The 110,092-nt window shown below is 42.3% G+C and overlaps 4 protein-coding genes across 5 annotated transcripts in view; 3 read left to right on the forward strand and 1 right to left on the reverse strand.

Moving 5' to 3' along the window:
• znf804b (zinc finger protein 804B) overlaps window positions 1–8,547 on the forward strand; it is a gene marked incomplete at its 5' end in the record, with an annotated part of 12,052 nt that extends 3,505 nt beyond the window's left edge. Inside the window, 2 exons of the mRNA XM_079692740.1 lie at window positions 2,858–2,988; window positions 3,926–8,547. Of these exons, the coding sequence (XP_079548866.1) occupies window positions 2,858–2,988; window positions 3,926–7,892 (4,098 nt within the window). The 3' untranslated portion in view covers window positions 7,893–8,547. The remainder of the gene's footprint in view (window positions 1–2,857; window positions 2,989–3,925) is intronic.
• A 5,766-nt stretch (window positions 8,548–14,313) lies between these two features.
• LOC307013218 (uncharacterized protein) lies at window positions 14,314–42,969 on the reverse strand. The gene is made up of 11 exons (XM_079640512.1): window positions 42,748–42,969; window positions 42,494–42,606; window positions 42,221–42,367; window positions 41,463–41,615; window positions 40,176–40,288; window positions 39,947–40,070; window positions 38,698–38,790; window positions 37,967–38,035; window positions 31,897–31,950; window positions 25,931–26,083; window positions 14,314–16,285 (listed from the first exon to the last, which is right to left on the reverse strand). Exons 1-11 carry the CDS (start codon window positions 42,809–42,811, stop codon window positions 16,106–16,108), a joined length of 1,263 nt encoding a protein of 420 aa, XP_079496638.1. The 5' UTR covers window positions 42,812–42,969; the 3' UTR covers window positions 14,314–16,105.
• A 294-nt stretch (window positions 42,970–43,263) lies between these two features.
• Window positions 43,264–64,333, forward strand: mindy3 (MINDY lysine 48 deubiquitinase 3). 2 transcript variants are annotated; one of them, XM_079640510.1, is made up of 16 exons: window positions 43,264–43,418; window positions 43,893–44,202; window positions 44,688–44,767; window positions 44,946–45,006; window positions 45,101–45,295; window positions 45,479–45,530; window positions 46,255–46,369; window positions 46,604–46,677; window positions 46,811–46,890; window positions 47,120–47,190; window positions 47,940–48,020; window positions 56,792–56,864; window positions 58,862–58,934; window positions 61,651–61,738; window positions 62,589–62,660; window positions 63,396–64,333. In XM_079640510.1, the coding sequence occupies exons 2-16, from the start codon at window positions 44,109–44,111 to the stop codon at window positions 63,543–63,545; spliced, it is 1,359 nt and encodes a 452-aa protein (XP_079496636.1). In that variant the 5' UTR covers window positions 43,264–43,418; window positions 43,893–44,108; the 3' UTR covers window positions 63,546–64,333. The 2 variants fall into 2 exon arrangements, with proteins under 2 accessions (XP_079496636.1, XP_079496637.1); XM_079640511.1 differs by lacking the exon at window positions 43,264–43,418 and adding an exon at window positions 43,472–43,622.
• Window positions 64,334–64,467: 134 nt separating this feature from the next.
• Window positions 64,468–109,788, forward strand: itga8 (integrin, alpha 8). The gene is made up of 30 exons (XM_079640506.1): window positions 64,468–67,122; window positions 67,460–67,590; window positions 70,521–70,621; window positions 71,319–71,439; window positions 73,294–73,355; window positions 73,919–73,964; window positions 75,840–75,965; window positions 76,116–76,160; window positions 77,527–77,570; window positions 79,410–79,466; window positions 79,630–79,682; window positions 79,766–79,971; window positions 82,336–82,533; window positions 88,917–88,962; window positions 89,290–89,397; window positions 92,589–92,644; window positions 93,062–93,219; window positions 93,376–93,507; window positions 94,490–94,557; window positions 95,141–95,288; window positions 96,478–96,570; window positions 99,430–99,509; window positions 99,985–100,065; window positions 101,380–101,485; window positions 102,948–103,106; window positions 104,705–104,821; window positions 105,018–105,131; window positions 105,574–105,675; window positions 105,761–105,883; window positions 105,966–109,788. The coding sequence occupies exons 1-30, from the start codon at window positions 66,941–66,943 to the stop codon at window positions 106,053–106,055; spliced, it is 3,153 nt and encodes a 1,050-aa protein (XP_079496632.1). The 5' UTR covers window positions 64,468–66,940; the 3' UTR covers window positions 106,056–109,788.
• The last annotated feature ends 304 nt before the right edge of the window (window positions 109,789–110,092 follow it).

Here is a 110,092-nt window from a genome sequence, read left to right on the forward strand (position 1 = left end):
ATGTGTTGTTCTGCCAAGCATACACTCACACACAAAAACATAAAGACATGCACTTCCCTGTGTACACACTTGTCCGCAAAACACAAGCAATCACTCAACCAAGGCATGCCATTTCCCACTTCTAAACGCCCACGTGGTGCAACATGAAATAAACATTAAACAAGACTGTTCCTTCACTGTCATTGTTCTTTGTAAATGAATCGTAGCAACTGCAGGCCAATGTTAATGCTTTGTTTTAGCCAGCGGCGGGCACATGAAACGAGCTGCATGAGGCACTGAGCTGACAGTAGCCACAGGCATTGTAGGAACACACAAACACACACACATATGGACATGCATACACACACTGCCTACTGAGCAGACAATAGATGAAATTCAGGCTGAAGACAGCTTCCCTGCAGGAGTATTGGCTTTGGAGAATGGAAGCTGATTGCGTTTGCTCTGTCTCCTCTCCTTGTCATCGATTCAGGGATAAACATGTCTGAATGCAGTGCTTTATCAGCATTTACTGCTGATTACAGAAAATTGCTCATTACAAGAGAATTACACTCCTTTTAAATAAAGCAATCAGTCCATTAGCATGGCCTCGCATATGCTAAAGAATACACCATTCCTCATGCTAAGGGCTAGTGGATACGAATCAACTCTGGCTTATCCATAGTTGCCTCAGCCTGAGCACTTCTTAACACATCTAAAGGAATATTGATCGGGGCTTTGACAGACGGATTGAGCTTCATGGCACATAGCTAGACTGGCATGTTGGGGAGCAGGAGTATTACTGCTCCCTGCTGTTGGGACATGACATCATCTTTGAAGACAAAAGTATCCGCTTTAAAGTGGGGAACGGAAATATCTCTACCCTGTGTTCTCAGAGAAAATGGTTCTGCATGTAATATTTTGTTTGGCTCTAAATATAGCTACAGGTTTGCCTGCAGTGGGACATGTTTTTAAGAGAGAACAATAACCTGGCAGATTGGGAATGCAAGAGGAAGGAAGAAGAATTCATCTTCATATATTCCATGTATTATAGACTGCTCTCTCTGTCTCTCCCAGTGATTGCCATGGACAGCTACAGTACAAGGAATCTGATCTTTCCCCCTCCCCTTCGTCCTCCTCTTTCCTGGCTCCTGTCCGCAGTCGTTCATTATGTATGCCTTTCTGCTTGAACATGATTAATAATTCCCATAGCATGAGTGCAGCATCAAAGCACCTCGGAGCTCCTTATCGCACACTAACAAACACACATTAGCACCTATACTGTAAGACATGTATGTTTGACTGATGCAAACCCACATGTGCTGCTTCGTAGGCAAATACTGAATGCTGCATTCAGTGAGCTGACAGTGGAATGTTAAGCATCAACCAATAATGTAGAAAGACAGGCGATTGGGTAAGACTCAGCAGAGATTAACCTGACGACTGTCAGCTCCAGCATAAGATCTTGGTGTAAAAGAGAGTGAGTGTATAAATAAATCTGATGTCTAAGGGGCTAATCTGATGTGTGTGTGTGTTGATACACTCTGTATGGGTGGATACTAGCGTAACATAATCTAAAGTAGTGGTGTAATCCTTTTACAAATTATACTACTTAATACATTTACAAATACATCAAATAAACAACAGATCCTGATTTCATAAACAGCTGGTAAATTGCACACTCAGTTATAGCTCAAATGTGAAGCGACAGACTGTAAAACCAGACATATAGGAGGGATAGTGACACTCCATACTGCAGCTATCCTCAAATTTCTTAGTCCGTCCTCAGCCTTTCAGACACTCACAGATAAATAGAAACACACCAACATGCACACACACACACACACACACACACACACACACACACACACACACACACACACACACACACACACACACACACACACACACACACACACACACACACACACACACACACACACACACACACACACACACACACACACACACACACACACACACACACACACACACACACACACACACACACACACACACACACACACACACACACACACACACACACCTGCCAAGCATGGATAAAGAAGGGATTAAAGTGTGTCAGAAAAGGAAACCGGAGAGAAGCATAAATCATTGTTTCCCTGGGAGGACTGGCACACCTATGGCTATAGACACTTAGTTTCACACTCACACATGCACACACATAGAACAATTGAGCTAATTGTTTTTATACAGTATGATGCAGGATGAAGACCAACCAGTTTGCTCAAAATAAAATCACTCAGACTATGGCGTGTTTGAATTATGTGTTTTGCATTTGTACACGCACACAAAAGTATTACTAATAATAATAATACTCGGCACAGTTCTAGCAGTTTTCCAGCCCAAATCCTTGACCTTTACAGTGTCTTAGATGGGTATTTTGCAAGTAGAAAATCCTTTGTAGCAGATCAATGTATTTGGTACGCTCCAGCTAAAGAGCAGGTGTCATTGTAGTAAAAGGTCTCTCAGACCAAGCTGTGATGATTGAGGAAGGGCTGAACCTTTTTGAAATTTCAAGAGCATCATCGTCATTAAATCACTTATATGTCACTCATCTCAACCGCGTCTGTAATCTGCTTTTCACCAGTTGGGTTGTGTTTGCTCTCAAGCTGTGTGTCGGAGAAAAGATGCTTTCTTCCAGGCTGAATGGAGTTAATTGGACATGAACTTTGGATGAGAACATCTGCAAATGCTGCTGACTGATGTGTGGTTTGAAAGACAGCTGCCTGCAGGGAGCTTCCTAAAACTAATCTTTCCCTGTCTCTTCTCTTGTGCCACTCTCATGCTCCTTGCTACTTCGTGCCCTTCACATTTTTCTGTCCCTCCCTCTATCATGCTTCATTTCCACTTCCTGCAGAGGCTGAAGGAACTGAAGCACAGGGAGTTTGCTCGAAATGTGGCCTCAAAATCATGGAAGGACCAGCGCAAGCAGGACAAGGCTCTGAGACGCCTGCACCAGCTCGCACAGCTGCAACAGGAAACCCAGCGGTGAGGGGAGGAGAGTTTATTTGTGTGTGTGAGTGTAATATGACCAGATGCAGGAGTCCAGAGGGGTTAGAGTGCATCACATCCAGTCAACGGTTCTTATATTTGATGGATGTATTCACAGGTTCACAGCACCCAGTTGTCCTAGACAGGTCCCAGGTGAAGTAAACACAACATGAAAACTCATTGTTGGCGACTCTCTGAGAGCGGATGATTTGTAGGAAGGTTAATATGAGTTTAAGAGAAAAATGAATGGTAGAAAAACAAGTGAAACAAGTTCAAAGATTAAACTTGTCTCTGGGCTCACAGCATTGGATGAAAAAAACAATACATCATGAAATCCTTATCTTGATTGCACCTATTCCTTGTGCAATTACATGTGTTTTCATATAATCAGAGGGCGATTATGTGAGAGGCATAACTATGACTTCCAATATAAAACCTCAGCTTTTGTCTTAGTTTGTTTCTTCCTTTTGTTGCTTTCCTTGTTTTTGTATTTCCTCAAAAGCATACTTATTTGTTGTTATAATTGTACTTTGTTGTAATCTTCTTTCTAAGAATATATATACTGTATGATTACAAAATACCTCATCCATGAACTTGAAATACTTGTACATATTTGTTAAATATTGACAAACGTTAACTATGTTATTTTGAATTCAAAACTTTGCTAATCACTGTGTACTGTACGTAATCATGTACATGACACAACTACAAATGTTAACTGACATTTGGAATGAAACTCATAACTAACTAATGATTGATTGAATAAAAATGTACTTTAAAATGTCATCAATTAAACATTTGATGGTTTTTCTGTCAAATGAATGCTCGATCAATACATTACACATTTATTATTAAAATCCAAGCTTAAGTGAAATCCAAGCTTATGTCATGTCAAGTTAAATCAATCAAGAATATCTCTCTCTTTCTGTTTCAGAATCCCAGTGAAAACGTCTGGACTTCGAAGTACAGTCAAGACAGTGAGACATCAAGAAGACAGAGAAGTGGACCAAAGAGACCGCAGTCCTGAGGTCAAACCTGAACAATTCAGCCGCAGCCAGAGACCCCCTCCTCTGCAACCCAGGACATCCAGCCTCAGCCACCAACCAGAAGATCCATGGCGATCTCCTCCCCAGATACCACCAGTCACTCCTCTAGCAGAGTACCCACTAATCACACATCCAGCATCCAATACTGAGCCTCCTGCAGTGAACCCCCCCTCTCTCCTGGACTCGTGTCCCCACCTGCCTCTCCCTGTGCGGGGGACAGCGGGAGGCAGGCTCGGGGTGTCCTTCTGCTTCTCACGCAGGGGGCCCAGGCTGGAGCCTTCCGCCTCCGTCTTCTCGGACATGGAGGAGGAGGAGAGAGAGAAGAGGGAAGAAATGAAAGAAAGGATAAAGGAGATGATGGAAGATATTGACAGGGAAACTGGGGCAGCAGTGGAGGGGAAACACAGTGAGAGTGAAAAGCATGAGTCCAGGTCTGACACTGTTAGACTAAGCGACACAGGTCCAATCCCCAGAGAAGCTCCCAGGGAGGAGAAAGAGATTGAAAGAACAGACATAGTAAAAGCACACTCGACTATTTCCACAGCAATACCTGATAATCAGAGTCATGATTTACTCTTCTTGCCATCACAGACCCAGCTGGAACACATGGACCCTGAACATACAAAATGTGAGACAGAGAGAAAGCAAGAAACAGAGGATGGGAGGGAGGAGAGTGAGTATATGTGTGTGCTGGGGAAAGATGAGTCTACCCGTCTGAGATGGCCTGTCAGTTTGCTCAAGTTCACCAACTCGCAACCACCCATCTCATACAGTTGCAATCCACTCAGTTTGAACCCACAGCAATCCGAACAACTCACAGAGAATGTGCAGGAGTCTCAACCAAATAAGTATGCTCGCTCAGATGAATCAGATCTTCGTGTGCCAGCTATTCTCACAACAGGCTCTCCTCCCTGTTTACAGAGACCGACAAGACAAAAGCTGAAAGCACAAAGACATAAAGCTACGGATAATTTCAAGGCAGAGCAATATACTGACGCGGAGACAGAAGCACGCCTGTTCAAAAACATTTCTCTGTCAGAAACAAGACCAGAAAAAGGGAGATGCGCACTAAGTATGGAGAACTGTGTGAGGGAAGCTTCCCATCCATTTGACCCCTCTCATGGTGACAGCTCTTACACAAACTCCCAGAATCCTCTGGGAGGCAGATTAGGGGGTGCGAGAGGGATCAAGGAGAGAGCGATCATAGCCCTGAGCTGTAAATTAGAGTCTGTCACCCAGCCTGGCACACAGAGGATGTGCATTAGACCGTCCAGGAGCGAGTGTGGGAGTGAGACAATGTGCAAGTGTGCCAGCGCTGCACAGCCGAACGGGGGTGTCTCCGAAGTGTCACGCAGAAAGAGGAAAGCCAGCACAAAGAAACACAAGTTAGGAAAGAGGAAGAGGGGGAAGACAGAAAAGGCTTCAAACGAGCGCCAATCAGCAAGGTGCAAAGTGAGGAGTGTTGTCTCTACAGTCTCCACTGGCAGGGAGAGGAGTGGAGAAGCTGGAGGGAGCTGGGGGAAGAAAAGGAGGCTGAGGGAGACGGGGGAGGCGAGGATGAGGAGGGTGCAGAGAGCAGGGAGCAGCTGTCTCCTGGGGAGATGTGAAGCCGAGCCAGTATCTGTCTCTGTCAGGCAGAGGAGGCCTCACAGCACTGAGTCGCAGGCAGACAGAGAGCAGGCAGAGCGCTGCAGCGTCTCCCAGCTCAGCAGACACTCAGCCCACAGACACAACAAGGGGGAGGGGGAGCGAGACGGTGATACTTTGACTTTTCCCAGGCGGTCTCACTTCTCCTTGCACCCCTTCTCACCAGGATGTAACTCAAAGCTGTTTTGGGAAAGAGGTCACCATAGCAACCCCAGGAGTTTCATTGACTGCTGTTACCCTGACAACAGCTGTGGTTGCAGCCCTGCGAGAAAGAGAAAACTCCTCCACAGGGACAGGAAATTCATTCATAGTAAGAGGAAGAGTTCGAGGCATTGTGAAGTCTGGAAAGAGACAGGGAGGGGAAGGAGAATAGGAGGGCGTTCAGGTTTTAAAGACATGGATCTGATTTCGGATACAGAACAGTGGGAGTGGATGAGGGAGAGCAATGGTGCAGGTAGTGAGGAGGGCAGGTTGAGGGATGAGTGGAGAAACAGAGCAGTGGAGTGTGATCGGGCGGCGAAGTTTAGCCCCATTCCCAGCAGCTGGGGCAGGAGAGGCAGACGTCTGAGCACAGAAGATGTAGACTGGGACATGTGCAGCATGGACAGATGGACCTGGGGCAGCAGTGACAGCTGGGAGGACAGGGGGACACAGAGGTCTAGGTCAGGCTCAAGGACAGGGGCAGACAGCAGGGACAGCCCGGGCTGTGTGTGGAGATCTGCAGGAACCCGGCGCTCCAGCCCGAGGCCCATCTCCAGCCCTGAGTGGTGGACGTGTAGGCAGACAAACAGCCCCCAGAGTGGGGTCAACACACGGGCCAGCAGAGGCCTCAGTCCACGCTCCTGCAGCCCCTGCAGCAACACCAGCATGTCTGAGCTGAGCTGGGAGTGGAGCCGGAGCAGCACCTGCTCAGGAGTCACAGTGGATGGGTTGAAAGTAAGCTCCTGTAGGACATCCTCGGGAACCACAGGCCCCTCATCTGAAGCCCATCTGAAGGCAGAGAACCCCACATTAACTTCATCCAGCCTTACCTCTTGCTCCTTTTATCATTCCTCGCCCTCCAGATCAACTTTTGCTCCCATCGTCCTGAGCACACACCATTGTGACACAAGCGCTTCTCAGACGAACGAGGCCAGTTCACAGTCTGAACTTGGCCATGAACCCTCTGCCCTTGCCCTCAACACAAGCAGGTCAGACACAACTCTTCCAGGACTTTCCACTAAGTCTCTGCCACAGAAACCAGCCAGGGTGTTGCTTCTCCCTCTCATAGGGAAACTACCTGCAATCCAGAGAAAGGCCAGGAGGAAAAAAGGCCTACTGGAGAAAAGTCAGGAGAAAGAGGGAAAGGAGGGAGATGAGGCTAAGGGCAGGGGACTGAATCCTGGCACAGTTGTCAACAGTCAGAAATGTCCTCTGGACATGGTTGAGTCAAACCCCAGCAGCATGCCAAATCTCTGCCTCTCGCAGATTAGGACTGATGACAAGCAGACAGGTGGAGAGACAGCTCCGCCAATCAGCTTTACTGCAGAGGAGATGGACAAATATCGCCTCCTGCAAGAGCAAGCAAGAGAGCACATGCAGAAAATCCTGGAACAGACAAATGACAGTGAAGATACACACACAAAGACAAACTACACACAAACAACAAAGACAGAGAACTGTGGGACTTCTGAGGGACAATATACACCTGCACACTTGCACAACCCTTCAGCGCCTCAAACCCAGTCGCTTCACACAGACACGCTGCAAACACAAGCACAGCACAGACTCCAGGTCAGACTCCCCCCTCCACATGTGACCCCACAAGAGAACTTTACTCAACCCTTGGCTCTGAGGGTCCCTAACCTCCCCCCTCTGTCCAGCCTCCATCATATTATTTTACAACACGCAGCCCTCTCCATGCCCCCATCGTCCTCTTCCTCCTCATCAAGATCTCCTGCCATCCACCCTCACCGCGCTCAGCTCCCTCACCCTCTGCCACCTCTCCACCCCTCTCACGCACATCACCTTCACCTCTCTCCCTTCTCTATATCATCCCTGTTTCCCTCCATTCTGCTGTCTCATCATCCCATCGCTTTTCTCCCACAGTCCCCCGCTTTCCATGCAAACCCACTCGCTCCACTCTCCCAAGTAGCGCTGCAACCGTTGAGCCCTCAGTCTTTCATGGACAGAGCGTGGCCGGTGAGGTTTCAACAGAAGGCGTTGTGATTTTTACAGAGTGGCTGCCATGTTTATTAATCTTTCTTGGCAACTCAGAGTTGTGAGAGAAAGAAGGGGAATATTTGATTTGGACAAAAGCCTACTATTTGAAATGGGGATGTGTCAGTGATTTTACTAGAATTAACTTCAACTCCCTTTCGCATATGCCCCCACACACGCGCACGCATGAATACACAGAATCGGCCCAACTTTTGACTGTATTCAAATGAAAATGTGTTTCTCCATCTAGCCTCTCCTGTGTTTCAGCAGACATAGAGAACAGACTTTGATCCTTTACTTTTCCCATCATTCCTCATTCATGCCCAGAATAAAGGGAAAGGTGCACCTGCTATTCAAAGACAAGCTGGGCTTGTGTCATCCTCTCTTTATCCTTCTAAACCACAGACAGACCAGCTGCCTTTTGAAGTATCCTTCATGCCAGGGACAGAGGGACAAGAAAGAGTGATAATGCTCTCTCCTTATCTCCATTTCATACAGGCTATCTGAGTTAGAGTGTGACTTTCAACAAACATAAACAACATTTCAACGACCGGGGGGAATAGCACAGCCGTTTTAACCTTGGTGTATAAAGTATTTGTGTGTGTCACGGTGTGCAAGGTAATTCTGGACTGACACACATACACAGTAGAAAAGACAGCTTATTTCCATATCTGACACATGTAAAGACCAGTTTTGTCTCTATAGTGTAAATATTCTGTGAGTAATAACATTAGAAACAATAAAATGAAAGGTGGATTGAACCTTGCCCAGTCGTCCAATGTTTATTCCACACTCAATCACTCCAGTGATGCAACACTTTCAAACAGCTTTTCATACTTGTATGTGAAATAAGTATTATTTCCCCCACAGCATTTAACAAATCAGTTGTTGAGAGAGCAATGAAAAATGTTGATATGTTGAGCTTGGTGAAAATAAGCAGGCTTTAATGCTTTTTATTATTCTGTCTGATTCATGTTGGTCATGCAACATGTTGCAACACGCTCAACATTAAAAATGAATACTGTGTGGTTAACCATGCCTCAAAACCAGGCACCCTAAATCCTTGGAAGATTGTAGCAGTGACCCTTTAACTTAAAGCAATGTACCAGCAACCCCTTGTTTAATTGGATTGAGTTTTAGATGGCACAGGGTGTACAATTATACAATGTTTTACTTATAAAGAAGAGCGATGTGGGATAAGTAAACTAAGAAAATAACCACATTGTTTTTGCCGCAGAATTTTTTTATTTCTAATTTTCTATACATCTTGCAAGGTTGAAAAAACACTATCCTAGTGTCGGAACAAAAAAGTGGAAATGATATTTTGAGTCATTTATTTGTTTGAATTTTTTTTATCCATCACTTCTCAGATGTAGATGGATCAGTCTGAAAATGTGTTTGCTATGTTAGTCACGCTGATGCTGCCCTTTAAAAAGTACCATATTATGTTAGTGTGCTATTAGTAATTATTATGCAAAACAGATAAATCATTTTAGAATGTTCACATTTTAATGTAATGTCCTGTAGTTTGATCTTTAGTTCACTACACTGGGGATGCCAAAAGCTCAAAGCCAAGAACAATCCACACAGTTTCATGACTCTTAATCTGCACCAGAAACTTTTGAAGTGCATGCTCTACTTGGATAACATGCATGTGAGGTAAGAAATAAAATCTCTTTTGCATCATTAATGAAACACAGAAGTTCATTCTTGCATGTCTTTCCAAAGGTTATGGTGGTTAGTAACTGTTGCTATGCATCATGCCTGGTGGTTGGTGAAGGCGCGGATGTATTAAAGCTGCTTGCCAAACAGTTGATCACTGCAGCGGCCGGCACTCGGGGAGAGGAACACAGAAGAGAACAGAGCGGCATCCAGATGGTCTAGGGACTTGGACTACCCAGAGTGCTTTGAGAGATTGGATTGATTTGCCCTCCATGGTATCAGTGAACACAGCCCAGCCCACAGGGGGGCAACAGCCAGCAGTGAAATAAATATAGAGACAAAAACAAGAAAATGCACACTCCCATTCTCGAGGTGTTGGCTAGAAATACAAGTCAACCCCTGCAGAGATTCAGTAATTAGAACACAATTCCTCTTTCTCCTCCTTGTGACCCCTGAGCTTGCTCTTGTATGTATCTGTGTGTGTACACATGTGCAAGTTTGTGAGAAACAGAGACAGAGAATCCCTATCTCTCTCCACAGGACAGGAGATCAAACAGACTGTGTGAAATATAGAGCAGCAATAATTAGCAGCTGTTACAGCATCAAACCTCTCTATCTCTCCCTCTCTCTGACACTCACTCACACCAAAACTGCTCATCTCTTATCTTGTCATTTAGAGATGTTCAACAACTTCTCAGTCCTCCAATTCTGATAACTGTGGAGATTATACAAAATCAACCCACTCCATCTTCTCTTTCCATTTCATAAGAATTAAAATCACTCATAAAGTCTAAAGGGCAAAATGCATGAGAACAGTCATATAACAGAAAGCGTAAAAGCAATTACAGAACTTGAACAAAATTCACATGAATGTTATTATAAAAGCAGATGTACCAATGCATATCAAGTGCTTGGGACCTTCACTGTATTAAAAAGCAAAAAAGTCACAAAAGCACACAGGAGTTATTCACACAGGGGTCATGTGGAAATTAGTAATCACAATATCACTATACTTTCTGTCATTGACTGATTAAATCATTAACTAAGCCCTGAGATTCGCCCCCTGGTGTGTTCATATTTGTGCTATTGTGTGTGTGTGCATGTACAGTATGTGCTATGTGTGTAAGCACGCAGGAGTGTAGGTTGATTTATGATCGAGAAGAAGCAGTTTCCTCAGTCAATCGCTCTTGTGAATTAATGAGGTATAAAACCTAAAGCTGGCACTCAGTCAAATACACCAGCAGTCAAAGAGCTCACTGCTGGAGCAGGAACACTTCTATTGGCACCACATTTGATTGTTAGATTGTGGGTATAGATTGCATAGAGCAAAAAAGAGCCCCTCACGGCTACTGAAGCGATCCATCGACCCAAATTGCAATTCTGTATAAACGAGACACTTCCCATCTCTTGCTCTCTCTTTCATTTTTGTGTGGTCTCGCCTCTTACCCTTCTCTTTGATTCAACCAGGTCAGTGGGGCTGCGTTTAGCTCCCCCGGCTGTTCTCTCACTGTGCAGAAGAAAAGACACCATTACACTTCGTCCTCTCAATCCCACTCATTCAGAGTCTACATACGTTTCTTTCATATGTTTGAATGCTGCACAGTGGCAACATTCAAAGCACAATCTGCTTTGCAATATTATTATTACATATGAAAACCCTTTCGACACCTTTCCTCTCGCAGTGACATTCATTAAAAGTTTTCTTGAGTCGTGGCAGAGGGTGACATACAGTACCAGGCTGTTCCACTCCAATTTACATCTTTTTACTGAATCTCTGTGCCTCTGAGGAATAGTATAGCAGGGATAATATTTCAACTCTTCTTCCGAGCCAACAAATGACATTCAAAAGTTACAAGCAAAAATAAAGTTCAAAGGGATTGAGCCTCTCAATAAAAGAGTGCACTTAAAACTGAACTAAAAAAATCTAGTTTCCATCAGTTGAATAGTCAGGCATCCTCATACTCATCCCATTTGATCATGTGGTATTCCACATTTCTGATTCTACTTGTGAAGTCTCTGGTTAATGCATCACTTTGTTGACTTTGTGAGCTTCTAAACTCCCAAAGAGGTACACTTCAAAGAGTAATCTGTCACCACTGATGCATCAAGAGACATCGCAGTAGCTGTCGGTGCCATATAGGGAAAGCTAAAATGGCTTCAGGATGTTTAGAACTTTAACATCAAAACTATATTACTCTGTATAATTCAGAGCCAGAAAGAAAGCAGCTTTATCCTATAAAACAACGTCTGTTGGTGTTGCATTGTATTCATTTACTGTATGCTTTGCTCCCCTGTTGAGAAAAGACCTGTTTGTGTAGGATTTGTAAGTAGCAACTGTATGTGAATTCCCTTCTACGATGGATTTAGGGATTAGAGAAGGTAGTGGGCTCTGTGATACTCTTAAACTTGGCAGTCTCCCCAAGGACATGACACTGTCAGCACATTGCTTACAGTCATCTGGGCAAACACATATATATACACACACACACACACACACACACACACACACACACACACACACACACACACACACACACACACACACACACACACACAGGTGTAATGGGGTATAATTTAGGAGGTGTAATAGTGAGATGTGATGCTCGGCTGTAAAACAGTATGGCTAATTCCCCGGTTGTGTTATCTCTGAGAGACAGATGTTCCCACCAAAGATTATCCACACACAAAACAAAAATAACACACATACAAACTGTGTGCTTGTAGAAGGATGTATGACCACATCCAATCCTAAAACAAAAGAAGCAGCAGGACAATTTAAAAGACCTTATTGACAAGAAAAAACGATCAATGATGACGAAGACTTTTCTGAGAGTTAATTATGAGATGTAATGAGTTTCTGGGGGGAAAATGGTCCCTGTGCCCCCCTTGCTTGTATTACCACGACCTTCATTTTGCTCTTAACTACATATGTGTAACATTGTATGATTGCATCTTTCACGGTTTTGAGATATCACTGTCACAAAATCTGCCCACACACACACACTCTTAATTTTAAGCTATCAAATGAATTGCATATTGGATATTGACCGCTTGCCATACTGACTAGGGGGAAAACACACTTTTCTATTAAGACCACTTTGACTAACCATATCACCTTTTAATGATCACAATAAGTCCCTACAAGGGTGTGGATATTAACCCTTCGTGTCAATCAATCAGCTGCAGAGCTTTTCCCGGGTCAGGCGCACTGCATCCATTACCGAAGAAATCCATCGTATACAGGAAATGGTTTTACTGCAAAGGATAAAGGTCACTTGATTAATGGCTTCTTGCAGTGGTTGTCAGGAAACCCTTGGGTCAGATAACCGTCACTCCCATTGTGTCGTTAATTTGCAGTTTGAATGTACGGCCACTGCATAAAGAAAGACATGTAGATGAGTAGCATTAACGTTCCTGTCTTTCAATCCTCAATTCAGGGGAGTTGTTTTGTCCCGTTTGTCTGTCATTGATTTAGCATCATTGAATAGCTATTAAACCTCTCTTGCATTCAAACACAAGGTGTTATTAATTCAAAAACATCCAAATAGCAGCTTTGAGAGGCTGAGAGAATGTCTTGCGCGCATTGAAGCACATTTGTGTGCTTGCGCATGACTTCAAGAGGATAATTACTCAAAATGAACATGTGAATGTGTATAAACAGTAGAAACTCATTTCTCCTCTGAATTCTGATCACCTTCCTCCTGTTTCCGTTTAACTGGTCTCAGCTTTAAGTATCATATTCTGATAATTTCCCCTTTAATCTCTTCAAAGGAGCACCCTGCTTAAATCTCTAATTAAGTCAACGAGACACACGTAGGCTACATTAAAACAGGATGAATAGCACATGCACACAAAGCTCGTCGCATTCGGCTGATCTGATGCATGGACATTTGACGGTTAGTGTGTGTGTGTGTGTGTGTGTGTGTGTGTGTGTGTGTGTGTGTGTGTGTGTGTGTGTGTGTGTGTTTAAGGTAACTGAGTGTTTGTGTGTAATTCAATGATTAAATACCAATCAGGATGTTGTTATGACGACACATGCATTTTTAAACTGTTAATCCAGGATTATTCTCCTCTCCGCTCATCTCATTACTGTCGATTATTAAAAAAAACACAGAGCCACACACACACATACGGGCCTGCTAATTATGGGTTGGTTTCCCTGGAGACTTAACACATTATGCTCGGGTCTCCAAAGACAGTTTGACATACAGGTAAAAAAAAGAAAGAAAAATCTGCCTAATGAATGAATTCACCTCAAGCCTCCACTATGCAACGTAATGATTTTTTGTTTATGCATGTATTTGTCAACTCGTGGACATTTGGAACACGAAAACATCCATCATCACTGCAGAACTGTGGTTTAGCAATGTATTTATACACCAATTATTATTTCTGTGCTTTGGCCTTTCAGAGTTATTCTGGCCTCTTAGAAAGCGATTTTCAGCATGGAGCGGGAAAGAATGCAAGTAAACAGTGAGTGTCCTTTCCCCATGATTGAATGTCTGTCCTTGTGTAGAAACTGCACTCCCCTCTCTCAGCAAGTGCAAACATTCCTGCAGAGCTGAGGCTGATGTACAGGTGAGAGAATGGCCAAGGATTTTGAGATCACCCGAGGCTTTGTGTCCACTCTGGCCCACTCACTAGGGTCAGCTCAGAATAACCAGAAAGGGTTGACCGCTGTTGTTCACTCACCCCTGGAGTCATTAATCACACAGCACTGCAGATGAGCCACATGGACACACGGTACACATAAATGTAGAAACGCACATACACACCAGAGCACATTTTAATTAAAAAGCCAAATGCTAGATGACAGCATCGCTCCAGGTAGTCAGTCCTAGGCTCATACTCCTGGTGCATTATCATACATTAAACATCACAAGAGTATAAGAATATTTCTGAGCAAAGCCGGGTCAGAGAATAACCACACATCATAGCACATTAAGCTATCATTTTCTGCAACATATATAGGCACACAGAACCATATCTGTTGTCTCTCCTGAGCTTTATTTTTTACGCTCCTTAAACACAAACACGCATTATCAGATGGTGGTATCTGAACCCCTGTATTCCCAAACAGGCCTCTCAGCTTGATGCCGGGGCTCTATCAGGAGCAGGATCTCAGATAACATTCCCATTTACCGGTTATGAAATTCTTCAAAGGGGCCGCGCAGCAGTGGGTGCCTGTGGTGCGTTGCGCTTGTTAACAGGCATGGTGCATGGACTCTGTGGTATATGTGTGTTAAAGCATGCAAATCACACACCGTCTCCCGACTAAAAAGGTATCTGGGGAGGAAATGTCAGTTTATGAAGAAAAAAAACTCACGAAAAATATATCAGGGCTTGAGACAAGCCACAACTCTTGTGTTCAATATATTTATGCAAGGAGCATTGAAGCTAATGTTCTTGTTGATATTTCAAAAATGTTATTGTTAAAACGTCATAATCTTTCTGTGTAGCTGTCCTAGTACAAAAGCCTTGCTCTTCATATAAGACTATTAAACACCTGAACTTTCGAAACAACATCCATAACATTGGCTGCAATTATTTATCGAATATATCATATTCCAATCACTTGTATATAGACTCGTATTGCATTTCACAATTGTTTGTTTTTACTGTTTGATTGTGTTGTACTGTTGGAGGAGCCTGTGAACTAAGATGTTCATTGACATAACTACACTGTAGCTATGTACGTATGACTAATAAAAAGCCTTGAACCTTGAATTGTAAAACATAACAGACAAATAAAAGCATCAGTCTACTATTGTGCCGTTCCCTTACACTTACCGAGGGTGTTACACTGCATAACCCTGTCTGAGAATTTAAATACTGCAATGTGAAAAAAAGAGTCTTCCACCAGCCACTTTGAACAGTCAGAGAAACATGCTGCATAAGTTAATGTGAAATTCTCTCTATGTGTCTTTCCTTGTTAAATCCAATGAACAAAAAAGGGGTGAAAAACCCAAAGCAGGAGAATAAACTGAATAGCATTAAAAACTAGAAACCTTACATAAAAAAGACAGCATTAACTGTTTGTTGGCAGACACAGTTTTATAATAAAGCCCACTTCCTGTTGAGATATTTCATTTGTCTGCAGTCTGAGAAGAAAACACTGCTACTACTGCTGCTATCGTATTAAAGAAAGATAAAGTAATTAAACTGAAGGTGTTGTGCATTTGTGTTTGTGTGCTTGTAAAAACCAATGCGTGAGTGTGTATAAGAGGTAAAGCATTCTGAGGTGTTTTGCTTTTGCTGCTGGTAAGAAGTAAAGCTCTAAAACTAATTTCTTTCATCAACATCTGTCAAGGAGATTAAGGGAAGCATTAGTCAAGTATGAGCTTATTTCACCAAACGCATTAAACAACTGACTGAAAGAGATTTAGGAGACTGCAGCTTTTAATGCCACTCTTTTTTTGTGAAACTCACTTCAAATTCCATCTCTGATAAACTGGTGTAAAAGGATAACCAGCACAAAAGGCACTTTAGAGAGTGCACTACAACATTTCACTAGAGGGAAGCAGACGGAAATGACAGGATAAAAGTAAAGGAGGCTGTGGTCAGTGTTCCATGGGTGCCTCTGCAGCATCCTCCTCCTCCTCCTCATCACTACAGGGTTCATAGTCTTCATCCAAAAAAGGATCTTCCTCCTCTCCCTCTAGCTCTCCTCCCAGATCACCGAGCAGCTGTTCCACATGCTCCGACATCGGCTGGTCATCACATCGCAGCTTAATGTACAGCTGGGGAAAATGGGGAAAGAGAAAAAAAGACAAAAAGGGATGATTCAAGTGCGTAATGGAGTGGCTAGTAGAGTGGAAAAAAACAGCACATTTTTAAGTAGAAAGTAGGTTATACAGCAAAAGATGTTGAGCGGGAACATGAAGTGAATTATACTACAGCATTACACAAAATGAGATATGGTGAGTGAAATACTCTTGACTGAGGCTGCAGCGGCCACACAAGGACGATAACGGTCGTATCTGCTACAGTTCTCTATCAGATAGACCAGGGGTTCCCAACCTTTTCTCCCAAGAGCCCCCCCAAATGACTCCTGTTGGAAGTTGCGCTGTTTCCCCCCCCCCCCCCCCCCCTCCACACACACCCACACACTAGGGGGGGGGGAAAACAGCGGTAATTCAAGTTTAAAAGTCTCAAAAATGCTACAACTACTGTCGCAAACTGGATGAATGTGAAGTATTTTGTTAAAAGCGTAATTAAGGAGCACTATTGGAGTGACTTTGATGGTTATTGGACTCAGGATTAATTAATTTGGATTCCCGCTGTATGAAAAAATTAAAGAGCGGAAAAGAATGGAAGTGGAAACAATTCACAAAGCGATTAAACTGTTTAAAACACATGCTCAAAGTAAGCCGGATTTCGCCGATGTGTTTATGTGGATTCAAAAGTCGTAAATAATCTACAAAATGGAGGAGACCGATCAGATCGGAGGAACTGTGACAAATAATCCAACTGAAACCGGCATGGACAATGACTATTTTTTTTAAATGCGCTTATCCAGACAAGCCTGGTTTGGACACCTTACGCGCAGAAGAAACATTTCTATTAAAGAAAGAATTATACATTTCATTCTTTTTATGCCTTTAAAGAGCCTGTGACAGCATCCCAACAACTGTTGTGCAATGAAATATTGGACTACTAGTCATCTCGAACCATTAGTTTAAAAAAGAAGGTGCGATACCGTTCCGATAAATATCAATAATTTCGAACGTCGCGGGGAAATTCCTTCGACTCATTTTGAAGTTTTGGGGGAAGCCGGAATTGACGTCAATGCGGGAACGCTTCACTGTGCGGCGAGAGAGCCAAACACGGACAAAGTGTGTTGTCATGCGTAGAAATGGTGAATTACTGAGTTTAGGCACGTTAATAACGTTTTAATGAAGTTGACTACAGTATATTCATATTTGTCAGTGCTTTCATGTCAATTCGGCGAACATAAACATAAATGATCGTGGTGAAGATGATGATTAAATTAGGATTAAAAATCGGTAGTGAGAGCTGCTGAATTTCCTCCCGTCGGATGTGATATAAAAACAAATCGATTATTTTTGTAGTTGTAAACTCAAGTGGATGAAACTACATTTATTAGTGCTTTCATGTCAATTCGGCGAACATATGATACATTAAATGATCGTGAGGATGATGATTTAAAAATCTTTTGTTTGAGCCGGTCTGCATTTCCTGATGAGAAAACAAACCTTAGCTTTTTGTAGTTGCAGTCAGTGGTGTAGTGGGCGTTGGACGCGGGGGTACGCCGTACCCCCACTTATTTGAAGCATGATTTCTTTTTTTAATAGTCTAATACATCTAAAATCATTGCCAGTGTTATCAGTTGCAAGTGTGTGTTTGTTGTAATAATGACGAAAACATAATAGGCAGATTTCACAGTAATTATAATAAAAACGTAGCTCAAGCATTTATGCAACTTGATTTGAAGCGTGTGTGTGTGAGGGGCAGAACTGTGTGTGTAGGGTGACCAGGTGTCCCGCACTGTGCGGGACTGCACACACAGCATTTTTATTATTTGTCCCGCGTCCCACACATTGAGACTATCTCCCGCATTTGAGTGATAGTCGCGCAGAAAGGCCGGATCGGTTCGCTGACAGCCGGCACCGCCCTTTATTATTATATTGTCTAAACGGCATCATGTAAATTGCGCTGACAGGCGACACAGAGGTACCCAAGCCCCCCCCCGTTGACAGTTCACGAGCGCGTCCATAGTGTCTCGCGTCCACCCACCACCCCGTCCACCCAGTAAAAAAAATCCCCACTACACCACTGGTTGTAGTAGTACACCAACATGGATTAAACGTGTTTTTTTTTTTTACCACAATGTTGGGGAAATTAATGGATAAAATGCACGGATTATTATTATTATTATTATTATTATTATTCCCACTGCGATCGGGACACTAGGTCCAACGTTTCCCCTGAGCGAGGCTCCCCCCGTTGACAGTTTAAGTGGGCTGGGCTGGGTGCAGTGGCGGACTGGCCATCGGGACGAATCCCGATGGGCCAGTACCGAAGTGGGCCGGTCGGATAAATCACTAGCACATCCCCCACTCCCCCCGTTGACAATTTACTAGTGGTACCGGAGTGGGCCGGTCGAGAGTCCCGGGCTGATTTTTAGTCCCAGTCCACCACTGGCTACATGACCGTATGATCGCCCATATTGACGCACCTAATTCCTAAACTTCTAACAGATACAACATAAACCGATCCTTCAGCCTCATATGAGCTCTCAGACACGTTCAAAATTAAACTGTCATCACTGTGTGAGCTTGCTGCTGTGTGCCCCATCGTGCGTTTACATGCAGATGCTGGGATCCTGAACGGTGCAGCTGGAGCGCTGTGCCCGCAATGACGTCACACATAATTTGGCGGGACTTGAAGAATTCCCGAGAAGATCTAGAAAATGGTCAACATTGAAGGGCAGATTAATGGTTATCAAAGTACAAATATCCAAAATCAGTTCAGTAACGGTTTTCAAGGGGACAATATTTACTCAAATTGATGGGTTTGGATGATGGGGGAAACTCGTGTCACAGGCTCTTTAATACTAACTTGAATTTTTGTTAAGTTAATTAATCAATTATTTTGTATATGTTATTGTAATGTAGAGACAAGGCTTTTAGTGACAATCAAGTATTGCCTTACGATTACATGTAAAAAAAAAAAAAAAAAAAAGTCTAAATATGATATTATGGCAAAACACACACTTCAAGTTAGATCATCATCCTTAGCTATTTTATTTACCTCTCAAACTACCTAAACTAGTCGGGTCACTCATTACTGGATCAGCCAGCTGCATGAGACCGCGGATACTGACCGGCTGTCAGGAGAGGGGGAGGAAAAGAGAGGCTCCGTCCTCCGCCACTTACAGGCCCGGCATATGTACTACTACTACAGCATCTCCAGCGGTTCGAACCGTCTCATGTGGACGGACACGTTTCTGGTGCCTATTGCGTGTGGACGGAAGACTTTTTTGATAACGATTTCGGTGCGTTTCCGTTAACGTCCTCGTGTCGCTGCAGCCTGAGGCTCTTCCGTTGTGTCACCGAAGATAACAGTACATCACTACAGCATCGGTAAGCAGCCGCTTGGAGTTGAGGGAAGTGAGCAGCCCTGAGGTTTTAAGTGTCCAAGTGCTGGTTAGAGTGCCTGAAATATCCAACAGCAGCTGCATTCTGTTAGCGGAGGCAGTCACTGCTCACAAAACGCTGGTAAACAGTTTTTGTCTTTCATTTGGCAAATCAGCACATTTGATACACCGTTCAGCTGCACAAGAAACAACAAGACAATTTATCTTCCTCTGGCTGCTGCAATATGCAGAGAAATGTATCCTGAAGCACATATGGTTATGTGGCGTACATGTGCACGCATACACACACTATCAAAGCCATTATCTCAGTGAAATATGCCGTGAAAGAGCGAGATAAAAAAAAAAGTTCTGTTCTGAAGGCAGCCAGCAAGTTTATCTCTGTAAAATACTCTGCTTGTGTGTAATTACTGAACTCAAAGTGAAGTTGGCTGATAAAATTACTGGAGCTACCACCAAAGCATAACACTGGGTCTCTATGTGTATATAAAAAGGGCGACTGAAACAGCAATTTATGCTTTACTTTTCAGAAATACAACTAGGAAGAAAAGGAGGGAGGGAGAGAATGGCTTTAAGTGCCATGAATATTATTCCATTTAGTATTACAGAACACACACACACACACACACACACACACACACACACACACACACACACACACACACACACACACACACACACACACACACACACACACACACACACACACACACACACACACACACACACACACACACACACACACACACACACACACACACACACACACACACACACACACACACACACACACACACACACACACACACACACACACACACACACACAATAAGCAGCTGAGTGCCATCATTCTTACTAAAAGTGTAACGAAGCCAGGAGAGTAAAGAAGAGTGTGTGTGACTGCTTTGCCCCAGGACTGGTCTCTAAGCAACAGCAGGTCCTGACAGGAGACACACAATCCCATGGGAACTCATTTGGAGGGTAAGAATCTGTAGTGTGTGTGTATGTATTTAAGTGGATGCCGTCTCCCCAGGTCTGAGCTCCAGGGAGGTAGAGCGTGACCCAGGTCCAAGACACAGGGTCTGATACCAAGGGAGAGCCAACCCTCATAGCCTCCTTTAAAACACACACACACACACACACACACACACAGATTTTCATTCGGCCAATGTCACTCTGAAATGCTTAGAGATGTTTATCCACAACAAGCACTCTGAATACAAGTTGGGTTTACTTTACATTTGTCCTCCTAGCTCAATACTCAGGATTATTGCACATTACAGTCTTAAGAGTTGGAGGGTGTCATTTATGCGCATAAGAGAAAGTGTCAGAAATACTAATAATTCGAAAACAAAGAAAACACATTGTTCTACGAATCTGAATGCTAAGTGGAAATCGTATTTCTACGTGGTGATATTTCCAACAAATCTATAGCATATTGTCTGCAGGATAGGATGTGATTATTCATTGTGATGCTTTCGGCTAGCTAAACAAACAGGAGCTATTCTTTACGCACTCCGAGCCGAACGCTGCTGAGATCAGCACCGCTGTCGCAAGAAAACACAGGCATTTCTCATTTACAGCAGCCTATGTTTCTCTTCTCACTTTCACGGCCCAGAGAGCTGCCTAGAGTGGGAGGGATGTGTGTGTGTGTGTGTGTGTGTGTGTGTGTGTGTGTGTGTGTGTGTGTGTGTGTGTGTGTGTGTGTGTGTGTGTGTGTGTGTGTGTGTGTGTGTGTGTGTGTGTGTGTAAAATTGTATAACTCTTTCATGGTCCACTTTGCTCTACTTTCGAGTCCTAAGTCACGGCCCAAAGCACACTTGACCACCACCAGAACAACTCGAAAACACACACACTATTTTACACTTACACACGAAGGGGTGCTAGGACACTTCTGTCCTCAGCAACAACTCGCACATTTTTTTTGTAGCCATGTTAGCTCCCTGGCTCTAGAGGTGGCAGTGTCAATCTGTCAGTGGGTCCATTGCTTTTGTTCAGACTGAAAAATCAACAACACCTTTTGGATGAATGGCCATGAAATGTTTTACAGACGTTCATGCTACCCAGAACATGAATACTTCTGACTTTGATGATCCCCTGACCCTCCTGTAGTGCAACAATAAATCTGACACACAAACATCAGCATGTAAACATTAGCATTTAGCTAAAGCTCTGCAGTGCTCAGCCTCAAAGAGCCGCAAGCATAGCGGTAGACTTTTAGTCTGGTTTATACTCACATATGATGTGGTTTCAAAATGAAAAAGTCTGTTTCACATATTAGACAAACAGTCACTGTCAAAGAGAAACTGTTAGCATATGGGATGAAAACATGGTCAAATGTAATTGATCTCAAAATGTTGAGTGGACCCGTTGCAGCAGCAATTTATCCTGGAGATTCTTTGCTCTTACTGTATTTCTCTACGTGGTAACTGGCATAATTCAAAACAAGGAAACCAATTTGAAACTTTAAATGCGATTGTTATCCGAGTTTACAAACACGATGTGGCATACATCAACATGGCAGCATTCACGGGAAAGACTCTTGCAGAGAAAAGCCGGGGGAGTTTGACTTTGTGATAATGACAGTAAAGGCTCCAATCCTCTGCAACAGAATTGAACAGGCCTATGGATTTTAATACAAAACCGAATGACTTTCGCTCAATCTGCAAAATGCAACGAGTGCAAGTGCTTCTGGGGCCAAATGAGGTCTCACCCTGTTTATGGACATTATATTGCAGCCTGGAAGGGCTTTAGACTTGGTTGATAGGAATAGCCATTCTTTGTGGAAAAGTAAGAAAGAAACTTTAAATGCACCATGTAACTTAAAAATCTAAATGATGCTTTCATTAATGTATGAGCCTACAATCCTTTTATTTCTGTGGAAGCATAATATAGTGTGTTCCAGCATAGATTATCTGTAAATGCTATCTTTTGTATAGCATGCAGCAGACAAAAGAGTAATAATAAGCACTAATGTACCCTTCATCCCTTAATTGATTCTTTACCCCTCTTTCTTTAAAGAAACCTTTCTTGCAGCTCAGAATAAAGACAGGCTGGTTATGTAGTGAAAGCCTAATCATTTCATCATTGTTCACATTCTGTCCAAAACATTAAATTCCTCTTTCATTTTACCTTTCCTTTTATTTAATTTCCTAAAGCCTTCATTCTTCTGGCTTGTCTCCTGACCATTATTATTACCTTGTGCACTTTTTCTTTGACTTCCCTTCGCTCACACTGCTTGTACATTCACATTTGTATCCAAATTACATTCCTATCAAAAAGGTAGAAGCCTTTTTATACTTTTAATATTGTGCCTCCATGTACTGTACTAACGTGTGTGATGTTTTGCAGAATAGCACAAAAAGCTTTACCCCCTTTCAACCTCCCTCTGTATCCTGACCTCCCTAAGTCTGTTTAAGAGCAATACTGGACATCTCTTCATTAGTAAAAGATATATGACATAAAAAGTGTTCCAATAAATGTTCCCGACTTCACTCTGTGTGAAAAAATACACATATTTCTTGACAAGGGCGTGACACTGGCTGAGATTAGACTTTCTTCAGTATGAGCAGGGCATGTTGCTGGAGTCTCAAGAGGGCTGAAACTGTCTGTCTTACACACACACACACACACACACACACACACACACACACACACACACACACACACACACACACACACACACACACACACACACACACACACACACACACACACACACACACACACACACACACACACACACACACACACACACACACACACACACACACACTTACTTTAGCACTTCAGTCCTTTAGTCACATCCTTCGGAGGGAAAGGCATTAAAATTACATGACAAGCACACCTTGGACCGACCCGACCCACAAGCTGTGCTTATGGGACACCCTTTCAGCCACATCAACAAGTAAAGCTTTTGACCTCCGTTTGCCCTAGCTGCCTCTGTGCACACTCACGCAGATGTACACACTCTCACACAGGCTTACACACATATAGAACGCTGTCCTCTGTGCATACACTGCAGATCCTTCTTCAATCGTACCCTATCTGGCTGAGACTCAAATTCCATTTCACGTCCGGTTTACTATTGATTTTACCCTTGCCACTATTCACCAGCTACACCCCCTGCACCCACACACACCATCCAATTTGTTCCCTTCCTCGCCCCCCTCTCATTCTCCCACTCCTGCTCCGCTCCTCTCTTACACTTCTTGCTCGTCCTCTCAAGCCATCTAAGCATAATTCCTTTTTAGAGCATCTCAGCTGAATGTGTGTGTGTGTGTGTGTGTGTGTGTGTGTGAGAGAGAGAGGCGCACAAGTATCGATCACAGAAGAGATGAATAATGAAGACATTTCTTAACAAATAATTAGTTATTCTAGGTGGCACACACAACCATAATTAAATATGTGCATCCACATAAGGTGCTCCTACGCATACCCGCATGCTTTCTCTTGCACAGTGCACACACACACACACACACACACACACACACACACACACACACACACACACACACACACACACACACACACACACACACACACACACACACACACACACACACACACACACACACACACACACACACACACACACACACACACACACACACACACACACACACACACACACACACACACACACACACACACACACACACACACACACACACACAATGCAGAGAAGTGGATTGGCGCCAAAACAAGCCGTTGGGCTTTGAGGCCTCATTTACATGTTGGAGCCTATTTTAACTAGAAGACTGACTCATCGTTAATAATTAACACTCACGGTGACGCTCAGAAACAAAGCTCTGATATAAACAAGAAAGACTCGCAACTGCACGATGTATAGATGCACACATATGAGTGAAAGCGGAGAAATTAGAAATTAAGTGAACCATGAGTGGGGCTGTTTTCTTTTCCACATTCCACTTCACCTTTTCAAGGTCTTTGTGCATTTAACGCTCACATTATTCTGAGCCTGTTGGTTTACTCACTCAACAAAGAAAAAGCTCTGCTGTTTACTTGTCACGCTCTGACGGCTCACCCAATGCTTTTGTCAGTCTTTCACCTTTTTATTCCTTTGCATTCTTTCTCTCTGTGCAAAAATGATTAGCTACTTAATTGTGCCTATTTCTCAAGTCCAGCTTTTTCTCTTGGTTTTTTCATTCTTTATTAAGACTCACAACAAAGCTTGCAAACTCAAATCTACAAGCGCTCTGTGCTATTCTTTTTCTTCCACACAGTTTCTTCCATTCTCCCTCTTGGCAGCTGAAAGCCCACCTCACTCCTGTGTCAGTTGTGGACATTCCCACTGGATGCTGGTTAGACAGGCTTGTCACTACACTGCTGGCCAGAGAGACAGACATCAATATATTTCCACTCTGCTGCCCCTTCTCATCAGTAGGGGAACACGATGTGGCAGGAGAGCAGGAGGGGGGGGGGGAAAGGAGAGGAAAGTAAAGAGAAAGGGAAGAAAAAAAAGATGGGTGGGGCCTGCCATCCCTCAGTCTGATTTACAAGCCTATTGGATTTTAGACTAACATGAATCACAGCCCCATAGTGGCATTGCTCCTTGACAGAATGACAGAATGAATGAGACACACCAAATTATGTGTGTGTGTGTGTCTGTGTGTGTGTGTGTGTGTGTGTGTGTGTGTGTGTGTGTGTGTGTGTGTGTGTGTGTGTGTGTGTGTGTGTGTATAAGCAAGGGGGAATGGGAGAGAGACAGGGGTATATTTAAACCTCTTTGAGAATGTGCTTAAAGATATTTCTGTGGTAACAATGGAGCTTAGTTAGAACCCTCTTCATGTTAACAGTACTGCGTGTTCTCCTTCTCCGACAATAACTAGTTCTCAGGAGTATTACCTATTGTGACAGTGTAATGGATGTTACTATTTGTGTCCACAGTTTCTATGTGCAGTGATTGAGGAAGTAAGTACAAGTAGCAATACCGCCTTTTGAGAATACTACGTAACGAGTTAAAGTGCTCCATTTAAAAGTATCTAGGACTTCCATAGAAAATAATACATATGGCTCTCGGACAAATGTACTAACAGTTCCTCTGAAATCTAATGTAATAGAACTATAAATTATCCTGAAAAGGAAAAACTCAAGTAAAGTATTAATGTCTCAATTGTGTATTCAAGTCAATGGTCAATAATTCAGTTGTATTCATATGTATCAGATGAACTACAGTTTACTTTATCTGCATCATTAAAAACAAACAATCGTTGGTTTCGTTGGCAGATTGTATGACATGCATTACCTTCTTAGCATTGGTCAGGTACGATCTGGCCACCTCCTGCAATGCCTTCCACTCCTCCGTCTCCTCCTCCGTCACTTCTCTTCCCTCTCTTCCTTGCAGTTCTTTGGCTTTCTCCAGCTGGAGGTAGCACACCCAGCCGGAGAGATACCACACCTGGGAGGCACAGAGAAAGAGAGGCGGGTTATGGGGGACGTGAGGCACAGAGACTCAGACAGAGAGAAAGTGTTTTTTGTTGCAGTAACTGAGCTGTGTGAAACAGATTTGATACCCTCACAGAGCACGGCCGCATGAATTCCCACGTTTTCTTTCTTTTTCTGGTTTCACGCATAAAATATGGAATGACACGGATGCGAAAGCAATCCATCACATAATAACAGTCAACCTGATCTAATGCTGACATATACTTTACTCATTAACCAATGCAGCATGAATAATGCACATAAATGCAAATACTGTAGGTTTACAATTAATTTAAACCTGACTTGGCCATCTTACCATCTGTCGCTTCCAATTTGTTTTTTATCTTTCAATAGCAAAAAAATGTAATAACTTTGTCGAACCATATACCAACACATCATTTATAAAAGCCCTCAGGCACACATCTTTGCATTTCAAATCTTATCATACTCACAGGTTGTGTTGTGTACAATATTACATTTCCTGATCATTTCGATGGGAAACTATATATTTTTTTGTCTTATCTTTATCTAGCTGTAAAATATTTTGGACTGCTTTGTTGTGTCTTGATAGAAATTATGAACAAAAACTAAATGTGATTTGGGAAAAAAATAACTCAATCCGGAGGCATTTTTTAGAAAGCTGGATTACAGTAGTGGGCTAACAAGCGAGTTCGGACTGAATTCTGGTTTTCTAATTACACACTGGTGACTATTTTGGATCAAGGTACATCACCATGGTTACTTCAGCTCCACACCTGATGCAGAGAATTAAAGGCAAACATACAAAGATGTTTCCTTAGAAATCAACGCATTGAAGAATTGTATCACTATTTCCGTTCTACTTTATTCAAGCATTATGTAAGTTAATTTGCTACATTTTTACGAGTAGAACAAGACTATCATCTTCATTTAATTCAAAACTTTGGACCCATGCATGTGGCAAATGATAGTTGCTATTTTTGTAAATTCTTCTAAAGCCTCATTTATTCAACATGCCAAGAGCTGGACTGGATTGGGCCAACAGAGAATAATCAGATAAATCACACAGAAACACAAGACAATGTCAGGAATAATAGATCATTGTGTCGTTCTAATAGATTAGCGGTCTTTCATTATAACACTGTAGCCCAGCGGTTTTCAAAGTTTGAGGCGCGCCTCCCCGGGGGGGCGCCAGAGTGCTTCAGGGGAGGCGCAACGTGAGAAAAAAATAACGAGAAACAGTGAAATCTAGCTAGTTAACTTCTGGTAACTTTATGCGAGTGGCAACATGGATCGATTTGTTGTGAAGTTACCTAAAGTGAGAGAGGAGACAGCGTCTGACAGAAAACGTCACTTGCACACTTTTGGCTGTCTGTGGGAACCGAGTTCCCCCACCTCGCCAAAAAGGCTGTAAAAGTGCACCTGTGTGAGTGCGTGTTTTCCGCATTGACTTTGACCGAAAGCAAGTACCGGTCAAGGCTGCAGCCAGAGGATGATCTGCGTTTATTCCTGTCTGCATTGCATCCCGCATCATCCGCCTGTGCGCATCAAAGACGCAGACTCATTGTTCCCACTACAGTAGGGGTGAGTGTAATAAGGAGGCAGAGTGGACGTTCAGTGTGTTGCCGGGAGCATATAAAGATTTATCCACAAGGTTGAAAATGTTAAAAGAAATATGTTTAAAACATAAAGATAAAAAGGTTTGAAAAAGTTATTGTTTAATGTTTTAAGGAGGTGACGCTACTCAGCCAATCAAATCGGTGCAATCAGTGAGCACGATAGATTCAAACGATTCAAACACACACAGAGAAAAGACAAGAAGAGAGAAACACTCGGAGTCATTTCAAATGGCGTGCTTAAAAAAGAGAGAGGTAGACTGAGTGAAAAACAGAGCATTTAATGACATGTTCTCTCACTGGACCTCTTTGAAATGCAATTGAATGCCCCTGCATTATAGCAACAACAACAACAATAATAATAATAATTGGGAGGGGGGGCGCGGCTGTTCTTATGTTCTCTGAGGGGAGGCTCACCTTCCCAATATTTGAAAAGTGTAGCCTATTTGCCAAAACTATTCAATTTAATTTGGATACTTCCGTAAATGTTGTTAAATTACAGGCTGTTTGTAACATTATTCAGGCTCAGCTCTCTGAGCTTAAGCTTCTTTTAAATGTGGATAAAACATAGGTAATGCTCTTTTCTAAAGCTAAAGCAAAAAATACACCAGAGACTGCTTTGGATATTGTAACTATGCAAGAAATACAACTTGAAGTGGTTACCTGTTACAAATACTTGGGTATCTGGCTTGATGACTGTCTCACTTTTAAATTTCATGTAAATAACCTGCTTAAAAAGCTGAGGGTTAGGCTAGGTTTCTTTTACAGAAATAAGTCCCGTTTCTCGCTTGAGGTCAGGAAAAGGCTAGTCACTGTGACCTTTTTACCTGTGCTGGACTATGGTGATACGTTATATATGAATGCACCTGCCAATTACCTGAGCAAGTTAGATGCTGCGTATCACAGTGCACTGAGATTTTTGACAAATTGTAAAGCACTTACGCATCACTGTACACTGTATACCAAGGCGGTTTTGCCATCACTTACTGTACGGAGGCTCAGTCACTGGTACATTTTCATTTACAAAGCCATGTTGGATAAACTACCATATGCTCCCTGATCTCTCGCCGAATTGAAAGTAGTTATTGCCTGAGATCGCATGCCGTTGTTTTATTAAATGTACCAAGTGCTAGGACTATCTTAGGGAAGAAAGCTTTTAGATGTGCAGCTCCACTAACTTGGAACAGTCTGCAAAAAGAATGGAAAATTACCAAGCTAGTAATACTACATGTTTTTAAAGCTCGGTTGGATGCTACAAAATCAGATGCTGTTGGTACCTGTACATGTGGATAGATATGTAAATTGTAATCCCTGTACATGTTGCTGTATGATGTCCTTTTGTTGTTTATGTTTTCATGTGGAACCTACCGCTGCAGGTCTCCCTTGAAAAAGAGATCATTGATCTCAATGGGATTTTACCCGGATAAATAAAGGTTTTGAATTGAATTGAATTGAAATACAGGAATATTGTCGGACTTTGAAGCAAGTAGGCCCCTTTTACAGCAGCCATTTTGACATCTCATTTCCGGAAAAAAATGACATGCAATTAATGTAATTACAGGGGCAGGGGCCCAGGGCCCATAAAAAAATGTCTGTTACCTGGGCGCCTGCTCAAAGGCTGTTACCAGTTCTCTGTATTCATCAATAGTTTTTCCTAGCTCAATGTATTTGCAAATATTTGGTAATATTTTAGCCTGTTCTGTTGCAAAAGAACAACCCTTGGCTACATACATGACTCAATTCAACAGAGCACCTTGTAGAGTTGGGAGAGACCAACCTTTTAACTGGCTGATTGACCTTATTTTAGCACCTCATGAAATTATGTAAAACAAAATCAAAACTAGCACATTTTGAAATAATCATAACCCTAACCCTGCTCCACAGAGCTCAAACAGTGCGGAGGCAGAATGTTAACCCTAAGTTAGTAGGCTGAAAAACAGCACAATAATCTTGCCTTTTCTGTAATCAAAACTCTTATTTCACCCACATAATTACATACTCTATGATGTCATGCTTGTTCTTTCACCTCTAAAATCAATCATGTTCAACTCTCAGTGAAATGGAGGTGTGCGTGTGTTCCTCTCATCGAAGGCCAAAGTTCATTCACCACCCACTGTTCCTCAAGCACCAAGACACAAATATTTGCTTTATTCATTATTCATTGAGGGCAGAGGCAGAAGGAACCTGCACCTCTGCCAAATCAACCATTTAGCTAACAAACACATCAAGCATACCACACTAAATTCAGAATGGCCACTGAGTATGCCGAGTGGGTGGCTACCCCCTGCAGCCATACTTATCAGAACAACAGCAGCACTGGATAAATGTAGTAATGTTGCAGAACCAGCAGTAGGACATTTATGTCACTAAAACATTTTCTGTGAATGCAGAATCTCACGAAAATGTGTTTTTGTTTAAATATGCATACATTAAGAAAGGGTGACATAAGGTCACTTACACATTTGAACTTCCTTAATAACGAGAAACCAATGTTTCTTTAAAGCTGGTCTACCACAAACCGTTGTGCATGTGGTAAGGTGGCTTGTGCATCCACAAACAAATTTAAACATGAGAAAGTTAGCTAATTAAGAACTTTAGAGGATTCACTCTACCCTACCACAACCCCACATAGAAGCACACAAAATCAAATAAACGCTGCGCCTGTCAATCAAATCACTGAGTCTATTGTCTTTTTAAAGGGAAGGCACATCTTAGTTCCCATATGGTGCTGCTGAAGGAAGAACAAAAGCATCATGAATCAACTGAGTACCTTTGAAACAAGATTTGCAAGGAACCAGCTGAGTTGTTTGTGCAGACTTAACAATTTATAAGTAAAACTCCAACTTTGAGATACGCAAGAGCAAGAAGTCGGAGGCGAGAGCTAACAATTTATCTCCTGCACTTAAGAGAGGAAATAAGAAAGAGAGTAAGACAAAAGAGGGAAGAGAGAGGGGGAGAGGAGGGGGGGAGCAGGCAAATCATACACTCCTGACATCACTAGTATGTCTCCAGCATAAAACCAGTGGTACAATCTGCCAAAACACTGTCTGACCATTCCAAGCGGTGACTGTATGCATATGTGATTGGCTACCGGCCAGCTCAAATCAAGTGTCACAGCTGTGTCAGTCTCTGGAGTGAGTTTAAAAGTGCAGCCCCCCGATGACTGCTCTCAATCTGTCAGCTGAGGGGTGTGTGTGGGAGGCTGAGCCTGAGGGGGAGTGGGGGAGGAAGACAGAGAGAGAGAGAGAGAGAGAGAGAGAGAGAGAGAGAGACTGCTGTTCTCCTCTGACACTCAGTGGTACACCTTCACTTAATCTGCCACTGACAGTGGGGATTTGAGCACACTGACAGTGACGGCACAAACTTCCTACTAAAGCGCAGAAAGTACTGCCATTTACATCACTCTTTAATAAGCAGTAATGCAAGTGTGTGTGCACATTTCTCTGTGCGCACACACATAAACAGTGGCTTAGCAGAAGCAACTTAGTGAACAGGTTGAAGTTTGCTCCTTCCCACAAGTATCCATACTGTGTTATAATAATGAGAATGCCTGCAAGGGGATAACAAAGGCGTCACTTAGTCCTGTGCCTGGGCAAGTCACACACACATCACCAAAACACAGTTTGCTCAAGAGTCGTCAATTGGTCTGGAAACATTAGCCTGATAGTCGGACTGAAGTAGGTCTGACACTGGGTTCGTATTAACACATTTCTTGCTAGGCGTGACCTATGGTTTCCTTTAACTCTGGATAATCACTAAGGCAAATTGATGAAGCTGTAGAAGCAGTTGCTAAGAGCTTGAAGTTTTTCACGTTTCGTTTGATATGCAGATTTGAGACTTGTTTCTATAGTCACCACACAGCTGCATCAACCTCATCTACTCTTTCATCCCTACACTAATGTTTCGTTGCTATGTCTTCATGGATGTAGCTTACTTGCTATTTGTTTGCATAATACCAGACCAACTGATATAAAATGCTGCGCTTGATTGGCCTTGCCTGAAATACCACACCAATTAATCAAAACATTTGATAAAAATAACGGATTGATAAACTGCTTCATTTCTGATTTCTGAGTTGACTTTCAGGGGCAGTAAACTCTGCCTTTTCAAACAAAATAAGAAATATGAATAAAAGCTTATCACCACATTTCTTTACTAGGCAAAACAGCTGGGCCATTATTTCATTGCTTACCTGGACGACTTCATCGTCCTCTTCCAGGAGACCCTCCAACACATCTACTGCCACCTGAAGCAGAGAAAGACAGATAAACAAAGAGAGCGAGTCAATAACATGCAACAATCATCAGACAATATCATCATACAAATAATAAAATTAAAGGTTTAACACATTCATCAGTACACATTCATAAATATAGCCTTGACCAGGGCTCGAGCTTAAGGACCTCCCGTCGTCCCGGGGCCGAAAAAAATAGTGTCAGGGAGGATAAAAAATAATTTTGGGACGAATTTGGGACGAGAGTTAAAATAAAAATACCATGGTAACTCTACTACAAACGGCGATGAAAATGAAATCGACTGCACGTTGTGTGTAGCACACAATTATTAAACCTCCTTGTCAACATAAACACACAAAACATTTAGCAACCCGCGAAAAGACATAGACAGAGACAGAGACAGAGACAGAGACACACACACACACACACACACACACACACACACACACACACACACACACACACACACACACACACACACACACACACACACACACACACACACACACACACACACACACACACACACACACACACACACACACACACACACACACACACACACACACACACACACACACACACACACACACACACACACACACACACACACACACACACACACACACACACAGTGTCCATGTGCTGTCAGCCAGCCGCACAGCTGGCTGTGCCCGCGAATTCCTGGCCCGCAAATTCGCGGGTCTATCTACAGTAGGCTATGTACTGAGTGTGTGTATTTCGCGGGTTGAGTGATGTAAAATGACAATGGTATCCCGTGGAGGAATTCTGAAATGTTTTACCTTTACATCACAAAAACGCACAGCAGAACCAGACCCTGGAGCGCCGGCCTCTTTATTTACTTACTCCACTTCATCCCCTATGGGTAATAAGGCTGAGATGAGAACCCTCCATCGTATTTAGTCCTTAGCAACATGCTGCGCCTCTCCCCATGTATGGATGGGTACCGAGCCCCGGTATTAAACGGGCTCCGCCCGGGCCGGAATTATTAAAGACAGTGGTAACGTTAAGCTCCGACGTTATCTGACTTTTTATCGGTACTGGAGACATTTAAAAAATATATGTCATATGTAGTATTGCTACATAAACATTATATCGCAGTTTTAGTTTATCCAACTCCGTTTCTAATATGCAATAAGACTACAACATGCGTCTATGATGTATTTTCGAGCTTTCCAATCCAGACGAGATCTCTCTCTCCCGTCTGTGTGCGAGGGGGCGGGGCAGTTTGTAAAGGTCTCCTGACTGTGTTACAGACTGTCCTCCTGGTTAGTGGTTACTCTGGGTTCTGTCTTCAGGACAGAGTGTTGGATTTTTTTGGTTAATTGGATGGGACTTGATTTGATTCAATATTAGTAATTTTCTCGTTTGTGTGTTTGTTTAAATATATTTAGCCTTTGTCATGTGATTGACTGATTTACTATTTACTGATTTACTAAATAAAAAGGTTAATGAATTATCATCTAATGATTTGTATGATGTTTTATTTATGTTAAAGGTCACTTTGAATGATTTTAACTAATGATAAGTAGTAGAAAAACTAATATTTTAAATTCGGGACGGTCCACATTAATTTCGGGACGGCTTAGATTGTATTTCGGGACGGTTCCGGGAGGATGGTGAAAAAAGTTAGTCGAGAGCCCTGGCCTTGACATGAACGTACAGACAAACATGACGTTATTGCACAAAGTGTGTGCATCTCCCAGAAAGTGCGATCAATCAAGAGTGATCAGAGGATTTGATAAGTGTCTATGAGGTCAGTGTCCCATACACAACACTTCGATACCAAACAAGACAACAGACATGACTGTCGATAGACACACTCACCAGTGCTTATCGTACAGTCAATAGTGACTTTGGCTGCCCTGTTCGATAGCCCTTTTGATCTATTTACATTCATTAACATATCAACTATTCTTAAAACCGGTATAACTCTAAAGGATGCATAATAAACTTAAATACCAGCCTGACCCCTCTTATCTTTCATCCCCATCCCTCTCCTTGAGGTCTAAAATGAGTTTAATTTGAGGTGACCTTTGCCATCGAGCGTCACTGTCTGGGTCGGTTTCTGTGGGAAGTTTCTATTACAGAAAGCAGACCTGGACTTGAGGCTGTGTGCTTGTTTTGCTCTGCCTCTCTCCTTGTGGATGCTGTGGTTGCGGTTGGTGTGTGTGCTTTTGTGTGTTTGTGAGGCCCGAGGTGATGATGTATTGATTTTTGTCAACATCAGGTTGGAGGCGACTGTTAGCCAATCACCCATGGTGAAGGGCAAGAATAAAAGACATGCACGTATCTGTGCACGCACTGACACACTGCTGCATAGTCACACACTACACAAAGCTACACACAGCAGTGAACACAGCAAGCAGCACTTGTTTCTTGTTAAGGCAGACTTATTAGCTGGAGAGCTTCCTCATTTTCTTTTCCCTCACGCTCTTTGGAGTTCTCTCGTCTTTTCATTAAGCCTGTTTGCTTCCGGTGGCGATAAAGAGGTCAGTTGCCAGGGAGTGTCAGGTTAATTGAGATTATCTCATTAAGAGTGTGCAAATGTGCATGTCAGGGAGTCAGTTGATTGATTGCTGGACCAATTATCTTCCGAAAATCCATTGTATTAAATTAATTAATGACTGATTAAAAATACACAAACAAAAACACCTAATCCCAGTTGATGATGAATAGATTCATGTCCAGCGTCAGAATGATCTACTTGACTTTCAATGTATCACACACAACCTAACACACACACAAACACACACAGTCATTTGTGCTGGGCACTGGATATAACAGATAAGAATAAAGATCTGTATGGGTTTTAAACAACTGATAAGACAGGCCATTTTGGAGCAACAAAAATAGAACAAGAGATATCTGGGAGCAATGATAACCAATATATCATCTCCAACTGTACTGCTTCCTAACTACACTGGTCAACCCGGGGGCTAGTGATTAAAGATTCAGAGATTCTAAAACCGCTTCACGCTCTAAACAACAACAAGATTAATATTCGCGAGGAGATAAGGGGAAGAGAGGGGGACTACGAGGGAAAAAGTGTGAAAATTAGAAGGAAGGGCACAAAAAGGATCTTAATAAACAATGCAAAACTGGTCCATGAACAACAACAGTGCACTGTAAAGACAAACACACATTGTAAAGACTATACATATATGCTGTCCTCTTTATTTAAAGAACTCTTACAGATTTAAAAAAGCAACACTCCTGGAAGCCACTCATTGAAAATGGCAATTTGTTTTGTGTGTGTGTGTGTGTGTGTGTGTGTGTGTGTGTGTGTGTGTGTGTGTGTGTGTGTGTGTGTGTGTGTGTGTGTGTGTGTGTGTGTGTGTGTGTGTGTGTGTGTGTGTGTGTGTGTGTGTGTGTGTGTGTGTGTGTGTGTGTGTGTGTGTGTGTGTGTGTGTGTGTGTGTGTGTGTGTGTGTGTGTGTGTGTGTGTGTGTGTGTGTGTGATCTCCAGGCAATTGTGTTTAACAGAATGATTTTACCAGAGCGAACAGCAGTGACAGGAGGAAGACAAATCACTTTACAAGCGAGGGCAAACCGTATCTCCAACACACAGAAACCCATACAAAAATGCAAACACACACACATGCACACCACACACAAACACATGCACACGCAGGGAAATCTAAACTTAAGTAAATAAATCCTTGGGATGTCAAAGCTAACAGTTCTTTCAAGCCACATTGGAAAGTACAAGCTTCATCGTGAGCTAAATTGAAGAATAGAAATATTCAAGGAATTACATGAAAGCAAACAAGAGTGACAACGACCAGAAGAGTAACTAACCATCATCTGCGTGCGACTACTCTGAACAGACACGTCAATGGCTGCCAGAGGAGGCCGTCTGTCTGTCTGTTATGTGGCATGTGAATTCTTAGTGGTGAGGGGTGATGATGATGATGATGGTGGGGTGTGTGGTATATGTCTGTGTGTTTGACAGTGACTTGAGAAGACTGTAGACTCTGAAGCCCGCATAGTTGCCACAAAGCACTTCTGCTAAAAATTCAGGCAACATGTACGTTTAATAAAAAAAGATTGATAAGCATGTTTCTTTTTTTTTTTATTCTTGAAACATGATTTTATGGTTAGTCTTTGAAGTTAGGATTAAATTAATCGCTGAAAACTTGTTTAAGCTGATTGTTTAGATCAACCAATGGTCCAAAACCCAAACGCTTATTACTCACAATGACAAAAAGCTAAGAAAAAAATGCAAATTGTCCCTTGGGAGAATTGTTGGTGTTCTTGCTTGACAAATTATTTATAGGATTAAGAGATTTAAAAAAAAAAGGGATGGTGATTGACAGATTGATTATTCTACCAATCATTTTTAGGATTGGTTCTATCTAAGCAGTGGAAAAATATATAACATATGTATTTGCTGCCGGACAATTACCTAATTGTCCGGCAGTAAATACGATGCTGCTCGTCCTGCACTTCTATATAAAATAAGTATTTTAGGGATTTCTTCGGAGAAGACACACAACCATCTATTTTGTGATATATCGTCTCCATCATGCTATACAGTTATTTTTCCAGAATAACTATGGAGATAATATCATAACAGCCAGATATTTTGGCAAATGCAATAACTCTATTATTTTTGCCAAATGACTCATTTGCTCAAACTACATAATTGGACTGAATGTACAAGCCCAAACTGCAGTCATCAGACAAAGAGCTTAATCTCCAACAGAGAAAGACAAATGCTTTTTGACGAAGAACAAAGTAGTCCTACCACTTTTGCTATTCTAAAATTAACTGTTATTTAGCACAAATAACCACATTCTCTAGGCAGGAACAGGAAACTCAAATATGCCTCGTACCGGTATGTTTCTTTGGCTTATACATTAAACACAATTTTAAAGCTTGGCTGAGTTTGAAAGAACAAACTGAAAAAATACAGGCAAATGGAAGCACTCTGGCACCCTGCTAAAAAGGTGGCAGAGGAAGCACACAACTTTCTACAGAGTGTAGTTGTGAATAGCTATAGTCCATAGGGAGGGATAAATAGCACAAAAATGAGTGAGGGTGTGTGTATATGACAGTGCAGGAGAGGAAGGAAAGAGAAGAGGGTATGTTCATCCTGCGAAGTCCCAGTCTGGGAGTGACAGAAAGAAAATAACTTGCTTCTACTTCACTCCCATCCTTAAGCTCAATTTCCATCAGACCTTTCACATGGCTGATAGCCAAAAGCAAATATGTCCAACCTTGCCCATGGATGAATGTATGCCTGTGCGTGCATGCATACAGCAAAATAAAGCACACACCTAATATGTGCTGTTTGCGTTTCGGTCTTGATGACACCAAAAGCAGTATGAAGACAAATGACATGTCAGAAACTGTGGACCGAGACGTTGCATTTTACTGATGCACATGACAGCCCATCTCCCCCATGTAGACACACTCACACACTCACCCACACAGCCACACACACACACTGCAGCTGAGCCGTTTAGGAATGATGGGAAAAATGGACACAGTTCTCATTTCCTGTCTGTAATAACCATAAACCACTCAACAAGAGTGACTACAAATTAATCACTGGATCACAACAGAAAATAGCTGAACCACCGCTGGTGTCGCAGTAATCACAGAAAATGACTTGAAGCCTTAATGACTGTTAGGGTTTAGCCCCGAACTGAAGGCATGGAGCCGCTGATTCAAGGCCATTCATTCTGGAAATTGACGTGTGATCTAGAAGTGCGCCGTATCACAGATATGGCAGCAATTCATTTTAGAGTACAGCATCCTTCCTTTTTTTTCTTCACATCCTTCCTCCTGTGCTGCCCCTTACCCTGTCCCTCTCTGTAAATACCACTCTTCAATTATTGACACTGAACTCTGGAAGGGATAAAGACCAAGCCTGGCCTTTCCACCTTCACTGCTATTTACTAGAAGCACATATCCCACATGCGCACACAAACACACACAAATGCCAGGCAGCCCTATTAACAGGAAACATACAAAGACCAAAAAAAGGACATCATTTTACCTCAAATTCCTCAGATTCAAGGAGCAGTTTGGCTGTGGTGACACGTGACTCGTATGGAGGGATCTCATTCTGGGGGAAAAAGGACAACACCGTCATCTTTACAGTGTGTACACAAACATAGTTCTTCCTTTGTCTGATAATGCCACGATCCAATTTCAAGGTACAAAACATTCTGCAGCTATGTGGCTGTTAATCACAGCGAAAGTGTGGGCAGGCTGGGTTTAGATCAACCTGCTCCTGAAGATAAGAGTCACAGCAGTTGTGCCACTGGGATTTTTTTCATATCAACACCCCCTTCCGTCTTATTTATACCACTGTTTCTCAATATTTGAATGTAAACGCAAATGCCATTTATTTGGTGTAGTTGAGAACCTACCCTGCGTTGACATTAGAGCCATTTATTTCTTATTGCCAAATTCCCTGTAGTAATTTACTTACTTATCCTTTATACACCTTCCTGGTTGCGCCTTGTGCTTTCATATCTGCTCTGTGTTTACACAGGCACATAGACTAACAGAAAAGCACACAGGTTTGTGAAGTATTTGTTCCATCTTTTTATTTTTTATTATCCCTTGTTTCATTATCTCTTGCTTTTTATCTCTACTTCTGTCCTTATGTTTTTGCTGACTGCAAAGCACAGCGAGACAATCCCGTTACATGAAAGTGCTTTATAAATAAACTGGGATCTTACGGTTGCTGTCAGAAAAATACGAAGCAAAGCTCCAACTCACCTGCATGTCTTCGTCTTTGCTGGAAGAAGCTGCACTCTGTTCCTGTGCAGGCAGCCACAACCCAACACTTTTCAACAGGTACTCTTTGCCTTCCTGAAAACAGTATCAGGCATCTAGGTGTAAATGCATGTGTATATGTATGACTGTGCAACTAAACCCCAAAACATATCATATGTATACACTCACAGATGAGGACAACCAAATTAGCTTAAAAGGCAAGATTTTTTGTTTGCATCACTTGTACATGCTGGATCATGAACGCTCCATATATGTCAATGGCCATTTGATATATAAAGACTATTTTATTTTCAAAAGTATCACCTGAGTGTTCAAAAATAGTTGCTGGTCGTGGGATGCTGTAGTGTGACTGGAACGAGCCTGGCCCCTACAGCTTACAGCTAGTATTACAGATCCACTTCATTCCACAGATCTCTTGTTTTCCCTCAGTTTGGTGATGTAAGAGCATGAAGTACTATTTGTGGTCATTTGCTCCGCTTTTTAGATAGCTACACCTGCCAATAAAAAAAAAAGCACCTTTCTATTTCCAATGCAAAGGTCAGCCAGGATGATCTAAAGACACTGTGAATAATGTTCACTATGTTCTTACTTCCTGTATTAACTGGTTTCCAGGTAACATAGGGAAAGGCTTATGATATTTAAAATATGAAATCCTGTCCTTACAGTAAAAAAAAATTACAGCTTAGGAGAACTGGAAATTGTTGAAAATGATGTGTTATTGAAGACACATTAGTTAGCTTTCAAATACAAAATGGGAAGCATTCTTAAGCATGCTCTATAAAAGTGTCTTACAGAAATGTTTGGATTGAATGTTGTCTGCCTTTATTAACAGTTAGTAAATCAAAAATAGATAAAATATAATTAACAAATTGTTCCAAAGTCATCATCAGATACTTCATGCTGTGAAGTTCTTGTAGAATATTTTCTAAATGAGTCCAGCAGGCTGCTCTTCCATCTCTCTCATTTATCGGATGACTCTATGACCTCAATGATCTGCCCAGTAATTAACATTCCTATCGGCTGACCTATCTGTGTGTGAGTGTGTTAACGGAAGAGTCCATCTGCTGATTAATGGCATACAATTCAATTTGTTCAGAATAATTAACTCAGCAGATTCTCGCTGTAATGTGGCGATAACTCATCCTGTGTGTGTGTGTGTGTGTGTGTGTGTGTGTGTGTGTGTGTGTGTGTGTGTGCACGTGTGTGTGTGTGCGTGTGTGTGTGTACTGACCTGGTTTCTCTCTGTACTGAACAGGTAACTTGCCATGAGCTGTAGAGCCTCAGGGTTGTCATGGTGATACTGTAATGCTCTCTCAATGAGTTCTTTGCATTTGTCTCCAGCCCCCTCTTCCATACTACATTCACACACAAAAAAAACAAACCCAAATATCAGTTAATTACCGAGGCAGTAACAGGAAATGGGATTATACAAGTCAAGAGTTTAACTCTGTGTGATCTACCAGAGGTCGGTGAGATAAATCTCTGCCACTGAGCAGTAGGCTACACAAACATCCTTCGCTGTGGGGAGCTCAGCGTCTTCATCTGCTGGGGCAGCAGCTGTAGCCTCAGCCTGCTGGAGGAACAGAGAGCAGATGACTTAAAGATTCTTTACTTATAAAAAAACAAAATAGTGAACATGGCATGCACATTTGTAATATTATTATTAATTAAGTTAAGTTATCCAAAAAAATGCACAGAACTTCCCTTCTCTCCCAGATAAACTCTATCTAAGTCATACAGGTAATATTTCAACATATTAGAGAAGAAAAAGAGCAGTTGTAAATAATGACATTAATGGTGGGTGAATTCCATTTAGCTACACTGGTAGTGTCGATGACCAGGACCCCAACTTCTTACTGGGACACTTAAATCTAATGGAGCCATTGTTTATGTTGTAAGTGACAGCAGCAGCATTGCTTTTCTTTTTATACAATTCCAAATATCAGCTATAAAAAAATACCTTTGAAGATCTAAATTATACAAAAAATGTGTACCTTTTCTTGTTATCCTTTCTTAGTCAAAATCAAATTATGTGAGAAAGTCCTCGGAAGCAGACTCCTAGAATCATGCATATGACTTATGTCCCTGCATAGCAGGACTGAAATCCAATATTTGGTCTATTTTTGGAAGTACTCACAACTTCAATAATTCCAGACCCTATTTTGATAGCCTAACTCTCGGAACACTTCCCAGCAACAACTGGAATATACCATACTTAAAGCAAAAACTCTTACACTCACTGGAAAATACAGAAATATTGTCACTCTAACAACGGCTGAGCTCATTAACAGATACTTCAGAGAGAATCCGATATGTCATCAGGGACAAGCTTGAAGAATTTAAAGAAAAAACCTGGAACCCATTCCTTTTATATTTGGAGTAAGGTTGTTGTGTGGAAAACACTGAAACAGAACAAATTGAGAGGGAGGAAAAGGAAAAGCTGGTGGTAACTTTATGATTTTTTTGCATTTGTTTAGTATTTTGTGTTGTTTGAGCAAATTAGAAGGTATTATAAATTAAAATTGCTGTATACGATGAGTGCTTTAAAATAAAAATATATTAATAAGTAAAATGATCAAGATACTGTAGATAATTATTCATATATTGTTCAACAGCACCCTCTTGTGAAAATGTATACCATAACACTAGCATTAAGCCTTGGGTGTAATGGCATTTCTGCTTAGCTAATGAAGAGTATGTGTATATAACCATTGAGGGAATGGAAGTAAGTATAGCGCTTTACTCACTGTGGTCTGGGCTTGTTTTTCCAATGCAGACAGCAACACCTGTATTCCTTTAGTGTAGAAGTCCACAGACTCCTGGCCGGTGTTGATTTGTCCTAGATACATGTACTTACTGTGGCCTACATCTGGGCTCAGCTCCACTGCACGCAAAAAAGCTTAGAGATATTTGGTCAAGGAGGCTCACTCAACTCAAACAGAATGAACATTTACCAGGGTTTAAAGGTCACCTATTATGCAAAATCCACTTTTTCATGTCTTTTATACATAAATATGTGTCCCCTCTGCATTAAGAGATTCTGAAAGTTTCGCTCACTTTCTGTCCTGATCCATTTATATAAAAACCTATCGGAAAATTATTGTGGCCACTTGGTGATGTCATAACGATTTTTTTGGCTTGTGTAACCATTAGCCAATAACCAACCAAGGTAACACCCGCCCACCTTATCACCTGAATCTCCTCCTAGAGCACCATTGTGTTCTTTTTAACCACACATCTCTCAGAGGGGCGTGGGGAGGGGCTCCTTATCTTCATCTCAAGTAACAGACAGAGAATCAGCACTTTTGAAACAGGGCTGAAACAGAGGGGATTATGGGATGCTACAATGCATAATTGTTTTGGTATTTTAAGCCAAACACTTCAGAGACATGTTTTGTATATAACTGAGAGAACTATAATGTATTGATTAAAAAGAGTATAATAGGGGACCTTTAAATTAAACAACTGCACATTCAAAAAAAGAATAAACCTGCATAAAGGATATTTCCTTAGCTTTTTCTGTGTCTCCTAGTTCAGAGCAGATGTGTCCCTGCATGTCCAAGGCTTGTAGGTTTGAGGACTCCACATCCAGGGCTCGTTGACAGAAAAGGCGAGCCATCTCAAAATCAAAACTGTCCATGCATTCCTCTGTCTGTACAACAGATAATCACATGGTATAACAAAAAAAACTTGTACAAGATAATCAGAAGTCAAATACATTTCAAACGGCATCACTATTTCTGGTTAGTCTTTGTTGTGTATGTCTTGTCAATATCACCTTTTCGAGAAGCTGCAGCACAGAGTACTTCTCAGCTGACTTCTTCTTGGCTTTTTCATGTGCTCTTAGTTTCATTCTTTCCTGAGGTGACACTCCAACAAATCTTGGATCCACTGGTAAAAAAATAAATAGAGAGACAGGCTTAGTTTTAGCTTATTTTGTCTGGTAAAGAGTTGGAATGTAAAGCAAAGCATGACTATTTGCTGTACAACTGTAAATAGCTATCAACATGTTGAATCATTGAACACAATTACGGTTTGGGTTGATGTCTTTCCTCTTCGGCTTTCCTTTCTTTTTGCCCTTAGCCTGTCCTCCCATAGTGGTGGAAAATATGTCTTATATTTTCCGTAATTCTGTCTTAAATACAGACTTTCCCAAAGTGTGAATATTACACGCGTGTCAAGCAAGAAAGGATTGCAGTACGCATGCTCTGTTTCGTCACTGGGTGGCTGCTACGGAAAGAGGTAAAGGACAAGCTAAACGGTTCTACAATAACGATTTTACTTTTAATTTTACTATGAAATGCTTAACAGTGACACGTTTTTTGCAACATTGCGCTCTAAACCTGTGCTTTAAAACTGAAAAAGCCTATAAAAAAAAACAAGAACTTAAAATGTCTTTCTCCAAAGAACGGATAATTTAAGGCGGGCATTAAATGAATAAACCGACTTCCCGTTGGTGGGCAGTGCTTGATATGATCGAGACGTCTGTAGCCCAATGAGGTGACGCGTTGAGGCTGAACCCCTCAACGCATCGGGAACTTTCTGGATTTCAACCAATGGGCAGTCACGTCAAATGAACGTCAACGCACAGCTTTTTTACACTTCTGTTGTAAATAAACGAATGACAGAGAGGCTACTGATAGTTAAATTGCTACCAAAATATATAACCAATACGGAATCGCATTACTCGACTGTGTGCCAAGGTAATACGCTTGAATGTTATCTCACTAATGGCACTCAGTATGCTTTCATAAAGCAACGATCGGCATGGTGTCGTGGGAGAGGCAATTGAATGACAAAGCAATCAAAGAGTAGCTGCTAGTAGTAAAGCTAATGCTAACTGCTGACATTAACAAGTGAACTCAGCTCTCAAAAAAATCTGCTTTTATTTTACAACAGCTTTCAAGGTAACGACACCGCAATAGAAAATGATTACGATTATCCTTCTTCTGTCGATACTTTTAGTACTAACCATCCGTTGTAACGAACGTTATTTAACGTTTATCCAACGGTTAGCTTTATCGCTGATTTATAAAACACCAGCGAGTAATGTTATATAGTATTACACTGATGTGTTGTACACGCCCAATGCAATAAAGTCCACCCATGTTTAATAATGTGGTCTCTTTTGTATAAACTGTACCCTTAGCACATCTCTCTGTTTCTTTAATTTGCAGGCTGTTGCGGCTAAGTTGATGTCATTCCTACCCACCAGTTTGCTCCCACTGACTGGTGTTGGACTGTGTCGTGTAACACAGGCAGCTTGTGGCCAATGCCACAGGCTCTACCTTCTGAGAGAAGCGGGATATCAACTTTTAAAAGAGTTCCCAAGCTAGCCTTAACAGACCTATCGTGTACCCTCGTGGCTGTTGGACTGAAGAGTGACAATTGTCATGTCGGAGTTAAACCAAGAGGTGGTGGATTTGGTTTGGGGCAGACCCTCCAGTGGAGTGGTTTCTGCATCCATATTCCGCAGATGGACCCAAGGTATGATGAGAATATATTCCACCCATGTTAGGCAGAGAGCCAAGTGTCTCCAGGTTTTTTTTTCTATCCCAAGTTTACCACAGGCAATGTATTCTGTTCAATCCTCCTCTATAGCTGATGGCCAACTAAGCAGCTACTTATCCTGTTGTTGTGTTTGAGTTTAGTTTAGTTTATTTATTTATAGTGTTGTGGACAGTCCCCATCAATGAACTGTCACAAAAACAGTAAATGGAGCAGCTTTTGCCGACATGGCTAATTTCCAGCTGTTGTCCCCGGTCAGATGGTAATAGATACCCTTAAAATCACAATATATCAACAGACATATTAAAAAATATAAAATAAAAAAGTTCAGCAGGAATTTGCACTATGGCCTCCAATGTGAACATGCTAACACCTGTGGCTTTATGCATGGTGCCTTAAGAAATGCCTCACCTGTTATCACTGTCAACATGTTTACAGTTCACTTGCCTGTGTTTTTATGACAGGATTTGTTTTTTGTGAGAATGAGCAAACAGCACTGGAGCAGTTTGAAGGAGGGCCGTGTGCTGTCCTTGCACCTGTCCAGGTAAGGTGTAGTTCAACATCCTAGAGGTTCAAGGTTCATTTATTGTCATTTTACAACACAGGGTTGCCCAACAAAAGTCTGTTTGGCTGGACCATGTGTTTAAATAAAAGTTAGCATGTAACATATTGCACCATTTGAATATTGCAAGTGTGTAGACCAAGTTTGTTTTTCTTTACAGGCCTTCCTCTTCAAGAACATTCTTTTCAACAGAGAAAGTTCAAACTGGAGACAGATGACAGGTAGAGAGAACATTCCAAAGCATTGTTTTTCTGTTGTTTTAGGTAGCTGTATGGCTTGGTTAAACCATGCATATTGTATGTTTGTGTCTGTTAGAAGAGGAGCAAAAAACAGTACTGTGTTCCACGCTGAGTGAAATCCTGGAGTCGGCCTGCTCCAGCCCCTCCACAGGGTTCTGCCTGGTGACCTGGGCCAAGGGACAAAGCCCACATAGCAGCACACAGTCACAGTCGCAAACACAGGAGGTGCCAGCGCCGGAGAGCAGCCAGCCTCCACAGGAACAGCAACCCAGTGAGGCCTACATCTGTCATATTTAGAATAAAAGTGCACAGACCTGTTACACTTATTTTCCTAATCCTGCTTTACCAATAATGATACAAACTATAGAAGACTAAACTAGATTAACTATTTTACAGTATGTCGTTTTTTCTGTGCCATGCTCTGATTCTACTATGTGTGTTTTCTTGTGCCAAGCTGCTTTGGCTGCTGAAGACCTTGGCTTTGAGCGATTTCACAGTGTTGTCCAGTAAGTACAACTTAATATTCTCACCACAGCACAACACCTTGCATTTTCATACTCATGACCCTGTTCCTCGAAGCAGATAATCTTGTCATTAAATACTGCTGTGGGTTTCTGGTGGGATTAAGACCTTACAAATCCTTGTGTTACATTTGCCAACATTCAGTACTGTGATAGAGAACTACATATGTGTTAGAAGATACTATCAGCGGGGGGGGGTCGTTTGATTAATTTAGTCTGCGAGACTTGGCTCTCACATTGAATTAGCTATTTCACTCTGCTTACAAATTGCTGACCAAGCACTTTCACAGATTGCCTAATAAAAAAAATTCTACTACCTTTTTGCACGCATTCTGTCCGTGACAAACTAAGTGTATGCAAGGCTGCTATTGCCAGAGGAATATTGGAATTTCATCACACAGCCTGCTGGCAGCTGAGACCCCAGTCAGCAGAAAGCAGTGCTGACTCACAAGGAAGAAGTGTATGCTAACTGAGACAGACAACTCCACTAGCAGGCTTTCCAGGGTGGAGCGAAGGAGGGTAGTGGCTCCAAAAAGACAAGAACCCATTTTTCTTTCCACTTTGATGCGTTTAGTTGATTTCTTCCACATTGTGAAAGTTATCAATATGAAACTATAATTAATAAACCAGTTATATCAATTCTTGAACCTAACAAATCTGTCTTTTGAGCGTTTCATAAATCATTTTTATGTGTGTGCCCTTCCTTCAGTAAGCGGACTGTGATGTCAGTCTCTGGTCTCAGAGAGGAGGTGTTGTCTCTCTGCCACACCTGGAGGGGGTGCTGTGGAGTCTTGCTTTTCCTCTACTCAGTCATCCTCACTAAGGTAAAAAGAAAAAATGGCAACATAGCGGGAGGATACAAATATTAAATACTGATTGGCAATGTTGTCTCTACTGGCATATTTATTAAGTGATTATTCAAATAAGACAGCTTTTAAACACGTACAAATACTTTTTGTTTTCTTAATAAGCTTTTAATCATGGTGTTATATCATTTGTAGTCTTTTTCTCTGTGCTCATCAATGTTTAATTTAAATGCAGACTTCTTTTCTGTGCAGGGCATAGAGAATATAAGAAATGAGATCCAGGACACAACGGAGCCTCTGATAGACCCTGTGCATGGCCATGGCAGGTAAAAAAAACCACCTCTCTTAGGTTGATGACTGACAGCCCTTCTTTTTTTTTTTGTGGTAAAGGTTACAGGATGTACAGCATTATGTTTTCTCTGAAAGTGCTGATGTCTCCTTTCTTATCTATCATTTCAGCCAGAGCCTGGTGAATCTCCTTGTAACTGGACATGCTGTCTCTAATGTTTGGGATGGAGACAGGGAGTGCTCCGGCATGAGTAAGACTCGCACAAAGTTACAGACACGCCACATGCACACCACAGATGCATGCACAAATACAACACACAGAATTCAGATTAGTTTGCCCCAGATTTTAACTATATCCACCAGAGGGCAATCATTCTTACATCCCACATCAATGAACAAAAGGCAACAATGAAATGCCAGTTTGATGTAATTAAACTAATTCTCTTTTTGTTGCTGTTTATTTTCTCCCTGTGCTGGTAGAACTGCATGGTATTCATAAACAGGCATCAGTTGGCTTCCTCACGCTTATGGAATCACTACGCTACTGCAAGGTAAAGACGCATACATGACTCAAATGTGCAAAAGTCTATGCATATTGTCCAAAAGTTTATGACTAATACAAATGTCTGTATAAGCTAAGAGAGTTCTAAGAATACAAATAAAGGTTTGGTACTTGTGACTCACTGAGATGCAGGACAATGTGTGAACACAGACCACGGGGAGAGCTACAGTGTGAAAATATGTGCTTGGACCAAACCGACTAACTGTCTCCTCTCTCTTTTGGCTTGATAAAAACATGTCATCTGACAAACTTAAGATATCTTGAAATAGATAGATATGTGTTTATCATTGCCAAAATGAACAAATCCAAATACAGCTAAGACATGAACTCTTAAAATAGGCAGCAATCGGCCTACATAAATTTAAAAGCAAGTTGATGTTGCCAAAGAGAGCTGGTAAGAGTGATTTTAGACCAACTCATATTAAATAAGGAGAGGTCTGTTTATATTCAACTTTGTATATATTCGGTTTATTGTTTTTGTATGGAAATCAAGCTGCATATAAAGAAGAGCCAGCAGCTAATCAGATACATTCCAGCTGAAAATGAGTTGAACGTAACATCGATGAAATGGATTTCATAACAGGAGAAGTCAGTATTCATATACAGTGTAATGAACACAGAGGGGGGGGAGGAAGTCATTTATTAACATCATGAAAATGTGTATGTAAGTTATACTAAACAATTGACTGAAAATAGACATTCATTTGTAACTCATTCCTTTTATGTGCGTGTTTTCAGGTTGGAGCATTCCTGAAGTCTCCAAAGTTCCCTATTTGGATCCTTGGCAGTGAAACTCACCTCTCTGTGTTTTTTACCAAGGCAAGTTCAATACAGTCGTCCATAAGCAGCAACACATATTTCAGGCACACAGACACAGTGTGTAAATCCTCAGCAGTTTTGAAAAACCAAAATATGGAATGTGCTTAACAGATTTAATATAGTGCAGGTCGGATATCAATGTGGGGAGAAAAGGAGGCAGCAAGGGAGGGGAGGGAAAAATGAGCGCTGGAGATAGTCATATATGGCCAGTGCTGTTTCTTGGCTTTTCACCTATCCAGCATTAAGGGGGGGAAAGATCGGTTTCCAAAATAAACGTTACAAGTGCAGACACACTCTTCATCTTTAAGCCCTTTCTTCGTCAATCTCACACACATGAAAACAAAAAGTTTATGATTGTCAACCATCTGTGATCAACTACACAATGTTTTGTTCATATTATATGACCATGATGCACCCTGCTGAGTTTGGACTCCATTGACAGTGTAATTCTGTCTACCTTCACTGTCAGGTTCATTTCAACTCTATGGATCACACATGTTACTTTCCTGGAACTTGTTCATAAGAACATGTTTTTTTTTGTCCCAGGAAATAAGGAGCTAAAAAAAGACATCTAGGCTCATGTTTCAGAACAACTGATGATCTTTTCCCCTAAATGTTTTTCATTTAGTGAATGTCTCTACTTACGTAACTACATTCACAGCAATTAACACGCATATGTTGGTTAATTCCCTTGCCCGGTGTTAGTAGTTGGTAATCTTACAGTTGTTTACAAGTCAGTAGCACTTTACAAAATCTTATCCCTGCTCATATTACATTATAATGACAAGCAACACTAACAAGGGCTTGAGTCTAAGTGACTGCTCTTTCCAAGTTGCGTTCTGGCTGGTGTATGACTCATTCTGTGCTGCAGAATGCACCCTTTATCAATCAGAAAGTACTACATCAGAGCAGGTAGGTTTTGGGGGAAAGGAAAAACAGTTCAGGAAACAGGAAACTCTGAAACCAGGATCATGTGGTCAAAGTGCAGGAAAATGATCTAGACTTCCTAAAAGGGTTCTTGGAAAAAGGACCACAAGATCCTTTTCCTTCCAACTCCAATACTCACCATGTAACAAGGTATATAATACTGATTGAGGTCAACCCTGCTGTTGTAACCAAGAGAAACTTTGAATCTTCTGATTCCTGTGTGTGTGTGTGGGCGTGTACACACTCACCCAGTTTGCACTCAGACATGCATGTTTATCAGTGAACATGCAACATGATACATTGCTGAGGCCTATGAAGTAAAGCTGGCAGGTTTGGTTGGAGCAAATCGATTCTTCCTGCTCTTGTGAAAATGGCACCAGAGAGGAAGAAAAATCCCAGGCAATCATCTCCATCATCAAGCCACACCCTTCGTATACCATTGATTAAAAGCTCTGTAACATACATCTAGCTCAGGCCTGCTCGGCGAGTGGATCGTATGTTGGGTCAGTGATGAGCCAAAGTCGTCATGCATGCGCTGATGACTTACCGATTTCTACAACTCCCCCGGCACCGGTGACATGTTCACATTATACACACGTACAATCTGACTCATACACACACATTCCAGAGGTGTGTGTGTGTGTGTGTGTGTGTGTGTGTGTGTGTGTGTGTGTGTGTGTGTGTGTGTGTGTGTGTGTGTGTGTGTGTGTGTGTGTGTGTGTGTGTGTGTGTGTGTCTGTCTGTCTGTCTGTCTGTCTGTCTGTCTGTCTGTCTGTCTGTCTGTCTGTCTGTCTGTCTGTCTGTCTGTCTGTCTGTCTGTCTGTCTGTCTGTCTGTCTGTCTGTCTGTCTGTCTGTCTGTCTGTCTGTCTGTCTGTCTGTCTGTCTGTCTGTCTGTCTGTCTGTCTGTCTGTCTGTCTGTCTGTCTGTCTGTCTGTCTGTCTGTCTGTCTGTCTGTCTGTCTGTCTGTCTGTCTGTCTGTCTGTCTGTCTGTCTGTCTGTCTGTCTGTCTGTCTGTCTGTCTGTCTGTCTGTCTGTCTGTCTGTCTGTCTGTCTGTCTGTCTGTCTGTCTGTCTGTCTGTCTGTCTGTCTGTCTGTCTGTCTGTCTGTCTGTCTGTCTGTCTGTCTGTCTGTCTGTCTGTCTGTCTGTCTGTCTGTCTGTCTGTCTGTCTGTCTGTCTGTCTGTCTGTCTGTCTGTCTGTCTGTCTGTCTGTCTGTCTGTCTGTCTGTCTGTCTGTCTGTCTGTCTGTCTGTCTGTCTGTCTGTCTGTCTGTCTGTCTGTCTGTCTGTCTGTCTGTCTGTCTGTCTGTCTGTCTGTCTGTCTGTCTGTCTGTCTGTCTGTCTGTCTGTCTGTCTGTCTGTCTGTCTGTCTGTCTGTCTGTCTGTCTGTCTGTCTGTCTGTCTGTCTGTCTGTCTGTCTGTCTGTCTGTCTGTCTGTCTGTCTGTCTGTCTGTCTGTCTGTCTGTCTGTCTGTCTGTCTGTCTGTCTGTCTGTCTGTCTGTCTGTCTGTCTGTCTGTCTGTCTGTCTGTCTGTCTGTCTGTCTGTCTGTCTGTCTGTCTGTCTGTCTGTCTGTCTGTCTGTCTGTCTGTCTGTCTGTCTGTCTGTCTGTCTGTCTGTCTGTGTGTGTGTCTGTCTGTCTGTCTGTGTGTGTGTGTGTGTGTGTGTGTCTCTCTCTCTCTTCAGGTAGGGAATGTGATTCCTGGGTTCCCATCTGGATCCATTTGCCCCACTGGAGACTGAAAGCACACTTGAACACACATGCATATGGACTGACGTACATGGCTGACGCTACACTGTGCCTCTATGACTTTGAGTCAAGCTGAAGCAGACATGGGGCAATGCTGGCAGAGCGCCCTCACTTTGACCCCGTCCTCCTCGAAAGGGAATCAATGTTGGGGGATCATTTGAAGCTGTGATTTCCCAGGCTTGGTGATACAAAAATACACGTTACCTGGTTATGTAGCTTTTAGCTGCTATTTAGAACCATCCCAACAAAAGCAGAAAACCTGATCCCTGCCTCTGATGTGTCAGCGGCTCTTTCTGTCTGCCATTGGGGACGGGTGTGCATTCCCCCGAGTCGCTGTCGGTGTGTGACTGCGGCTTTCAGAGCATCAGCCTAATGGCATTAGTGTTTTTTTATCTAATCTACCTACACAAAAGCCATTCCACCATCTCTACCCACAACAGCCCCCACACTCTGTTGTGTGTGTGTGTGGGGAAAAAGAGGCTAAGTGTGTATAATGGCATGTAATGGGATCTGTTTTTGGAAAAGAGTTGAGATGCCTGCAGAAGGAGGGACGGGGAAAGAGACAGATGGAGAGCGAAGAAGGATGGGTGATGGATGAGACAAAAAATGCGAGATGTTCCTTCCTTCCACATCTTTTAAGCAACTATCCACTCCAGTGTACAGCAGGTGGTTTGCCAAAGTAATGAATTCCATCGGGTATCTCAGCCAACCTCTTCAGATTATCGGTCCCTTATGGGAAGGAAATAGGAAGAAAGGAAGGATGCACTTTAAAGAGTGGTGCAGTGGTCATTTGGGAAAGTGGGGGGGGTGATCCCCCTGTGACTCTTCTCATCACTCTTTCCTCTCCCATGCTGAGTGATGAGGTTCACAGCCTGTATCTGCTTCTCAAGGGGTGTGTGTGTGTGTGTGTGTGTGTGTGTGTGTGTGTGTGTGTGTGTGTGTGTGTGTGTGTGTGTGTGTGTGTGTGTGTGTGTGTGTGTGTGTGTGTGTGTGTGTGTGTGTGTGTGTGTGTGTGTGTGTGTGTGTGTGTGTGTGTGTGTGTGTGTGTGTGTGTGTGTGTGTGTGTGTGTGTGTGTGTGTGTGTGTGTGTGTGTGTGTGTGTGTGTGTGTGTGTGTCGTGTTGTGGGTCAGTTATTTACTAGGAGAGAGAGAGAGAGCAGCCGCTGTGGTGCTTCTTGTCCATTAAGACTCCAGCTCCTGTCTGCAAAATGTCCTTCATGGACCGGTAAGGAGCAGGAACCATAATGCAAGGACATGCATGTGAGGTTAGTTCAGTCAGGGTTTATTGGCAAAGCAAAACCACAGTAAAATAACAGTATTGCCAATATATCGTTGACAATCATATATGATAATAGTAGTAATATTTGTGTGATAAAATGTCACTTGTGGTTTATTAACTTCCTTTCCACTGGCCATCTAGTTCCAATGGAGTTTACTCAGATGTCAAAGCAAGTAATTTTGAGTTTAGTATATTATATCAAATAATTGTTATGTGGTAAGAGGTAAAAAAGCATTGTCAAAAACAAGTTGTGATATATCATGGGCAAATCACACACAAAGTTATTACACTTAAAACCATGTTATGCATTGCATTAAACCAACTCTAATTTTTCTCAAACTTCTAGTCCCAAATATTATTCGTTTTACATTTGGAAATGTAACATGATATGATCATTTCTGCACAATATGACGCCAGTAATCTTATATACATTAATAGGAAGAAAAGTGTGTTTTTTCCATTTCTTATAATCAGAGGGTGCGGGCCACACAAACGGAACATCACAAAGCGGTGTACATTAACAGTCATTAATAATCTGTGACAGGTCAGACCATGGGACATTGTATCGGGATGAAAAGCTGTCTGTGTGTGCTGCATTATTCTTCCTTTCCCCCTGTGTGTCATTTCCTGTTATAGGACCCATCATTACGCTCTGTAACCATCCTCTGGTGTCACATCTCTTTCATGGTGAGACACGGCCTTTCTCATTCACGACAGCTCCATAAATCACTACTTTGTCCTGTCTGTCAAACCTGAAACACTTGCTACAGGGGATATTTCAGACACTCCTTATGGAGCAGGAGAGATAGGTTTTCCATTGTCTCCTGTACTTCTTATCACAGGGGACAGAGGTTAGTTAAGGTGAAAAAAAGACTTGCATGTACTCTACATAACGAGGCATCACACAGACCCCCTCCTCAGCCTGTCATGTAGTGGGGCTGTTGCTGCCTGCGAGGAACAAGGCAGGAGACGCTGTCTGAGACCTCTGCTTTGTTGTCCTGAAACCGATCCTCCAGACGCACTCTATGGCCACTCAGAGCCTCTCAGCACACACAATGGCTCTTTGGCTGGACCGGAGGGAAAGAACGAGTAACCCTAGTAAAGTTCCATGCCTACCTGTCCTTCCTGAAGTACCTACCTGCACGAAGAGATAAAGGACAAAGGGGGGGAAGGAAGAAAGAATGGAAGCAAAAGTCAAGAGATGGAAGGAAGGATATACTCCAAAAGTGGAGTAGCTACTTAGTGCAGCAAATAGGGCAAGAGAACGCACAAGAGAGGCAAAAGGCCTGATTGGTTTGAGATGTCAACTTAAGAGAATCACAACGTCTGGGGACAAGAGGCAACAGCACATGGGAAAGAGGTAGCAAACCAAGATTAATGTAAAACAACACAAACACTGTATATTGACTACATTACAGTACAGAGTTCATATTTTGCTACGGACAAGTCTGGATGTGACTAGAGTCTTAACTCATAAAGTTAACTAAAAAGTGGACTTACAATCGAAAAGCCTTTTTCTTGTCAGTTGAAATAGCTAGATCTTCGAGATCACATGTTAGGTATCAAAAATGTATTCTTGTTTTGCTCAGAGCAAATGTTCGGCGTTTCTTTTTGTATTACATCCATTGTGTGGTGTGTTCGTTACTTTTTTGTTCCTACGTAGGGTAGCTTGTCTTTGCTCTGTGAGGAGCTCAAGGCTCTGGGTGAAAAAGTCTGACTCTGTAGTTTGGAATGTGCCCCTTGATATCATAAGGCACACATATGGATTTGCACTGATGCCAGGTCCTGATTGAGTTTGTCATTGAACTGCATCTCTGCATCAATATGAATGTTTTTGCACAGAGAGAACAGGATGCCGGCTTGTATTAGACTATAAACAAACAATTCTCGGCAGGGGACGGGCCTAATTATTACAGAGTCTCTCTCTTTCTCAGACACACTCACACACTGCAACACAGTCGGGTCGAGAGAAGAGAAACACTGAGATACAAAAACATGCACTTACACACACACACACACACCTTCCCTGTGGAGTGTGTTAGCGCCATGACATGTTTTCCAACTCAGCAGCATCTTCCTCAGGCCTCTAATAAAACGCAGATCAAAGGCAGCCAGGCAGACCTGTCATCACACACACAATTATGTAATTTTTCTGCTCCCATTGTGCTTGTATGTGCATGATCTTATTCACACGTGAGTCATTCTCTTTTTCTGTGTGTTCATTAGCCTCATATTGGCGTGTATAGGTTGGAAGTAATAGTATGTTTTGTGTTGTTTTGCTTGCTCATGACCACTTGTGACTGTTTGTCTCCTGGTAAAGTGTGGACATCTCTCTTATTACCAGGCCATTTGCACAGAATGTGTCCATCTCCTCTTGAAGATAATAAACTGAGTAAAGTGAACGTTAGGTCACGAGGCACATTGGACTAATAGCAGCCCGATTGCATACGACAGCTTAAGATCGATTTGGTTTCTCATGACTTTAGAAAGGGGAACACTTCTTCTTAGTTTAGGTATACTGTTAATACATAATAATGGCATTGTATTTAGTTCTTATTAAAACAGGTCATGTTTCAAGACACACACACGTCACTGTTGATCCTACATTTAATACGTGTGTCTTCAGATTGCAGTTGGACACTAAGCAACTTTTTTTGTGAGCACTTTATTCCTCCCGAGACACCAAAAGGACTCTTGCTCAGCCCCTGCAAGTGAAACATGGACATATGTAGCTAATGACAAATGTGCCTTCAGATTTATGGAGCCTGTAATGTTAACACACCAAGACGCTGCTGTACTCTGTGTGACAGAACCGTGTGTGAGCCGGCCCGGGCCTGTTTTTCTTTGCATCTGAAGAGCCGGCAGCTGGGAGTCATCTCTTTCTCGATGTGTCCAGCTGAACCCCTCTCTCTCTTCCTCCCCCACCCCCCCCCCCCTTCTCTTTCCCTAAGTAAGGCCCTGAACACGGTAATAAGTGGGCCGTGAAAACCCTAGCAGTCTGCGTGGATCTGAGGCTCAGGCTCAGATGAGCGGGGTTCATTTGCTCTCTCAAAAACATTGTGTGTTTGTCCAGCGTTTTGTTGTCATAAATAACCCCCCTCTCTCACTCATAAGAAAGAACAGTGAGAACCCCCTGACTCTCGCCTACACACTTTGCGTGTGTGACGGATAGGGCTAAAGGGACAACTTTTTGAGAAGTCTCTAATTTCATCCTCTGTTGGAGACACATCCCTTCTATCTTCTCTGAGATTCTTAAACTTTGGTCAATGTTTATATCATGCTATATATTTTCCAGGGACTACGACACCTTTGCAATCCTTATCATAGTTTCCTGGCAGTTTAGATAACAAAACGGATTGTGTATCCAGCAGTTGAAGTTACTGTAAGCGCTTGACAAGATATGTCAGTTAGTATAAAGATATCAGGAAGAGGGGGCATGACATGACTTCTGTCTACATGAGATCTGTCACAGGAATGCAAAATGGCAACACTCAAGTGCACTCATTCAGGCTGTGTCACGCTGCTTCCCTAACCTCTCTTCAGTAGATATTGTCTTTGTTTACTGTTATTGATTAAATGAGTCTTACAATTAGGGATGACAGATGCCTTTGGAGAGTTTCTACTCTGGCAGTCAAAGACAAAAAGATGCAGACGTTGGATAAATGTGAGCTTAGGGGATTTTCTATGCTTCTAGATCAGGGGTGTCGAACTCAATTTCATCGCGGGCCACGTTCGCATGAAGGTTGCACTCAAAAGGCCTGTTGTAACTATATAAATATATAATATATATATATATATAAAATAATGTATTATATTAAATTATTGCCTCTGAATTGGATTATTATCGGATAGGATAATAACTTAGTAATTAACTCCGTCTGAAAGCAGAAGTCCAGGGCAAATAATTGCAAGTCTCTTCAGTGCGCAAACGAGATGCATTGTGGGACATGTAGTTTATCTGAAACCTGCTTCTGTAAAGTGGCATGTAACCGTATAATAAACCTATTATATTCTTTGCAAGCTCTTGCGGGGCCACAGAAAATGAATTCGCCGGCCGGATTTGGCCCCCGGGCCTTGGGTTTGAGACCCCTGTTCTAGATGATCTGACAAGTACTTTGTTTGAATCATGCTGGGGTCCTTGGTGTAAATAAAACAAGGAATGGTTCATTTAATCAGCATCTACATTGTATCCCAGTCTTAGGGGCCATCACCCTCTGCCTGCACTACTCTCTTTGTAAACTTCACCTACAAACAAACAAACCCTGTAGAGCTTGTCTTAAATCACTGGCTGTATGTGAAAGACTTGATTTCCTGATTGTGTTTTTGGAGTGAAAACAACCCGTCAAACGTTATCAGCGGATCAGTTAATAACCCGATGCGTTCCGGTTTGCACTGGCCCCTTAGGTCACACACACACACACACACACACACACACACACACACACACACACACACACACACACACACACACACACACACACACACACACACACACATACAATGCATATAAGCTGCATCAGACACTGCCGAAATAGTCGTGCTGTTTGTTGATTATAATAAACTGTAGTGTGTTGTGCATTAGTGCTGATAGACCTTGACAAAAGATGCCGTTTAGGAATGGATTCTAAAGTTTCAACACTGATGAAACCACCTTCTCCCTGAATATGATCTAATTCCTCCTCCCTGCTATATTCCCCCTGATGTCTTAGTCACAGATCTCTGTGTGGTTACTTCTAGGTGCACAATTGTGCTCGCCTCATAGTCCTCCTTTTCCTTTCTAACAAGACCTTCCCATCTTTTTGTTTCACCTTCTTTATAGGAGATGTCCCTGGTGGGTCCAGAGTCTCCATCAGAACAAGCAAGGAGGGTCTTCCATTCATTCGACCCTGAAGGTAATGAACAACAAGTCTTTGTAATGTTCTCTGCACACCTTTTTATAAACCTTTGTTCTCTTATTAGTACACCAGCTATGAGAACATCCTTGCTCACCGATGTACTTTAATCATTCCAATCTGTAATTCTAACACGGCTTCACACGCCCAATCTGAGCAATCAATATCCTGGCCCTGTTGTCTTTCTCTTCCCTTTCTTCGCAGTCAAGCAGATGCAAACATAACCTCCAGTGTGCCCCTCGCCTCTTCTTTCTTGTCTCCAATATGTTTCTCCTCCAGGCGTAACGAGGGTCTGTTTCTCTGCTCTCATCTCCACTGTTGTTGTTTAGGTTGGTGAGATCAGCTCCTCTTACAGCTGAGTCAACTATCCCGCTTCTTCCCTCTCCTCCTCGTGTTCCTAAACCTCTTTTCTTGTCACTTCCAGGGTACTGGGGTAAAAGGCAAGTGGAAGGAAACGGGGCGAAACAATAGAGTTAAATATAGAGGCATGAAAGACTGTCATGTCATGACTTGCAAGTCTGCAGAGTTCATTTATGAAGCCTCAACATCCGACTGGGATGTTTGTCTGTGTTCATGAGTACTTGGAGACAAGAGAGAGCATTTCAATGAAACATTTAGTTCTAACAGCTGCTGTGAAATGTTCTTCTGCTAACAAGACAGAAGAAAGCAGGGAGATGCAGACATGTTGCATGTTGACATCACACACTTACAGCGTTCCATGTTGTTTAGCTGAGCACCGGACTAAATCCCAGTTGTAACACATACCATCATATGTGTGTGTGTTTTTGTTGTGAAATGAAGTGTGCTGTTCTCTGTCGCCATAAACAACATTATTTACTATCAGGCTCACATGCTGATTTGTAGACATCTGTTGTGTGGTGCAATGCGATGTGAGATAAATCCCACCCGCTGAAAGGCATCTTGCTTTTTCCAGCATTTTCTTCACAAAATATATAAAACTATAACAAACTGACTGTCACCTTTCTTCTATGTTCATTATTTGTCTTTTCCTGTTAAATAGAGATAAGCTTTCCCACATTCTCACAATCACTTCCACCATCATGTGCCATATGGTCTTTTTCCTCACACACACTTGCAACAACATACACAAACACATGCATGAGCTGCAGTAGTTGCATCCATGAACATAAATATACACACATGCAGGGAAGATGCATTGTACATGACACACAGATTCACACACCGCATTGTATACACACACATGCCGTGGTAAGCAGCGAAGTTGAGTGCTGTGTAAAAGGCCCGTAAATCTGTCTGTGTCACATGTAGAGTCAGCACAGCTCCTTGTGTTGTGGAAAAGGGGCGCCAGACGCATTCACACACACTGACTCACCAGACACACACACACACACTGAGTAAGCCACTGTCTCAAGATGTTCCTTAATATATGGTTTGTCATTGTACCTGTGTACTATGTGCTCTCTGTCACACTGTCAATTGTCACTGAGATAATAACATCTGTATTTGAAAGATTGAGTTGCAGAGCGCGAGTCAGTTCATCTACTTCACCGCATACTAAGGGCTGATGCATGTATCTAAACAACCAGGCTCACAGGCTGGTGTTTAAATGAGACAAATCTGTAAATGCTCAGACACACACACACACACACACACACACACACACACACACACACACACACACACACACACACACACACACACACACACACACACACACACACACACACACACACACACACACACAGTCTTAAAGGCAAAAACACATGTTAATGTTTAAAGCTTCTCCTCTCAGGTAAAGCAATCATCACTGCCCTGGAATGTAGGTCAGAGAGAAAGGACAAGGTGCGAGTGATTTTTTCTTTTAGTTGTGTTGGATGAGTTTATTCCCCAGGGCCAGTGATGTAAATAGTGCTCGTGCCATATGTGTAGGTGAAGGCTTCCCCTGAAGTCTGTATTTTATGTTCTGTGCGGGTCAGCCGGTGCATCAGTCTCTCTTTCTGTTTCTCTCTCTCCAGATAATGGCTTCATCCCAGATTCTCTGCTGGAGGACATGATGAAAGCCCTTGACCTTGTCTCAGAACCCGAGTAGTAAGTGTTCACACATTCGTGTGTGTGTGTGTGTGTGTGTGTGTGTGTGTGTGTGTGTGTGTGTGTGTGTGTGTGTGTGTGTGTGTGTGTGTGTGTGTGTGTGTGTGTGTGTGTGTGTGTGTGTGTGTGTGTGTGTGTGTGTGTGTGTGTGTGTGTGTGTGTGTGTGTGTGTGTGTGTGTGTGTGTGTGTGTGTGTGTGTGTGTGTGTGTGTGTGTGTGTGTGTGTGTGTGTGTGTGTGTGTGTGTGTGTGTGTGTGTGTGTGTGTGTGTGTGTGTGTGTGTGTGTGTGTGTGTGTGTGTGTGGCGCACCTGTAGAGCTTCTTAAGTTCTCATTTCGAAGTCACGGCCAGGCCAGGTCAGCAGCCTGTGCTCATGTTTCACTACCAGGCTACATTAAAGTGAGAGCAGAGAAAGACCACTATAAAAGCTTTGAAAAAAAAGAACCAAAGAAAGTCTGAAACGGAGGCTTAGAGGGAGATCATTAACAGCAGGAAGAAAGACTAAGAGGGAGGAAATGCTTTAATGTGCCGCTTCAAACAGGAGCACGTTCTCATTTGAGGAACAGTCGGTCCAAACGCTGCAGCCGTGGGTCTCGGCCAAGTAACTGGACCACTGATTCGCTCTGCAGACCCCCAGATGGGCGATACATCACAACAAAACACAGCAAACTGCAGGGAGACTCCCAGTGCAAACAGGCCGGGCTCATTCCTTACCGCACAACGAGAGTTATTGCAGGGGTTCCACCATGTGAAAAAAGTAGCATCTTAAGTGCTTGGGGGGAAATGATGAATAGGACTATCTTTCAGTACTAAATGTATGGCTTTCATCACTCACTGAAGATTAGGGCAAACTGTTTTCAGATTGCATGCAATTTAGTATTGCTACATATCCCATGATCAGTGGCTGTCAGCTGTGGTAAACCAACTCTGTTAACACTGACTGTTCTCAGGATGAAGCACCAATGAATTATAGGCTACAGATAGTTATTCATGCTCAAACTTTAAAACAATTAATTCTTATTTCCTATATGTTTTTTATATGCAAGTCATATTTAATATATGATGTAAATCCACTAGAAATCTTTATGCTCATTTCCAAAGCGCTTAATAATTAATCAAACAATATCCTACTTCATTTGAATCAAAATCATAGAATCTAAAATGGGAAATAATACAAATAATGACTTCAGTGTGAGAAGCATACAAATAAGTGTACTTAAAGGTGAGGTAGGTCATTTTGGAGAAACCAGCTCGAGTGCACTAGAATTTGAAAATACACAGCCGGAACAAATCTGCCACTTCCTCACAGAGCCCCTCCTCCAACACACACGAACGCGCACATGACCAATGAGGGCACGAGATAAGTTTGTGCAGAGATGGAAGGCTGACAGGCAGGTAGGCCATCCAGTTATTTTAGCCGGCCCAGCTAAAATGATTGGTCGTGCTTTTTACAGTACTACGGCTTCCACAGATGACAATTTTTTATGGATTTTTTTCTCAAAGCACTTCAGATATTCATTGCTATCGGGATGTTAAGAGCATTCCATGGAATATAACAAATGTATCTCGAGCCGGTTTCTCAAACTTACCTACCCCACCTTTATACTTTTTAGATATATTATTAACATTTTAAATTGTATACCCCGTTTATCTAGGCCCTTTTTGTTTTATGTATACATGTCACACTGTGGGACTGCGGGAAACGATATCTCGAGATTTCTGGATGTATAACACAGTAGAGCACAATAAAGCTGACTTTGACTTTGACTTTAAGCCGCCTTGGGTGACATAACCGTGTCCTCAAAGTCACTCTCCCATTTACTGTTTATAGAGCAAATCCATATCCAATGCGACTTTTCAAATGATATATTATTCATGTCTTCATTTACTACCTAAAAAAGACAATGCACAGTTACAATGTATTCCGTAAAAACATCAACTGACTGCATTACGCCTCATGGGGATAGATTGGACACGTACTATTACTATGGAATGGTCAAAGCAGGGATTCTGCGTGCACCGTCATCTAATGTCAAGTCCATGGTTAAATGAAGTCATATACTGTCAGGTAGTGGACACGGTGCAAACCCAACACAAACAAGGAATTCCCATGATCCCCATCACCACAGATTCTATTGTGATAAAAACAAGAGCTTTATTGATCCCTGAGGAGATATTCTTTATTCCTTCCTTTCCTTCATAGGAAGCAGAAGGTTCACTATAGAGTAGCACTGATGCTTTTAGGGATTCGCAGTGATGCTTAATGACGCATCAGCTGTCTACTCGGTATGCTGTCCTGCTGCACATTATTGCATTCAATAAGTGAAGAAAACCACGATTGCCTTCCCTCTGTGTTTTGGTTTGAACCCTGTTCTCCCCTCGCTGCCTTAAAAGGGCAATCTGACCAGATTTTTTATCACTGTGGAATAATAATAATAACACTGATCTAACGCGTAGGAATGTCTGGAAAGAGGTATATTTAGTTGTACTACCATCATAAAAGCATGCGTCGTGCACCAAAACAAACTCAGTGATGAGGTGATCATACATTTGACTGGGTTTTGATACACAACACATTTGATCTTTTTAGCGGTGATCATATGGCTCCTTTAAATTACCCTCTTTCTTTTGACCAGTATGTTTTATCTCTCTCTGGATTTCTTGATTTCTGCTCATATTTTATTTTTACTTTCTATCCATCTGTGTTTCTATCTCAGTGTCAGTCTGGTGAAGAGTAAGCTGGATCCAGAGAGTTTGGGCATAATTCTTCTGGGCCCGTTCCTGTTGGAATTCTTCCCTGATCAGGTATTTGTGTATTCAAAGGTGAAATGATAGCTCAAAGATACACACACAAAGGCTGATGAATACCTCACACCAGTCGTACCATCCATATCACATTTAAACACATGGACAAAGAGTCTTCCACACACATACTGATGACACTAATGTCTTTTTCCCAAGCATATGCAGAGTGCTGTTTTAGCAAATCAAAGGTTTTTTATGCCCAAAACATTCCTGTGGTGTCTCGTGTGAAATGTTATGTGTCCCACATCATCATCATACGACATTACTTCCCGAGAAGCTTAGAAAGAGCGGTAAGGCGCCTTTATGAGGCAGAACAAGAATGAAGTCAAGAGAGGGAGAGATAGAGGGGAAACTGTTAAAGTGATCAGGGCTTTAGGGACTCACCAGAGGAACGGCCCAGAGCCGCAAAGAAATTATACTACCATTAGCCAACTGGACACACACACACTCAGACACACGTGGGATTGGGGTGAGGGTTAGGGTTTCATATAGGCATATAAACACAAGAAGCTGGACACGCTCTCAGACAACACACCCTATTAGCATTCTGCACCTTGAAGCCAAACTCATTGGAAGTGTTTTGGCTCAATGTCATTGTTCTGAGGTATTTCTAGTGTTGAATGTTTTCTGGTAATTTGAGATAGGGCTTTGCTCCAGTACACACGTTTCAATTGACCACGTGGGATTTAACATTAGGCTTTGGTTGCAGGCAGATATGTGTCGGTTTGACTTTTCAGTTCAAAAATGTTCTGCCTCTCTGCTTCTCTACCTCCGTCTGTGAGAAGAGTTTGCTCAGACACTCTCTAACAACATTGCATGTTTTTCACTCTGCTCCTCATCTCTGTTTCAGGACTCAGGAATCCCAGACTCATTTCCCATCTACCACTACAACGGACTCAAACAGTCCAACCACAACGAGAGGGTAATACACTATTTCATGTTTAAGGTTTCTCATTGCAACTTATTGTGGTACCTTTTCATCTTCTTTCCCTCTGTGCTCTTCTTCTTTTCCTGTCATCATTCATACACACAAAGTTAGAAGCGGGAGGCCACTCCAAAATAAACAGTAGCTATTAGAAGCATAATAGCCTGTCCATCCATCCCCAAACCCTGGCTTAGCCTCCTATTTCTACAATACTGAGGTTACTGTCAGCGGCAAATGTTCAAACACAGGTCTATTAAGAAGGCTTAGTTTGATGGATGATTGTCAGCGGATGTAGTTGGTGGCTGTGCAGAAACCTGGTACTCAGGAATATCACTTTCTTCATATGTCAACTTTGCCTGGTCTGTAACACAGATATTTTCCATACTGCTACCTGAAAGAATGGCATCACATGTTTGCCCACACAAAAACACACGCCTACACACACATATGCACATGGCAGCAAGGCGCCTGTAAGGTCGTGATGGCAATTCCATTCCCATAGCTCCAGATGGGAATAACAGACCTGCAGTCTGCAGCTGGTGTGTGTGTTTGTGTGTGTACGAGCGTCGGTTGTATGCTTGCATCAGTCCTTTGCATCAAACCCCTGACCCCCACCCCAGAGGAAGAAGAGATGAATAGAGTTGAAACCTGTCAAATATGGCAGGAAGTGTTCAAATGTGTGTGTTTAGTTAACTCTGCGTTAACTGTGTATTGACCTGTGTGTGTTCTCAGGTGGAGTATGTGGAAGGGACGGCTTTGGTGCTGGGTTTTGAGGACCCCATGGTCCGGACAGACGACACCCCCGTGAAGCGCTGCCTTCAGACCCGGTGGCCCTACATCGAGCTGCTGTGGTCCACCGACCGCTCCCCGTCACTGAACTAGCACCGACACCTCTGTGTGTGTCTGAGTCTGTGGATGAACCTCTGCTACTCCACACACACAACGCCGGCTTACCATATGCATGCTGACCCTGTAAGGTCAGCAGGACTGACACACACACAGATATACAACACAAAGGAATGAGAATAAAAAGAGGCCGATACAAAAACGTTTGTGGACTAATCACCCATGCCTGAGCTCCATTCTCACTCCCAAATTCCACAAAGATCCCACCTTTACAGTTCATGTTATTGTCTGTTCACCATGGCTTGTGATTGACACACAGGATGTCGATGATGTAATTATTTAAAAGGAAGAAAAAATTGACTTTTTATTTTTGCAGCTCTTTTCTTTGCCAACACTTCTGCTACAGTTAAGCAGTAGAAACTGTTTAGGGAGAACATTGGTTTGGTTTAAGGACTCGAGTGTATCTCTAGGAATTAAATCCCAGTACAGCCAGTTGACTGAAACTCTACTGTTAATCCAGCTATAGGACTGTTCGAGGGAAAACCTACCAAAGCCTTTCATATACAAGAACACACACACACACACACACACACACACACACACACACACACAGTCACACTCACTGATAAGCGTTTACAGCGTTAAGGGACGCAGAGAACTGGAGATTTGTACAGAAGGTTTTGTCAGTATTGTCACCAAGGAGAAGGTTTAGTCTCTGTGTGTGTGTGTTTGTGCTTTGTGCAACACACTACGATGTTGGCCAAGTGTTCATGTATTTATTATCGCACTTAAAGGTTCTGGAATAAACACTTTTTTTGTTCGAATGCTCTGTGCTGGGATACCTTTATTAGCATATGTCCTCTGTGTCTTTTCCTCATAAATATCCTGATCCTGACACCCAACCACCTCAGGTTTCAGGATGTCTATGGTCTGCCTGGATCCCCTTAACACTAAATCAAACACCAACTTGTTTTTTGTTCTCCCAAGGGTCTTTAAATGAGTAATTCACTAAATCTCCAAGACATTGAAGGTGACTTAAGGTAATATATCACCCTCAAAATGACCATTCCTATATCAATTTCTCACCCGGTGTCAACATAAATTCTTGTTGAAAATGTCGTTTGTCAATCAGCACACAACTCAGTATTTATCCAGTCGTCTGCTCACTAGTTGCCAAACATAGCTGCATCCAAATGTATGTTTTGACATTTGCTTTTGTTAAACACAACCCCAATTTTCTTAATAATCAAGACATTTCTTAATTTCTCCCTTTGTTCACCGTAGAGGCATGCGAACAAATAGCTGTATTTAAGAATTAATGGTAACGTGCGAGGGACTTTTATACAAAAAGAGATTTGAGGAAATTAAGCATGACTTTAGCTCTTAAGACATAAAAAGCCTACATATTTCTGTTTGCTTGTCATTAAGATTCCCCAGAGAACATAAATGAAATATAAGTGGCTTGTTACTACCCTCGTGTGTGTGTATAAGTATCCACTCAAGACAAGCGGCAAGTTTTAGGAGAAATACTTTATCCCATTTAAGTACTTAGTTGGCTCTGGAGTTTCTAACTAAATGTTTATGCATTTGTGTGTGTATCTGCAGATATCCTGGCTCCAGAATGCATCTGTCCACTGTAGTGTGTTAATGTTAGCTGGGTGTGTGTCTAATGGATTTGTCTAATGCAGAATGTGGGCCTAATGTGTCACAATTGTCTGCCTAACAGTCGCATTAGGAGTTTGTAAAGAGAGACGTTGGCAGAGTGTGTAGAATATAAAGCACTATCATGTTGGTGCCATAATCAATCCAGAATGAACCTGCAGGAAATCCGTGATCGCAGCACTTTGGCAGACAGACAGGACTTAACCTGAACAGTGTGTGAGTGAGTGTGTGCATTCCTGGAAATGAGATATCTGTGAAGAACTTATTGGATGTAAGACAGTGGAGAAAATGATGATAGTCCATGCACATTCTGAAACTGAGCTGCATTTAATGTGAGTTACTTGGCATCCTAACACATGAGGCAGAAGAAGAGGATCTGCTGCCTCCTCACTCCATCATATTCACCATCTTCTACTTATTCATCTTTGTGTGCTCTGGTTTTTTCTCGCTTTTCTCCATAGATTTACACAGAAGCAGATGAGGAAGAACCGACCCTCTTTTTCTCCTTTCTCTCTCTCCCAGACACACACACATGTTCACTTCCCTGTTGCACAAAAAGGATGTGACAATCAAGTTTGTACAAATGAAATGAAACCATGCAAAAGGAAACTAGAAGGGATTGATAAATGGATGAATTGATGAATAGATGTGTGTTGTAGGAGCAGAGCAGGTAGAGGGATGTGAGAAACTTCTCCATCTGGCAGGTCAAAGTTTGGGTTCTCCTCATTCTCTTTACCTCACCTTCTCACCTGGTTCTTATCAACTCTCCTGACAGAAAACACTGTGCTGCTCCACTTTGCTACACTGCAAGACTGGCAGTGGAGTTTAATTCAGCACTAATCATATGTGCCTGTAAAGCTTAGTTTAATAAAAAAAAACTCGAGTTTGGCTCAAAGTGTGTGGGACATTCTCCTATTTTTCTCTGCCCTGCACACGATTTGATAGATTTTTTGGATAAGACATTTTTTTATAGTCTGGTCTCACCCGTCACCTCTTCAAACTGTTTCATTGCACGATATTATTTTCAGCACAAGAGAAGTATGTTTCCTCGGAGGTTTAGTTATTGGGAATATCGCCTGGTGTTGAGTGAAACGGTAACCTGTCCAAAACTGCATGCATTTACACAGCTCAAGAGATTTCTGCCTTAAATCGACATATTAATTAAACCTACCGACACAACTACATCAGATTATGCCAAACTGAAGAAATGCGTCACTGCTTTAAGGTTTAACAAAGTGGTGTAAGGTAGCCTAATATATGAAGCACAACTCTTTGCATTTGTGTGCTTTCTGTGTATAATTCTGCGCTCATTTGACATGGTGGCTGTTAATCTCACTTAATGTTATTTATTGTTTCTGTGTGAAACTCACAATTCGCTGCAGAAAATCTGTCTCTGCCATAAAAGGAGCGGTGACGCGCCCGTCCCGTTGCGCGCTCAGATGTGGTCTGAGTGTGTGTGTGTAAGTGTGTGAGTGTGTGAGTGTATAAGTGTGTGTCTGTGTGTGTGTAGGGGGTAAAGTTTTAAGCAGAGGGCGGGGGCGCGGCTGTGTGTAGTCTTGAGACTCTGGGAAGACCTGGTGGTTTCAGGGTGTCAGGAGGCATTTTGGGGGGAGAGCAGTGACAGCAAGTTGGCGCGCTTAAACTAGGACAAACCTCACCTGCACGGAGGAAACCATCTCTGTCTCTCTCGCTCTTTCTCCCCCTCTTCTGCTTTCTCCCTATTCCCTCTCATTTTTCTGGAATAGTGCGCTCCTTGGTGTTCTTCGGGGATGGAGCGTGTCTGGGACTGTGTTTCCTGCGGTGGGATGTTTGTACTCGGGCTGCTGTCGGTGCTAAATGGAGTTGGAAGTTTTAACCTTTACGCAGAGCATCCTTCGGTTTACAAGGGACCCGATGGAAGTTATTTTGGCTATTCTGTGGACTTCTACCAAGCTTCCTCCGACAGCAACACGTGAGTTTCAGGACTTAGGTTGTCCCATCATGGTCCTGATTACACTCTACCTCCACTTCTAATATAACCTGCAAAAACTTCTGGTCAAAAGAATAGAATCTCAATGATGTGAGGTGAAAACTTTAACTTAGATGAAAAATAAATGCTGCTTTATTCTCTGAAGCTGCACGTACTGTAATAGGACAGGCTAAGCAATTGTTCAAATGTCCACCACACAGAGCAAAACAGAAGTATACAAACAGAAATGGATGAAATTGTGCTTTTTGTATACAAGTTTGCATATATAAACTTTCCTGCATGTCTTGCATGTACCTTGGGTTTCTTTTTTTTCAACCAGGATCAGTGTGTTGGTTGGGGCTCCCAAGGCAAACACCTCTCAGCCTGGTATTGTGGAGGCTGGGGCTGTCTACTACTGCCCCTGGCCTGGACATCCAGACAGCTGCAGACAGATACCTTTTGATGGTTCCAGTAAGTCACTTGAAAGCTCTTTACATTTTTTCATGTCACGGATCAAAATTAATTCATGACAGACCTCCTGCAGGCCCCTCTGGATATAATCATGGCCTGTAAACTCCTGTTGTACAGGGTTTGTCTTGTAGGGCATGGAAAGGAATAACTTCTTTAGTGAACAAAAAGGAAATGTACCTTGTGTTCATGTCTCTGAGGTCTGAGGGGGTCCTTTTAAAGCCATAGGTGGCCCATGTGATTTGGAACCATTGGCTTTACGAACCTGTGTTTCTGGTATGTGTGTGTATGAGTTTGCTCATTTGCTGTTGCATGAATAAGAAAACAGAAAAAGGTGGCTGGCGGGTTTACTGGTACAAACTTACATCATGTTGATTATGGTTTTCAATATATTATCATCAAGGTTAACTGTGTAATCCGCCTATGTTTGTGCTTCTGATGTCTCTGATGCACGCTTTTCCATCGAGTATAGTGTGTGTGTGTGCACACAAGGTAGAGAGAGAGAACAAGTGAGAAAGCGAGAAAGAGGAGGCGGGGTAAACTGTACACACATGGGAATTTAGTTCCCCTTCAGAGGGGATTGGGTGAGGTCTGTTTTTTATTAGATTTAAAAAAAAGAATCCCTGTCTCCTTTCCCCAACCCTCTCGGTCTCCATCCATCTATCTCCCTCTCTCTTAGTCTTTCAGAATCTTTCCGTATTAAACTTCTATCATCTTTGTGAGGACCACAATAAGAGAGATGGAGGAGAAACAGACTTTTTGTTGCACATTTAACCTTGGATCTACAAGAATTTAAGATGCATTAGTTGAGAGCTGTTGGCTTTGGGTGGAGCTGCAGCAGAGATACTGGCATGAGGAAATCAGAAGAAAACTGTTATATCCACCGCTATAAAACATCTATGAATACAATTGGATGATAGCTAGTGCTTCCCATTCAGCTGATGTATCAATGAGCTTCTGAAGCTTAAATGAAGCAGCTGATAGCCGATCAGCTGAGGACGTTATTGTTCAGCCTGAACTAAAGCAAGGCTCCATGCAGATGAGGGTAGACCTCAGTAAGGACTATTTTCTTGGTTCTCCTTAAAGTTAATTATGTGTTATTTTCACAGAAGGGCTTAGTTTGAGTGTTAAGTGTTTGGAGAAAGATTTCAGGTTTGGGGGCTATAAGAATAAACATCAAGGGAACCAATGTGAACGTTGTCATGTGCATGTGTATTCACTAGAGTAGGTTGTTGATTGATGACAGTGGCCACGGTGGATATTTCTAAAGTTACAGCAGACCTTTTATTACAGGTATAAACCAGACAAGGAGACACATATACCCTCAAAAGATATCAGCACAAGTGGTGAACACATGTGTGCACTGTATATCCATACATCAGCCTCACATGTGCCTGAGTGTGTTTATGAACCTGTGTGTGTGTGTGTGTGTGTGTGTGTGTGTGTGTGTGTGTGTGTGTGTGTGTGTGTGTGTGTGTGTGTGTGTGTGTGTGTGTGTGTGTGTGTGTGTGTGTGTGTGTGTGTGTGTGTGTGTGTGTGTGTGTGTGTGTGTGTGTGTGTGTGTGTGTGTGTGTGTGTGTGTGTGTGTTTGTGACGTTATGCAGATGTGTCAAGTCATGCCAGTGTAGTGTGGGGGGGGGTTGAGAAAGAGCTTGATATGGTGATAGTGATTGCATGTCCATGATTAAAGTAAAACAAACCTGGTGTTTTGTTACTTCTTGCTGATCCATTGCTATTAAATCAGCTTCAGAAAGAAATAGATACATGCATTAATCATATCATTGTTTAGAGAAATAAACCCAACTGTTTTTAAAATTTCTTCATAGAAACTTGAAGCAATCTTGCTCTTTTCTCATATATCTACTTCTCATTCAGACACAAATCTGAGAGCTTCACATTAAAGTCAGTCTTGTCTAATACATTATTTCTCATTCACTAACTTTACCCACAATTTCCAAATAGTGAGAAAATAACTTCCTTCCAGCAGTGAATCTGGTTCTTTAACCTGTAGATTGAAGTTATGATGATAATGATGGGCTTTCTTATTCAATATAGTCCCGATTCTTCTTACAAATAAAAAAAACACACACACTGGAAGTAGGAAATATCTACTTTTTATTATGTAAATGATTGTGGGCAAGAAACCTATTCAGAAATAGACGGATTGTGAGTAAACGTTTTTATTAACCACCACTGTACACCTGCCTCTATGCAATATGCTTGTATGTGTGTGTATTTGCGTATTGAAGTGTGTGAGTATGTGCCAGGGGAAGATGTTTAATGTGGAGGGGTCTGCACGGCTCTAAAGAGACCCAGCTGGTCTTTAATAACGCTGGAAAATATCTACAACAGAGAAAAGACACACATGCACTCACACCCATACTGACACTTTATTGTTAGTCGGCTGGGAAATGCTTGTGTGTGTGTGTGTGTGTGTGTGTGTGTGTGTGTGTGTGTGTGTGTGTGTGTGTGTGTGTGTGTGTGTGTGTGTGTGTGTGTGTGTGTGTGTGTGTGTGTGTGTGTGTGTGTGTGTGTGTGTGTGTGTGTGTGTGTGTGTGTGTGTGTGTGTGTGTGTGTGTGTGTGTGTGTGTGTGTGTGTGTGTGTGTGTAGCAACCAGTTAGAGAGTAAGTGTTGTTACTTTTTATAGGAAAAGCTTTGACTGCAAAATAAAAGCCCCCAGCATCCTGACAAATGTCTGTTTCTCGGGGGGCAAATGGTGTTTTGATGTTTGTTATAGGCCTGTTTAAGACTGTGGCTGTTTGTTCTTGCTTATCAAGGACAAATGCTTTCCACTTACTCGGGCAGAGCTTCAGGCCTGTATCCACATTACCACATTCAATGTCAGCTTTTACTGGCGTCATTATGAAATGTCTCTTTCATTCTCTTCTTTATGTCTTTTCCACTTCCCCTCGGTCTCCGTCTCTCTTTCCAGATAACAGAATGATAAAGGTAAACGGCACCAGGGAGCCTGTGGAGTTCAAGTCTCATCAGTGGTTTGGAGCCTCTATCAGGACACACAAAGGGAAAGTGGTGGTGAGTGAACATGACATCATCTGATATCAGATATAATGCACCTGTATCATACATGCATGGAAATGACAATTTACAGACACATTTTGGGGCTTTTCTAAGTCAGTATTTCTTTAAACAGCAACAGAGGTGGGAAGTAGTGGAATACAAATACTTTGTTACTTTACTTAAGTACATTTTTCTGGTATCAGTACTTTACTCAACTACTTATTTTTCTGGCGACTTTTTACTTTGACTTCTTACATTTGTAACACAAAGACCTGTACTTTCTACTTCTTACATTTTCAAAACAGGTTAGTTACTTTAGTTTTAATCTGTGTTTGGTGGTGTGACCTTTATTATTTAGAGTAATTTCGTGCCAATTGATTTGAACACGATCCATGTATCCATCATTTCCTGGTCTTCTCTAAACAAAAGGGACCAATGAGAACTTTTTCATCGAAAATCGAAACATTCATTAGCTAACAGTGACATTATTGTTCTATTAATAGAAAGGGAGGTCAGTTACTCTATAAAACAGTTGTTAGTTATGGGTACTTTTTACTTAAGTACATTTCGAAGCCCATACTTCTTTACTTTTACTTGAGTAAAAAAGTTTAGTCAGTACTTCTACTTTAAACACGAGTATCTGTACTTCTACTTGAGTAAAGGATGTGTTTACTTTTGCCATCTCTGAAAAGCAGTGTTATTTGTTGTGCAGGCATGTGCTCCTCTCTACCACTGGCGGACACTGATGAGCGGGGAGAAGGAACCAGTGGGAACCTGCTATGTTGCCGTCCAGAACTTCAGCGCCTACGCAGAGTACTCACCCTGCAGGACCAGTGAGTCACTCGTCAGCCCCCTCTCAAACTGTCTCCATCGCCCTTTTCCTTTCCAATTTCCCTTCCTTTTGTTTTTCTCCTTCTCTCTCTGCTGTCATTGTGACCACAAATTAACCATAGCATTCAGAATACATGGATTCAACAGACGTTGTCCTTACATACCGTATCTTGCATCTGAGTTTTAGTCATAATATTGCATAAAGTTTAAAAGCAGTGAAACCGATTTTTATGTCAGCCTATAAAACGCAAGTTTAGGCTAGGGAGTTACCCGAAACTTTTCTCCCTTATTCTGGTGGGATCTAGCAATGGAGATAGTTTATTTGTTCAGGTTTTGGTGAATACGTCTCTTAGATTCATTCCTCCAAACCACTATAATTAACATTCATTATATTGTGTTTATAGCATTGAAATGTATATTGAAACAATTCATTCCTGTAAAATCAGCCTGTTGGTAATCCACTGACTTCACAACAGTTGTGCTTGACACTAATATCTACTGAAGAAATACTCCATATGAACTGTTAATAGCATGTTTTATGGGTATGTAATTTATTTCAGAAAACACTTTTTGTTATATCCAATGGAATGCTCTTAACATCCTGATAGCAATGAATATGTTAAATGCTTTGACAATAAATACATTTAAAAAATGTCATCTGTGGAAGCCGTGGCGCTGTAAAAAGCACGACCAATCATCTGAGCCGGCCCGGCTAAAATAAGTGGATGGCCTACCTGCCTGTCAGCCTTCCATCTGTGCACAAACTTATCTCGTGCCCTCATTGGTCATGTGTGCATTCGTGTGTGTTGGAGGAGGGGCTCTCTAAGGAAGAGGCAGATTTTTTTTCGGTTGTGTATTTTCAAATTCTAGCGCACTCGAGCTGGTTTCTCCAAAATTACATACCCCACCTTTAAAGACAAAACTCTGTGACTCATAGTGTATCTGCCAAATCTCTCTTAGAAACTGCCCAAATAAAGCCTATATGTCTAGATATGTGCATTCCTGTAGTGCTAGCAGACTGGTAAACGTGTTGGCTTGATTTTCTCTCTCTGTCATAATTTTTCTGTCATGGGTTCTGTAAATGGGATTCATGGGATTTTCCTAGCCCCCTCCCCTTCTTCATCTCCAGTTTTTATCTTTTTCTTCTACTTTCTTCCTGCGACCTCTCTCACCCTTAAGAGCGATATGAGGCACCAGCAGAGTACGATAAGGAGAAATGGAGGCTATCAGGTGGCACATCGTAAACAGCAGATCAAACACAGCCCTTATCCTCCACTCCATCATCCGCTCTGCATAAAAGAAAATGTCACACTCACATACACACAGATTCATACTGACCCTCCCTCTAGTAATGGAAGCTTGTTAAAGATCTCTATGTTAGAGTTAATCTCGTCTCGAGTAATCACATTGAAAACTCAATTATTCTCAAAAGGGGAATAACAGAGAGGAAGCATTTCTTTATTATGTGTGCAAGTAAGATTTTTCTGCCTCCAACAGCTGTTTCGCTTCATCTTAACATTAATAATCTACGACCGCTCAGACTATTACAATAACTCAAACTTTGCTAACATGTGCACGTGTGTTGTTACGCATCATTAAGCTTCACCCCAGGGTGCCTCTGAACTGTAGAATAATTTATTATGTGCACATACATTCTGTGTGTTCATGTGCAGTTTAACGCAGCGAAGAAACACACCTCAGTGATTCTACAGCTTTATGGAAACAGTAATGAGTTTTCTTTATTTTTTTACAGTTGTAAAAACGTTTTATCTGATTGTAACGCTTTGTTCCGGAACATTTTAACTAATAAGATGCTTTTTTTCAGAGTTTGAAATGTATGTTTTTGTGGTTTTCAGATGATCCAGACCCAGAGGGACAGGGGTTTTGCCAGGCTGGCTTCAGTGTGGATTTCACCAAGGTAAAGATTGCTGCAACAGTCATACTCTTTCACCATGACAACCCCCTGCACACATCTTGTCCCCCGTCAGAGAACAGGAAGAGGGGTTTATTCAAAACATGAGACTCCCCTCTGAGATTTATGGACCCTTGGAAGATGAGAGCAAGTTTGTCCCTAGAGGAGCCTCCACTCATGATGTGACCCATTGCCTCTGAACACAATAGACCATACACACACACACACACACACACACACACACACACACACACACACACACACACACACACACACACACACACACACACACACACACACACACACACACACACACACACTAGTCCGCCTGCTGACCAAATGTACATTCTTCCAATGTATAGTCAATGTGAACTTTGGCCTCTGTCTCATGGTCAAACTCTACCCTCCTGTACAGGAAGCTGTCATTCTTCCCAGGATGTCAACAGGCATGACAGCCGGACTCAAAATGTCTATGCACACACATCTACACAAGTTCTTTCCCCCTCTAGTTTGAAACAGACGCAAACATATGTCACATGACTAACCCTCACTAATTGTATTTATTCCAGGAAGGAATGCTGGTGGTAGGAGGACCTGGGAGCTTTTACTGGCAAGGTAACTGCAGCCACAGTGTCTAAGCCTGTGTTTGGTTTCTTTCTTGCAATGATTTCATAAATGGGAAAGTGATCAAATGAGAGAAAAATAATGGAGATGAGTTTAACAGTCAGAACAGCCCACATATACACACATGCGCTCAGGCACACTTGCCAAATCTTCACTTCCATTACAGGAGTCTTACATAGGAAAAGGTGAAAGAACTGTGTCTCTTTTTCCTCACGGCTCTCCTTAACTTTTTCCTTCGGTCGCTCCTTTTCTCCATGTCGCCTTCTGTAACAGTGTAACAGGAAATGGGTGTTTGGGTTCCATAATGAGCTGATCGGGGGGTAATGGAGTGTGGAGGTACTGCCCCTCTGCCCCATGATAAAGTGCAGAGAGACTTGAAACACTTTAAATGAGAGGAAGAGGCTGTAGGGGTGAGAAGGACAGGGGAGAATTTAAAGACTGATAGAGTAGAAAGAGCAGGGAGGACAGCGCGAGCGTTAGATGATTGTTAAGGAGATGACAGAAACAAGTTGCTGCAGGGAGAGAAAGATGAGACTTGAGCGGTCAGACACATAGAGAGAGAAGAAGACAGATGGGTCTTCTGCTCAATACGCAGAGATGGTAGAGTAGAGGGGTGACACTTCTTAATAGGTGTAGACACAGCAAGATTGTGTCAGAGTTCAGCTGCTGAAGTGTGGCGCTACTCCCACAACTCCAGGTGTGTGACAGTGTGTGTGTTAGAGGAGTTTTGCAGATGTTCGCAGGGAGAAGAGAGACAATGACTTATGAGTTCCACTAATTTCTCTTTCCTTTCTTTTCAACTCCCTATCCGTCACGTAACAGCTCTTCATTTGTTTCGAAAAAAGTAAAATCCCTCGCTAGATATTGACCACTCAGTGATGGATGTTTAAAAACTGCTATACAATTATTATGTTGTTATGGTTTTGGGTTGTTGTTTGGCATCGCTGCTTTTATTTCATATGGTTAAATAATAAATGTCCAGCATATAAGTCTGCACTGGCAGGCATAACAGACAGTCTAATGGACTGCTCCCTCTCTCTGCCCTCAGCGTGGCAAGGCTGGCTGCCTCCAGTTAAAACATTTCCTCCGAATGTTTATAAAAGCACTCAGCCTGGATTTTATGGGCTCTAATATATAACGATTATCTTCAGCCTTCAGCCTGAGTCATCTTAATAAAAAACTCAACCCTTCTACTGTATATACATTCTTGTTATCTCTGGATAAAAAGGCCACTTCAAATGAGCTGCAATGACTTATGTGTTAACAGTTTGTAACACGGTGTCTCATCAATCAGATAGAGGTTTAATAATGAGTTGATATAGTGATGTGTTATTCTGGGAGATAAACCTATAGTGAAGGGTGAGGGATAAGAAAAGGGAGGGTGGTGAAAGAAGAGTCGGAGGGAGGGTTAAGAGGGCACATTGCCTCCCTGTCGGTGCACATGCGCTCAACCTTTAAGGAGGATTTATGGAAGGTTCAGAGCAGCCGTAGATACAAATCATTTGTTTGTTTGACCTCTTGTTCAACAGCAGAGGAAGATTGTTGTTTGTGCGTGCTCAGCTATAATTCAGAATCCCTGCTGAGGAGAGGACAGGCGTTTTCCTTTAAGAGAAACAAAGTAGGATCTTCCAGCTTTTCCTCAGCCAACGATGTGTTTTAGCTCTCCTCAGGGAAGACTTGCATGTGTCGTTAGCTCCGTGCAGCAGGTTTCTATGTTTCTTTAGCAAAGGGCAGCGGTGCTCCGGGCTGAAACCACTGGCCGTGAACAGATGTGACCCTCACCCCTTATTTTTCCCTCACCCAACTCTCACACTGAGTGTTTGTTTTTCTTTATCTATTTATCTCTGTGTGTGTGTGTTTGTGCAGGTCAGGTAATGACAGCGGGGATAGCCGAGATACTGAACGGCTACTCTCTGAAGGCAGTGCTGAGACGGGTTCCAGGAGAGAAACACACTCGAGCTGCTGAAGACACACACGACGACAGCTACCTCGGTAACATGCATTTACAAAACAAACACACACAAACCGTTTTCATCTGAATAGCTTTCACACATTGCATTACACACACAGTTTACACAGAGCATTGCAGACTGAGTTTTCACCAAGGCTGTGTGTCATCATGTGCAACCAATTTCTCTCTAGGTTACTCTGTGGCAGTGGGGGAGTTTACAGGAGACTCTGAACAAGGTGAGAAAGCCAACAATTCATTACAACTAACCACATGCTGCACCAGATGAATCCCTCACTTAGAACATCAGCAGGCACCCTGATGCAACGTCTGAAAGCATCAACACTTTGTTAAAGCTCTCTATGGCCGAGCGCCAGGACCACTGAGAGGGGTGCTACAGGGTGAGGGATAGGGAGTGGACAGCTGGGTGACAGTGTCTTGGTCTGAACTCAGAGGCAGTAATGAAAACCGTCTCTGTATGTCTGGGTCGTGACCCTAAGGGGACAGGACTTCGGGAACTGCTGATAAAGGGATTTCCTCTCCTCTATTTTGACTGATTAGAATGATTAGTGGCAGACCTCTTCAGGTCTAGAGTGAGTCCAGAATCTCTTCTGGGCTTGAAATATTGAGTGGGATGAGAGACAGGCACGCACACACAGGATTTCTTTCTGAAAGATGTGCAGGATGGGAAAACTGCACAGGGTTATTTTTGCCAAAATAAATATTAAAAGTTATGATGACAGGAAATGTACAAGTCGTTTTATTTGTTCCGCTATACACTCTGGTGACTTGCCATCCATTTTTCAGCACCACAAATGAATCAAAACAAAAGATTCAGCTCTTTTATTAAAGAAAAATATCAAATGTGTCCAACCGCAGTCACGCTACATCAGTTTTTTAAACTATTTAAACTATTTTCTTTATTGCTTTTTCTTCAAACACTGTCACCACACACTTACTGTTCTGTAGCTCTGTCACACACATGAGACCCTCCTCTCCCAAACGCCGCTCCAGCTTTCCATTCATAATTTCCTGTCTATCAGAGCCTCTTTGATAATCACCATTTAGTGGGATCTTTAAGGGACAACTTGCGTTTACATACCCCCATAGCATACCAACCCCACATATGAACCCCCTCCGGCACAACACATGTCAGGGGGTCTTAAAGTGAGCCTTAAGAGGTTACACATGCCCGTTGATGTGATGTGTTGTGGTACGAAACTTGTTGTGGTCTTGTTTGCCAAACCCCCTTCAGACTGGGGAACTGGTCTTAACTGGGACTTCTGAGTGAAGATGGTGCTGGGAAGTTCTGGTTTATAGACTTGAGGTTGAGCCTATTGGGTAGAGCTGGAGGGCAGGAAAGGGGGGACCCTGTCTTCTCTCTCTGGGTGGGTCCCTTAGATCGTCCCTATAAGTCCACAGCTCCACACTCATCAATCAATACACAAGCACAGAGCACCCAATCACTCAGCAGCACTTTGCCCTTCTGACATGATGGGCTGGGTAGGGGATTTGAGGGTTCAGGCCTTTGACAAAAACCTCTATAAGTCTTTCTCACACATTAAAATGCTAATTTACGTCTTTATTTGTTTCTGTGTTTCTCAGAAGTGCTAGCCGGAGTCCCAAGAGGAGCACAGAACTTTGGATATGTAAGTATGAACTGACAAGCAAACCCAGAAAGAAAGAAGTTAGTTTGGTATTCCAGCAGCAACCGTTCTTACATACAGTTGACATTCGTTGCATTATAGTACACAAATACTAGTATTGAATATAATAATTATGTGAATCATATATGGCCTTCGCAGCCCCCTGATATCAGCCCAGTGGAAAACTTATGGGAGATTTAGCTGTGTCCGACTTATCTCCACCACCACTATCATCAAGGCAAGAAATTAGGGAATTTATTTTGGAAGGATGTTGTTTATGCCTTCAGAATTTGTCCAGAGCTTTGTAGACTCCATGCCAAGCATTGTTTAGTATCTGACTTCTGTTTCGCCCCCCCCCGCCATCTGTATGCTATTTAAACTTGACATTTCTTAAATGATGTGTGGCAGTCTATGACCTGAGTGAGATAAGAAATACAGTGTCTTTGTATACATGTATGTACGTACGTGTATGTATGTGCATGTGTACATGTGTGTGAGTATGTACACACATGTATGTGTATATGTATATGTGGGTATACATATGTGAGTATATGGGTACATGTATTACTGTTACTATTCTTTATTTCCTTATCTAATAATTGTATTTTAATATTATCTTCTACATTACTTTACTTTTACCTATACATGTATCTATTTATTTAGTTAAATGTATTTAATTTACTAGCTAGGACCGGGAGGGGGGGAAAGGGGAAAAAAAACTGTATAAATGTAAACTCATTGTGCCTGACTCAATAAAAAGAATATTTAAAGAAATACAGTGAAGGCACACACTCAGACAATAAAGTATTCTACATGCATCTGCTTTCAGTGTTTCATATATGATTCCAGTGTTTAATGTGCTCATAGATATATATGAATTATCTACATAGCTGCGAGACATACTGTATGTGTGTCCATGTAGACTGTGGTGTGTCTCGTGTTCTCTTATGGGAACATGTCCCCAGGGCTGAGAGTGTCAATCCTCCCTAATGACGCACAGCTTCCGCTGCATGTGGAGGGTGGTGACCCCACCTAACCCCACTAACCCTTCTCCACACAAAAACGACCCTTAACCCTAACCTGCAGTGCAACTCTTTACACAGCACACACACACACACACTTTGCAACAGTGTGTTTTATGTCTGGACATTGTGGTACGATTGTGCTCCTTCCTGTTCAGACAGTGCACTGTAGGTGTCATGGAGGAGGGGGCTTGCAGCTCACAGTAGGGGGAGCATTATGAGAGATGCAGGGCGGCCATGTTTGAGGCCTGGCACTGAAGTGGCTGTCAACTCTGATCAGGTTTCCTCTATGAACAATCTGACAAAACAGATTGCATGAAAGTTAACGTTTGAGCTGGTGTTTTAATATTTGTGTTTACACATCCTCATCTGTCTGTGTTCGTAAGCCTATCCTGGTTTAGTATGTGTTTGAGAAATCTGTGATTGGGTCCTCCAACGTGTGTCCTCCTGTGTGTGTACGTGTAGCCCCCGGCTGTCCCCATGTGGTTGTTATTTTAGGTCTTATGAAGGAATTCTCAGCCTCCCCCATCCGTCTCTCCATCGACCGGGGTTAAAATGGGGGGGGGAAGAGGGAAAGATGAGGGGGGGAAATGGTAAAGGCACAAAGATGATGACGGTGGGGGAGGGCTGGGAAAAAAAGAAAAGAGGTTTCAGTAGAATAAAAGTTTTTTTATGGGGTTTAGGACTCTTTTTTTTGCATTCTTCATGTGCCTGTTTGTCAGACTGCTTGGCCATGTTTGCTCTTTAAGTGCTTCAAGGAAAAGTCTGGTGTTTCATTATCCTTCTGTATTGTTTCTGACAGTCTATTGTTTTTTTTTAGGTTGTCATGATCAACTCCACCAATCTGACCTTCATCCAGAACTTCACAGGGGAACAGGTACTGTAGGAGCATCATTTTATGCTATATTGCAGGGCTGCATGTAAACTGCTGATATGGGTGTTCATTCATTTTGAATGGGCATGAACATACATTTAAATAAAGTAATGTAACCTGATTGGTTTTACAAAATAATTATGCCCTTTCCTTGTCCATTTCTCAGATGGCCTCCTATTTTGGTTACTCAGTGGCTGTCACTGACCTTAATGGAGATGGGTAGGTAGAACATGTCTTTGTCACCCTAGACACATACTCTCTTTTGTCTATAGAACCATTGACACTTCAGTTTATGCTCCCAGGACCGACGATGTGCTGGTTGGGGCGCCCCTCTACATGGAGAGGGAGATGGAGAGCAAGCCCAGAGAGGTGGGGAAGGTCTACCTGTACCTGCAGATGGCCCCACTCACTTTCTCCAAACCTGTTCCCCTCACCGGCATGTACACCTTTGGGCGATTTGGCACGTCTATAGCACCGCTAGGAGACGTCAACCAGGATGGATACAATGGTATGTTGAGAGGATGAAAGCCAGATAGAGACCGAGAAGAAAAGGGAAAGACGAGATAAAAAGGAAATTGAGCCAGATGAAGTTCATCTAAATAAATATACAAGATGAGAGCGATAACACAAAGAAAAATGAGAAGGAGGTGGGAAATTAAACAGAATCCTTTTCATTTATTTTGTGTGAGTGCATTAACCTCTTTCCCTTGTCTTTGTCTGCCTATGTCCATCTGCCGTTTCTCGATGACAGACAAATCTTTTTATGTGTTTCCTGTGCCTCTCGGTCTGTTTTGTCTCGGACGGAGGAGATCCTATCATATGCTGCTGCTTGAGAAGGCTTTAAGCTCTTCAGCCAATCAGGAAGTGCGGCGATGAAAGGTTGTCTGCGTGAACTTGTTTCCTCCTGTGATGATCATGGATAAGGCCATGTGTGTGTAAGAGTGTGTGTGGATTGGAGTTATTTTTAACTCACCAGATGTGACCTAAGATAAAATCATTTGGGAATTTCTGTCCTGCAGCCCAGTGTTCATTCCTCTTCAATGTGTTTGTTTTATCCTCACATTCATTGAACAAAGACACACACACACACACACACACACACACACACACACACACACACACACACACACACACACACACACACACACACACACACACACACACACACACACACACACACACAAACTAGTCCGCCTGCTGACCAAATGCTACATAAAGCCAAAGCATGTTTAATGCTGCTTTCAAAATAAATGAACTGGTGCACATCTTGGCTTCATATGACATCAATCCCGCTGATTTATGTTTTATTCATTCATAGACAGCCTGCGTTAATGTGTGTCCCACCCTTTTAAATGCTTTAACCATCAGATCAATAACCATTGGATCAATACTGAAGCTTTCTCTGTCCTGTAACAGACTGTAAATCACATCAGGCTGTCTGTCTGGATGTGACCGTCTCTGAGGAGGAGATGGAGCGGGCTGATGTGACATGTAGAGAGAAGACTTGTTGAGAGTTAATCTAATGAGTCCATGTCTGGGAATTATTTAATTATTCAGCATTATGTTATGGCATCACCATAGAAAAACATTGCGACCAGGGTTTTCAGCAGGGTTTACCTGTGCCCTCGTTTGCATAATCACTGACAGATACCATTTCTGTCTGTGATGACACTGAGCCTCTTGCTTTGCACATAACAGAGGCCTCATCACTCCTTTTCAAATGTTGTCATAAAAGCAGAACCAGACCCATTTCCTCTCATCTTCATCGCTTCATCAATGTCAGCTGTAGAAAGAAACGTTACAATTGAACTAATTCAAGTTGCCATCTGGCTCTTTTTGTTTTTAATATATTTTTTGATCGATCCTCTCTGGCTGTCTGCATTGCTCACACAGTGTCAGCCTGTTCCCCTCTGAGCGAGACAATCTACTATAGTTTTGGTCTCAGTGATCACAGTGGGTGTTCTGCTGTTTTGCTGTGGATGTCTGCATTGTGTGGGAAGTTGTTGAGCGATGCCCATAAGCGACTTTCACATTATTTGAAGACTTTTTTCTTAAAGTAAGATGTTTTTTTGCACAGCTATTCAGTTATGTACACATCCCCACGCATAGACACACAGACGTGCGCACGCACAGGCTCATATATACACTTGCACACACACATGGTTGCATTTATGCTCACTACCCCACAATCTGCTTCATGTGGAACTAGTTGTTTAGGCTGAGAGAGAGAGGGGGTCCGGAGACAAACAGGATGTCTAGAGGTGTATGGACAGATACAGTACTGAGGGTCACTTTTATACAGGACAGTGCAATATCTGGACATCAAGAGTATGCTAGAATAATCATACAGTTTTCATATAAGGACAGGTGCTTGAAGTATGTTAATGATGAGAAGATTGATACCACCCTCATATCTGTTTGGCAAGTTTTGAGGTAGAGCCGGGAGACATTAGCTAAACTCACAGACCGGACGCAGGTGGAAACAGATAGCCTGGCTTTCTCTAGGGACTTACATTTAAATAAATGCATGTCAGCCTCTCTAAAGCTTGCTAATTAATTATACTATATCTGCATTGTTTAATCCTGAACACAAAGTAAGTTGAGAGCCAGTTAGCATGCTGATGTTAACATTTAGCTCAAACTCAAACAGTGCCCAGACAGAAAAAGATATAAACAAGATTTTAAGATAAGTAAAAATAAATGGAAATAACAGAAGAGGTAAATGACCATGCTGACATACAGTAATCCCCCAGTGCAGGTAAAGGACGGTCAAACTCTTTTCCTTCTACCTGCATGTTTTCCTCTGCTTCTGTCTCAGGGGGGCATTATCCCTGCTGATGTCTAAACCATACGTGTTTGTGTCATCCCTTAGACGTGGCAGTGGGCTGTCCGTTCGGAGGAGAGGACCGTGGAGGCAGAGTATTGATCTTCAACGGTAACAGAGACGTGGTCACGCAAGGCCTGACGCTGAGCCAAGAGCTGAAAGCGGCCAGGACCCCCAGTGGCAGCTTGCCTGGATATGGATTCACTCTGAGAGGAGGCCAGGACCTGGACAGCAATCAGTATCCTGGTAAATACTCACACTCGCGAGTCAGTGCGTCTCCACTCAATTCCCCATCTTACAGTCAAAATTCTTCCTCAAGCTTGCATTCTTTTACTTTTCCACTTTCCTTGCAGCTCCTCTCATTACAGCCTCCCTCCTCTTCAATCTTGACCTACACATTTCATGCTTCCCCCCCAATGTACTCCTACCTACCATTCCCATGTTTTCAAGCTTTGCTTTTCTTCTCCTCTCTGTTAAAGTCATCAGTCAGAAGTAGGGGGTAAAGGAAAGAGTGCCAATGAACTGCTGCCGCATCAATTCTTTAGGGATTTACAGTACTCAAGAAGGAGAGAAAACACAAGATTGAGAGAGCGAGAAAGAAAGAAGCATAATAATACATTATCCGCATGTTCAGTCTGCCAGACATTCAAGCCTCAACCCATATCCCTAAACTATGAGCAGACAATACAGCATTCAATCAAATTACATTCAGACAACTGCCACCTACTTACTTTACCAGACGCCTCCACCTTCTGACCTTAGAAATATCTTTAAAAACCTCACTACGATCCTAAGAAAGCTGCAAAGGAGGGGAGAAGTACAAAGCTGTTTATATACTAGAGTTTTTAGAACAGAAAATGTCCATTTTAAACAAAGCCGGCCTGTAAAACCACAGTTTTACTACCTAATTTTCTCCCTAATTTAGAGCCACTCTGCTCCCAGCACTACTCTGGCTTTGTGCTTCCACAAATTAGCCTGAAAATGAGAATTTGTTTAGTTTTACCTTTTCTTTTCTTTGCCCCCACTCCCTTTTTTCTTTTCATTTTGCTATTATAACAGATTTCTTCATTCCACAAACAGGATATCAAGGGAAATAAACACACAGGAGTACACACAAGTTCACATGTGTGGCTTTGATCAGTTTCACTGGCAGCTAGAGAGTGTATGTTGAGCGTTTGCCAGGCTCCGGGTCAAAGCGAGACCTTGTGCAGACCTACAGCAAATCAGAGATCCCGGATTAAAAACATTGTACAGTTAATACACACAAAGGGGCAGCAGGTTGAAACCAAGGCTGGTGGAGTAGAAACTCACGGGTGGCATAGCTTTCTGCCAACACACACCAAATAAACATGCACACAAAAAGACGTGCAGCACTTGTGTCGTCTGTCATTAGAGAGCTGGCTGGCGGAAGTGAAACACACACACACAAATACACACACACACACACACACACACACACACACACACAGACGAGTGTCGTTAGCAAAGTAGTAAAGTCACACTGTTCAAAGGAGCCGAGATGTTTGATCAGTATTATGAGAGGACTGCTCAGGCGTCTGGAGGGCCTGCTAAAGATGCCATATGCTCCTGTAGAGGTTACATGTTATTAGTCTATTGCAAGAACACAGAGAGAGGAAAGGAGGATGATTAAACTCCACTTTTAGCTTTGGTGGTTTTGTTTTCTACAAGATTATGTCACATTCTTGTGTATTTATTTAAAGCTTACAGTAGGAAATGAAAGCAGGAAGAGGCGCTAGATGACAAAGAAGGCAGAAAAGCAATAAAAAAGTCAGCCACTGTTAAACTCAACTGCACATGATAGGGCTTCATTAAACTACAGATAACTTTGGTGGAGAGCATGACACAGAGTTGATGTTTCACTGTTGCAATGGAGGCCAATAGGCAGACTAATGCTCAGGCTAAAGGCTGGAGTTAAGGTGGGGGTCAGCTGTGTATCAGAAGGGGGTCAGATTGCCTACGGGTGTGTTTCAGGTTCAACCATGAGGTCAGAGGTCAAAAACTGACAATGTTTTACCTGTCAATCACACAACTTGCATAGAGAGTTACAGGCACAGAAACATGTCAGGGTTGAGGATTTGCATGTGTGTGGTGGCGAGGGTTCATTAGGTGGGTCATTAGATCACTAATTAGGTGTTTAATTTATTACTATGCTCCGTGTCTATTCATATATTTAGTGACCATCTTTTGTAGTTTGCCTTTTCATCTTACATTACATTGCATTTAGCTGACGCTTTTATCCAAAGCGACTTAAAATAAGTACATTCGAACCAGGAAGATACAACCTTGAAGAAAACAGAATCATATAAGTACATCAGGTTTCATAGAGCCAAACATTTCAAGTGCTACTCAACTGGCTTTAGATAAGCCAGCCCTTTATTAGTATATAAGTGCTTTGTTAGTAATTCAATCGCTCGAAGTGGAGTCTAAAGAGATGAGTTTTCAGTTTGCGCCGGAAGATGTGTAAGCTTTCTGCTGTCCTGATTTCAATGGGGAGCTCATTCCACCATTTTGGAGCCAGGATAGCAAACCCACGTGTTTTTGCTTATGGGAACTTGGGTCCCCCTCGCAGTGCGGGTGCAGCGAGCTGTTTGGCTGATGCAGAGTGGAGTGCACGTGCTGGGGTGTACAGTTTAACCATGTCCTGGATGTAGGAAGGGCCAGATCCATTCGCAGCATGGTACGCTAGTACTAGTGTCTTGAAGTGGATTCTAGCAGTTACTGGAAGCCAGTGAAGGGAGCGGAGGAGCGGTGTGGTGTGGGAGAATTTTGGAAAGTTGAAGACCAGACGAGCCGCTGCATTCTGGATGAGCTGCAGAGGTCGGATGGCACATGCAGGTAGAGCAGCCAGGAGGGAGTTGCAGTAGTCTAGGCGTGAGGTGACGAGAGCCTGGACCAGAACCTGCGCTGATTTCTGGGTCAGCTGGGGACGTATCCTCCTGATGTTGTAAAGGGTGTATCTGCAGCAGCGGGTTGTTGCAGCAATGTTTGCAGTGAAGGACAGTTTGTTATCTAGGGTCACACCCAGATTCCTTGCAGTCTGAGTCGGGGAAACAACAGAGGTGCCGATGTTGATTGTTAGGTCAAGAGTGGGACAATCTTTTCCCGGAAGGAAAAGCAGTTCAGTCTTGTCAAGGTTGAGCTTGAGGTGATGAGCAGACATCCACTGAGAGATGTCTGCTAGGCAAGGAGAGATGTGTGCGACGACCTGGGTCTCTGAGCGGGGAAAGGACAGAATTAGTTGGGTGTCGTCAGCGTAGCAGTGGTATGAAAAAACCATGCGCGCTAATGACAGATCCGAGCGAGTTTGTGTACAAGGAGAAGAGAAGGGGATCAAGAACAGAGCCCTGAGGGATACCTGTAGTTAATTGACAAGGGTTGGACTCGGACCCTCTCCAAGTTACCCTGTAGGTGCGGTCTTTGAGGTATAAGGTGAGGAGGGAAAGTGCAGTGCCTGAAACTCGAAGTTCTTGGAGAGTGCGAAGGAGGATCTGATGATTCACCGTATCGAATGCAGCAGACAGGTCCAAAAGGATGATGACAGAGGAGAGGGAGGCTGCTTTAGCCGTGTGCAGTTCCTCAGAGACAGCAAGGAGAGCAGTTTCTGTTGAGTGACCTGCCTTGAAACCAGACTGGTGCGGATCCAGAAGGTTGTTCTGATGGAGATAACAGGAGAGTTGTTTAAAGACAGCGCGTTCAAGTGTTTTTGACAGGAACGGGAGGAGAGAGACAGGCCTGTAGTTTATAACATCGGACGGGTTGAGAGTGGGTTTCTTTAGGAGAGGGTTTACTCTTGCCTCCTTGAGACTGTTTGGAAAGTGACCAGCAGTTAGAGAAGTGTTGATGAAATGGGTGAAAAACGGTAGAATATCAGGAACGACAGTTTGAAGGAGGTTTGAAGGGATAGGGTCCAGAGGACAGGTGGTAGGACGGGCAGAGGTAATGAGGGTAAGAACCTCACTTGGAGAGAGAGGGGAGAAGGAGGTCAGTGTGTGGGTGAAAGGAGGTTCTGGTGACCCAGCGGTGAGTAAAGGTGAGTCAGAAAAAGAAGAGCGAATATCATCAAGGGACATCTTAAAATGGACATTTAGATTACATTTCATTACATTCTTTGAGCAATACTCTATACATTATGTTACCTTTTTATGCCACTTCTTGTTTACTCAGGCATATCGTTTTTTCTTTTATTAAAAAGTTAAGTTGGTGCAAAGTTAAATAATCAAACCTCAATGTTATGCACCAAATCAATTCCTCCCCAATTAGGAACGGCTGACTGCCCCTGTCTTTAGTGTGAAATATGTACTTCCAGGCCAAAAAGTGTTTACAATGTTTATTGTAGCTGGCAAGTTACCAAAGCTTTAAAATCACACACATGTATCCAAGAATTAAGATATCCTCTATTTCTCAAGCCGCCTCATTTTCCACTGAGTGCCATTGACCTTTGGCATCTCATCATGGAGGCCAGTCCCCTGCAGACAAACGGGCCGTGAGGGCAGGCAGCCAGTGACAGCTTGACAGTCTGTCTAAACTCTGGATGGAGGTTGTGTTTTCACAGCCCAGGACAGACACCATCCACCCAAGCAGCTCAGTTACAGACAATACCTGCCACCAATGAGTGGAGTGTATATGAGAGTGCACACACTGGTGTATCAGCCCATTTGTGCGTTGGTGGTTCGGTGCGTCTCTATACACGCTCACCTCAAACCAACAGTGGCAGGCGAGCTTTCCTGTACTTAAGGAAATGGAATTGACAGGGAAAGGAAAGTGGGACGTTATTTGATTTAGCCCTTTGGAGCAGCCATGCGCGCACTCACACTCTTACACACACTTAACCCCAAAGGTGCCCTCTCCACATATCAGTCTCATGTCATATAGTGGTTTTGAAAGCAAACCAAAGAGTGACGATAAGGAGAACAGACAACTACTGTATCAAAAACCCCAACACATGGCAGTGGGGTTGGATTCCAGGTTATAAAACTCCAACAGCAGGATGGACAGAGGAATCCGGACTGGGACTGCAGTCCTCTGTTTCTCTCGCTCTGCTAAAACACACCTTGCTTCTGATGGCTTTCACAGATTGCGGTTTAGGGCCTAATGCACTATCCTTTGCCCTCCCTGTTCTTTCTATCACTCCCCCCTCTTCCTCCTCCTGAACTCTTTTTCCCCCTTTTCCGTACCTCTCCAACTGCCCCACAAAAATCCACATCTTGAGGTCCTTTCTCGGTGCAGGATTTTCGATACAGTACACACAGAGAGCCACACACTCATAGCGAACCCCAGGGGAAGAAGGACAGGGCCTAAATGTTTAATGTTGTGGTTTCAGGGGGACTCAGTGACTGCAGCCAAAGGCAGAAACAGATGTGCCTCTCTCAGATTCAATTAGTCCCTTTCTTCTGAAATACTCAGGAGAGGAAAGACACAGCAAATGACAAGCAATCACTACAAGAGTGCACTTCCAGCAGCTTAGTCCAATACTGCCTGCAACCCGGTTAGCACAGCACTCCCCGCTGACAGGCGCTGATAGTTAGTTGCTTCTCAAATAAGAGTACAGTATATGATGTGTTTCACAGTTTTATGTTTCTGTGAATACATTTTTGGATCATTTATTGCCTTTATTTTCATTTTTTTTTGTAATGTAATAGGTCAAACCCTTAATGAATACAAAATAAAGAAATGATTTAATTAAACGTAACATAAGCTGCAGCCGCAGTTGCTTTTCACTGGGCAGCATGAGTTTATTCTGTCTTTCTCATGATCACACACGTTTTGCTGCATCTGGCAGTGGTGGCTTGAATCCATTAAGTGCCTCTCTTCAGTTTCACATTGTTTTAATCAGCACTCGTTTGTGTGCCTGTCTGTTTCTATGTGAGTGTGCGGCTTTCAATGGTATGTGTCCCCTAACCGCAGCCATTAAATACAAAGCTCTATTTTAAACTGATGAGAGCCAATCGAAAATGTGTGTTCATCACAAAAACCATGAAAAACAAATACAAATCACATATAGATGAGATCTGGTGCTGCTTACAATTAGGAACTGTTTGGAAATGTTGTTGCTTAGCGAAATGTGATTGGAGCGATGTGAACTTTCTAATGGCGCTGGAATGCAGCATGGGGTCCCTGTCTCGCAGCACACACACACACACATATGAACACACACATGAACCCACAATCACTAACGCATGTTGTGTTTATGAATTTAGTCTTGGCTGGGTCATGTGTAAAAGGAAAATAAAGAAAATGCTGGTGATATCAGAAAGTCAAGGCTACATTAGTGTGTGTGTGTGTGTGTGTGTGTGTGTGTGTGTGTGTGTGTGTGTGTGTGTGTGTGTGTGTGTGTGTGTGTGTGTGTGTGTGTGTGTGTGTGTGTGTGTGTGTGTGTGTGTGTGTGTGTGTGTGTGTGTGTGTGTGTGTGTGTGTGTGTGTGTGTGTGTGTGTGTGTGTGTGTGTGTGTGTGTGTGTGTGTGTGTGTGTGTGTGTGTGTGTGTGTGATAAATGTGGCATGTCTGTGTTTGATGAAGATTGCTGGAGACCTTGAAATCAGTCCCATCTGTGGCATTCTTTGAAGCCTTGCCTCTCTCTCTCTCTCTTTCTCTCTCTCTCTCTCTCTGCAGATCTGATCGTGGGGGCATTCGGCGCAGGGGAGGTGTCGGTGTACAGGTATGAATGTGTACAAGGCGCTTTGTCTCGTCCTTAAATATGCTTGTTTCACACATTTGTGCCTTTCCTAAAAGTCTGGGAGAATTAAGTGAGATTTTGTGTGTGTGTGTGTGTGTGTGTGTGTGTGTGTGTGTGTGTGTGTGTGTGTGTGTGTGTGTGTGTGTGTGTGTGTGTGTGTGTGTGTGTGTGTGTGTGTGTGTGTGTGTGTGTGTGTGTGTGTGTGTGTGTGTGTGTGTGTGTGTGTGTGTGTGTGTGTGTGTGTGTGTGTGTGTGTGTGTGTGTGTGTGTGTGTGTGTGTGTGTGTGTGTGTGTGTGTGTGTTGAATAGGTCTCGAGCTGTGGTGTCTGTGGAAGCTGAAATGATCTTGACTCCCAGAATCCTGAACCCCGATGACCGACAGTGTCACCTGCCTGAAACAGACATCATGGTTACCTGGTAAGAAGAGCATGTAGGAAGTCTCTAAGAACCATTATTATCTAAATAGACAACATTTATCGAATAGAATAGAATCGGAGGAATGAAACCCTCTTTAATGTTCACACACACACACACACACACACACACACACACACACACACACACACACACACACACACACACACACACACACACAAACTAATGTCTATGATTCAAATAAGAATAATGTACTGCATGATACTATCCCTAACCCAACTGATAATTATAAGACTTTATAATAGATGTTTCTTTTATATAATCTTCTCCTCACTCTTTACCAAACACCTCAATATTGCTGTAATTCTTTCAGCTGTGTGTGTAGACTATCCTCCATCTCTTTTGGGAATGAAATCGTGGGGGGCCAATAGTGTCCATCAACGCCACACTCAAAGTCAATACAGTATAGTATTTGAGTTTACTCAAATCTCTACAGTTAAAGGGTTCAAAGTCTTAAAGAAGACTAATGAGGCCCACGCTGCTCTGATCCCCTGAGCAGTAACACAAATCGTACTGCTTATACTGTTTCATAAAACGCTATGCAATATAAAGTATACACCTTCACAAATCATACTGACAGATGTGACAAATATTTCACCCCTGTGCTTTAGACGTCTGCCATCAACAATGATCAGTGACTGCGAGTATTATGCAAAAATGTAGAAGCGCACTCATATAACCTGGAATTGCTGATTTATGAGACCCTGCTATTAATTTAATACGGCATAATTCTATTTTGATTACGTTATTGTTCCTGTGGGTAGCGAGTGGCTTTGAACAGTCTGGGGGTGAGTCTAGTTGAGGGGAACGGGCCCAAAGGCTCATGCTGCCTCGCCACAGTCTATTGTTGCTTCAAACTTATTGGGGCTGAAACAGCTATAGGACTCTTTGGAGGGGAGAATTGTGCTCGGCTAGTTGCCATCATGGTGTCTGTGTGTGTGTGTCTTGTGTGTGTGTGTAGTGGTCTGTGAGGGTTGGCAGCGAGCGAAACGGGAACAGGGTTTTGGCCGGATTGACAGAAAGAACTAAACTGTGGAATTCTATCAAAACATAACTCAGCTTATTTAAATAAACTGCTGTAAAGATTTGGTCGCAGCTATGGAGTCAGATAGGACATGGAACATAGACACACATGCAGAGAGTCAAACAGCAGTAAGTGGAATTAAGGGATGTCTGAGGCTCTTGTGTTTCAGATTTTGTATTTGTTTCCCTGGCCTGCGGTTAGAGCTGGAGAGACCACGGCGGGAGGTCAGGTCCAGTTCGCACCGCTCATGTATTACCATTACATCTGAGTCACAGGGTTAAGTATCACATTTTTGGGGGAAATAATTGCAATATTTTTAAAACCCAGGTGGTCAGTTAAAATGGTATTTCCAAAAGACCCTTCAAAACATCTGGAAATAAATTATCCACTGCACATTTGTTAATTATTTTACTTATGATCACTAACCCTATGGAAAATATGAATGTACAGTATCTTGCACGTGTTTAATACAGTAGTGTCATACAAACTCAAGTTTTTGGCAACTAATATTTGTTTATTAACAGTGTACAACTACTTTACTTGTATATAAAAATGGCTTGCTCATAGAGATAAATGACCAAGTCATCACTCCTCCCAGCTAGTCAAGTTACTGTTTCGTACATCACTCATGCAGGAGGCAGCTCTTGTCAATAATCTCTCAGATCTAACTCTAGCCTATACCTGTATACAGATAAAGTCAGAGACTAGCTGGTGAACATAGTGAAGTATTTTGCAACTAAAGAACAGGACGTTTTCCCCAGGAATTAGAGGAGACTAAATACAGAGCTGAAAGAGAGTGATTAGTAAACTAAAATCCATTGTATGTAGAAAAACCTAACCACAATGAATGTTACTGTTGCTCTGGAACTCTTGAGGCCAAAAGCAAAGATTTTCCTCATTTTCGAAAGATGTTAAGGAAATAATTTTTCCGAAAATCACATGCTTTTACCATTTGACTCGAATGTAATGGTGATACATGAGAGGTACACACTGTGGCTAGAAGGATTAAAGAGTGGTGGAAAACGAGGGGCGGGTACTTAATGACCAGTGTTAAATTGAACCTCCTTACTCATTAAGTGGACCCGGGGAAGTCGGGGAAGGGATTTATTGTGCCTGTTTGCAGGCAGGGCCGGATAGCGGGGTGGAGCACAGATGCATTTTGGGGGAAATTACATACTGTAATGACTAACCCAAGCAACAGAGTTGTTGTCTGTAAAATGGGGGTCATTTCCGTGCTGCATACACTTAGGTTTGAAACACACTGCTTATTAGAGTCACACTTGAGCACACTACCCTAAAAAAACACTCACATGCTTACATGCAACACCTATTAAATACACATGAAACCACCTGGAGAAGTCAAAATGACTTAGGGGAGCAATTTTTAAAATAGAAACATGTATTTTATCGCACGCATAAACTCACAGCTGCATCACATATTGAGAACGCAGGGAAACTAGCTCATCATGATTGTGTCATCTCAGCGAGATAATTATTAACAAACACACACGCATCCATTACATCTGCTTTTGGATGTTGGGGTTTGTGGAGTAAACCCAAACAGACAATATTCACATGAAGTCATTTCCCCTCGTGCCTCATTATGCTTAGTCTTCAGAATCAGGAGCATTGCGTCTGTAAGCTTCCTCAGATTAGTGCATATTAACAGCGCTCAGCTCCCTGTGTGGGAGTCTCTTTCCTGTTCTTGATTAAAGGGGCGATAAGACACACACACATTCACGTTACACATATATTAATACACACTGAAATAGAGGAAATGCAGAAATGTTTCCAAGTCTCCCATGTCTAATTGAGGGCCTCACAGGGACCTCAGTGTGGTATTTCACTGTCCCCTGGGCCTGGAGCACAGTCAGGAATAAGTTCATTTAGTGGTATAGATATTTTTTTTCTAACTTTGTGATGTATGCAAATATGAAGGAAGTATTATGTCTGCAATAATACCATGTTAAATGTTCCACGATAAAAGGTCCCAATAGTAATTTGACTCTTAAACGTTGGCACCACTGTGGATGTGCGTCAAAAGACAGCAAGAGTGTGTTAATAATTGGTTTATCATGCTAACAGTAATCACAATCTTCTCCCTCTCTCTTGTCTGTCTCTTTATCTTCATAAAATGACTTTCCTGCAGTCTGAAGGTGGAAGTGTGTGCAGCAGTGAGCGGAGTGGGGATCCCCAGCTCTGTAGGTAAGCAGCTGTGCACTGTGTTGGCGAATGACAGAGGGAGGGAAAAGAGAAAAGCACCGAGGGAGGGACAGCAGTCAGAGCTAATGTATCCAATGTATCTCTCATAAGAGTTTCCTGCTGTGAAACTGCAGCTCTGCCGCGCCGATCATAGTGGAGAACAAAGGGTGGAAACAAGAATAGGGTAGACAGCGGAGGTGTAAAGTACTGTTTCCACTTTCTAATGATGCCCTGTAGAGTAGAGCCCCTCCATGGTGCCTTACTTCATAACTAATGGGATGTAATGTACATTTAAAGCGAACAAGCGTGTGGATTCAACAGTTAAGGAGTTTCTCGATCGCCTATTTAACACTCAATGTCAATGCTTTTCTCTCACCTCTCCATCCGTCTTCACCTCTTTATCATTACTTCCTGTTCCAGACCTGAGAGCAGAGCTGCAGCTGGACTGGTTGAAAGGCAACAGAGGCGGAGTTAAGAGAGTTTTGTTCCTGGACACGCAGCAGCCTCAGAGCACAGGGCTCCTGAAATTGGGACACAACCGCCCACGTTCATGCCTGAGCTACACCATCTACCTGAGAGTGAGCAAATCACACACTGCACAAACATATGTCATAGCTTTTGTGTAATTCTGTGTATTTACATACATGTAATGTATGTAAATGTTCTGTTCTGTTTGTAAAACTAAACAAGGTTGACTTACTTCATATTTTCACCTCTTTCTTATGCTTTCTTAGGAGGAGGAAGATTTCAGGGACAAATTGACCCCGATCTCACTGGCTCTGAACTACAGCTTGGCCCCCCCATTTCATGGTCAAAACCTCCCGCCTGTCCTCAACCATTACAGCAGCACCTTCCTTCAAGAGCATGTGAGTGGATATATACAGTATAAGCATAATATCTTACATACATATATATATAAGGTTTAGTATTGTTCAGATTTTCCATTTTGGGACTTGGCTATTTTGGTTCCTTCAATTCCATGTTTGTCCATCATGGAAAAGGGTCCCTCCTCTGTTGCTCTTTCTGATCTTTCTTATTTTTCCCCCAGTTAAATTGTTTCCTTTTTGTGGAGTTTTTCCATGTCCAAAATTGGGTTTCTTAGGTTGAAAGGTGTCATATGCTGGATAGATTGTAAAGCCCCTTGAGGCAAGTTTGTGATTTATTATATTGGGCTGAATAAATAAGACCGAATTGACTTGAAGCCCAATTCTGAGCACATACTGCCACATTTAGGACTTGAGGTTATATTTAAGTCACTCGTTCTTTAAAATGCTTGTCTCAGACAGGCACACACACATCATCTGTTTTACCTTTCAAGCTCAACCTTACCTGTTCACAGGAAAGATCAGATGGTCAAGCCTGTAAACATAGACATTCTTTCCAAGCGAAAGTTCATCATTCACAAACGTAACTATAAATAAATCAAAACTTCCCTGCATGGCAATATATGTCAGGCGGGTGCAGGTCAGTCAATAAAAAAGGAAGAAAGGGCCAAAAAAACAGCTTTGGCGCAGCTCCAAACGATATAATTATCAAAGAAGCTAGTCTGTTGAAGAATATGAGAAAAACAATGTTTTTTCTTCCACTTAAATGTTAGATGTAATACTAAGAACAGTGGAGAAATAAGGAGAACATATTACAAAATCTTAAAATAACCAAACCTCAGCGCTAAGTCGGTGCAAACTTAACCCAAGACTTTTGACCCTTTTTGCATGTTAAGAGTCTATATGTTTACAGCACCTGCATCCTGGTGGGTTTGTTACTATTTTGGGCTTCATGATGATGTCCAGTGTACCTTAACAATTTCCTCATGACAGTCCCTTTCTCTGTGCCCCTCTTCCTCCTCAGGCTTACATTCTCCTGGACTGCGGTGACGACAATATTTGTGTCCCCGACCTGGAGCTCTCTGCCAGCATGTAAGACTGACACCAGCACCTCTGACCTCAACCTGTAAACACTCAACACTTCACACTCACCTAAGAAACTAAGAAAATATGCCTGTTACTCCTCACACAATGAGCAAAGTTTACACTCAAGTTGCTCACATTATAGTTCCATTTACCATATGGTGTGTGTGTATGTGTGTGAGGGTGTTTGTGTGCATACGTGAATTAGCCTACTCTCTCTATAGTGTTTCCAGCTGTACGATATCTCCATGGCACCGTTATACAAACATCCTGTCACCCTCAACTGACACACACACACACACACACACACACACACACACACACACACACACACACACACACACACACACACACACACACACACACATGTTTGTCCGGGTCAGGGGTATTGCATTCCATACAGCATGAACCAATAAGGTCCAGTCCTACAAAATTATCCACAAGACTTAATTTGAAATTAAAACTCGGGACAAGAGTTGAACATTCTTTTATGTATCTGCACCAAAGTGCTTTATTTTCTATGTCTTTTACATGACTGAAAATACCCCTTTCTCTGTGTTCTTCTCTCCTTTTTTATAAAACACACTCACAGGGACCGCTCAGAGCTGGTGATTGGAGATGATAATCTGGTCATGTTGACCATCACTGCAGTGAACCAAGGAGAGGGAGCCTATGAGACAGAGCTCCACACACTGATCCCACCGGAGGCTGACTATATTGGAGTAGAGCGTAGAGTGGAGGTAAATAAATAAACACACCAACACGCACATTTGTCTTAAATCTAATTTTTTTATATTGAGAGCCAATGGAGTGGAAACTTTAATAGACATAAAGTAAAGAGGAAGCTGTCTCATCATGATTGATTACCAAGTGGTCCTTTGAAATGAGGGAGTTTGCTATTTGAGCAGGGGCGGTTCTAGGCGGGGCAAGGGGGCCAGTGCCCTCCTAACGCTGACTTTGGACCCCCCTGTGGCCCCCCTGAAAATAAAAATAGTTTATGATTAAACGATTTCTTGCCTGAAGGAATAGGCGGAACTAACGATATTTGTCATTCTAGTCGGACCCATTAGAGCAGGGGTCTCCAACACGTCGATCGCGTGGCGTAATTTCCACTGGGGACAGGGGGGATATGTCCCCCCACTTTTCGAAATCCTGTTTCCCGAACTTTACAAATATGTTTATTATTCTTTTTGAGCGCAAGCCGTCTTCGCCACAGAGGAGCACACAGCCTCTGTGAGCAAGCGAGACAGAAAGAGCACACCTTTATCTAGTTAATATAGATGTAAAAAATAAAGTAAGACATCATTTCAATGTGTACTATAGGACAGTAAAATAAAGATGTGTTGATTATTGAAAAGTATAAAGCTCCCTTTCAATAAAGGCCCCCAGTCAATTTGGTCTATAACCACCACTGTTTTTGAGGCTGCAGTTACAGTATGACATCACATCCTGTTGTGTCTCTGTGGCGTGTGTTTGTTTGGAGTGATTAAGGTGAGGCTATCAGCAGGTTATGCTTTACTGGCAACAGCCCAAAAGCCCCTATTCTGATTTACAAGCTGCATTAGTGACCACGGAAATGGATAGGGTCAACTGCTTTGTGTGCAGAGTGTGTGTGTGTGAGTGTATATCTGTGTGTGTTTGCCCGTGTGTGCGCTAATGAGAGTGTAATGGGGCTGTTTGATTGATGAGGTTGTTAGTGTCGGAGTATTCATCACTCTTCCTCTCATGCCTTCCCCCTCCCATCACTCCATCTCTTTTCCACCCTCTTGCTCCCTTCCCCCTTTGATGCTGTTATCCGTCCCTCTGTTGTTCTTTTATTTCCCCTCTTGACTCTACAATGCTCCCCATTTGCCGCTTTCATTCACTTTTGACTCATCATCTCATAAACTTGACTTGTCTTTCTCTCCTCTTCTCTTTTCTCCTGTCTAGTCCCTGTCTCAGCTGAATTGCGAGTACAAGATGGTCAATGAGTCGAGAATGGTGGTCTGTGACCTCGGGAACCCAATGGTGGCTGGGACAGAGGTGAGTTTTTACACCCAAAAGCACAAACACACACACTTTTTCAATAAAACATCCCTTTCCCTGTCAAGAAGCTGCCACTGTTATTCCTCAGGTTTAATTCACACTGATTGATGGTTTGCAATGTTTACTGATCATCACCTTGACCCTCATTCCTCACACTGTGACTCCCCATGCTTCCAACTCAGTGTGTGTGTGTGTGTGTGTGTGTGTGTGTGTGTGTGTGTGTGTGTGTGTGTGTGTGTGTGTGTGTGTGTGTGTGTGTGTGTGTGTGTGTGTGTGTGTGTGTGTGTGTGTGTGTGTGTGTGTGTGTGTGTGTGTGTGTGTGTGTGTGTGTGTGTGTGTGTGTGTGTGTGTGTGTGTGTGTGTGTGTGTGTGTGTGTGTGCGAGCATAGGAGTGTGTGCGGAATGTAATAATAATCCATTTAGCTCTTGGATGGATGACACATGCAGGAAGTCAAGGCTTTGTTATATATAGAGTGGGCCTTTCCTACAGTACATGAAATCCTACAACACCGGTGTACGTATGTGTGCCACAAAGCATGTCACATGCGCTTCAGTGTGTGTAAGTGATAAAGTGTGTGTATTACCCTAAATGTAGGGTCTCTAAAGGTGTCAAGGTCGCCACAGAGGTGCATTTTCAGCTGTTAAGGTGACGCAAGGTATATTGATGAATCAATTATGTGGTCATGTTTCACTGTTGGGGGTGGAGAGCACAACAAGGTAATCTGAAGGAGACAAGGCATGTGTATATGAGTATTTGCGGGTCTTTGAAAGTGTGTGTGTGTGTGTGTGTGTGTGTGTGTGTGTGTGTGTGTGTGTGTGTGTGTGTGTGTGTGTGTGTGTGTGTGTGTGTGTGTGTGTGTGTGTGTGTGTGTGTGTGTGTGTGTGTGTGTGTGTGTGTGTGTGTGTGTGTGTGTGTGTGTGTGTGTGTGTGTGTGTGTGCTCCCTAGCCGTCCAGATGTTTCCCATATTTAACTCTCCCCTTGCCCCATTGGACGTTCAGGAATCTGTGAGCTTATGCAGAACATACTTCCATATACCCAATACACACTGAAGCTACATTGTGCAACGAAATAGTCGCTGGAGTTCACTCCTTGTGCCACATGACACAGCTGTAGTGCATCACTGAGCGGGGTGAGAGGTACAAGCCTGAAGGAAAGATGGTTTTGGCTTCAGTAAGCACATCTGCCTGCCTGTCTCTCTAATGCTTTTTCTTTTGTCCTGATTTTTGTACAATGAGCTTTGTTGGAATTGAGCAGAATTTAACATATTTTGCAGCAGCTTTGGTACCAATCAATGGTTGATTACAAAAATGTCTGGGCAACGATTCAAATAATCATATAGAAAAGAAAACTTTTAAAATGATGTTATATTTACACTTTTGCTTTATGAGAAGCTCAGTTATATTCACATCAAATTTAAATGCACAGCTAGTGGAAATCCGCATTAATGAAAAAAGTAAAGCCTTTTATACATTTACACAGATTTAAAACCATAGGTATGGTGTGCAGGTATTGTGTTTTTTCGCCATAACATGTGAAGTCTGAGTTTGGTCTCACAATGTATGAGTCATTTGTCAATATGATACTTATATAAATCATAACCCCGAAACCCTATATTTAATTCTCCTCATCTAAAATGTTTTGAGTGTCTGACCTCAGGCCTCTGTTACTGGGCTTTTTAAAGCTTTTTAAGCACAGCAACAGAGCCGTGACTGTTAAATTGTTATTCGTTCCAATGGATGCCAATGGTGACAAGTCTGTATGGCTGACATAAATTATTATAATGCCTTCTCAAACCACTGCCCCACATAAACCACTTCTCCCAGCATTATTTTAAAGAATCTTCTTTTTGCCAAAATGTGGTTAAATGCATAACTTGGCAAAAGCTTTGTAGCTTCGAGAAGGGCAGTAACCAAACACAGAAGCAGTCTATTCAGACATATTGTGGAAAATCATAATTATTTGAAAAATAAATACAGCGTATAATCTGGCAATATTGCACGAGTGGTTTGAGATCATTTCTATAGATGTTTTGATGATTTTTTTCCACCATAAAAATGTACAATCTGTTGTAAGCTAAATGAAGCTGACTACAGCTGATGGGCTCTCTTTAAACCTTTACTGCTGGGATGTGACGTTCAAAATATTTTAAGAGACACAGATGACCTCTTCAGACTTTGTTGCACCGTCTCTTTCCGGAGTATCGTAGCAGATACTGACGTCTCCTCAGAACGAGTCATACTCACTTGGTTTCTGTTTCTTTAGATCTTTCCTGCCTGACTTTGTAGTTCTCTACCACACCCCGCCTCAGGCCTGTCTGGTGAAGTGTTAGTGCGAGTCTGCATGCTGTCATTTCCCTCCAAGGACCATGAGTTTGACCTGTTGTTCAGTCTGGCACACATGAGAGCACGCACGTCCGTCCACACTGTTACACAGCGACAAGCGTGTGTACACACACACACACACACACACACACACACACACACACTGTCGTCGACGTACTGCAGTTGAAAATGAACTTAATCCTCCACGTGTTTTGAGTTAACCTAGAGGAGAGGAGATTTAAATTGTGGAGAGACAAGAAACTAAAGTGTAGTTTTTGAGTGTGTGCAGTCTGCATTGTCAATGATTTATATGATTCTGTTGTTAACACAAACACAGACCAGATTGTCTGCCTTTATAACTGTCTATTCCTGGTCATTTTAAACATGATGTGGCCTTTGATGTAAAGATGCATCTTATCCCTGTCTGTTTTTTCTCTCTGCCTTGTCTCATTAACTGTCCTCCTCTTTCTCCTGTCACATGTGTTTTACACGTTCTCTCTTTTTGTTTGCTTTTTCTCCACACTCTTGCCCAGCTGTCTGTTGGTTTGAGGTTTTCTGTCCAAAGGCTGGATGATGCCGGACCCAAGATCAGATTCGAGCTACAGATCCACAGGTGACACGCCCCCCAACTCTCACGCATACCCCCCAACCTCCCACACACAACACACACAAAGAGCTGTTTGTCCTTCTTCTGAGCCATGTAAATAAGTTCTGTGTCTGTCGTGATCTCGTCGCTGTGGTTTGATGAAACTAACCGCAGCGACTGAAGAAGACGGATGGCCCGGAGGAACTCCAGGGAGGAGACAAGCCCTACACAACATATTCACTGTTTGTTTCACTGAATTGATTTTGATACATCACTAGGCACAGATGGTTAAATGTTGGCCGAACCCGCTGCCAGGGAAATGCTTATTGGAGTCAGCTGAACATAAAACTACAGCTTTATTATGAGCTTTTACTTTGCATTGTAACACAGCCTGTTGTTACATTTTAGCAAATAAATACAGAATGAAGGGCATAGTCGTTGAAATGTGTATTTTATTGGATCCATTTGATTTCATCTAAACTCCCTTTAAATCTCTCCGCAGTTCCAACAAAGACAACTCCAACAGCAACCCAGTCAGTTTAAATCTGTCCATCGCTGCCAGAGCTCAACTTGATTTACGCGGGTGAGTCAAGCATCTTTGTGTGTGAGAGCGTGTCGTCTTCTCGGAAACACAGTGACAGCTTCCTTTGTTGCTGCGTCTGTTTCACAAAAGATACACTTGATCTGCTTTGGGTCTAAACTTTTTGGTGTCTGAAGGATATTACTCTCCTATTATAGTGTTGAAATGTGTGAGGCATGTTTATTTACCGATGGAGAACAGCATGAAAAAAACATCAACCAAATAAATGTGACCTAATCATGTGCACATGGGTTACTTTTAAGCCTTTGACATGTTCATGGATGCCCATATGCCCACTGACACACACACGCACACACTTCAAAGCCTGGAGCCCTGCATGGCTTTGTTTGGGTGTGGTCAGCTGTTCATACAAACAGAGGAGAATGGGATGAGAGAGAGGAGGACATATGAGTTCATGTGTTTGTAAAGTTAAAGTTTCCTACCTAAGCTGGGTTCATCTAGCATTTAGAATTATGCATTTTTTAATTAAAGTAGGACAGGGTGATTTGGTCCATCATGCTGTGTGCTAAACCAGGTCATTTGCTGCCCATTTACCTTATACAAGTATGCTACCATACAGACGTAAACAATTTTGCCAACTTTCAGTATGCAAATCGAGCAGAATCAGCTTTGCACCATTTACATTTCAAAACCAGGTGTAAACCAGTTCGTTTTTTTGTCGACAGTCTCTTAACCCTCTGAGACCCACATAGGACATTTCCGTTTTTGTATATATTTGCCTTATAAATTGTCATTTCTTTGCAGTATAATCAAGTTGTACACGTCCCAGAAATCAGCACAACCTCAGCTAATGATATATGTCACTCATTAGAGACTTATATACACTAATAGGGGATATTTGCCTATAAATAAAAAACGGAACTTGAATCGTTTACTTGTTTCATTAAAAGGAACTGCTAACCATAACATTGAAAGAAACATTCAACACAGACAATTGCATACATTTATTATCATTGTATCAGAACTGATTAGAAGATTCTAACTTATTCTGTTCATTAGTTATGCCCATTCTTTTGTGTTAACTTAGCAATAATACATCATATATTTTAGCATTCAGGTGAGTTAATGATGGTACTGTCTTGCAATATGTTAGAATATCATAATAAAAGTAAAGTATAAAAGCCACAAAGTGTATATCTTCCAGACATGAAATACCAGGCCCTCCAATATAACAACTTAGATGTTGTTCTTCTGGAAAGGCTCAGAATTGTATCTTGTGCCATACTCACGGCCCCATACTTAACCTATCAGTGTGTGTCTGCATCGGTGTCACTGAGTTGTTTCTCCTCTCTTCAGGGTGTCTCATCCCTCGCAGGTGGTGCTGCCATTCCCACGCTGGGAGCCCAAAGAGAAGCCTGTCAAAGAGGACGACGTGGGACCGCAAGTCACACACATCTATGAGGTAAATGCACTCCATACATCCACACACAGCTGAGTCTCATGTGAAGAGGAAGGTGGAGGGGCTCTCAGAGAGGAAGAGGTGTAGGCTGGATTGCTTTGTACTAACCACAAAGCAGGTCACATTTGTAGATTGTTTGGATGAAAAGGGCGGAAAAATAGGTGTCTAAGGTTGTAAATTAGGCTAAAGCAAGACAGGGGCTCTGTAGAATGAAGTAAACAGCAACACACACACACAAACACACACACACACACACACACACACACTCAGTAAAACCAGTAGCTCCATAAAGAATTAGGCTCTGGCTGATCAAAGGTCTCCAGCTCAGAAGTAATTACTGCTGTGAAGGCGGGAAAAACAGAAGGGGGGGAGGAACAGAAAAGGGCATGAGGAGCAAAAGGAAAGGGACGGAAGGGAAAAGTAATTATTCTTAAAAGTGGACAAAGGTTAATGAGTATTAATCACTGAAAAGGAAAAACAAGGTCAACAGAGGTACATTTAGATAAGAGGAGGGAAGATAGCAGACAGGTTGGCGACAGATTACAATAGGGGGGGGGGTGTGTGTGTGTGTGTGTGTGTGTGTGTGTGTGTGTGTGTGTGTGTGTGTGTGTGTGTGTGTGTGTGTGTGTGTGTGTGTGTGTGTGTGTGTGTGTGTGTGTGTGTGTGTGTGTGTGTGTGTGTGTGTGTGTGTGTGTGTGTGTGTGTGTGTGTGTGTGTGTGTGTTTTTGCCAGTACATGTGATTTCTTTTTATTTTAAAGGGACGACTGCTTCATTGAACCCGAGTGCAGCCGTGTCTGGCCTGTCCTGCAGCTGATAATGATTTTCATTTGCGGTGCTTTTCCCAGTTAGCAGCTGCTTCTACTTAGAGAGGACAGGGTTTTTTTTTTTTGCTCTTGCAGAATTCCTGCCCTGCAGCACCAGGATCATGTCCTGTTTGGATGACTTGCTTTAGTGTTAATTACTGTGTGTGTGTGTGTGTGTGTGTGTGTGTGTGTGTGTGTGTGTGTGTGTGTGTGTGTGTGTGTGTGTGTGTGTGTGTGTGTGTGTGTGTGTGTGTGTGTGTGTGTGTGTGTGTGTGTGTGTGTGTGTGTGTGTGTGTGTGTGTGTGTGTGTGTGTGTGTGTGTGTGTGTGTGTGTGTGGAGAGATGAATATACGTCATGGGGTAGAACATGAGGATTTATTGAATTGATGGTTCATTTAAGCTCATAACTCATTTATCCTGATTTTGGTGTGGAATGATGAGCCAGGTGATGCTGTAGGTTTTTCTTGTATTCCATTTCAATCCCCAGTGACTAAAGCCGGAAAAGGTATTATCTTCACTAAAACGCAGGTGGCCCGTGTCATCATCCCAAAGTTATGATAACCTAATTATAGCCTAGGTCACTTGAGACCTACTATTAAGCCATAAGAAAGCTCAATGCTGACATCTCTGTGTGTTTTTTCTGTTCCTTCTTTGTCTCCAGCTCCATAACTCTGGTCCCAGCAGTATTCAGGACGCGGAGCTGCAGGTCGGCTGGCCTTCCCGTTTCCGTGACGAGAACCTGCTGTATGCCATGGAGATCAAAACTGACGGACCAATTAGCTGCCGGACGAACACCAGCCTCAACCCACTTGGCCTTCAGGTAACAAAACATTGTATAAACATAGACAAGCTTATGAATGCAAACACATATTTTAGATCCAAGTTTATAATTAAGCCCATATTGCCTGCAGTGCAAATAAATATGCTTTGTAGAATTTCTAACCACTTTCTGTGAAACCACCAGAACCACTGCAATTCTGAACTTTTATTTAATATTTGCTTGCGGCTTATTCATCCATTTATTTCTCCATCATATAAACCCGCTTATTTAAAACATAATTGTACACGCTGTTCTGACTGCTTTCAATGTTCTCTGCCAGTTGGCTCTAAGTGATTGGGGATGGAGCATTATGCTTATTAGCAGAAATGAGATCTGGAGTTGTTTCCAATGTGTATGATATCATCTGTAGAGTAATTCTAAAAGAAAACACACAGTGATTTCTAAAAGGGCATACTTATGTTAGAAACTAAAATTCTGCTAGCTGTAATCATATATGAAAACAAGTCACAGCACGTGTTTAAGAGTGAGATTATTTTCTTTCCTTTCTTCCTGATTCGGTAATTTTCAACTGCTCAACATTTCACAGTGTCCCTGTCATTTCCTCCGTGTGGACTAGACTGATTGACACACATTTTGTCAGCAGACACTTCTTTCACCAGCATGAGGAGTACTTACATAGGCTCTTTGTTGTTACTTGGACGAACACATTTTAATATGTTAATTGGGGCTCTGGTAACTTGTGACAGACAGTAGTTATTTTCCAACATTTCATCTAAATCAATAAATCAGAAACATATATATTAAATGAAAAATAACGAAATAGTTTGAGGCTGAACAGTAGAAGCCACTATTGCTGAAACTCCTGATCCCTCACCAGCTTCCCACCAGCCCACACCGCCATTTCCATTCATAAAAAGCCTAGGAAACTCGACTGGCTAGTGGTTAATTACCACAGTTTTCCCTGTGTTCGGGGTAATAAATGTAAGCAAGGTGACTTTTAGTAAAACTTTATTTAATAGTTATATACCTGTAACATTGGCCGGAGGGGCTGGAGTTGCAGGAAGAGATGGATACAGTTGTTGTTCCAAAAACAAGAGTAAACAAGGCATGTCGTCCACATTGTGTTCAATGTTTTAAATAGTTTTGCTCTCACATTTCCCTGTTTTGAGCCAAACTTTCGGCAGAGGAAAACAAATCTCTAGCTACAACCAATCGGTCATCTCGTATTTGTGGGATCAGATCATTGATTCTTGTTGGTTGCTGTCATCTTAACTGCTTGAGCTTCAATCAGTAAATTAAATCTCTTTAAATCGCCAAATGGCACACATGTTTCCACAGCTGGTGGGTTCTTTTATTACATCCTTAAAATCATACTTTATAAGCATTCTTTGTCCTCACTCAGGTCCATCTCCTTCTCATTGGCTGTCTGTGCTTCATCAGAGCCCATGTGTAACACAGACAATACTTAACCACAAAATCTAATAATCAGTAGGTTTTTAAAAAATAACTGTCCTCAAAAAGCCCAAACACATGCTTTCGCTTTAAGATAAAATAGAGACCTGTTGGTATGAGAGAAACATAACATGTATTCTTCTTTGTTTTCTACGTCTTTTTAACACTTTCCTTTTCTGTCTCAGATTTCTTCTCTCCAGGACACACCTGAGCTGTTGGGTTTCTTGAGGAACGCCAGCGCTCCTCATCACCGCCACAAACGAGCCACCACTGCAGCTGAGAGTTACAGCGGTAAAACCTTGGTGAGCCTCTTCTTCGTGTACATTAAAAAATGTCCTTGAAAAATGCCCTTGAAAAACTTATAGTATAGAATGTCATGGGAAAATTCAGAGCGGTGTTTCTAATATTCTTCCTGACCTCTCACGTAAGTAAATGTGAAGGACAAAAATTATAAACACCCCTCAATAATATTTTCCGCTCTTTGTTACCTCTCTCCAGAACTGCACCAACGTCTCCTGTCTGAGGATCACGTGTGTGGTTGGCCGGTTGGATCGTGGGCAGAGCGCGGTGGTCAAGGTCCGCTCGAGACTCTGGGCTCATACTTTCCTGCAGGTCAGTGTTTTCAACTGTCGTCTAGAAGTTGATTATTTGTTTGATGCTTTTCATTTAAAACAGCGGTTGTAAAGGCAAATTCACTTAAAGGTCCATTTAGTGGCAGTTCTGTACATTTTGATAACATGAGGGGCAGCTGTGACTCCCTGGGTAGTGTAAAAGCTGTTTGAATGTTTGATAGAAAGAGGCAGCGTTCAAGCAAGTCAATTCTCCATTTGTGAGCTTTTTCTTCTATGTGGGCAGAATGATTTTCCTGTTTGTCATCATCGCTGTCCAAATGATGATTTATGAACTTTAGGGACTTCTTCTCCAAGTTGTCTTAAAAGCTAAGTCTCAAAGTTGTAATTGTACAATAAATGTCTTACGAGCCAAAAACAATAATAAAAACATGTGATTGCTGAAATTGCACATTTTAAATAATAATGTTATTTATGTCTTACAGCGGCGTAACGACCCCTACATCCTCAACTCTTCTGTGTCCTTCATCGTCACAGCCATGCCCTACCGCATCCAACCCTCCAGTCTGCCTCAACACACCTCCTCTGTAAGTAACAGAAGTGTGTGAGTGTTATAAAAAGGAAATGCACCAGCACCTAGAAATACTAACTGAATCTCTCTGTGTCCAACAGATGGGGACCCTGGTGCTGTGGGGGACTCCTGATGTCTCCTTTGCTGTCCCCCTCTGGGTCATCATCCTGGCCATACTGCTGGGGCTGCTGGTGCTTGCCATGCTAACGTTAGCCATGTGGAAGGTAAAAACACACATTATCCAGCATTCCTTGTAGTAGTTTGAGTATCCAATATGGCACTAATGGGTTAATGTGATTCCCTCAGTGTGGTTTCTTTGACCGGGCGCGGCCACCAGCTGATGATGACATATCCGACCAGGAGCAGCTGACTTCTGATCAAACAGGGGACGCATAGGAAGATGTGGGACAACCTACTATCAAAAGACTGTGGTTTGGGAGGGATGATAACCTTCTGAGTAATTTAAATCAGATCTGAGATCTGTATTAGTCGGATCTTACTTTCCTTGGCTGGAGGTCCTCTTCCTCTATGGTAATGAAACTGACAGTCTGAAGAGCGCAGCGTCACACAGGCTGGGACCAAAGAACAAGGTTCAGAGTGGGACCAAAACACACTAAACCGGCCCAGTCACACACACACATGCCCATTGTTTCTCCATGGTGATGAAGCACCAGGACTGACGTCAGAATGGACTTTGTTGTGAAGATAATGCTTTAAATGTTTCTGAACATTTCTGTGTGTGTGTGTGTAGCTGAAGCAAGTAGACATAAGATGTATGCACAAGTGCTGTTGTGAGTGAGTGAGTGAGAGAGTGTGTGTGTCTATGTATGGGTGCATGTAGGTACTGGACATATGTGTGTGTTCTTTAGGTGCATCTCATGTCAACCTTTCCTTCAGATGTAATTATTTCCCACCCTGATTGTATTTATCTGGGCTGTATAAAGATTTGAACACACACACACACACACACACACACACACACACACACACACACATGCAGATGCAGCCACACGCATAAACATAAAGGCACAAAGTTAATGTCTATATTTATGAATGTATGTGCAATATTTGGAAGTTGTGTGATAATGAAGCTTGTTTACACTGGCATTATTTTATTAGAGCTTAATGTTTCCATTGTCTATGTATTAATTGGTATATTAGAAATAAGTGATGCTGAACAACAAAGCAATTGTTCGGATTGATTAACTGTAAAGTCCCCCTTGTACATTTTGAAGAGCAAGCAGACAAATAACTAACTTATTATTGTCTTGTCTGATACAATGACTTTAAAATGTTATCTTAAGAAGCAGATGATATGTCCACAGCTGAAGCCCTGTCCATATCAAAAACCCATAGTAGTAGACAGTCTGAGACTGTCACACACATACTGTGTAAGGCATTTTAAAAGTGTGATTCATGTTGCCATTGGCTTATTTGATATTATTATCATTGTGCACAGGCAGGCAGAACACAGCTTTCAGGGCATCAACAGCACGCTGAATACAAAATGAACCCTTAATGTGTCATGATTGAGTTGCGCGTTTTTGTTAGTGTGAACTTTGATCAGAATAAAGTTATGTTTGATTACTTTATTTCCATCCATTCAACAGGACCATACATTGTATTATAATTTATTCTATATCTACATGCTTTGGGAATATTAATTATGAATCGGAACACATGTGGATATACCTACTGTATAGCATTGATAAAGTAGCCAGAATCCTTTTTGATTTAATTATATTTATACAAAAGATTTGGATCCGAGGCTGATGTCTCCACCTCCAAAGGAAGGACTCGTGCTCCCCCTGGTGGTGCATTGTGGGAATGAACCTGCGTCACTGTTTATCTTGAGGAGCAGCACAGTGAAAGGTGTAGATGTGTGAGGAAGGACAGGGACCTCTGGTGGTGATCCATGTATGTCGGAATACATTTGAGATAGAAGCAGGTCTGTTAAAATGCTCCAGTGTTTTCCTGCAACAAGATGCTCTGGACAACCGCTTGTCGCAACATATAGTCTGTAAATCTGTAATGCATGATGGGATATTGATTTTGTGGAGCCCCACAAAGTGTTGTTTTGGCAGGTGTGTTTTCTAGTGCTGTTTTTAGTTATGAGACATGAACATTTATTGTTACAATATGTGTTGGACTAGCAGACCCTACAGTTCACCCACAAAGGGGAATCCACACTGCATCTAACTGGAATATTCCTTAAAGAAAACATGCTCCTATCTAATTATCTCTGGTGCAGTATAGCATGTTTGTCACTGCTTTTACTCGGCAACCTTTCAAATGTATTACCAACTTAGACACAATCATTTTTGTTGGACAGGGAGCTTCATGGTGTTTCGGTTGTGAGTGATTCAATGCACATGTAGCTCAGACTGCTGCAGTTATTAAATTAGTCGCTTGATATTTCAATAATTGCATCAATTCAAACACCACGTGTAGTTAATGAGTTATTAAACTGCAAATATAATTACTATTCATCAGCGGGGAAGCTTGTAACCCAGATCATTTTAAAACACAGCGTGAGTGATTTACATGTTATCTGCTCCTCCCTTCAACTGAAGGCCTGTGTGCATGTTCTCGGCCCAATGTGCAGCGCTGCTGAACTCATTCAGGCCGTGACCTTTTATGGTGCGCGTCACATAGACTGGCGCGTCATGTGACTGAAGCAGTTCAACAATATGTGAACAGAAGTTATGCTGCTCATAGGAAATGTCTTTCTAATGCTTCACCTCATCAATCAACACATTGCATTCCATTGATGATATTCATGTTTATCCTAAATTGTTTTGTTTTCTACCTTTAGTTTTTATCAGAGTAGCCTATAATCTTTAATACATTCAGTATGTATATATACACTGTATATACACATAGTGTATGTTTCAGAAGAAAGAGGTCAGAATATAAAGGGAGATATTATTTCTTTAAAAAAAAAAAAGAATTCAAGTACAAATATACTCACTAAAAGTAAAAAAAAAAACGTTTTATTATTTGTAAACCATATCAAAATATAAATTATATTTAGGGGAAAAGGGGTAAACAGCATTTTTCAGCCAGAAATTCTGCCATTACTCTGCCCAAATAGTCCGTACTTCACTTTTCAGTACTGGTATTCAGACTCTGAAAGTTTCTTGTGGGAAATACCAAAGCAAGCGAGCAGAGGTGAAGATATTATCAGGCTTATCTCTAGTGGAAACATTTATCACTGTCGCACAGCTGCCAAACCACGTATTCAAATACAAAGCCTGCCAAAACACACAATTCTCACAAAAAAAAACACTGCATTTTTTTCTTTAGACTTTTTTATTTCTTTGAATATATTTGATCAAATGTAAAATCTGAAGTAAAGATGTAACAGTTTCTGACTAGCAAACCTCAACACCATCAAATAAGGAAACATTATTGATAATTACTACATACTGTACGTAAGACATACTGTATCTTAGCTGAGATTTATCCAACAAACAGACCCGAATTACAAAATATTTTTTAAAAAGTCTTTACTCCCATAATATCCTGGTTTTGAGCTGGTGCGAAAGAAAATATATGGTGAAGCAATATCCTTTGAAATAAATGCTGATATTTAAAATTAAACTTCACTTCAAAGGTCTGTACATGGCGATCAGTGTTTTTCCTCTCCACCGCTAACAAGGTCATACCAACATTATAATGGAAGACTTTGGCTATTTACAAATCCCTGAGAGGCTGTACTGTTAGAGCACAGCTTCTCTCAGACATGCTGTACATTACATCTGTGTATTAGTTAGACTAAAACACCCCCCACCCAATATAACAAAGTGCAATTCCATAGATCACCACAAGGAGGTGAATTTACTGTCAACACCATTTAGAAAGGCTCTGAAAAGCTCGAATTTGGAGGGGGTCCAGCGTATTAGTAAGTACTTTTAATATAAACACCCACACACTCGTGGTCCACCCTCACGGAGTGTGTAAGATACAGATTGCGTTGGATTTACACTACGAGGGGGCAGACCTACTTCTTGTTTTTTTGCCAATGTTCTCACCTAACTCAAAGCAAGAATTTAATGTGTACTTCCCAAAATATGAATTTACTTCTTTAATCATCAATCCTACATGCCACAGTTGTGTCTGCGTCGTATCAGGTCTGCATTCGAAAAATAATAAAATGACTTAAAGAAAATACAAATACAGACCACAAGAGAGGAAATGGTTAAGAAGACAAACGCATGAAACAGTACCTCTATTTTGTAACAGTGAAGAATATAAGACCACATCTTTTTGTAGAACAGTCACTGGGCAGTGTTTAGCCTGAGCAGTCAAACACAAACAGAAGAGAACAGTCTGGTTACTCGGTTTACAATAAACAACTTTCAGGAGTTATACTAAGTAAATGGCTGTTGTGATACATTGCAGTTCATATTCACACACACTGCATGTTGTGT

This window comes from Notothenia rossii, assembly GCF_949606895.1.
Source record: "Notothenia rossii genome assembly, chromosome: 7".
Taxonomy (NCBI): Eukaryota; Metazoa; Chordata; class Actinopteri; order Perciformes; family Nototheniidae; genus Notothenia; species Notothenia rossii.

Bases quoted from the DNA above. Each gene is read 5' to 3' on its own strand.
- mindy3 (XM_079640510.1), top strand. From the start codon at position 44,109: ATGTCGGAGTTAAACCAAGAGGTGGTGGATTTGGTTTGGGGCAGACCC. The intron at 44,203-44,687 runs GTATGATGAGAA...TTTTTATGACAG, and splicing joins ATTCCGCAGATGGACCCAAG to GATTTGTTTTTTGTGAGAAT. The intron at 48,021-56,791 runs GCAAGTTCAATA...CCTTCTTTATAG, and splicing joins TCTCTGTGTTTTTTACCAAG to GAGATGTCCCTGGTGGGTCC.
- itga8 (XM_079640506.1), top strand. From the start codon at position 66,941: ATGGAGCGTGTCTGGGACTGTGTTTCCTGCGGTGGGATGTTTGTACTC. The intron at 88,963-89,289 runs GTATGAATGTGT...TGTGTTGAATAG, and splicing joins GGGGAGGTGTCGGTGTACAG to GTCTCGAGCTGTGGTGTCTG. The intron at 101,486-102,947 runs GTAAATGCACTC...CTTTGTCTCCAG, and splicing joins AAGTCACACACATCTATGAG to CTCCATAACTCTGGTCCCAG.
- LOC307013218 (XM_079640512.1), bottom strand. From the start codon at position 42,811: ATGGGAGGACAGGCTAAGGGCAAAAAGAAAGGAAAGCCGAAGAGGAAA. The intron at 42,607-42,747 runs GTAATTGTGTTC...TTTTTTTACCAG, and splicing joins GAAAGACATCAACCCAAACC to TGGATCCAAGATTTGTTGGA. The intron at 40,071-40,175 runs GTAGATCACACA...GTGTGAATGTAG, and splicing joins ATTTATCTCACCGACCTCTG to TATGGAAGAGGGGGCTGGAG.